Source organism: Salmo salar, chromosome ssa26, assembly GCF_905237065.1.
Source record: "Salmo salar chromosome ssa26, Ssal_v3.1, whole genome shotgun sequence".
NCBI classification, from domain to species: domain Eukaryota; kingdom Metazoa; phylum Chordata; class Actinopteri; order Salmoniformes; family Salmonidae; genus Salmo; species Salmo salar.
The window spans coordinates 53,811,487-53,943,986 of record NC_059467.1 but is presented as its reverse complement, the minus strand read 5'-3'; the positions used below and the strand labels follow the sequence as shown (position 1 = coordinate 53,943,986).

General features: G+C 43.9%; 2 protein-coding genes and 2 pseudogenes across 4 annotated transcripts in view; 2 read left to right on the top strand and 2 right to left on the bottom strand.

Annotated features, from left to right (window-relative positions):
• Positions 1–25,037: 25,037 nt before the first annotated feature.
• LOC106606356 (acyl-coenzyme A diphosphatase NUDT19-like) lies at positions 25,038–33,466 on the bottom strand (annotated as a pseudogene).
• On the bottom strand, positions 33,221–87,913 carry LOC106597058 (b(0,+)-type amino acid transporter 1-like; annotated as a pseudogene).
• A 30,052-nt stretch (positions 87,914–117,965) lies between these two features.
• Positions 117,966–132,500, top strand: part of bat1 (HLA-B associated transcript 1) — a 132,480-nt gene continuing 117,945 nt past the window's right edge. For 2 of the 3 annotated variants that reach the window (XM_045707952.1, XM_045707951.1), the window contains exons 1-2: positions 117,966–118,099; positions 124,344–124,416. The gene's annotated coding sequence lies outside the window, so the exon portion shown is untranslated. The remainder of the gene's footprint in view (positions 118,100–124,343; positions 124,417–132,500) is intronic. The other variant, XM_045707957.1, reaches the window with a different exon arrangement.
• Positions 126,285–132,500, top strand: part of LOC106593917 (b(0,+)-type amino acid transporter 1-like) — a 19,987-nt gene continuing 13,771 nt past the window's right edge. Inside the window, exons 1-5 of the mRNA XM_045708325.1 lie at positions 126,285–126,528; positions 127,392–127,630; positions 127,763–127,769; positions 131,922–132,021; positions 132,366–132,410. Of these exons, the coding sequence (XP_045564281.1) occupies positions 126,285–126,528; positions 127,392–127,630; positions 127,763–127,769; positions 131,922–132,021; positions 132,366–132,410 (635 nt within the window). The remainder of the gene's footprint in view (positions 126,529–127,391; positions 127,631–127,762; positions 127,770–131,921; positions 132,022–132,365; positions 132,411–132,500) is intronic.

The window sequence follows — 132,500 nt, the reverse complement described above, 5'->3', positions numbered from 1 at the left end:
GAAAATACCCGCCCTAAATACCTCTGGCTAGAAACTAGATTTGAAAATCACAGTTTTTCTTATTTTTAATCCTACCCTGTGATGTCACAGAGAGGAATTTTCTTAAAAGCTTTCTTCTTATCTGTTTAACCAGATCCTAGAAACATTTACAGTTGAAGTCGGAAGTTTACATACACTTAGGTTGGAGTCATTAAAACTAATTTTTCAACCACTCCACAAATTTCTTGTTAACAAATTATAGTTTTGTCAAGTCGGTTAGGACAAAAGTAATTATTCCAACAATTGTTTATAGGTTATTTCATTTATAATTCACTGGATTACAATTCCAGTGGGTCAGAAGTTTACATACACTAAGTTGACTGTGCCTTTAAACAGCTTGGAAAATTCCAGAAACTTATGTCATGGCTTTAGAAGCTTCTTATAGGCTAATAGACATCATTTGAGTCAATTGGAGGTGTACCTGTGGATGTATTTCAAGGCCTACCTTCAAACTCAGTGCCTCTTTGCTTGACATCATGGGAAAATCAAAAGAAATCAGCCAAGACCTCAGAAAAAAAATTGTAGACCTCCACAAGTCTGGTTCATCCTTGGGAGCAATTTCCAAACACCTGAAGGTTCATCTGTACAAACAATAGTACGCAAGTAAAGTATCGCTAGATAGTTAGTCCTGTTGCATCGCTAGGTAGATGGTCCTGTTGCATCGCTAGGTAGATGGTCCTGTTGCATCGCTAGGTAGATGGTCCTGTTGCATCGCTAGGTAGATGGTCCTGTTGCATCGCTAGGTAGATGGTCCTGTTGCATCGCTAGGTAGATGGCCCTGTTGCATCGCTAGGTAGATGGTCCTGTTGCTAGGTAGATGGTCCTGTTGCTAGGTAGATGGTCCTGTTGCATCGCTAGGTAGATGGCCCTGTTGCATCGCTAGGTAGATGGCCCTGTTGCATCGCTAGGTAGATGGTCCTGTTGCTAAGTAGATGGCCCTGTTGCATCGCTAGGTAGATGGTCCTGTTGCTAGGTAGATGGTCCTGTTGCTAGGTAGATGGTCCTGTTGCATCGCTAGGTAGATGGTCCTGTTGCTAGGTAGATGGTCCTGTTGCATCGCTAGGTAGTTAGCCCTGTTGCATCGCTAGGTAGATGGTCCTGTTGCATCGCTAGGTAGATGGTCCTGTTGCATCGCTAGGTAGATGGTCCTGTTGCATCGCTAGGTAGATGGTCCTGTTGCATCGCTAGGTAGATGGTCCTGTTGCATCGCTAGGTAGATGGTCCTGTTGCTAGGTAGATGGTCCTGTTGCATCGCTAGGTAGATGGTCCTGTTGCATCACTAGGTAGATGGTCCTGTTGCATCGCTAGGTAGATGGTCCTGTTGCATCGCTAGGTAGATGGTCCTGTTGCATCGCTAGGTAGATGGTCCTGTTGCATCGCTAGGTAGATGGTCCTGTTGCATCGCTAGGTAGATGGTCCTGTTGCTAGGTAGATGGTCCTGTTGCATCGCTAGGTAGATGGTCCTGTTGCATCGCTAGGTAGATGGTCCTGTTGCATCGCTAGGTAGATGGTCCTGTTGCTAGGTAGATGGTCCTGTTGCATCGCTAGGTAGATGGTCCTGTTGCTAGGTAGATGGTCCTGTTGCATCGCTAGGTAGATGGTCCTGTTGCATCGCTAGGTAGATGGTCCTGTTGCATCGCTAGGTAGATGGTCCTGTTGCATCGCTAGGTAGATGGTCCTGTTGCATCGCTAGGTAGATGGTCCTGTTGCATCGCTAGGTAGATGGCCCTGTTGCATCGCTAGGTAGATGGTCCTGTTGCATCGCTAGGTAGATGGTCCTGTTGCATCGCTAGGTAGATGGTCCTGTTGCATCGCTAGGTAGATGGTCCTGTTGCATCGCTAGGTAGATGGTCCTGTTGCTAGGTAGATGGTCCTGTTGCATCGCTAGGTAGATGGTCCTGTTGCATCGCTAGGTAGATGGTCCTGTTGCATCGCTAGGTAGATGGTCCTGTTGCTAGGTAGATGGTCCTGTTGCATCGCTAGGTAGATGGCCCTGTTGCTAGGTAGATGGTCCTGTTGCATCGCTAGGTAGATGGCCCTGTTGCATCGCTAGGTAGATGGTCCTGTTGCTAGGTAGATGGTCCTGTTGCATCGCTAGGTAGATGGTCCTGTTGCATCGCTAGGTAGATGGTCCTGTTGCATCGCTAGGTAGATGGTCCTGTTGCATCGCTAGGTAGATGGTCCTGTTGCATCGCTAGGTAGATGGTCCTGTTGCATCGCTAGGTAGATGGCCCTGTTGCTAGGTAGATGGTCCTGTTGCATCGCTAGGTAGATGGTCCTGTTGCATCGCTAGGTAGATGGTCCTGTTGCATCGCTAGGTAGATGGCCCTGTTGCTAGGTAGATGGTCCTGTTGCATCGCTAGGTAGATGGTCCTGTTGCTAGGTAGATGGTCCTGTTGTATCACTAGGTAGATGGTCCTGTTGCATCGCTAGGTAGATGGTCCTGTTGCATCGCTAGGTAGATGGCCCTGTTGCTAGGTAGATGGTCCTGTTGTATCGCTAGGTAGATGGCCCTGTTGCATCGCTAGGTAGATGGCCCTGTTGCATCGCTAGGTAGATGGTCCTGTTGCATCGCTAGGTAGATGGTCCTGTTGCATCGCTAGGTAGATGGTCCTGTTGCTAGGTAGATGGTCCTGTTGCATCGCTAGGTAGTTAGTCCTGTTGCATCGCTAGGTAGATGGCCCTGTTGCATCGCTAGGTAGATGGCCCTGTTGCATCGCTAGGTAGATGGTCCTGTTGTATCGCTAGGTAGATGGCCCTGTTGCATCGCTAGGTAGATGGTCCTGTTGCTAGGTAGATGGTCCTGTTGCTAGGTAGATGGTCCTGTTGCATCGCTAGGTAGATGGTCCTGTTGCATCGCTAGGTAGATGGTCCTGTTGCATCGCTAGGTAGATGGTCCTGTTGCATCGCTAGGTAGATGGTCCTGTTGCATCGCTAGGTAGATGATCCTGTTGCATCGCTAGGTAGATGGTCCTGTTGCATCGCTAGGTAGATGGTCCTGTTGCTAGGTAGATGGTCCTGTTGCATCGCTAGGTAGATGGTCCTGTTGCATCGCTAGGTAGATGGTCCTGTTGCATCGCTAGGTAGTTGGTCCTGTTGCTAGGTAGATGGTCCTGTTGCATCGCTAGGTAGATGGTCCTGTTGCATCGCTAGGTAGATGGTCCTGTTGCATCGCTAGGTAGATGGTCCTGTTGCATCGCTAGGTAGATGGTCCTGTTGCATCGCTAGGTAGATGGCCCTGTTGCATCGCTAGGTAGATGGTCCTGTTGCATCGCTAGGTAGATGGTCCTGTTGCATCGCTAGGTAGATGGTCCTGTTGCTAGGTAGATGGTCCTGTTGCATCGCTAGGTAGATGGTCCTGTTGCATCGCTAGGTAGATGGCCCTGTTGCATCGCTAGGTAGATGGCCCTGTTGCTAGGTAGATGGCCCTGTTGCATCGCTAGGTAGATGGTCCTGTTGCTAGGTAGATGGCCCTGTTGCTAGGTAGATGGTCCTGTTGCATCGCTAGGTAGATGGCCCTGTTGCATCGCTAGGTAGATGGTCCTGTTGCTAGGTAGATGGTCCTGTTGCTAGGTAGATGGTCCTGTTGCATCGCTAGGTAGATGGTCCTGTTGCTAGGTAGATGGTCCTGTTGCATCGCTAGGTAGTTAGCCCTGTTGCATCGCTAGGTAGATGGTCCTGTTGCATCGCTAGGTAGATGGTCCTGTTGCATCGCTAGGTAGATGGTCCTGTTGCATCGCTAGGTAGATGGTCCTGTTGCATCGCTAGGTAGATGGTCCTGTTGCATCGCTAGGTAGATGGTCCTGTTGCTAGGTAGATGGTCCTGTTGCATCGCTAGGTAGATGGTCCTGTTGCATCACTAGGTAGATGGTCCTGTTGCATCGCTAGGTAGATGGTCCTGTTGCATCGCTAGGTAGATGGTCCTGTTGCATCGCTAGGTAGATGGTCCTGTTGCATCGCTAGGTAGATGGTCCTGTTGCTAGGTAGATGGTCCTGTTGCATCGCTAGGTAGATGGTCCTGTTGCATCGCTAGGTAGATGGTCCTGTTGCATCGCTAGGTAGATGGTCCTGTTGCTAGGTAGATGGTCCTGTTGCATCGCTAGGTAGATGGTCCTGTTGCTAGGTAGATGGTCCTGTTGCATCGCTAGGTAGATGGTCCTGTTGCATCGCTAGGTAGATGGTCCTGTTGCATCGCTAGGTAGATGGTCCTGTTGCATCGCTAGGTAGATGGTCCTGTTGCATCGCTAGGTAGATGGTCCTGTTGCATCGCTAGGTAGATGGCCCTGTTGCATCGCTAGGTAGATGGTCCTGTTGCATCGCTAGGTAGATGGTCCTGTTGCATCGCTAGGTAGATGGTCCTGTTGCATCGCTAGGTAGATGGTCCTGTTGCATCGCTAGGTAGATGGTCCTGTTGCTAGGTAGATGGTCCTGTTGCATCGCTAGGTAGATGGTCCTGTTGCATCGCTAGGTAGATGGTCCTGTTGCATCGCTAGGTAGATGGTCCTGTTGCTAGGTAGATGGTCCTGTTGCATCGCTAGGTAGATGGCCCTGTTGCTAGGTAGATGGTCCTGTTGCATCGCTAGGTAGATGGCCCTGTTGCATCGCTAGGTAGATGGTCCTGTTGCTAGGTAGATGGTCCTGTTGCATCGCTAGGTAGATGGTCCTGTTGCATCGCTAGGTAGATGGTCCTGTTGCATCGCTAGGTAGATGGTCCTGTTGCATCGCTAGGTAGATGGTCCTGTTGCATCGCTAGGTAGATGGTCCTGTTGCATCGCTAGGTAGATGGCCCTGTTGCTAGGTAGATGGTCCTGTTGCATCGCTAGGTAGATGGTCCTGTTGCATCGCTAGGTAGATGGTCCTGTTGCATCGCTAGGTAGATGGCCCTGTTGCTAGGTAGATGGTCCTGTTGCATCGCTAGGTAGATGGTCCTGTTGCTAGGTAGATGGTCCTGTTGTATCACTAGGTAGATGGTCCTGTTGCATCGCTAGGTAGATGGTCCTGTTGCATCGCTAGGTAGATGGCCCTGTTGCTAGGTAGATGGTCCTGTTGTATCGCTAGGTAGATGGCCCTGTTGCATCGCTAGGTAGATGGCCCTGTTGCATCGCTAGGTAGATGGTCCTGTTGCATCGCTAGGTAGATGGTCCTGTTGCATCGCTAGGTAGATGGTCCTGTTGCTAGGTAGATGGTCCTGTTGCATCGCTAGGTAGTTAGTCCTGTTGCATCGCTAGGTAGATGGCCCTGTTGCATCGCTAGGTAGATGGCCCTGTTGCATCGCTAGGTAGATGGTCCTGTTGTATCGCTAGGTAGATGGCCCTGTTGCATCGCTAGGTAGATGGTCCTGTTGCTAGGTAGATGGTCCTGTTGCTAGGTAGATGGTCCTGTTGCATCGCTAGGTAGATGGTCCTGTTGCATCGCTAGGTAGATGGTCCTGTTGCATCGCTAGGTAGATGGTCCTGTTGCATCGCTAGGTAGATGGTCCTGTTGCATCGCTAGGTAGATGGTCCTGTTGCTAGGTAGATGGCCCTGTTGCATCGCTAGGTAGATGGTCCTGTTGCATCGCTAGGTAGATGGTCCTGTTGCTAGGTAGATGGTCCTGTTGCATCGCTAGGTAGATGGTCCTGTTGCATCGCTAGGTAGATGGTCCTGTTGCATCGCTAGGTAGTTGGTCCTGTTGCTAGGTAGATGGTCCTGTTGCATCGCTAGGTAGATGGTCCTGTTGCATCGCTAGGTAGATGGTCCTGTTGCATCGCTAGGTAGATGGTCCTGTTGCATCGCTAGGTAGATGGTCCTGTTGCATCGCTAGGTAGATGGCCCTGTTGCATCGCTAGGTAGATGGTCCTGTTGCATCGCTAGGTAGATGGTCCTGTTGCATCGCTAGGTAGATGGTCCTGTTGCTAGGTAGATGGTCCTGTTGCATCGCTAGGTAGATGGTCCTGTTGCATCGCTAGGTAGATGGCCCTGTTGCATCGCTAGGTAGATGGCCCTGTTGCTAGGTAGATGGCCCTGTTGCATCGCTAGGTAGATGGTCCTGTTGCTAGGTAGATGGCCCTGTTGCTAGGTAGATGGTCCTGTTGCATCGCTAGGTAGATGGCCCTGTTGCATCGCTAGGTAGATGGTCCTGTTGCTAGGTAGATGGTCCTGTTGCTAGGTAGATGGTCCTGTTGCATCGCTAGGTAGATGGTCCTGTTGCTAGGTAGATGGTCCTGTTGCTAGGTAGATGGTCCTGTTGCATCGCTAGGTAGATGGTCCTGTTGCATCGCTAGGTAGATGGTCCTGTTGCATCGCTAGGTAGATGGTCCTGTTGCATCGCTAGGTAGATGGTCCTGTTGCATCGCTAGGTAGATGGTCCTGTTGTATCATGACAGGTTACCTGCTGTTCTGACATCACTAGATACTTGATGAATAATCATGAATAATGATGATAAATTATGATTACCGTATGAATAATAAATGAGATAGTAAATGGCACTTGGACACAAGAACAACACGTTTAATAATTTGTCCAACATATAGACCTCCACTACGACCTTACATTTACATTTACATCATTTAGCAGACGCTCTTGTCCAGAGCGACTTACAAAATTGGTGCATTGACCTTATGATATCCAGTGGAACAACCACTTTACAATAGTACATCTCTATATTGTTTTTTTGGGGGGGGGGGGGGGGGGTTAAAAGGATTACTTTATCCTATCCCAGGTATTCCTTAAAGAGGTGGGGTTTTTCAGGTGTCTCCGGAAGGTGGCGTACGACAGAATGAATGTCATTCAACAATCACACCATATGATCGGAGTCGTACATTACATTAGGCTATGCAACGTCCTGATGTAGAAGGAAAAAACACACGTCTCTCTGTATGGATGAACTGATTAGCATAAATGTCAGGATAGTTTCCTGTCTCGCTGAACGGCTGTTACGCTGGTCCCCATTGTTATGCAGACTGTCCTGTTGGTTCTTCAGGCAGGTCACACAGACGAGTGCTCTCAGGATGTTATGAGAGTGGAAGCTTCACACGGGATTGCAATCAGACAGAAGGAAAAGGTTGAAGAGGAATACGGTCGGCTGCGTCCCAAATGGGACCCTATTCCCTATATATAGTGCATTACTTTTGACCAGAGCCTGTATGGAATAGGGTGCCATTTGGGACTTAAACACTGTTTCCAATGAAAAGGACTGGTTTTGACTGGTTTTGACTGGTTTTGACTGGTTTTGACTGGTTTTGACTGGTTTCTTTGGGTGTAGAAATCCATATTTAAAAAAAAAAAAAATTTGCTTCAAAAACTTTTTTTTCTAGTTTCTATTGTTCTAAGATTGCTTCTCGGTGCGAATGTGCCAGGCGAATCTCAGATTAGTTCTCCAAACACTCACCGTTCAATCAAATCTCACAACAGAAAAGGTGAACTGTCGACCAATCAAATCTCACAACAGAAAAGGTGAACTGTCGACCAATCAAATCTCACAACAGAAAAGGTGAACTGTCGACCAATCAAATCTCACAACAGAAAAGGTGAACTGTCGACCAATCAAATCTCACAACAGAAAAGGTGGACTGTCGACCAATCAAATTTCAGATCAAAGCAGGTGCGGAAAACCCCCTGTGGGTTTATGTCAACATCACATCAAAAGTGGAAAATGTTTGCATTTTAGCTAACCCTTTTCCTAACATTAACCTAATTCTCCTAACCTGCTATGTTCATTCTCCTAACCTGCTGCGTTCCTTCTCCTAACCTGCTGCGTTCATTCTACTAACCTGCTATGTTCATTCTCCCTAACCTGCTGCATGAATTCTCCTAACCTGCTGCGTTCATTCTCCCTAACCTGCTGTGTTCATTCTCCTAACCTGCTGCGTGAATTCTCCCTAACCTGCTGTGTTCATTCTCCTAACCTGCTGCGTTCATTCTCCCTAACCTGCTGGGTTCATTCTCCTAACCTGCTGCGTGAATTCTCCTAACCTGCTGCGTTCATTCTCCCTAACCTGCTGCGTTCATTCTCCCTAACCTGCTGCGTTCATTCTCCCTAACCTGCTGCGTTCATTCTCCCTAACCTGCTGCGTGAATTCTCCTAACCTGCTGCGTTCATTCTCCTAACCTGCTGGGTTCATTCTCCTAACCTGCTGCGTTCATTCTCCTAACCTGATGCGTTCATTCTCCTAACCTGCTGCGTTCATTCTCCTAACATGCTGCGTTCATTCTCCTAACCTGCTGCGTGAATTCTCCTAACCTGCTGCGTTCATTCTCCTAACCTGCTGCGTTCCTTCTCCTAACCTGCTGCGTTCATTCTCCTAACCTGCTGCGTTCATTCTCCCTAACCTGCTGCGTGAATTCTCCTAACCTGCTGCGTGAATTCTCCTAACCTGCTGCGTTCATTCTCCTAACCTGCTGCGTTCATTCTCCTAACCTGCTGCGTTCATTCTCCTAACCTGCTGGGTTCATTCTCCTAACCTGCTGCGTTCATTCTCCCTAACCTGCTTTGTTGATTCTCCCTAACCTGCTGGGTTCATTCTCCTAACCTGCTGCGTTCATTCTCCTAACCTGCTGCGTTCCTTCTTCTAACCTGCTGCGTTCATTCTCCCTAACCTGCTGGGTTCATTCTCCTAACCTGCTGGGTTCATTCTCCTAACCTGCTGCGTTCATTCTCCTAACCTGCTGCGTTCATTCTCCTAACCTGCTGCGTTCCTTCTCCCTAACCTGCTGCGTTCATTCTCCTAACCTGCTGGGTTCATTCTCCCTACCCTGCTGCGTTCATTCTCCCTAACCTGCTGCGTTCCTTCTCCTAACCTGCTGCGTTCATTCTCCTAACCTGCTGCGTTCCTTCTCCCTAACCTGCTGGGTTCATTCTCCTAACCTGCTGCGTTCATTCTCCCTAACCTGCTGCGTTCATTCTCCCTAACCTGCTGCGTTCATTCTCCCTAACCTGCTGCGTTCATTCTCCTAACCTGCTGCGTTCGTTCTCCTAACCTGCTGCGTTCATTCTCCTAACCTGCTGCGTTCATTCTCCTAACCTGCTGTGTTCATTCTCCTAACCTGATGCGTTCATTCTCCTAACCTGCTGCGTTCATTCTCCTAACCTGCTGCGTGAATTCTCCTAACCTGCTGCGTTCCTTCTCCTAACCTGCTGCGTTCATTCTCCTAACCTGCTGCGTTCATTCTCCCTAACCTGCTGCGTGAATTCTCCTAACCTGCTGCGTGAATTCTCCTAACCTGCTGCGTTCATTCTCCTAACCTGCTGCGTTCATTCTCCTAACCTGCTGCGTTCATTCTCCTAACCTGCTGGGTTCATTCTCCTAACCTGCTGCGTTCATTCTCCCTAACCTGCTTTGTTGATTCTCCCTAACCTGCTGGGTTCATTCTCCTAACCTGCTGCGTTCATTCTCCTAACCTGCTGCGTTCATTCTCCTAACCTGCTGCGTTCCTTCTTCTAACCTGCTGCGTTCATTCTCCCTAACCTGCTGCGTTCATTCTCCCTAACCTGCTGGGTTCATTCTCCTAACCTGCTGCGTTCATTCTCCTAACCTGCTGCGTTCATTCTCCTAACCTGCTGCGTTCCTTCTCCCTAACCTGCTGCGTTCATTCTCCTAACCTGCTGGGTTCATTCTCCCTACCCTGCTGCGTTCATTCTCCCTAACCTGCTGCGTTCCTTCTCCTAACCTGCTGCGTTCATTCTCCTAACCTGCTGCGTTCCTTCTCCCTAACCTGCTGGGTTCATTCTCCTAACCTGCTGCGTTCATTCTCCCTAACCTGCTGCGTTCATTCTCCCTAACCTGCTGCGTTCATTCTCCTAACCTGCTGCGTTCATTCTCCTAACCTGCTGCGTTCATTCTCCTAACCTGCTGGGTTCATTCTCCTAACCTGCTGCGTTCATTCTCCCTAACCTGCTTTGTTGATTCTCCCTAACCTGCTGGGTTCATTCTCCTAACCTGCTGCGTTCATTCTCCTAACCTGCTGCGTTCCTTCTTCTAACCTGCTGCGTTCATTCTCCCTAACCTGCTGCGTTCATTCTCCCTAACCTGCTGGGTTCATTCTCCTAACCTGCTGCGTTCATTCTCCTAACCTGCTGCGTTCATTCTCCTAACCTGCTGCGTTCCTTCTCCCTAACCTGCTGCGTTCATTCTCCTAACCTGCTGGGTTCATTCTCCCTACCCTGCTGCGTTCATTCTCCCTAACCTGCTGCGTTCCTTCTCCTAACCTGCTGCGTTCATTCTCCTAACCTGCTGCGTTCCTTCTCCCTAACCTGCTGGGTTCATTCTCCTAACCTGCTGCGTTCATTCTCCCTAACCTGCTGCGTTCATTCTCCCTAACCTGCTGCGTTCATTCTCCCTAACCTGCTGCGTTCATTCTCCCTAACCTGCTGCGTTCATTCTCCTAACCTGCTGCGTTCATTCTCCTAACCTGCTGCGTTCGTTCTCCTAACCTGCTGCGTTCATTCTCCTAACCTGCTGCGTTCATTCTCCTAACCTGCTGCGTTCATTCTCCTAACCTGCTATGTTCATTCTCCTAACCTGCTGCGTTCCTTCTCCCTAACCTGCTGCGTTCATTCTCCTAACCTGCTGGGTTCATTCTCCCTAACCTGCTGGGTTCATTCTCCTAACCTGCTGCGTTCATTCTCCTAACCTGCTGGGTTCATTCTCCTAACCTGCTGGGTTCATTCTCCCTAACCTGCTGCGTTCATTCTCCTAACCTGCTGCGTTCCTTCTCCCTAACCTGCTGCGTTCCTTCTCCCTAACCTGCTGCGTTCATTCTCCCTAACCTGCTGGGTTCATTCTCCCTAACCTGCTGCGTTCATTCTCCTAACCTGCTGGGTTCATTCTCCCTAACCTGCTGGGTTCATTCTCCTAACCTGCTGCGTTCAATTCTCCTAACCTGCTGGGTTCATTCTCCTAACCTGCTGGGTTCATTCTCCCCTAACCTGCTGCGTTCATTCTCCTAACCTGCTGCGTTCCTTCTCCCTAACCTGCTGGGTTCATTCTCCCTAACCTGCTGCGTTCATTCTCCTAACCTGCTGCGTGAATTCTCCCTAACCTGCTGCGTTCCTTCTCCTAACCTGCTGCGTTCATTCTCCTAACCTGCTGCGTTCATTCTCCCTAACCTGCTGCGTGAATTCTCCTAACCTGCTGCGTGAATTCTCCTAACCTGCTGCGTGAATTCTCCTAACCTGCTGCGTGAATTCTCCTAACCTGCTGCGTTCATTCTCCTAACCTGCTGCGTTCATTCTCCTAACCTGCTGGGTTCATTCTCCTAACCTGCTGCGTTCATTCTCCCTAACCTGCTTTGTTGATTCTCCCTAACCTGCTGGGTTCATTCTCCTAACCTGCTGCGTTCATTCTCCTAACCTGCTGCGTTCATTCTCCTAACCTGCTGCGTTCCTTCTTCTAACCTGCTGCGTTCATTCTCCCTAACCTGCTGCGTTCATTCTCCCTAACCTGCTGCGTTCCTTCTCCCTAACCTGCTGCGTTCATTCTCCTAACCTGCTGGGTTCATTCTCCCTAACCTGCTGGGTTCATTCTCCTAACCTGCTGGGTTCATTCTCCTAACCTGCTGGGTTCATTCTCCTAACCTGCTGGGTTCATTCTCCCTAACCTGCTGCGTTCATTCTCCTAACCTGCTGCGTTCCTTCTCCCTAACCTGCTGGGTTCATTCTCCCTAACCTGCTGCGTTCATTCTCCCTAACCTGCTGGGTTCATTCTCCCTAACCTGCTGCGTTCATTCTCCTAACCTGCTGGGTTCATTCTCCCTAACCTGCTGGGTTCATTCTCCTAACCTGCTGCGTTCAATTCTCCTAACCTGCTGGGTTCATTCTCCTAACCTGCTGGGTTCATTCTCCCTAACCTGCTGCGTTCATTCTCCTAACCTGCTGCGTTCCTTCTCCCTAACCTGCTGGGTTCATTCTCCCTAACCTGCTGCGTTCATTCTCCCTAACCTGCTGGGTTCATTCTCCCTAACCTGCTGCGTTCATTCTCCTAACCTGCTGGGTTCATTCTCCCTAACCTGCTGGGTTCATTCTCCCTAACCTGCTGCGTTCATTCTCCTAACCTGCTGGGTTCATTCTCCCTAACCTGCTGGGTTCATTCTCCCTAACCTGCTGGGTTCATTCTCCCTAACCTGCTGGGTTCATTCTCCTAACCTGCTGCGTTCATTCTCCCTAACCTGCTGGGTTCATTCTCCCTAACCTGCTGGGTTCATTCTCCTAACCTGCTGGGTTCATTCTCGCTAACCTGCTGGGTTCATTCTCCCTAACCTGCTGGGTTCATTCTCCCTAACCTGCTGGGTTCATTCTCCTAACCTGCTGGGTTCATTCTCCTAACCTGCTGGGTTCATTCTCCCTAACCTGCTGGGTTCATTCTCCCTAACCTGCTGGGTTCATTCTCCCTAACCTGCTGGGTTCATTCTCCCTAACCTGCTGGGTTCATTCTCCTAACCTGCTGGGTTCATTCTCCCTAACCTGCTGGGTTCATTCTCCTAACCTGCTGGTTTCATTCTCCTAACCTGCTGGTTTCATTCTCCTAACCTGCTGGGTTCATTCTCCTAACCTGCTGCGTTCCTTCTCCTAACCTGCTGGGTTCATTCTCCTAACCTGCTGGGTTCATTCTCCCTAACCTGCTGGGTTCATTCTCCCTAACCTGCTGGGTTCATTCTCCCTAACCTGCTGCGTTCATTCTCCCTAACCTGCTGCGTTCATTCTCCTAACCTGCTGGGTTCATTCTCCCTAACCTGCTGCGTTCATTCTCCTAACCTGCTGGGTTCATTCTCCCTAACCTGCTGGGTTCATTCTCCCTAACCTGCTGGGTTCATTCTCCTAACCTGCTGGGTTCCTTCTCCTAACCTGCTGCGTTCATTCTCCTAACCTGCTGCGTTCCTTCTCCTAACCTGCTGGGTTCATTCTCCTAACCTGCTGGGTTCATTCTCCTAACCTGCTGGGTTCATTCTCCTAACCTGCTGGGTTCATTCTCCCTAACCTGCTGGGTTCATTCTCCTAACCTGCTATGTTGATTCTCCTAACCTGCTGTAGTGGGATCAGTAGTGGGTCTACTCTGGACAGTTGAATTCTCCTAACCTGCTATGTTGATTCTCCTAACCTGCTCCGAAAGGTCAAATCTGCCATAAACTGTACTCTACCTTGTCAAAACCCCTGTGGCTTCAAAACGTAGAAGTTTCTGCAGCAACACTATCTAATCCACTCCGATGCTGAGGTGGTCTGTCTGTTAATAAACAGCAACACTCTGATATCTAACCCACTCTGATGCTGAGGTGGTCTGTCTGTTAATAAACAGCAACACTCTGATATCTAACCCACTCTGATGCTAAGGTGGTCTGTCTGTCTGTTAAACTCTCTCCACTCCATAACCTTGGCCAACTAAACTCTGATTGGTTGCATGCAGCCTGGCAACGGTGATGCTGATCCCATGACATAAGAAGCCAACCAGCTGTAGACAGTTACCTGGTTTGGACCAGGTGCTTAGACCAGTCTCCTCCAGGTGCAGACAGTTACCTGGTTTGGACCAGGTGTTTAGACCAGTCTCCTCCAGGTGCTTAGACCAGTCTCCTCCATCTGTAGGCAGTTACCTGGTTTGGATCAGGTGCTTAGACCAGTCTCCTCCGGCTGCAGACAGTTACCTGGTTTGGACCAGGTGTTTAGACCAGTCTCCTCCAGGTGCTTAGACCAGTCTCCTCCAGGTGCAGACAGTTACCTGGTTTGGACCAGGTGTTTAGACCAGTCTCCTCCAGGTGCTTAGACCAGTCTCCTCCATCTGTAGGCAGTTACCTGGTTTGGACCAGGTGCTTAGACCAGTCTCCTCCAGCTGCAGACAGTTACCTGGTTTGGACCAGGTGTTTAGACCAGTCTCCTCCAGGTGCTTAGACCAGTCTCCTCCAGGTGCAGACAGTTACCTGGTTTGGACCAGGTGTTTAGACCAGTCTCCTCCAGGTGCTTAGACCAGTCTCCTCCATCTGTAGGCAGTTACCTGGTTTGGACCAGGTGCTTAGACCAGTCTCCTCCAGGTGCAGACAGTTACCTGGTTTGGACCAGGTGTTTAGACCAGTCTCCTCCAGGTGCTTAGACCAGTCTCCTCCAACTGTAGGCAGTTACCTGGTTTGGACCAGGTGCTTAGACCAGTCTCCTCCAGCTGCAGACAGTTACCTGGTTTGGACCAGGTGTTTAGACCAGTCTCCTCCAGGTGCTTAGACCAGTCTCCTCCAGGTGCTTAGACCAGTCTCCTCCAGGTGCAGACAGTTACTTGGTTTGGACCAGGTGCTTAGACCAGTCTCCTCCAGCTGTAGACAGTTACCTGGTTTGGACCAGGTGCTTAGACCAGTCTCCTCCAGCTGCAGACAGTTACCTGGTTTGGACCAGGTGTTTAGACCAGTCTCCTCCAGGTGCTTAGACCAGTCTCCTCCAGGTGCTTAGACCAGTCTCCTCCAGGTGCAGATAGTTACCTGGTTTGGACCAGGTGCTTAGACCAGTCTCCTCCAGGTGCAGACAGTTACCTGGTTTGGACCAGGTGTTTAGACCAGTCTCCTCCAGCTGTAGACAGTTACCTGGTTTGGACCAGGTGTTTAGACCAGTCTCCTCCAGGTGTAGACAGTTACCTGGTTTGGACCAGGTTCTTAGACCAGTCTCTTCCAGCTGCACACAGAGAGATGATCCTGTATCTTTCTGCTGCTCGTTTCACCTCTGGCCTTCTCCCATTCTTGGACTACCACCTGTGGACACCTTGCACCTCTGGCCTTCTCCAGGATACGGTGTTTTCTCCCTGGTTTACATTCGCCCCTTTGCAAGTTTCACTATATAATGTCTTCTATCCTAGCAAATATCCTCATCAGCTTGCATGCGCTTCCCGTGAATCAAGTTGTTGTGGTACTTCTCTTACGCACTACGCTTTTCCCGAGCGCTAACTATTACTATACCACTGGTCAATATAGTCTACCAGTCTGCTATCCTGCCCGCTATCCACCATTCATACTGACAAGAAACACTAGAAAAATAAGCATTTCGCTGCACCTGCAAATCTGTGTACGTCACCAATAAACTTTGATTTGATTGTTTGTCCACATCTGCAATAGGCTAACTAGCAATCAAAGGGAAAGGGGGATACCCAGTCAGTTGTACAACTGAATGCATTCAACTGAAAATGTGTCTTCTGCATTTAACCCAACCCCTCTGAATCAGAGAGGTGGGGGGGGGGGGCTGCCTTAATCAACATCCACGTCAAAGGCACCCGGTGAACAGTGGGTTAACTGCCTTGCTCAGGGGCAGAACGACAGATTTTTACCTTGTCAGCTCTGGGATTCAATCCACCAAACTTTCGGTTACTGGCCCAACGCTCCTACCCGCCAGGCTGCCTGCCCACCAGGCTACCTACCTACCCGCCAGGCTCCCTACCTACCTGCGAGGCTACCTGCCTACCTGCCAGGCTACCTGCCTACCTGCCAGGCTACCTACCTACCTGCCAGGCTACCTGCCTACCTGCCAGGCTACCTGCCTACCTGCCAGGCGACCTACCTGCCTACCTGCCAGGCTTCCTACCGACCTACCTGCAAGGCTACCTACCGACCTACCTGGAAGGCTACCTACCTACCTACCTGCCAGGCTACCTACCTACCTACCTACCTGCCAGGCTCTCTACCTACCTACCCGCCCGCCAGGCTCTCTACCTACCTACCCGCCCGCCAGGCTCCCTACCTACCTACCCGCCAGGCTACCTACCTACCTACCTACCTGCAAGGCTGCCCACCTACCTACCTGCCAGGCTATCTACCTACCTACCCGCCCGCCAGGCTACCTACCTACCTACCTACTTGCCAGGCTACCTACCTACCTACCTACCTACCTACCTACCTACCTACCTACCTACCTACCTACCTACCTACCTACCAGGCTACCTACCTACCTGCCAGGCTACCTACCTACCTGCCAGGCTACCTACCTACCTACCTACCTGCCAGGCTACCTACCTACCTACCAGGCTATCTACCTACCTGCCAGGCTACCTACCTACCTGCCAGGCTACCTACCTACCTGCCAGGCTACCTACCTCCCTACCAGCCCACCAGGCTACCTACCTACCTACCTGCCAGGCTACCAATCTACCTACCTGCCAGGCTGCCTACCTACCCGCCAGGCTATAAAGCAAAGTAGACTCATATCACATCAGATAATTCACAGCTGCACCAATGTTCAGTATGAAGCCCCATAACATAGAGGTGTCACTTCCAGCATGGAAGGAGGATGCCTGCACAGCGCATCTGGCCACAAGTGCGCCTCCTAGGCCCAGGCTACCCTACGCCTGCTCTACGCACGGCAACCATCAGGCCTCTGCACAGCCCAGTTCGCCCTGTACCAGCACTCCGCTTGTGCAGGGCTGCTATTTCCATCCAGCCAGGACGGGTTGTGCAAGAGGTGCGCTCCAGACCTCCAGTACTTACCCATGGCCCGGTATATCCAGTTCCTGCTTCTCGTGCTGACCCTGAGGTGCGTATCCATAGTCTGGCGTCTCCTAAACCAGCACCACGCACCAGGCTTCCAGTGGTTCAGCCCAGTCCAACTCGTCCTGTTCCTGCTCCCCGCACTAGCCCTGAGGTGCGTGTCCCCAGTCTGGTACCTCCACTACCAGCCCCACGCATCAGGCTTCCAGTGCGTCAGCCCAGTCCCGAGCTTCTGACGACAATGCCCCGTCCAGAGTGTCCGGCGACAGTGTGCAGTCCGGAACCGAGTGAGACGGCCTACAGTCCGGAACCGAGTGAGAAACTCCCATGTAGTTTTGGGATTTATTTTTGTTTTGGGGGTTATTTTTTGGTTATTTGTGTGAGGTGCATCCAGGGTCTGCACCTTTGGGGGGGGGTACTGTCACGTCCTGACCAGTAATAGGGGTTATTTGTTACTGTAGTTTGGTCAGGACGTGGTAGGGGGTGTTTGTTTTATGTGGTTCGGGCTATGTTTGTTAGTCTATGTTAGTATATTTCTATGTTCTGTGTTTAGGTTATTGGGGGTTGGACCTTCAATCAGAGGCAGCTGGTTATCGTTGCCTCTGATTGAAGGTCCTATAATTAGGAGTTTGTTTGTCATGGGATTTTGTAGGAGATTGTTTCTTGTTTTGCAGTGTGCCTGACGAGACTGTCCAGTTCGTTTGTTTTTTTGTATACGTTGTTTGTGTTCTCCTTCTTCACTAAAATAAAAGAAGATGAGTATACATTTTCCCGCTGCGTTTTGGTCTAAACCCTACGACAACCATAACATAGAGGAATAGCTGCACCAATGTTCAGTATGAAGCCCCATAACAGAGGAATAGCTGCACCAATGTCCAGTATGAAGCCCCATATCAGAGGAATAGCTGCACCAATGGTCAGTATGAAGCCCCATATCAGAGGAATAGCTGCACCAATGTCCAGTATGAAGCACCATAACAGAGGAATAGCTGCACCAATGGTCAGTATGAAGCCCCATAAGAGGAATAGCTGCACCAATGGTCAGTATGAAGCCCCATAACAGAGGAATAGCTGCACCAATGGTCAGTATGAAGCCCCATAACAGAGGAATAGCTGTACCAATGTTCAGTATGAAGCCCCATAACAGAGGAATAGCTGCACCAATGGTCAGTATGAAGCACCATAACAGAGGAATAGCTGCCCGCCAGGCTACCTACAACACAATACAATGATCCTCCCTAGACTAGTCTACAACAATACAATACAATGATCCTCCCTAGACTAGTCTACAACAATACAATACAATGATCCTCCCTAGACTAGTCTACAACAATACAATACAATGATCCTCCCTAGACTAGTCTACAACAATACAATACAATGATCCTCCCTAGACTAGTCTACAACAATACAATACAATGATCCTCCCTAGACTAGTCTACAACAATACAATACAATGATCCTCCCTAGACTAGTCTACAACAATACAATACGATGATCCTCCCTAGACTAGTCTACAACAATACAATACAATGATCCTCCCTAGACTAGTCTACAACAATACAATACAATGATCCTCCCTAGACTAGTCTACAATACAGTGATCCTCCCTAGACTAGTCTACAATACAATGATCCTCCCTAGACTAGTCTACAATACAATACAATACAATGATCCTCCCTAGACTAGTCTACAACAATACAATACAATGATCCTCCCTAGACTAGTCTACAATACAATGATCCTCCCTAGACTAGTCTACAATACAATGATCCTCCCTAGACTAGTCTACAACAATACAATGATCCTCCCTAGACTAGTCTACAACAATACAATGATCCTCCCTAGACTAGTCTACAACAATACAATGATCCTCCCTAGACTAGTCTACAACAATACAATACAATGATCCTCCCTAGACTAGTCTACAATACAATACAATACAATGATCCTCCCTAGACTAGTCTACAATACAATGATCCTCCCTAGACTAGTCTACAATACAATGATCCTCCCTAGACTAGTCTACAATACAATGATCCTCCCTAGACTAGTCTACAACAATACAATGATCCTCCCTAGACTAGTCTACAACAATACAATGATCCTCCCTAGACTAGTCTACAATACAATGATCCTCCCTAGACTAGTCTACAACAATACAATACAATGATCCTCCCTAGACTAGTCTACAATACAATACAATACAATGATCCTCCCTAGACTAGTCTACAATACAATGATCCTCCCTAGACTAGTCTACAACAATACAATGATCCTCCCTAGACTAGTCTACAACAATACAATGATCCTCCCTAGACTAGTCTACAACAATACAATGATCCTCCCTAGACTAGTCTACAATACAATACAATGATCCTCCCTAGACTAGTCTACAACAATACAATGATCCTCCCTAGACTAGTCTACAACAATACAATGATCCTCCCTAGACTAGTCTACAACAATACAATGATCCTCCCTAGACTAGTCTACAATACAATGATCCTCCCTAGACTAGTCTACAACAATACAATGATCCTCCCTAGACTAGTCTACAATACAATGATCCTCCCTAGACTAGTCTACAACAATACAATACAATTATCCTCCCTAGACTAGTCTACAACAATACAATGATCCTCCCTAGACTAGTCTACAATACAATACAATGATCCTCCCTAGACTAGTCTACAATACAATGATCCTCCCTAGACTAGTCTACAACAATACAATGATCCTTCCTAGACTAGTCTACAACAATACAATGATCCTCCCTAGACTAGTCTACAACAATACAATGATCCTCCCTAGACTAGTCTACAATACAATGATCCTCCCTAGACTAGTCTACAACAATACAATGGTCCTCCCTAGACTAGTCTACAACAATACAATACAATGATCCTCTCTAGACTAGTCTACAATACAATGATCCTCTCTAGACTAGTCTACAATACAATGATCCTCCCTAGACTAGTCTACAATACAATGATCCTCCCTAGACTAGTCTACAACAATACAATGATCCTCCCTAGACTAGTCTACAATACAATGATCCTCCCTAGACTAGTCTACAACAATACAATACAATGATCCTCCCTAGACTAGTCTACAACAATACAATGATCCTCCCTAGACTAGTCTACAACAATACAATGATCCTCCCTAGACTAGTCTACAACAATACAATACAATGATCATCCCTAGACTAGTCTACAACAATACAATGATCCTCCCTAGACTAGTCTACAACAATACAATGATCCTCCCTAGACTAGTCTACAACAATACAATACAATTATCCTCCCTAGACTAGTCTACAACAATACAATGATCCTCCCTAGACTAGTCTACAATACAATACAATGATCCTCCCTAGACTAGTCTACAATACAATGATCCTCCCTAGACTAGTCTACAACAATACAATGATCCTTCCTAGACTAGTCTACAACAATACAATGATCCTCCCTAGACTAGTCTACAACAATACAATGATCCTCCCTAGACTAGTCTACAATACAATGATCCTCCCTAGACTAGTCTACAACAATACAATGATCCTCCCTAGACTAGTCTACAACAATGCAATGATCCTCCCTAGACTAGTGTACAACAATACAATACAATGATCCTCTCTAGACTAGTCTACAATACAATGATCCTCCCTAGACTAGTCTACAATACAATGATCCTCCCTAGACTAGTCTACAACAATACAATGATCCTCCCTAGACTAGTCTACAACAATACAATACAATGATCCTCCCTAGACTAGTCTACAACAATACAATGATCCTCCCTAGACTAGTCTACAACAATACAATGATCCTCCCTAGACTAGTCTACAACAATACAATACAATGATCCTCCCTAGACTAGTCTACAACAATACAATGATCCTCCCTAGACTAGTCTACAACAATACAATGATCCTCCCTAGACTAGTCTACAACAATACAATGATCCTCCCTAGACTAGTCTACAATACAATGATCCTCCCTAGACTAGTCTACAACAATACAATGATCCTCCGTAGACTAGTCTACAACAACACGATCGTAGTGGGTCTACTCTCTACAGTTGATAAGGATCAGTAGTGGGTCTACTCTCTACAGTTGATAAGGATCAGTAGTGGGTCTACTCTCTACAGTTGATAAGGATCAGTAGTGGGTCTACTCTCTACAGTTGATAAGGATCAGTAGTGGGTCTACTCTCGACAGTTGATGAGGATCAGTAGTGGGTCTACTCTGGACAGTTAATAAGGATCAGTAGTGGGTCTACTCTGGACAGTTAATAAGGATCAGTAGTGGGTCTACTCTGGACAGTTGATAAGGATCAGTAGTGGGTCTACTCTGGACAGTTGATAAGGATCAGTTGTGGGTCTACTCTGGACAGTTGATAAGGATCAGTAGTGGGTCTAGTCTGGACAGTTGATAAGGATCAGTATTGGGTCTACTCTCTACAGTTGATAAGGATCAGTTGTGGGTCTACTCTCTGCAGTTGATAAGGATCAGTAGTGGGTCTACTCTGGACAGTTGATAAGGATCAGTTGTGGGTCTACTCTCTACAGTTGATAAGGATCAGTAGTGGGTCTACTCTGGACAGTTGATAAGGATCAGGAGTCGGTCTACTCTCCACAGTTGATAAGGATCAGTAGTGGGTCTACTCTGGACAGTTGATAAGGATCAGTAGTGGGTCTACTCTGGATAGTTGATTAGGATCAGTAGTGGGTCTACTCTCTACAGTTGATAAGGATCAGTAGTGGGTCTACTCTGGACAGTTGATAAGGATCAGTAATGTGGGTCTACTCTGGACAGTTGATAAGGATCAGGAGTGCGTCTACTCTCCACAGTTGACAAGGATCAGTAGTGGGTCTACTCTGGACAGTTGATAAGGATCAGTAGTGGGTCTACTCTGGACAGTTGATAAGGATCAGTAGTGGGTCTACTCTGGACAGTTGATAAGGATCAGTAGTGGGTCTACTCTCTACAGTTGATAAGGATCAGTTGTGGGTCTACTCTCCACAGTTGATAAGGATCAGAAGTGGGTCTACTCTGGACAGTTGATAAGGATCAGTAGTGGGTCTACTCTCTACAGTTGATAAGGATCAGTAATGTGGGTCTACTCTGGACAGTTGATAAGGATCAGTAGTGGGTCTACTCTGGACAGCTGATAAGGATCAGTTGTGGGTCTACTCTGGACAGTTGATAAGGATCAGTAGTGGGTCTACTCTGGACAGTTGATAAGGATCAGTAGTGGGTCTACTCTGGACAGTTGATAAGGATCAGTAGTGGGTCTACTCTGGACAGTTGATAAGGATCAGTAGTGGGTCTACTCTGGACAGTTGATAAGGATCAGTAATGTGGGTCTACTCTGGACAGTTGATAAGGATCAGTTGTGGGTCTACTCTCTACAGTTGATAAGGATCAGTAGTGGGTCTACTCTGGACAGTTGATAAGGATCAGGAGTCGGTCTACTCTCCACAGTTGATAAGGATCAGTAGTGGGTCTACTCTGGACAGTTGATAAGGATCAGTAGTGGGTCTACTCTGGACAGTTGATTAGGATCAGTAGTGGGTCTACTCTCTACAGTTGATAAGGATCAGTAGTGGGTCTACTCTGGACAGTTGATAAGGATCAGTAATGTGGGTCTACTCTGGACAGTTGATAAGGATCAGTAGTGGGTCTACTCTGGACAGTTGATAAGGATCAGGAGTGCGTCTACTCTCCACAGTTGATAAGGATCAGTAGTGGGTCTACTCTGGACAGTTGATAAGGATCAGTAGTGGGTCTACTCTGGACAGTTGATAAGGATCAGTAGTGGGTCTACTCTGGACAGTTGATAAGGATCAGTAGTGGGTCTACTCTCTACAGTTGATAAGGATCAGTTGTGGGTCTACTCTCCACAGTTGATAAGGATCAGAAGTGGGTCTACTCTGGACAGTTGATAAGGATCAGTAGTGGGTCTACTCTCTACAGTTGATAAGGATCAGTAATGTGGGTCTACTCTGGACAGTTGATAAGGATCAGTAGTGGGTCTACTCTGGACAGCTGATAAGGATCAGTTGTGGGTCTACTCTGGACAGTTGATAAGGATCAGTAGTGGGTCTACTCTGGACAGTTGATAAGGATCAGTAGTGGGTCTACTCTGGACAGTTGATAAGGATCAGTAGTGGGTCTACTCTGGACAGTTGATAAGGATCAGTAGTGGGTCTACTCTGGACAGTTGATAAGGATCAGTAATGTGGGTCTACTCTGGACAGTTGATAAGGATCAGTAGTGGGTCTACTCTGGACAGTTTACCTGGAACACCTATTGAGATGTGCCTCTTGTTGTCATGACTACCTGGACCACCTATTGAGATGTGTCTCTTGTTGTCATGACTGCCTGTCCATCTATTGAGATGTGCCTCTTGTTGTCATGACCACCTGGAACACCTATTGAGATGCGCATCTTGTTGTCATGACTACCTGGAACACCTATTGAGATGTGTCTCTTGTTGTCATGACTACCTGGAACACCTATTGAGATGTGTCTCTTGTCATGACTACCTGGAACACCTATTGAGATGTGTCTCTTGTTGTCATGACTACCTGGAACACCTAGTGAGATGCGTCTCGTTGTCATGACTACCTGGTGCTCGTGCAGCTTGTGTCTCCATGATCCACAGTATTTCTGAATCAATTGGCTGATATATTTTAATTGTACAACTCAAATACTACATGTTTTTAGCTAGACATACTGAGTGACAAAACATTAAGAACACCTTCCTAATATAGAGTTACACCACCCCCTTTTGCCCTCAGAACAGCCTCAACGCGTCTGGAAGGGCCTCGGCGCGTCGGGCAGGAACTGGCATTGTGTCAAAAGCGTTCCACAGGGATGCTGGGCCATGTTGACTCCAGGGATGCTGGGCCATGTTGACTCCAGGGATGCTGGGCCATGTTGACCCCAATGCTTCCCACAGTTATGTCAAGTTGGCTGGAGGTCCTTTGGGTGATGGGCAATTCTTGATACACACAGGAAACTGTTGAGTGTGAAAAACCCAGCAGCTTTGCAGTTCTTGACACTGGCACAAACTTCAATACCCTGTTCAAAGGCATTAAATATTTTGTCTTGCCCTCTGAATGGCACACATACAGAATCCATGTCTCAATTGTGTCAAGGCTTGAAAATCCTTCTTTAACCGGTCTCCTCCCCTATAACTACACTGATTGAATTGGATTTAACAGCTGACATCAATAAGGGATCATAGCTTTCACCTGGACTTACCTGGTCAGTCTGTCATGGAAAGAGCAGATATTCTTAATGTTTTGTAGACTCAGTGTATAATGGTGTGATAGTTCTAAAGAATGTTTCATACAAAACCCCACTGATTAAATAAATCTGTACAATTATGGACAAAAAAATAATACATTGAGAAGTATTTGAAAACAAGATCAATTTGCATTGTCCCAGAATTTAATACATTTATTTATTTAATCTTTGTTTAATCTAGGCAAGTCAGGTAATACAGCCTGGAATCGAACCAGGGTCTGTAGTGACACCTCTAACACTGAGATGCACTGCTTTAGACCGCTGCGCCACTCGGGAACCCTTTGGCAGGTAGTAGAACACAGTAGTAGGGAAACCAGCAGCAAGACCATAGCAGTATAGATGGGTCGAGTCATAAATGGCACCCTATTCCCTATATAGTGCACTACTTTAGACCAGATCCCTATGGAACCCTATTCCCTATATAGTGCACTACTTTAGACCAGAGCCCTATGGCACCCTATTCCCTATATATAGTGCACTACTTTAGACCAGAGCCCTATGGCACCCTATTCCCTATGTAGTGCACTACTTTAGACCAGAGCCCTATGGCACCCTATTCCCTATATATAGTGCACTACTTTAGACCAGATCCCTATGGCACCCTATTCCCTATGTAGTGCACTACTTTAGACCAGAGCCCTATGGCACCCTATTCCCTATACAGTGGGGCAAAAAAGTATTTATTCAGCCACCAATTGTGCAAATTCTCCCACTTAAAAAGATGAGGGAGGCCTGTAATTTTCATCATAGGTACACTTCAACCCCATAGAAAATCTATGGAGGGAGTTGAAAGTCCGTGTTGCCCAGCGACAGCCCCAAAACATCACTGCTCTAGAGGAGATCTGCATGGAGGAATGGGCCAAAATACCAGCAACAGTGTGTGAAAACCTTGTGAAGACTTACAGAAAACGTTTGACCTGTGTCATTGCCAACAAAGGGTATATAACAAAGTATTGAGATAAGTATTTGGTCAATAACAAAAGTTTATTTTCCACCATAATTTGCAAATAAATTAATTTAAAATCCTACAATGTGATTTTCTGGATTTTTTTTCTTCAAATTTTTGTCTGTCATAGTTGACGTGTACCTATGATGAAAATTACAGGCCTCTCATCTTTTTAAGTGGGAGAACTTGTACAATTGGTGGCTGACTAAATACTTTTTTTGCCCCACTGTATATAGGGCACTACTTTAGACCAGAGACTATAGGACCCTATTCCCTATATAGTGCACTACTTTAGACCAGAGCCCTATGGCACCCTATTCCCTATGTAGTGCACTACTTTATACCAGAGCCCTATGGAACCCTATTCCCTATATATAGTGCACTACTTTATACCAGAGCCCTATGGCACCCTATTCCCTATGTAGTGCACTACTGTTAACCAGATATTTGTGTATCTCTGCTGTAAAGTAATTGTGAATAGGGTTTCCATTTGAGTGTCAACCCATCTCTCAGAGCTGACTGCTGGTCCTCAGGATGGACCGTGTGAAGGGCGGCAGGTGGTTGTATTTGGGTGTGATGGTGACGACGGCAGCAGCGGTGTAGGGGTCCAAGGCTACGATACGGTGCAGTGCTGAGCGGCCCTGATGTATCTCATCAAGGCTCTGGTCTATCTCATCAAGGCTCTGGTCTATCTCATCAAGGCTCTGGTCTATCTCATCAAGGCTCTGGTCTATCTCATCAAGGCTCTGGTCTATCTCATCAAGGCTCTGGTCTATCTCATCAAGGCTCTGGTCTATCTCATCAAGGCTCTGGTCTATCTCATCAAGGCCCTGATGTATCTCATCAAGGCTCTGGTCTGTGTTCAGGGTCACATCCATCTGACACGACCCTTCCTCTGGGTACAGCTCGTCACCTGGTAAGAGGAGACACACACACACACACACACACACACACACACACACACACACGTTAAACGATCATCCGGCAGTAACCGTATCGAATCAGATTGACAGTTCAGATTGACAGATTGACAGAATAAAGGGCGCGGGGCGACGTGAATAAAGGGCGCGGGGCGACGTGAATAAAGGGCGCGGGGCGACGCGGGGCGACGTGAATAAAGGGCGCGGGGAGACGTGAATAAAGGGCGCGGGGCGACGCGGGGCGACGTGAATAAAGGGCGCGGGGAGACGTGAATAAAGGGCGCGGGGCGACGTGAATAAAGGGGGCGGGGAGACGTGAATAAAGGACGCGGGGCCACGTGAATAAAGGGCGCGGGGCCACGTGAATAAAGGGCGCGGGGAGACGTGAATAAAGGGGGCGGGGAGACGTGAATAAAGGGCGCGGGGCGACGTGAATAAAGGGCGCGGGGCGACGTGAATAAAAGGCGCGGGGCCACGTGAATAAAGGGCGCGAGACATCTGAAACCAGGCAGGAGTGATGTGACATGTAGCCCTATCTAACCAGAACCATGAATAACGCACATTCACTAATAATGTAGCAGGTGTTATAGAACATAACACTGGTTCTCATCAACAATCTCTCAGGCCCACGTGCTAGTGAGTAGCCAGCTAATCTTTTATAGTCCAAGTTTAGCCAACTTGGATCAAGGTGTTCCCTGTGGCTCAGTTGGTAGAGCATGGTGTTTGCAACGCCAGGGTTGTGGGTAAGATTCACACGGGGGGCCAGTACTAAAAAATTACATAAATAAAATTTTAAAAAATCATGAAATGTATGCATTCACTACTGTAAGTCGCTCTGGATAAGAGCGTCTGCTGTAAAATGTAAGGTATAATTTTACAAGTTCTGAATTCAGTAAACATGGAAAAACAGTAAATTGTTATGAACACAGCACCCTGTTTGAACAGCATGTTAGCCTGTCCACTTTGTTCACATGTTGAATTTAAATGGCCTACCTTATTTTTCTCAGAATGAGAACGAGTTGTCATTTTATAAAACAGACTAAACAGCTAGTATAACAATCTTTATTTGACTAAAATGCTGCAAGCGATACGTGGAACCGTAATGCGAGTGTGACAAACTGAGCATTAATTTTCTAGAATGAACGTTTATTGGTACATCCGTTTTAGTACGCGTTTGTAAAATTCACTCTGGCTATCTACTCCGTTTTCAGAGCGTTCTCGTCTGAATGTGCCAGAGCCAGAATAACTGACTAATTTACAAACGCTCAATACCCGTTGAATATGGCCGGTGTCAGTAAACGTTGGCAAGAAAATCGTAATTTATTTGTTAGCATAGCCAGTTAGCATAGCCAGTTAGCATAGCCAGTTAGCATAGCCAGTTAGCTTGGGTGCTTGACTGCTGTTGTTTGGTCAGAACGCGCAGATCAACCCTACTCCTCGGCCAGAGTGTCCAGTGTGCTCTCTGAACGCTCCGAGAGCAGAAGGCCCTGAATTCACGAATGGACAATCTAACAACGCTCTGAATTAAGTAAATGTAAACCTGGGAGGAGGGATATGTAGTAATCAGACCCTTCATGTAAACCCTAACCTGGGAGGAGGGATATGTAGTAATCAGACCCTTCATATAGACCCTAACCTGGGAGGAGGGATATGTAGTAATCAGACCCTTCATATAGACCCTAACCTGGGAGGAGGGATATGTAGTAATCAGACCCTTCATATAGACCCTAACCTGGGAGGAGGGATATGTAGTAATCAGACCCTTCATATAGACCCTAACCTGGGAGGAGGAGAGATATGTAGTAATCAGACCCTTCATGTAGACCCTAACCTGGGAGGAGGGATATGTAGTAATCAGACCCTTCATATAGACCCTAACCTGGGAGGAGGAGGGATATGTAGTAATCAGACCCTTCATGTAGACCCTAACCTGGGAGGAGGGATATGTAGTAATCAGACCCTTCATGTAAACCCTAACCTGGGAGGAGGAGAGATATGTAGTAATCAGACCCTTCATATAGACCCTAACCTGGGAGGAGGGATATGTAGTAATCAGACCCTTCATATAGACCCTAACCTGGGAGGAGGAGGGATATGTAGTAATCAGACCCTTCATGTAAACCCTAACCTGGGAGGAGGAGGGATATGTAGTAATCAGACCCTTCATGTAGACCCTAACCTGGGAGGAGGGATATGTAGTAATCAGACCCTTCATGTAGACCCTAACCTGGGAGGAGGAGAGATATGTAGTAATCAGACCCTTCATGTAAACCCTAACCTGGGAGGAGGGATATGTAGTAATCAGACCCATCATATAGACCCTAACCTGGGAGGAGGGATATGTAGTAATCAGACCCTTCATATAGACCCTAACCTGGGAGGAGGGATATGTAGTAATCAGACCCTTCATGTAAACCCTAACCTGGGAGGAGGGATATGTAGTAATCAGACCCTTCATATAGACCCTAACCTGGGAGGAGGGATATGTAGTAATCAGACCCTTCATGTAGACCCTAACCTGGGAGGAGGGATATGTAGTAATCAGACCCTTCATGTAGACCCTAACCTGGGAGGAGGAGGGATATGTAGTAATCAGACCCTTCATGTAAACCCTAACCTGGGAGGAGGAGGGATATGTAGTAATCAGACCCTTCATGTAGACCCTAACCTGGGAGGAGGAGGGATATGTAGTAATCAGACCCTTCATGTAAACCCTAACCTGGGAGGAGGAGGGATATGTAGTAATCAGAGCCTTCATATAGACCCTAACCTGGGAGGAGGGATATGTAGTAATCAGACCCTTCATGTAGACCCTAACCTGGGAGGAGGGATATGTAGTAATCAGACCCTTCATGTAGACCCTAACCTGGGAGGAGGAGGGATATGTAGTAATCAGACCCTTCATGTAAACCCTAACCTGGGAGGAGGAGAGATATGTAGTAATCAGACCCTTCATGTAGACCCTAACCTGGGAGGAGGAGAGATATGTAGTAATCAGACCCTTCATGTAAACCCTAACCTGGGAGGAGGGATATGTAGTAATCAGACCCTTCATGTAGACCCTAACCTGGGAGGAGGGATATGTAGTAATCAGACCCTTCATGTAGACCCTAACCTGGGAGGAGGGATATGTAGTAATCAGACCCTTCATGTAGACCCTAACCTGGGAGGAGGGATATGTAGTAATCAGACCCTTCATGTAGACCCTAACCTGGGAGGAGGGATATGTAGTAATCAGACCCTTCATGTAAACCCTAACCTGGGAGGAGGAGAGATATGTAGTAATCAGACCCATCATATAGACCCTAACCTGGGAGGAGGAGGGATATGTAGTAATCAGACCCTTCATATAGACCCTAACCTGGGAGGAGGAGGGATATGTAGTAATCAGACCCTTCATGTAGACCCTAACCTGGGAGGAGGGATATGTAGTAATCAGACCCTTCATATAGACCCTAACCTGGGAGGAGGAGAGATATGTAGTAATCAGACCCTTCATATAGACCCTAACCTGGGAGGAGGAGGGATATGTAGTAATCAGACCCTTCATGTAGACCCTAACCTGGGAGGAGGGATATGTAGTAATCAGACCCTTCATATAGACCCTAACCTGGGAGGAGGAGGGATATGTAGTAATCAGACCCTTCATATAGACCCTAACCTGGGAGGAGGGATATGTAGTAATCAGACCCTTCATATAGACCCTAACCTGGGAGGAGGAGAGATATGTAGTAATCAGACCCTTCATATAGACCCTAACCTGGGAGGAGGAGAGATATGTAGTAATCAGACCCTTCATATAGACCCTAACCTGGGAGGAGGGATATGTAGTAATCAGACCCTTCATGTAAACCCTAACCTGGGAGGAGGAGGGATATGTAGTAATCAGACCCTTCATATAGACCCTAACCTGGGAGGAGGAGGGATATGTAGTAATCAGACCCTTCATATAGACCCTAACCTGGGAGGAGGGATATGTAGTAATCAGACCCTTCATATAGACCCTAACCTGGGAGGAGGGATATGTAGTAATCAGACCCTTCATATAGACCCTAACCTGGGAGGAGGGATATGTAGTAATCAGACCCTTCATGTAGACCCTAACCTGGGAGGAGGGATATGTAGTAATCAGACCCTTCATGTAAACCCTAACCTGGGAGGAGGAGGGATATGTAGTAATCAGACCCTTCATGTAGACCCTAACCTGGGAGGAGGGATATGTAGTAATCAGACCCTTCATGTAAACCCTAACCTGGGAGGAGGAGGGATATGTAGTAATCAGACCCTTCATATAGACCCTAACCTGGGAGGAGGGATATGTAGTAATCAGACCCTTCATATAGACCCTAACCTGGGAGGAGGGATATGTAGTAATCAGACCCTTCATATAGACCCTAACCTGGGAGGAGGGATATGTAGTAATCAGACCCTTCATATAGACCCTAACCTGGGAGGAGGGATATGTAGTAATCAGACCCATCATGTAGACCCTAACCTGGGAGGAGGGATATGTAGCAGCTGTCTGACACCATGCGGACAGGGAGCCACTGTTCACAGCCCTCTGAAGCTCTCTGTCTGGAGAAGCTGTGGAGGTCCTGCAGGGAGGGGAACCGGCACATACGGCTGAGATCATAGAACTGTAGAGGGGCTATCCACATCTCTCTGGCCTGGTAGCTGTGGAGGACCTCTGAGGGGGTGGACCACTGAGAGGGGGGAGGAGAGGGAGATATGGAGAGGGGAGGAGAGAGAGGGGAGGGGATGAGAGAGAGGGGAGGGGAGGAGAGAGAGGGGAGGGGAGAGAGGGGAGGAGAGGGAGATATGGAGAGGGGAGGGGAGAGAGGGGAGGGGAGGAGAGAGAGGGGAGGGGAGAGAGGGGAGAGAGGGGGAGAGAGGGGGAGAGGGGGAGGGGAAGAGAGAGGGGAAGAGAGACGGGAGGAGAGGAAGGGAGGGAGAGGGGGTTTAGGTTCAACTAAGATTAAATTAACAGTTTACAACAATATTATGTACTGATGAATACATCATGAATGAATACAGAGTCGCTTAACACTTTGAAACACAACAATAAAATACATTTTCACCTTACTAAGCTATGGTATCACCTTAAAGTGCACAATTTCCTTCTGGTCTTGTAGGGTGTGAGGTGGTGTTTCCTGCAAGCAGCAGATGTAGAAGGCCTGTGTCGTACCTCCTCTGTTTCCCGTACACACCAGTAGGGGTCAGCCAGTTACCCCATTCATGCAGAGCCCAGATGTTAGGTAGACACTCCAGCTCTCTGCACATCCTGATGAAGTTACAGGGGTTCTCGTTTACCAACATTCTCCATTTAGCCAATTCACTCTCGTCACAGAGATCGGTTATTCTGGTTAATTCAGACGGACTGTATCTGTTGTTCTCGATGTTGTTATTCAGTAAAATACTCTCTTCCTCTTTTGTCACGGCTAAAAGTACACCTGACTCCTCAAACGTTTCCCTCACTGCACAGATTCTCAATGCGACGTCTCCTGGAACGGGAGAACCCAGTTTCTTTCTGTCCGTGGAGAAGATAGGAGGTCTCGTCTCCGGCGGCTGTTTCACAAATCCCAGTCCAAAATTCAGTGAGCTCCGAAAAGATTTAAAAAGATCAAGCCATTGACTTGAGAAATCTGACGGATCCACCATACCGCCGGGAAAGACATAAGCATTCGGCATGAAACCACTCGTACCGCTTCGTTTCAACAACAACACTTCATAGTCGAAGGCGAACCTGTCAGGCAAGTTGGGATGTCCACTGATCTCATGTGGAGAGGTGCCTTTATCGACACACCTTGTCAAACTATCTACAGGGAGTTTATGTCTCGTACCAGCAGCTAGTATGACCGTCGCGGCTTCCTTCCAGTGTCTCAGAGCCGTATTCATCCTTTTATTCTCTCATTTCCAATCATGTTATTCAGAAACAAAAAGTTCACATCAGCAAATGTTATTGTTTTGATGTGTCGTCATACGAGCAGGAAGGTCAAGGGCGTAGAAGAAGAACCGTGTTTCCGGTGTGTTGTGTTACTACGCCACCTACTGGTGTGGATGACTGATCTCACCATAGCCTCTATCAACGCAGTTCATGATGGTGATTAAACTGGGGGTGAAGGTTAAAGTTCAGGAAAGTGATTGATGTTTGTGGTTAGTAAACAGATACCGTCAACTTTTTATGACATGACAAAAATGAATTGATTTGTGGGATTGAATTACAATTGAAGGGAAAGCCATTTTATTCACAAACTCAACAACTCACTATCTACTTTTCAAGTCCAAGAAGAGAAGAGGTTTTTGAAACGTTGAATTCAGTAGTATAAAATCTACATTCAGTTTAGAGTGACATCACACAGTAGGCAGTATAAGATGAACCGTGTCCCCAGGTTCATCTGGCCGCTGGTGGACGAGATAGAAGACAACAAGGGACAAATATGTCTTTTAACTTGTCAAATAACTATTAAAACCATAGATAATATAGAAGTGCTTGAACAGCGCAAACATGAGGCACTTTAAACAATGTCGAGGACAAGTAAAAAATAATGACATCATTTTGGTCTATTATGTTCTCTCTAGTCATGTACAAGAACAGCGTATTGTCAGCGTCTCAAATGGCGCCCCGTTCCCTAGGGCATAGGGTGCGATTTGAGACGCTGCCGTTGACCTCCTGTATCCAGTTTATTCGTTTGGGATCCAGACCGTGTAGACGGCTGATGCCAACCTGCCAAGCAGAGCCTCTTTCTCATTATGATACACTACCTTCATTATCAGCTGATGCCAACCTGCCAAGCAGAGCCTCTGTCTCATTACGATACACTACCTTCATTATCAGCTGATGCCAACCTGCCAAGCAGAGCCTCTGTCTCATTACGATACACTACCTTCATTATCAGCTGATGCCAACCTGCCAAGCAGAGCCTCTTTCTCATTATGATACACTACCTTCATTATCAGCTGATGCCAACCTGCCAAGCAGAGCCTCTTTCTCATTATGATACACTACCTTCATTATCAGCTGCTGCCAACCTGCCAAGCAGAGCCTCTGTGTCTTAAATATATATTATGGCAGTGTCCTAAAAGCAAATATGTCCTCCTAAGCAGAATTTAAACACACAGGGGCATTATATAGACCATCTATATTGGCGATAGTCTCATAGGAGAGAAACAGACAGGATTCCAGCATTTCCAGCATTATGACACAGTACAGTACCTTCATTATGTGACAGTACATTACCTTCTTTATGAGACAGTACAGAACCTTCATTATGAGACAGGACCTTCATTATGAGACAGTACATTACCTTCATTATGAGACAGTACCTTCATTATGAGACAGTACATTACCTTCATTATGAGACAGTACATTACCTTCATTATGAGACAGTACATTACCTTCATTATGAGACAGTACATTACCTTCATTATGAGACAGTACCTTCATTATGAGACAGAACCTTCATTATGAGACAGTACATTACCTTCATTATGAGACATTAACTTCATTATGAGACAGTACATTACCTTCATTATGAGACAGTACATTACCTTCATTATGAGACAGGACAGAACATTATGTGACAGTACCTTCATTATGAGACAGTACATTACCTTCATTATGAGACAGTACCTTCATTATGAGACAGAACCTTCATTATGAGACAGTACAGAACCTTCTTTATGAGACATTAACTTCATTATGAGACAGACCTTCATTATGAGAGAGTACAGAACCTTCATTATGAGACAGTACATTACCTTCATTATGAGACAGTCTGTGTTTTCTAAGTCTGTGTCTGAAATGGCACCCTATTCCCTATGTAGTGCACTGCTTTTGACTAGGGCCTATAGGTTAGTGCACCACAGGGAATAGGGTACCATTTGGGATGCACTAAAAGACATTTGTCCACATCAGTCAGTTTAGGCTGTTTATTATCTTCCTCTATTCGTTTTTCTCAGGAGGAACGACCTCCATCAGCAGCTGGAGGTGCATGGTGATTGGCCCTGCAGGGGAGGTGAAAGGTTAAAGGTCAGATTGGACCAATCAGGCTAATTAAAGGTTAATAATAAATAACTTTAATAAAACAGGTTAATAAAGGTGACATCAGCCCAATCACAGCATGATCTACAGGCTCTGTGACCTTCTGAGTTGAACTCCACAATGACTGGAATTATCTAAAGGGGAAGAACTCCAGTACCCTCACTGAGGAATAAAACATTTTGATTCATTAAAAAAGACTGAAGTTGCAGAAGATAAGATAAGATAAGTCTGCTTCCCAAAGGGCACCCTATCCCCTATATTATAGTGCACTACCTTTCACCAGGGCCCATAGGGTAGTGCACTACACAGTGAACTATTTGGGACACAGACAGGGTTGTCTTCTAGTGCACTACAGAGGGAACAGCGGGCTATTTGGGACACAGCCAGTGTTGTCTTCTAGTGCACTACACAGGGAATAAGGGGCCCATTTTGGGATAAAGGCAGTGTTGTCTTCTAGTGCACTACACAGGGAATAGGGGGCCATTTTGGGATAAAGGCTCTCTCCAACCCTCAAGTGTCAACATCTCTGAGCGGTGGGTCGTTACTCACTCATGACCCTGCGCGTCCAGCTGAACTTGCGGTGTACGAAGGGGAAGTAGAGCAGCAGACCGCTGAGGATGAAGATGGTACAGTACAGATACTCCAGCTCTGGCTTGTCTATGATAGGTGCTAGGACCAGGTAGCAGGACACTATCACCACCAGCACTGCTATGGGCATGGGACACTGTTGGGGGACAACCAGAACATAACCACCTGTCAGTCTCAAAGGAGGAGATCTGGGACAGTATTGCTCTAAAAACAGGTTAAGGGAATCTAGGATTCAGAAACACATCAAAGTGGTAACCAGCTGAGGGATGTGGCTGGAGAAATGTAACCACTCTAAAATGTATAGACAGAGCTATGAATGTTAGGACTGACCATCCATGAGTTCAACCTGATAGTTATAACTATGTTCTTCCAATAGCCAAGAGATGAGGGGCTGCAGGTAGCCTACTGGTTAGAGCTTTGGGCCAGTAACTGAAAGGTTGCTAGATAGAATCCCCCGAGCTGACAAGGTAAAAAAAATCTGTCATTCTGCCCCTGAACAAGGCAGTTAACCCACTGTTCCTAGGCTGTCATTGAAAATAAGAATTTGTTCTAAACTGACTTGCCCAGTTAAATAAAGGTTAAATACAAACATTAATATACAGGACTTGGATGTATGACACTGTGAGTCTAGTCTTACCTTGACGGGCCTCTTGAGTTCCTTCCTGGTGAAGCGCATGACGATGAGAGCGAGAGCTGTGAGACCGTAGAAACCCCACACGGCAAAACTGAAGTAGTTGATCAGCGTGCTGATGTCTGTTGGGATAATGTAGAGTACGGCCAGAATACCCTACAACCACAACAACAACAGAGGTGACTCACCACCTGGATTTGGTCTTATGTAGCAAAATGGGAAATGGTATTTGTTTTACAATGAAAGTAGAGACTCAGAGCTACAAAATGGTAGATCATACACTGCATTTGAGAACTATGGGAAAGTAATTCTGCTTTTTATTAAGTTGATCAACTTGCCAAAGTGTTTCTACTGCTCTCAAAAAACATTGCTGCCCTGAATTTAGCAGGCACTATTGAGAAAGATCAGTGGGAAAAAGTTGTGATGGACTACTTTCTGCACACGGTCAGTATGAACCAGAGTGACTTGACAACACGCGGGCCAAACAAGCTGTACAAACACAACGGAGTTAAAGGGGTTCCAGTCCGCCGTGAAGTGTTCAGCCATGTATACGGGTAAGAGTAGCTACATTTTCAAATATCATAAGTTTCACATTTTGTCAGAAAGTAGTTTTTTCATTGTAAGTTAAAGAGTACTGTTAGCTAGCGAACGTTAGTTTGCTGGCTCGCTACCTAACATTACGTGTATGATCTGTTTCCTTGTTTACTCAATCTTTAACGATGTGAATCGTTAAAGAGATAGGTGGGGCTATGACTTGAGAGTGTGTGAACGATGCTGAATGGGTGTAGACAAAGAGGAACTCTGCAGTAGGTGTGCCAAAAATATTCAAGGGTCATTTTCTCAAAAGTGAGGTTACAAGTTGATCAAGTTTCAAAGCAGAATTACTTTCCCATTATTCCTCAACTGCAGTGTATGATATACAATGTTGTAGCTCTGAGTCTCTACTTCTATCCAAAGTAAAAAAACACAATTTCAAATTTGACCAAATCACATTTAAGGAACTTGACAAAGTGGTACTTTATTACTTCAACAGAATGTTTCCTAAAAGTACAAACATAGTTCCATTTCATTTCTGGTAATGTTCTAGCAACGTTCTCCGACTGGTCTGACATTGGAAATGTTCTCAAATAGTTCAGAGAACATTATGAAACAAAGTTCTTCTATGGGAATTTCAGTTTCCTACAGGTTTCATTGAACAGTTGGGCCAATTTCATCTTAAAACGTTTCCTGTGAATGAACTTAAAATGTATAACTTCATAGTTTGGATTACAGGATGTCAAGGTCATATTTTTCCATATTCTGTTCCAGTTAAAAGGCTGTTCAGATTCATGTAGATCTGTGGACTATACTTTTTTAATGCTCAGAATATGAGCTTTCCAAGAGTTGTTTATATATAAAGATCAGTCCTTTCAGGAGCCCAGGAAATGTATTTATATATCCTATCATAGGATGGTTCAGTAGTTGTATTTCCCAAGGGACTCCAGAGGCCAGCATGGCTGACCTAAGATGTAAATACAGAAAAAAGGATTTGCCTGGTAATGTACATGTGTCTTTGAGCTTGGTAACATACATGTGTCTTTGAGCCTGGTGTACAGTGGGGGAAAAAAGTTTTTGATCCCCTGCTGATTTTGTACGTTTGCCCACTTACAAAGAAATGATCAGTCTATAATTTTAATAATAGGTTTATTTGAACAGTCAGAGACAGAATAACAACAAAAAAATCCAGAAAAATGCATCTAAAAAATGTTATAAAATGATTTGCATTTTAATGAGGGTAATAAGTATTTGACTCCTCTGCAAAACATGACTTAGTACTTGGTGGCAAAACCCTTGTTGGCAATCACAGAGGTCAGATGTTTCTTGTAGTTGGCCACCAGGTTTGCACACATCTCAGGAGGGATTTTGTCCCACTCCTCTTTGCAGATCTTCTCCAAGTCATTAAGGTTTTGAGGCTGACGTTTGGCAACTCGAACCTTCAGCTTCCTCCACAGATTTTCTATGGGATTAACCTGTTAGGGCTAGGGGGCAGCATTTGCACGTCTGGATAAAAAAAATGTACCCGATTTAATCTGGTTACTAATCCTACCCAGTAACTAGAATATGCATATACTTATTATATATGGATAGAAAACACTCTAAAGTTTCTAAAACTGTTTGAATGGTGTCTGTGAGTATAACAGAACTCATTTGGCAGGCAAAACCCTGAGACATTTTCTGACAGGAAGTGGATACCTGATGTGTTGTATTACCTTTAAACCTATCCCATTGAAAAACACAGGGGCTGAGGAATATTTTGGCACTTCCTATTGCTTCCACTAGATGTCACCAGCCTTTACAAAGTGTTTTGAGTCTTCTGGAGGGAGATCTGACCGAACAAGAGCCATGGAACGATGATGTCCCATTAGACACCTGGCGCGCGAGTTCATGTTGGGTACCCTCGTTCCAATACGTTATAAAAGAGTATGCATTCGTCCACCTTGAATATTATTCATGTTCTGGTTAAAAAAGGCCCTAATGATTTATGCTATACAACGTTTGACATGTTTGAACAAACGTAAATATATTTTTTCCCCTCGTTCATGACGAGAAGTCCGGCTGGCTTAGATCATGAGATTTTTGGACATAAATGATGAGCTTTTTTGAACAAAACTACATTCGTTATGGACCTGTGATACCTGGAAGTGACATCTGATGAAGAGAATCAAAGGTAATGGATTATTTACATAGTATTTTCGATTTTAGATCTCCCCAACATGACGTCTAGTCTGTATCGCAACGCGTATTTTTCTGGGCGCAGTGCTCAGATTATTGCAAAGTGTGATTTCCCAGTAAGGTTATTTTTAAATCTGGCAAGTTGATTGCGTTCAAGAGATGTAAATCTATAATTCTTTAAATGACAATATAATATTTTACCAATGTTTTCTAATTTTAATTATTTAATTTGTGACGCTGACTTGACTGCCGGTTATTGGAGGGAAACGATTTCCTCAACATCAATGCCATAGTAAAACGCTGTTTTTGGATATAAATATGAACTTGATAGAACTAAAAATGCATGCATTGTCTAACATAATGTCCTAGGAGTGTCATCTGATGGAGATTGTAAAAGGTTAGTGCATCATTTTAGCTGGTTTTATGGTTTTGGTGACCCGGTCTTTGAATTGACAAAACATTACACACAACTCTTGTAAATGTACTGTCCTAACATACTCTAAATTTATGCTTTCGCCGTAAAACCTTTTTGAAATTGTAAAACGTGGTTAGATTAAGGAGATGTTTATCTTTCAAAGGGTGTAAAATAGTTGTATGTTTGAAAAATTTGAATTTTGACATTTATTTGGATTCAAATTTGCCGCTCTTGAAATGCACCTGCTGTTGATGGAGTGCACCACGGGTGTCACGCTAGCGTCCCACCTAGCCCATAGAGGTTAAGGCCTGGAGACTGGCTAGGCCACTCCAGGACCTTAATGTGCTTCTTCTTGAGCCACTCCTTTGTTGCCTTGGCCGTGTGTTTTGGGTCATTGTCATGCTGGAATATCCATCCACGACCCATTTTCAATGCCCTGGCTGAGGGAAGGAGGTTCTCACCCAAGATTTGACGGTACATGGCCCCATCCATCGTCCCTTTGATGCGGTGAAGTTGTCCTGTCCCCTTAGCAGAAAAACACCCCCAAAGCATAATGTTTCCACCTCCATGTTTGACGGTGGGGATGGTGTTCTTGGGGTCATAGGCAGTATTCCTCCTCCTCCAAACACGGCGAGTTGAGTTGATGCCAAAGAGCTCCATTTTGGTCTCATCTGACCACAACACTTTCACCAGTTGTCCTCTGAGTCATTCAGATGTTCATTGGCAAACTTCAGACGGGCATGTATATGTATTCTTGAGCAGGGGGACCTTGCGGGCGCTGCAGGATTTCAGTCCTTCACGGCGTAGTGTGTTAAAACCTGTTGGGGCTAGCGGGCAGTATTTGCACGGCCGGATAAAAAAACGTACCCGATTTAATCTGGTTACTACTCCTGCCCAGTAACTAGAATATGCATACAATTAGTAGATGTGGATAGAGAACACTCTAAAGTTTCTAAAACTGTTTGAATGATGTCTGTGAGTATAACAGAACTCATATGGCAGGCCAAAACCTGAGAAGATTCCATGAAGGAAGTGGAAATCTGATTTGTGGAATCACCTTCAACACTTTGCCTATGAAACACACCGTGAGTTAGGATTCATTTAGCACTTCCTAAGGCTGTCACTAGATGTCAACAGTTGTTACAAAGTGGTTTGAGTCTTCTATGGTAGAAACTGACCCAAAGAGAGGCTTGGAAAGTTGGTCATAGGGGGAGGGCCATTACTACTATGACGCGGGTGCCCGTGGCTACCCTCTCGTTCTGAAACATTTAGTAAGACAATGCAATCGTCCGCCTTGAATATTATTGAAGCTCTGATTGAAAAAGGCCGTAAAGATTTATGTTATACAACGTTTGACATGTTTGAACGAACGTAAATATATATTTTTTGCACATTCGTGACGACAAGTCCCGCGCGCTTCAGTACATTATGAGTAGCCTTCAGAACGCGCTAACAAGAAGGAGCTATTGGGACATAAATTATTAAACTTTTTCGAACAAAACTACATTTGTTGTGGACCTGGGATACCTGGAAGTGCCTTCTGATGAAGATAATCAAAGGAAAGGGAATATTTACAATAGTATATTTGATTTAAGATGGCCCCAAGATGGCGCTAACCTGTATCGCCTAGCCTATTTTGAGCATAGCACCTCGTTTATTGCAAAGTGTGATTTCCCAATAAAGTTATTTTTAAATCTGGCAATGCGGTTGCATTCACGAGATGTTAACCTGTTATGGCTAGGGGGCAGTATTTTCACGGCTGGATAAAAAACGTACCCGATTTAATCTGGTTACTATTCCTGCCCAGTAACTAGAATATGCATATAATTATTGGCTTTGGATAGAAAACACCCTAAAGTTTCTAAAACTGTTTGAATGGTGTCTGTGAGTATAACAGAACTCATATGGCAGGCAAAAACCTGAGAAGATTTCATGCAGGAAGTGGCCTGTCTGACAAGGTGTCGTTCTTCTTGTCTCTGTTTATTGAAGAGTGAGGATCTTAGCTGTCCCGTGACACTTCCTACGGCTGCCATAGGTTCTCAGAAGGCAGCAAAAAGCGGAATCATGGCTTTGCAGGCTCTGGCTGAAACAAAGTAGCGCGTTTGGGTAGTGGCTGGTTACAGTACTGTGAGACTCAGGCTCGTGCCCGCGTCGACCGAAAGGTTTGTTTTCTTTCCTCTGTTTAGCTAAATGGACATTCCCGGTCGGAATATTATCGCTTTTTTACGAGAAAAAATGGCATAAAAATGGATTTTAAACAGCGGTTGACATGCTTCGAAGTACGGTAATGGAATATTTAGATTTTTTTGTCACGAATTGCGCCATGTGCACGACCCTTCTTTACCATTCAGATAGTGTCTGGGACGCACGAACAAAACGCCGCTATTCGGATATAACGATGGATTATTTTGGACCAAACCAACATTTGTTATTGAAGTAGCAGTCCTGGGAGTGCATTCTGACGAAGACAACAAAAGGTAATCAAACTTTTGTAATAGTAAATCTGATATTGGTGAGTGCTAAACTTGCCGGGTGTCTAAATAGCTAGCCCGTGATGCCTGGGCTATGTACTTAGAATATTGCAAAATGTGCTTTCACCAAAAAGCTATTTTAAAATCGGACATATCGAGTGCATAGAGGAGTTCTGTATCTATAATTCTTAAAATAATTGTTATGCTTTTTGTCAACGTTTATCGTGAGTAATTTAGTAAATTGTTAGCAAATTCCCCGGAAGTTTGCGGGGGGTATGCTAGTTCTGAACGTCACATGCTAATGTAAAAAGCTGTTTTTTGATATAAATATGAACTTGATTGAACAAAACATGCATGTATTGTATAACATAATGTCCTAGGTGTGTCATCTGATGAAGATCATCAAAGGTTAGTGCTGCATTTAGCTGTCTTCTGGGTTTTTGTGACATTATATGCTAGCTTGAAAAATGGGTGTCTGATTATTTCTGGCTTGGTACTCTGCTGACATAATCTAATGTTTTGCTTTCGCTGTAAAGCCTTTTTGAAATCGGACAGTGTGGTTAGATAAAGGAGAGTCTTATCTTTAAAATGCTGTGAAATAGTCATATGTTTGAAAAATGGAAGTTTTTGTATTTTTGAGGAATTTGTAATTCGCGCCACGCCCATCATTGGATATTGGAGCAGGTGTTCCGCTAGCGGAATGTCTAGATGTAAGAGGTTAATCTATAATTCTTTGAATGACAATATTACATTTTAACAATTTTTTCGAATAGTAATTTTGTAAATTGTAGCGGTGATCACCGGAAGCATATGAGGGAAAGTATTTTCTGAACGTCACGCGCCGATGTAAAATGCTGTTTTTATATATAAATATGAACTTTATCGAACAAGCGTTCCAGGTTCCCAGACAGGTTAACAATTGTTTTCTTGGTGACTATGGTCCCAGCTGCCTTGAGATCATTTACAAGATCCTCCTGTGTAGTTCTGGGCTGATTCCTCACCGTTCTCATGATCTTTGCAACTCCACGAGGTGAGATCTTGCATGGAGCCCCAGGCCGAGGGATATTGACAGTTCTTTTGTGTTTCTTCCATTTGCGAATAATCGCACCAAATGTTGTCACCTTCTCACCAAGCTGCTTGTCGATGGTCTTGTAGCCCATTCCAGCCTTGTGTAGGTCTACAATCTTGTCCCTGACATCCTTGGAGATCTCTTTGGTCTTGGCCATGGTGGAGAGATTGGAATCTGATTGATTGATTGCTTCTGTGGACAGGTGTCTTTTTTTACAGGTAACAAGCTGCGGTTAGGAGCACTCCCTTTAAAGGTGTGCTCCTAATCTCAGCTCGTTACCTGTATAAAAGACACCTGGGAGCCAGAAATCTTTCTGATTGAGAGGGGGTCAAATACTTATTTCTCTCATTAAAATGCAAATCAATTTATAACATTTTTGACATGCGTTTTTCTGGATATTTTTGTTGTTATTCTGTCTCTCACTGTTCAAATAAACCTACCATTAAAATTCTAGACTGATCCTTTCTTTGTCAGTGGGCAAACGTACAAAATCAGCAGGGGATCAAATACTTTTCCCCCCCACTGTACATGTGTCTTTGAGCCTGGTAATGGGTCTTTCAGAGCTTGGAATGTTCTCAAAACATTACGGTCCATGATATCTCTAAGGGTCCAGATTGATATCTCTAAGGGTACAGATTGATATCTCTAAGGGTCCAGATTGATATCTCTAAGGGTACAGATTGATATCTCTAAGGGTCCAGATTGATATCTCTAAGGGTACAGATTGATATCTCTAAGGGTCCAGATTGATATCTCTAAGGGTACAGATTGATATCTCTAAGGGTACAGATTGGTATCTCTAAGGGTACAGATTGATATCTCTAAGGGTACAGATTGATATCTCTAAGGGTCCAGATTGATATCTCTAAGGGTACAGATTGATATCTCTAAGGGTACAGATTGATATCTCTAAGGGTCCAGATTGATATCTCTAAGGGTACAGATTGGTATCTCTAAGGGTACAGATTGATATCTCTAAGGGTACAGATTGATATCTCTAAGGGTACAGATTGATATCTCTAAGGGTACAGATTGGTATCTCTAAGGGTACAGATTGGTATCTCTAAGGGTACAGATTGATATCTCTAAGGGTACAGATTGGTATCTCTAAGGGTACAGATTGGTATCTCTAAGGGTACAGACTCTACATTTGGACCGCCCTCCAGATCGCAAGGCATTATTGTGAAATATATGAGTATGGGTATGCCATTTTGATTCCCAGTTACATTTTCCACCAAATAGATATTGCTTGAGCAATAATAGGACCAAAGCGTAGTGTACATTTAATGAGAGATGGTCTGTCAGTGGAGACCACCTCTTCCAGGGCAATAGGAGACATGATATGACATTGTTAACCTCTCTAGGGGAGGTGGGACGAAATCGTCCCACACTATTCAACAGCCAGTGACAAATCAGAGCGCCAAATTTAAAACCACAAAATGTCATAATTCAAAGTTCTCAAACATAGGACTATTTTACACCATTTTATAGATACACTTCTCCTGAATTTCCAAAAGGCTTTACAGCAAAAGCAAACCATTAGATTATGTTAGGAGAGTACATAGACACAAATAATCACACAGCCATTTTCCAAGCAAGCATATATGTCACAAACCCAAACCACAGCTAAATGCAGCACTAACCTTTGATGATCTTCATCAGATGACACTCCTAGGACATTATGTTATACAATACATGCATGTTTTGTTCAATCAAGTTCATATTTATATCAAAAACCAGCTTTTTACATTAGCATGTGATGTTCAGAACTAGCATACCCACCGCAAACCTCCGGTGAATTTACTAAATTACTCACGATAAACGTTGACAAAATACATAACAATTATTTTAAGAATTATAGATACATGAATTTTTTGGAAGAAGTTATATTTAATTTCACTTCACCAATCTGGGCTATTTTGTGTTTATGTCCGTTACATGAAATCCAAATAAAAATCCATTTAAATTACAGGTTGTAATCCAACAAAATAGGAGAAAAAAACCACCAAGTGGGATGAATACTTTTGCAAGGCACTGAATCTCAGACTTACATTGAAGATGATGGCGGGGGAAGGAGTGTAACGCTTCAGACTGATATAGGACAAGATCTTTACCATGTGACCCTCTCTTCCTGCCGCATAGGTCAGCCTAAGGTGGGACAGGGCACAAACACGTTAGTTCAACATAATATTGGCAATATGTTGAACCTGAATTTTGTTTGCTTTCTTTTCACAATTTTTAACCTCTGCTTGTGCTCTCTTATTTTAGAAAAGCAGATCTGTTAAACAATTTGTAACAACTGCTGATATAAAAAGGGCTTTATAAAATACATTTGCTTGATTAAATTTGATTAGCAAAATATATCCTCCTGAAGTTGTTTACCTGCCGGCAGTGAAGCAGCTCCCATTGGCTGCCCCGAAGGTGGAGAAGACGACAAACACAGGGACTACCCACGACAGGGGGTACAGCACTCTGTCACCAAAAGTCTAAGGGGCACAAACAAGTTCCTCCGAGGAGACGGGGAGAAAATAAATAAAATGTAATTGTTTGTTGTTGAAAGAATGCATCTCTTTCTTGATAAGGGAGATATATGAGCCAAACCAATGGCTTCCTCTGTCTCCGTCCCTCTCCGTCTCCATGACGACCCTCTTACCACAGCGACAGCGGGAGACTGCAGTAGTTCCGTAGGGGTCATGGCGCTGAAGTAGGCAATGTTGACCAGCACATAGCACACAGACACCAGGGGAATACCAATGATAATGGCCAGGGGAAGGTTTCTGTTAGAGAGAGAGAGAGAGACAGAGAGAGAGAGACACAGAGAGAGAGAGAGACACAGAGAGAGAGAGAGACACAGAGAGAGAGAGAGAGAGACAGACAGACAGACAGACAGACAGACAGACAGACAGACAGACAGACAGACAGACAGACAGACAGACAGACAGTGTTAGTGTGAGATAGAGAGAGAGAGAGACACAGAGAGACAGTGTTAGTGAGAGATAGAGAGAGAGAGAGAGAGAGAGAGAGAGAGAGAGAGAGAGAGAGAGAGAGAGAGAGAGAGAGAGAGAGAGAGAGAGAGAGAGAGACAGAGTGTTAGTGTGAGATAGAGAGACTACAACCAACACATGTAACACAGACACCAGTGTTAGAGGATCATGTAGCACACAGATGGAGACAGAGACAGAGAGTTGAGAAATATCTTGTTGTCATCCTACCAGTAAAGGCAGTGGCGCGTGAATACCAAGGGAAGCCCCGAAAATCAGACCAATAAAACAAATACAATTATTAAACAATTTATCTTTTGTCTCTGTTTTCATAGATCTAACCACTTGAGAATTAAAGGAAAATGATCTCATCTGAGAAATCATATTAGCGAGGGAAACAGCGCCCCTCTGTCTCAGTATGGGTAGCAGATGTATCTGATGCTGTCTGGCCAAAATGAGTATGACATGTTGCCGCCGTAGCATATGATTTTATTTCACCTTTATTTAACCAGGTCGGCAAGTTGAGAACAAGTTCTCATTTACAACTGCGACCTGGCCAAGATAAAGCAAAGCAGTGCGACACAAACAACAACACAGAGTTACACATGGAATAAACAAAACATAGTCAATAATACAGTAGAAAAAAATAAAACAAAAAGTCTATATACAGTGAGTGCAAATGAGGTAAGATAAGGGAGTTAAGGCAATAAATAGGCCATGGTGGCAAAGTAATTACAATATAGCAATTAAACACTGGAATGGTAGATGTGCAAGTAGAGATACTGGGGTGCAAAGGAGCAAGATAAATAAATAAATACAGTATGGGGATGAGGTAGATAGATGGGCTGTTTCCAGATGGGCTGTTTCCAGATGGGCTATGTACAGGTGCAGTGATCTGTGAGCTGCTCTGAGAGCTGGTGCTTAAAGCTGGTGAGGGAGATGAGGCTCCACACTCATGACTGATTGACAGACGCCAGCGAGCATTTGACCTCCCTTGATATTTCAAAAAAATTCAATAATTAGCCAATCAGGATTGAGATGAGCTCAACTGTGGGCAGTTCTGGTGCAGCAAAACCACCCCACAAGGGAAGCCACTTTGGATTTGGCTTCACACCAATCAAATCACATTAACTAGCTAAATAACTTAGCTGGTTCATTGTTGCCCAGCGAGGAAGCTAGTCTAGTATATATTTTAGCCAGGTAGCCTAGTCTAAAAACTAAAAGCGTGTACTTCTCTCTGACAGAGTCGTAGACCGTGTTGGGAACATGAAAGAGAGGAGGATGGTACTGGTGTTCAGCTAGTCTACACACACACACACACACACACACACACACACACACACACACACACACACACACACACACACACACACACACACACACATCAGTACCATGGACAGCCACATGATATTTAGCCATGTTGATTGGACTAAGTTGTTTATGTTCTGGTTAGGTTTGTTAGACTAAGCTGATTATAGCCCAGGTGATTTGATGATGTTTAAATGGTGCAGGAATAACGCAGGCGGTGCTCGCCGATCTTACTTTGCTACCTGACTACTTCACGGTTTTTACTTTTTCATTACCGTTTATATTTTTAGTTTTTCCCTCACTCTACTTTTTTCATTCAACTTTTTTATCTGGATATGGTTCGTCAGGACTTCAAACAGCCGAAGCTGTAAGTAACATTAACATGATGCCTTCTAATTGCAGTCATTGTACTCATTGTACAGGAGAACGATCGCCTTACGGCGAGGATAGCTGTGCTACAAGCCCAGCTTCAGACGCAATCGTTAGGCAAGGGTAATTTCAGTGTAGGAAAGGATGAAACAACGTCTGTGCCACCAGTAAGTACAGATAGTAACGTTAGTATAAACCCCCTCGCACGGTCCCCGCAGCCGGACAACTTTCTCATGGCTTCTGGAGGGAAACGCTGTAGGAATGCTCAACCGGTGTCACTTATTCAGCCGACAGAAACTTTCAACCGGTTCTCCCCATTAAGCGAGTCGGAGTCCGAAACTTCTCTGGTCTCTGCTCCTCCCGTTGTGGGGTCTGAGACGCCGAAGTCTCCCACCATTAGCTCTGACAAACTGAAAACCTTAGTCATTGGCGACTCCATTACCCGCAGTAATAGACTAAAAACGAATCATCCCGTGATCATACACTGTTTACCAGGGGGCAGGGCTACCGACGTTAAGGCTAATCTAAAGACGGTGCTGGCTAAAGATAAAACTGGCGAGTGTAGAGAGTATAGAGATATTGTTATCCACGTCGGCACCAACGATGTTAGGATGAAACAGTCAGAGGTCACCAAGTGCAACATAGCTTCAGCGTGTAAATCAGCTAGAAAGATGTGTCGGCATCGATTAATTGTCTCTGGCCCCCTCCCAGTTAGGGGGAGTGATGAGCTCTACAGCAGAGTCTCACAACTCAATCGCTGGTTGAAAACTGTTTTCTGCCCCTCCCTAAAGATAGAATTTGTAGATAATTGGCCCTCTTTCTGGGACTCACACACAAACAGGACCAAGCCTGGCCTGTTGAGGAGTGACGGACTCCATCCTAGCTGGAGGGGTGCTCTCATCTTATCTACGAACATAGACAGGGCTCTAACTCCTCTAGCTCCACAATGAAATAGGGTGCAGGCCAGGCAGCAGGCTGTTAGCCAGCCTGCCAGCTTAGTGGAGTCTGCCACTAGCACAGTCAGTGTAGTCAGCTCAGCTATCCCCATTGAGACCGTGTCTGTGCCTCGATCTAGGTTGGGCAAAATTAAAGATGGCGGTGTTCGCTTTAGCAATCTCACTAGAATAAAGACCTCCTCCATCCCTGCCATTATTGAAAGAGATTGTGATACCTCACATCTCAAAATAGGGCTACTTAATGTTAGATCCCTCACTTCAAAGGCAGTTATAGTCAATAAACTAATCACTGATCATAATCTTGATGTGATTGACCTGACTGAAACATGGCTTAAGCCTGATGAATTGTGTTAAATGAGGCCTCACCCCCTGGTTACACTAGTGACCATATCCCCCGCACATCCCGCAAAGGCGGAGGTGTTGCTAACATTTATGATAGCAAATTTAAATTTACCCCCAAAAAAACAACAACGACGTTTTCGTCTTTTGAGCTTCTAGTCATGAAATCTATGCAGCTACTCACTCACTTTTTATAGCTACTGTTTACAGGCCTCCTGGGCCATATGCAGCGTTCCTCACTGAGTTCCCTGAATTCCTATCGGACCTTGTAGTCATTGCAGATAATATTCACATTTTTGGTGACTTTAATATTCACATGGAAAAGTCCACAGACCCACTCCAAAAGGCTTTCGGAGCCATCATCGACTCAGTGGGTTTTGTCCAACATGTCTCTGGACCTACTCACTGCCACAGTCATACTCTGGACCTAGTTTTGTCCCATGGAATAAATGTTGTGGATCTTAATGTTTTTCCTCATAATCCTGGACTATCGGACCACCATTTTATTACGTTCGCAATCGCAACAAATAATCTGCTCAGACCCCAACCAAGAAGCATTAAAAGTCGTGCTATAAATTCTCAGACAACCCAAAGATTCCTTGATGCCCTTCCAGACTCCCTCTGCCTACCCAAGGACGTCAGAGGACAAAAATCAGTTAACCACCTAACCGAGGAACTCAATTTAACCTTGCGCAATACCCTAGATGCAGTTGCACCCCTAAAAACTAAAAACATTTGTCATAAGAAACTAGCTCCCTGGTATACAGAAAATACACGAGCTCTGAAGCAATCTTCCAGAAAATTGGAACAGAAATGGCGCCACACCAAACTGGAAGTCTTCCGACTAGCTTGGAAAGACAGTACCGTGCAGTATCGAAGAGCCCTCACTGCTGCTCGATCATCTTATTTTTCCAACTTAATTGAGGAAAATAAGAACAATCTGAAATTTCTTTTTGATTCTGTCGCAAAGTTAACTAAAAAGCAGCATTCCCCAAGAGAGGATGGCTCTCACTTCAGCAGTGATGAATTCATGAACTTCTTTGAGGAAAAGATCATGATCATTAGAAAGCAAATTACGGACTCCTCTTTAAATCTGCGTATTCCTCCAAAGCTCCGTTGTCCTGAGTCTGCACAACCCTGCCAGGACCTAGGATCAAGGGAGACACTAAAGGGTTTTAGTACTATATCTCTTGACGCAATGATGAAAATAATCATGGCCTCCAAACCCTCAAGCTGCATACTGGACCCTATTCCAACTAAACTACTGAAAGAGCTGCTTTCTGTGCTTGGTTAAATTTCACTGCTATGCGGATGACACACAGCTGTACATTTCAATGAAACATGGTGAAGCCCCAAAATTGCCCACGCTAGAAGCCTGTGTCTTAGTCATAAGGAAGTGGATGGCTGCAAACGTTCTACTCTTAAACTCGGACAAAACAGAGATGCTTGTCCTAGGTGCCAAGAAACAAAGAGATCTTCTGTTAAATCTGACAATTCATCTGGATGGTTGTACAGTCATCTCAAATAAAACTGTGAAGGACCTCGGCGTTACTCTGGACCCTGATCTCTCTTTTGAAGAACATATCAAGACTGTTTCAAGGACAGCTTTTTTCCATCTACGTAACATTGCAAAAATCAGAAACTTTCTGTCCAAAAAATGACGCAGAAAAATTAATCCGTGCCTTTGTTACTTCTAGGTTGGACTACTGCAATGCTCTACTTTCCGGCTACCCGGATAAAGCACTAAATAAACTTCAGTTAGTGCTAAATACGGCTGCTAGAATCCTGACTAGAACCAAAAATTTTTATCATATTACTCCAGTGCTAGCCTCCCTACATTGGCTTCCTGTTAAGGCAAGGGCTGATTTCAAGGTTTTACTGCTAACCTACAAAGCATTACATGGGCTTGCTCCTACCTATCTTTCCGATTTGGTCCTGCCGTACATACCTACACGTACGCTACGGTCACAAGACGCGGGCCTCCTAATTGTTCCTATAATTTCTAAGCAAACAGCTGGAGGCAGGGCTTTCTCCTATAGAGCTCCATTTTTATGGAATAGTCTGTCTACCCATGTGAGAGACGCAGACTCAGTCTCAACCTTTAAGTCTTTACTGAAGACACATCTCTTCAGTAGGTCCTATGATTAAGTGTAGTCTGGCCCAGGGGTGTGAAGGTGAACGGAAAGGCTGGAGCAACGAACTGCCCTTGCTGTCTCTGCCTGGCCGGTTTCCCCTCTTTCCACTGGGATTCTCTGCCTCTACCCCTAATACGGGGGCTGAGTAATTGGCTTTCTGGTGTTCTTCCATGCCGTCCCTGGGAGGGGTGCGTCACTTGAGTGGGTTGAGTCACTGACGTGGTCTTCCTGTCTGGGTTGGCGCCCCCCCCCTTGGGCTGTGCCATGGCGGAGATCTTTGTGGGCTATACTCGGCCTTGTCCCGGGATGGTATGTTGGTGGTTGGAGATATCCCTCCAGTGGTGTGGAGGCTGTGCTTTGGCAAAGTGGGTGGGGTTATGTCCTACCTGTTTGGCCCTGTCCGGGGGTTTCATCGGATGGGGCCACAGTGTCTCCTGACCCCTCCTGTCTCAGCCTCCAGTATTTATGCTGCAGTAGTTTATGTATCGGGGGGCTAGGGTCAGTCTGTCACATCTGGAGTATTTCTCTTGTCTTTTCCGGTGTCCTGTGTGAATTTAAATATGCTCTCTCTAATTCTCTCTTTCTCTTTCTTTCTTTCTCTCTCTCGGAGGACCTGAGCCCTAGGACCATGCCTCAGGACTACCTGGCTTGATGACTCCTTGCTGTCCCCAGTTCACCTGGCCGTGCTGCTGCTCCAGTTCCAACTGTTCTGCCTGCAGCTATGGAACCCTGACCTGTTCACTGGATGTGCTACCTGTCCCAGACCTGCTGGAACCCTGACCTATTCACCGGACGTGCTACCTGTCCCAGACCTGCTGTTTTCAACTCTCTAGAGACAGCAGGAGCGGTAGAGATACTCTCAAAGATCAGCTATGAAAAAGCCAACTGACACTTACTCTTGAGTTACTGACTTGTTGCACCCTCGACAACTACTATGATTATTATTATTTGACAATGCTGGTCATTTATGAACATTTGAACATCTAGGCCATGTGCTGTTATAATCTCCACCCGGCACAGCCAGAAGAGGACTGGCCACCCCTCATAGCCTGGTTCCTCTCTAGGTTTCTTCCTAGGTTTTGGCCTTTCTAGGGAGTTTTTCCTAGCCACCGTGCTTCTACACCTGCATCGCTTGCTGTTTGGGGTTTTAGGCTGGGTTTCTGTACTGCACTTTGAGATATCAGCTGATGTAAGAAGGGCTTTATAAATACATTTGATTTGATTTGATTTGTCTTTGTGTTGACTTGCTGTAACTCTGTGGTTCCTAAATCACTAGTTTAGTAAACTGTTGGGAAACATTAACTTGCTTGAACGTGCTGCAGGTCATGTAACTGTTTGTTACGTGAAATATTTCCTTTAATTGTGGACTTGTGGTTCATACGAATGTAATCCTCCACTGTGTGACTGTTGTCTTTTTGTTGTCTTTTTGTTCCTCAGGGATACTGCCCGCGCTTGGCTTCCTCAGGGATACTGCCCGCGCTTGGCTTCCTCAGGGATACTGCCCGCGCTTGGCTTCCTCAGGGATACTGCCCGCGCTTGGCTTCCTCAGGGATACTGCCCGCGCTTGGCTTCCTCAGGGATACTACCCGCGCTTGGCTTCCTCAGGGATACTACCCACGCTTGGCTTCCTCAGGGATACTGCCCACGCTTGGCTTCCTCAGTGTCACTGCCCACGCTTGGCTTCCTCAGTGATACTACCCACGCTTGGCTTCCTCAGTGATACTGCCCATGCTTGGCTTCCTCAGTGATACTACCCACGCTTGGCTTCCTCAGTGATACTACCCGCGATTGGCTGGCTTCCTCAGGGATATTACCCACGCTTGGCTTCCTCAGTGATATTACTCACGCACTGCTACTAGTGAGCAGTATAAGAGGCACTCACTGCACTGGTAGTCACTTTGGACAGGAGTCTCTGATGAATGACAGTGGAAATCCAGGCTCAGTAAGGCTGCGTCCCAAATGGCACCCTGTTCCTTACATAGTGCACTACTGTTGACCAGGGCCCCATCAGGGAACAGGGCGCCATTTTGGACGCACGGTAAATGTCAGCTGTATGGACACTCACCTGTATGGGTTTTCCAGCTCCTCTGTTATAAAGTTCAGCTGATTCCTGAGAGAAACACGTGTTTAATGACCCACTTTTAAACAGGTTGTGTTGACATTCAAAACAGAAATCTCAAAACCATAAAACTGTTTTATTGAGGAAGTGATAAGAACAGAGAGATAGGATGCATCCCCAATGGTACCTGATCCCCTACTTAGTGGACTACTTTAGACTAGAGCATTATAGGCTTGACTAGAGCGCTACTCCCCCCCTGACTAGAGCGCTACTGCCCCCCCTGACTAGAGCGCTACGGGCCCCCCTGACTAGAGCGCCACGGGCCCCCCGACTAGAGCGCCACGGGCCCCCCCGACTAGAGCGCCACGGGCCCCCCCGACTAGAGCGCCACGGGCCCCCCTGACTAGAGCGCTACGGGCCCCCCTGACTAGAGCGCTACGGGCCCCCCCTGACTAGAGCACTATGGGCCTCCCTGACTAGAGCACTACGGGCCCCCCTGACTAGAGTACAAAAGTAGTGACCTATATAGGAAGTAGGGTGCCATTTGGGATGCAGGTGTAGTCTTACCATCCATCGTAGGCCCAGAGCCCGTTGTAAAACGCCAGTCCAATGGATCCAAAGGAGGTTGAGGCTCCTTCAAATGGGTTGGACAGATTCTCAGTGTTTCCTGGACACAAACGTGACAGTATATACATTTTAATATTCATACTTTTGACCAGAATAGGTTGTACCCAAAAGAGAGTGATATTTGAAACTTCCGCATGATAATACAGGGTGGGTACTGGAATAAATGGCAAAGTTTTCATCCCAAATGGTACCCTATTCTATACAGAAGTGCCCTACTTTTGACCAGGATCCATAGGGCACTGAGGGATATATACTACCGTTCAAAAGTTTGAGGTCACTTAGAAATGTCCTTCTTTTTGAAAGAAAATCAATTTTTTTGTCCACTAAATCAACATCAAATTGATCAGAAATACAGTGTAGACGTTGTTAATGTTGTAAATGACCATTGTAGCTGGAAACGGCAGATTTTTTATGGAATATCTACATAGGCGTACAGAGGCCCATTATCAGCAACCATCACTCCTGTGTTCCAATGGCACGTTGTGTTAGATAATCCAAGTTGATCATTTTAGAAAGCTAAATGATCATTAGAAAACCCTTTTGCAATTATGTTAGCACAGCTGAAAACTGTTGTCCTGATTAAAGAAGCAATAAAATTTGGCCTTCTTTAGACTAGTTGAGTATCTGGAGCATCAGCATTTGTGGGTTCAATTACAGGCTCAAACTGGCCAGGAACAAAGCACTTTCTTCTATAACTCGTCAGTTTATTCTTGTTCTGAGAAATGAAGGCTATTCCATGCGAGAAATTGCCATGAAACTGAAGATCTTGTACAACGCTGTGTAACTACTCCCTTCACAGAACAGCACAAACTGGCTCTAACCAGAATAGAAAAAGGAGTGGGAGGCCCCGGTGATGGCTTTTCAACCCCTTTGTTATGGCACTCCTAAATATGTTCACGAGTAAAAATGTGCTTAACAAGTTATATAATTAGCTGCAAGGAATCTGTGTGCACTAATATTGTTTAACGTGATTTTTGAATGACTACCTCATCTCTGTACTACACACATACAATTATCTGTAAGGACCCTCAGTCGAGCAGTGAATTTCAAACACAGATTCAACCACAAAGACCAGGGAGGTTTTCCAATGGCTCGCAAAGAAGGGCACCTATTGGTAGATGAGTAAAATAAAATAAAAGCAGACATTGAATATCCATTTGAGCATGGTGAAGTTATTAATTACACTTTAGATGGTTTATCAATACACCCAGTCACTACAAAGATTGGAAGGATGCCTCTAACTCAGTTGCCGGAGAGGAAGGAAACCACTGAGGGATTTGACAAGGAGGCCAATGGTGACTTTAAACAGTTACAGAGTTTAAGGGCTGTGATAGGAGAAAACTGAGGACAGATAAACAACTTTGTAGTTACTCCAAAATTGTAACCAAAATGACAGAGTGAAAACAAGGAGGCCTGTATAGAATACAAATATTCCAAAACCCTATTCCCTATATAGTGGTCCACCCTATTCCCTATATAGCGGTCTACCCTATTCCCTATACAGCGGTATACCCTATTCCCTTTATAGTGTACTACTTTTGATGCAGGCCATAGGGCTCTGGTCTAAAGTAGTGCCCTATATAGGGAATAGGGTGCCATAGGGCTCTGGTCTAAAGTAGTGCCCTATATAGGGAATAGGGTGCCATAGGGCTCTGGTCTAAAGTAGTGCCCTATATAGGGAATAAGGTGCCATAGGGCTCTGGTCTAAAGTAGTGCACTATATAGGGAATAAGGTGCCATAGGGCTCTGGTCTTAAGTAGTGCACTATAAAGGGAATAGGGGGGCATTTTGCAGACAGACAGAATGTGTAAAGTACCAACCTTGTGCCAAGAGGACGCCACTACGATGACCAGGATGATGAGAAGCTTGGCTGCAGTGAAGAAGTTCTGGACATAGCTGGCTAGCTTCACACTGAGACAGTTCACCGACACTATCAGAACTGGAGGAAGAGGAAGAGGAAGGGGAGGAAGAGGAAGGAAGGAGAGGAGGAATATTATATTAATCCACACGAGACAGAAGTTGGTCCTCTGCTGTTGTCAAAACACACACACACACACACACACACACACACACACACACACACACACACACACACACACACACACACACACACACACACACACAAGGCTGGAACAATGGGCCAATTGTTTTCTATTAGGATTTTTCATAATTCAAGAAGAATTCACACTCACATATGCACACTACAGCCAGGCACTTGGTGACCACTATGGGAGGAGTGCATCCTGGGTAGAACGGCGTGGAGGTGTACTCTGCGAAGCTTAGGGCGATGATGGCGAAGGCGGAGGGCTGTAGGACCATGATGGTGCTCCATGAGTAGAGGTAGGCCATCACTGACCCATAGGCTTCCATCAGGTACTGGTATGCCCCTCCAGACTTAGTGATCATGGTGCCCAGCTCCGCGTAGCACAGCGCCCCTGCAGGCAGACAGACAGGCTCAGAGACAGACAGTTGACACTAGTCCTACTGCTGCTTCAGGGGATTTCCTTTCAATTTGTCCAATTAAGACCTAGACAACCAGGTGAGATCCTAACGAATCAATTAAGACCTAGGCAACCAGGTGAGTTCCTTACTAATCAATTAAGATCTAGACAACCAGGTGAGTTCTTAACTAATCGATTAAGGCCTAGAAAATTGACCAGTTAGGAACTCACCTGGTTGTCGTCGGCAAATGTAATGATGGTGTTGGAGTTGTGCCTGGCCATGCAGTCATGAGGGAACAGGGAGTACAGGAGGGGGCTGAGCACGCACCCCTGAGGAGCCCCTGTGTTGAGGATCAGCGTGGCGGATGTGTTGTTACCTGCCCTCACCACCTGGTGGGCGGCCCGTCAGGAAGTCCAGGATCCAGTTGCAAAGGGAGGTGTTTAGTCCCAGGTTCCTTAGCTTATTGATAAGCTTTGAGGGCACTATGGTGTTGAACGCTGAGCTGTAGTCAATGAATAGCATTCTCACATAGGTGTTCCTTTTGTCCAGGTGGGAAAGGGCAGTGTGGAGTGCAATAGAGAGTGCATCATCTGTGGATTTGTTGGGGCGGTATGCAAATTGGAGTGGGTCTAGGGTTTCTGGGATAATGGTAATGATGTGAGCCATGATCAGCCTTTCAAACTTCATGGCTACAGACGTGAGTGCTACGGGTCGGTAGTCATTTAGGCAGGTTACCTAAGTGTTCTTGGGCACAGGCACTATGGTGGTCTGCTTAAAACATGTTGGTGTTACAGACTCGGACAGGGAGAGGTTGAAAATGTCATTGAAGACACTTGCTAGTTGGTCAGCACATGCTCGCAGTACACGTCCTGGTAGTCCGGCTGACCCTGCGGCCAAGTGAATGTTGACCTGTCTAAAGGTCTTACTCACATCGGCTGCGGAGAGCGTGATCACACAGTCTTCCGGTACAGCTGGTGCTCTCATGCATGTTTCAGTGTTATTTACCTCGAAGCGAACATAGAAGTAGTTTAGCTCGTCCGGTAGGCTTGTGTCACTGGGCAGCTCTCGGCTGTGCTTCCCTTTGTAGTCTGTAATGGTTTGCAAGCCCTGCCACAGCCGACGTCAGACTCAATCTTAGTCCTGTATTGACGCTTTGCCTGTTTGATGGTACGTTGGAGGGTATAGCAGGATTTTTAATAAGCTTCCGGGTTAGAGTCCCGCTCCTTGAAAGTGGCAGCTCAAGCCTTTAGCTCAGTGAGGATGCTGTCTGTAATTCTTGGTTTCTGGTTGGGGTATGTACGTACTGTCACTGTGGGGACGACGTCATCGATGCACTTATTGATGAAGCCAGTTGCATATTTAACCTCCCTGGGCAAGGTGGGACGTTTGCTTCCCACCTAGTCAACAGCCAGTGGAATCGTGTGGCGCGAAATACAAATACCTCATAAATGCTAAAAAATCAATTTCTCAAACATATGACTATTTTACACCATTTTAAAGACAAGACACTCGTTAATCTAACCACACTGTCCAATTTCAAAAACGCTTTACAGCGAAAGCAAAACATTAGATTATGTCAGGAGAGTACCCTTCCAAAAATAATCACACAGCCATTTACAAAGCATGCATATATGTCACAAAAAACAAAACCACAGCTAAATGCAGCCCTAACCTTTGATGATCTTCATCAGATGACACTCCTAGGACATTATGTTATACAATACATGCATGTTTTGTTCAATCAAGTTCATATTTATATCAAAAACCAGCTTTTTACATTAGCATGTGACGTTCAGAACTAGCATACCCCCCGCAAACTTCCGGTGAATTTACTAATTACTCACGATTAACGTTCACAAAATACATAACAATTATTTTAAGAATTATAGATACAGAACTCCTTTATGCAATCGCAGTGTCAGATTTTAAAATAGCTTTTCGGCTAAAGCACATTTTGCAATATTCTGAGTAGATAGCCCGGCCATCACGGCTAGCTAATTTGACACCCACCAAGTTTGGCCCTCATCAAACTCAGATTAACTATAAGAAAAATTGGATTACCTTTGCTGTTCTTCATCAGAATGCACTCCCAGGACTTCTACTTCAACAACAAATGTTGTTTTGGTTCGAAATAATAATAATCGAAATAATCCATAGTTATATTGAAATAGCTCCGTTTTGTTCATGCGTTGAGGTCAGTATCCGAAGGGTGACGCGCGAGCGCATTTCGTGACAAAACATTTCAAAATATTCCATAACCATACTTCGAAGCATGTCAAACGCTGTTTAAAATCAATTTTTATGCGATTTTTCTCATAAAATAGCGATAATATTCCAACCGGGAGACGTTGTATTCGTTCAAAGAGAGAAAGAAAAACATGGAGTCCTCTCGTGCATGCGCACTCCAGTGTCATTGTTCCCTGCCTGACCGCTCACAAAAACTCCTGCTGTTTTTCGCCCAGAGACTGCAGAGCTCTCATTCCACTTTCTGGCGCCTTCTGAGAGACAATGGAAGCCTTAGAAAATGTCACGTTACAGCAGAGATGCTGTATTTTTGATAGAGATGCCCTAGAAGGACAACAAATTGTCAGACAGGGCATTCCTGCATGGAATCTTCTCAGGTTTTGGCCTGCCATATGAGTTCTGTTATACTCACAGACACCATTCCAACAGTTTTAGAAACTTTAGAGTGTTTTCTATCCAAATCTACTAATTACATGCATATTCTCGTTTCTGGGTAAGAGTAGTAACCAGTTTAAATCGGGTATGTTTTTTATCCGTCTGTGAAAATACTGCCCCCTAGCCCCAACAGGTTTTAACATGTTGATAGAAATGAGGTAAAACTGATTTAAGTTTCCCTGCATTAAAGTCCCCGGCTACTAGGAGCGCCACCTCTAGGTGAGCATTTTCTTGTTTGCTTATGGCAGAATACAGCTCATTCAATGCTGTCTTAGTGCCAGCCTCTGACTGTGGCTACAAGGAATTTAGACGAAAACTCTCTCGGTAGGTAATGTGGTCTCCAGCTTATCATGAGAAACTCTACCTCAGGTGAGCAATGGCTCGAGACTTCCTTAGATATCGTGCACCAGCTGTTGTTTACAAAAATGCATAGACCGCCACCCCTTGTCGTACCAGACGCCAATGTTCTATCCTGCCGGTACATCGTATAACCAGCCAGCTGTATGTTGATAGTGTCGTCGTTCAAACACGACTCCGTGAAGCATAAGATGTTACAGTTTTTAACCTCTATGGGCTAGGTGGGACGCTTGCGTCCCACCTACGTAACAGCCACTGCCAGCCTGTGGCGCGATTTTCAAAACCTTAAAAATCCTATTACTTCAATTTCTCAAACATATGACTATTTTACAGCCATTTAAAGACAAGACTCTCGTTAATCTAACCACACTGTCCGATTTCAAAAAAGGCTTTACAACGAAAGCAAAACATTAGATTATGTCAGCAGAGTACCAAGCCAGAAATAATCAGACACCCATTTTTCAAGCCAGCATATAATGTCACCAAAACCCAGAAGACAGCTAAATGCAGCACTCACCTTTGATGATCTTCATCAGATGACAACCCTAGGACATTATGTCATACAATACATGCATGTTTTGTTCAATCAAGTTCATATTTATATCAAAAACCAGCTTTTTACATTAGCATGTGACGTTCAGAACTAGCATACCCCCGCAAACTTCCGGGGAATTCGCTAACATTTTACTAAATTACTCACGATAAACGTTCACAAAAAGCATAACAATTATTTTAAGAATTATAGATACAGACCTCCTCTATGCACTCGATATGTCCGATTTTAAAATAGCTTTTTGGTGAAAGCACATTTTGCAATATTCTAAGTACATAGCCCAGGCATCACGGGCTCGCTATTTAGACACCCGGCAAGTTTAGCACTCACCATAATCATATTTACTATTATAAAAGTTTGATTACCTTTTGTTGTCTTCGTCAGAATGCACACCCAGGACTGCTACTTCAATAACAAATGTTGGTTTGGTTCAAAATAATCCATCGTTATATCCGAATAGCGGCGTTTTGTTCGTGCGTTCCAGACACTATCCGAAATAGTAAAGAAGTGTCGCACGCATGGCGCAATTCGTGACAATAAAATTCTAAATATTCCATTACCGTACTTCGAAGCATGTCAACCGCTGTTTAAAATCAATTTTTACGACATTTTTCTCGTAGAAAAGCGATAATATTCCGACAGGGAATCTCCTTTTCGGCAAACAGAGGAAAAAATCCCAAAGGTGGGGGCGGTCGGGGTCACGCGCATAAGCCCAGTGTCCCTTGATCGGCCACTTGAGAAAGGCGATAATGTGTTTCAGCCTGGGGCTGGAATGACGACATTCTGTTTTTTCCCGGGCTCTGAGCGCCTATGGACGACGTGGGAAGTGTCACGTTAGAGCAGAGATCCTTAGTAAATGATAGAGATGGAAAAGAAGTTCAAGAAATGGTCAGACAGGCCACTTCCTGTAAAGGAATCTCTCAGGTTTTGACCTGCCATTTGAGTTCTGTTATACTCACAGACACCATTCAAACAGTTTTAGAAAATTTAGGGTGTTTTCTATCCATATGTAATAAGTATATGCATATTCTAGTTACTGGGTAGGAGTGGTAACCAGATTAAATCGGGTATGTTTTTTATCCAGCCGTGTCAATGCTGCCCCCTAGCCCTAACAGGTTAATAAATCAGCAGGGTTCATGTTAGGAGAGGAATTCCCTCCTAGCCTCTCAATAAATCAGCAGGGTTCATGTTGGGAGAGGAATTCCCTCCTAGCCTCTAAATAACTCAGCAGGGTTCATGTTAGGTGCACTATGTCCATGTTCCTGAACACACTGACTCAATCTTTCTCACAGTCAATATGCCTCCCAAATGGAACCCTATTCCCTATATAGTGCACTACTTTAGACCAGAGCTCTATGGGGTAGCAGGACCAGGCCCATAGGATTAGGGTGCCATCTGGGATGCATGGAGTCCTTCTCACACGGGGCCCTTCTCACACGGGGCCTCGGCACTTTGGTCATTCCTGATATAGGAGATTCCTATCATTCTTTCCCACCACTAGTGACTGGTTAGAGATTACCCAGGACAGGGTTGGTGTGTGTGTGTCTGTCTCCTCACCCAGTGTAGCCAGCACCCCGCAGGCGGCCCAGACACACAGACATGGTCCTACGGCTCCCGTTTCCAGCAGCACTGCCTTAGGGGAGATGAAGATGCCGGAGCCGATCATTGTTCCTACGATCAGACAAATCCCACTCAAAAGGCCCACCTGCAGAGAGAGACAGGAAGTGGTCATGACAACTTCCTGAGAGGGTGATACAGGCGGTAGAACCGGCAATTAAACCCCCGTCTCCTGTTGGGAAGCTTTGAATGTTTTATCACTCAGCCACGTCTCTTAATGTGAATGTTTTACCCCTCAGCCACGTCTCTTAATGTGAATGTTTTACCACTCAGCCACGTCTCTTAATGTGAATGTTTTACCTCTCATCCACGTCTCTTAATGTGAATGTTTTACCACTCATCCACGTCTCTTAATGTGAATGTTTTACCCCTCAGCCACGTCTCTTAATGTGAATGTTTTACCCCTCATCCACGTCTCTTAATGTGAATGTTTTACCCCTCAGCCACGTCTCTTAATGTGAATGTTTTACCTCTCATCCACGTCTCTTAATGTGAAAGTTTTACCACTCATCCACGTCTCTTAATGTGAATGTTTTACCCCTCAGCCACGTCTCTTAATGTGAATGTTTTACCCCTCATCCACGTCTCTTAATGTGAATGTTTTACCCCTCATCCACGTCTCTTAATGTGAATGTTTTACCACTCAGCCACGTCTCTTAATGTGAATGTTTTACCACTCAGCCACGTCTCTTAATGTGAATGTTTTACCCCTCAGCCACGTCTCTTAATGTGAATGTTTTACCCCTCAGCCACGTCTCTTAATGTGAATGTTTTACCTCTCATCCACGTCTCTTAATGTGAATGTTTTACCACTCATCCACGTCTCTTAATGTGAATGTTTTACTCCTCAGCCACGTCTCTTAATGTGAATGTTTTACCTCTCATCCACGTCTCTTAATGTGAATGTTTTACCACTCATCCACGTCTCTTAATGTGAATGTTTTACCCCTCAGCCACATCTCTTAATGTGAATGTTTTACCCCTCATCCACGTCTCTTAATGTGAATGTTTTACCCCTCATCCACGTCTCTTAATGTGAATGTTTTACCACTCAGCCACGTCTCTTAATGTGAATGTTTTACCACTCAGCCACGTCTCTTAATGTGAATGTTTTACCCCTCAGCCACGTCTCTTAATGTGAATGTTTTACCCCTCATCCACGTCTCTTAATGTGAATGTTTTACCCCTCAGCCACGTCTCTTAATGTGAATGTTTTACCACTCAGCCACGTCTCTTAATGTGAATGTTTTACCCCTCATCCACGTCTCTTAATGTGAATGTTTTACCACTCATCCATGTCTCTTAATGTGTACATTTTGTTTTGACATGTAATACCCCTGTCTACGTTAAGTTTATGTAGTCTGTTTATTTCCCTTATTGCATTTTGTGTTATTGTTTTATATATATATATATATATTATTTTTATGATATAAATATGTCCTGTGTCACCACTCAATCAATGAGTGACTGGCCTGTTTATAAACACAGCGTAATGTGAGTTAGTGAGTAGTTAATTCAATGAGTGACTGGCCTGTTTATAAACACAGCGTACTGTGAGTTAGTGAGTAGTTAATTCAATGAGTGACTGGCCTGTTTATAAACACAGCGTAGTGTGAGTTAGTGAGTAGTTAATTCAATGAGTGACTGGCCTGTTTATAAACACAGCGTACTGTGAGTTAGTGAGTAGTTAATTCAATGAGTGACTGGCCTGTTTATAAACACAGCGTACTGTGAATTAGTGTGTAGTTAATTCAATGAGTGACTGGCCTGTTTATAAACACAGCGTACTGTGAGTTAGTGAGTAGTTAATTCAATGAGTGACTGGCCTGTTTATAAACACAGCGTACTGTGAGTTAGTGAGTAGTTAATTCAATGAGTGACTGGCCTGTTTATAAACACAGCGTACTGTGAGTTAGTGAGTAGTTAACTCAATGAGTGACTGGCCTGTTTATAAACACAGCGTACTGTGAGTTAGTGAGTAGTTAATTCAATGAGTGACTGGCCTGTTTATAAACACAGCGTAGTGTGAGTTAGTGAGTAGTTAACCCAATGAGTGACTGGCCTGTTTATAAACACAGCGTAGTGTGAGTTAGTGAGTAGTTAATTCAATGAGTGACTGGCCTGTTTATAAACACAGCGTACTGTGAGTTAGTGAGTAGTTAATTCAATGAGTGACTGGCCTGTTTATAAACACAGCGTACTGTGAGTTAGTGAGTAGTTAACTCAATGAGTGACTGGCCTGTTTATAAACACAGCGTACTGTGAGTTAGTGAGTAGTTAATTCAATGAGTGACTGGCCTGTTTATAAACACAGCGTAGTGTGAGTTAGTGAGTAGTTAACCCAATGAGTGACTGGCCTGTTTATAAACACAGCGTAGTGTGAGTTAGTGAGTAGTTAATTCAATGAGTGACTGGCCTGTTTATAAACACAGCGTAGTGTGAGTTAGTGAGTAGTTAATTCAATGAGTGACTGGCCTGTTTATAAACACAGCGTAGTGTGAGTTAGTGAGTAGTTAACTCAATGAGTGACTGGCCTGTTTATAAACACAGCGTAGTGTGAGTTAGTGAGTAGTTAACTCAATGAGTGACTGGCCTGTTTATAAACACAGCGTAGTGTGAGTTAGTGAGTAGTTAACTCAATGAGTGACTGGCCTGTTTATAAACACAGCGTAGTGTGAGTTAGTGAGTAGTTAACTCAATGAGTGACTGGCCTGTTTATAAACACAGCGTAGTGTGAGTTAGTGAGTAGTTAACTCAATGAGTGACTGGCCTGTTTATAAACACAGCGTAGTGTGAGTTAGTGAGTAGTTAACTCAATGAGTGACTGGCCTGTTTATAAACACAGCGTAGTGTGAGTTAGTGAGTAGTTAACCCAATGAGTGACTGGCCTGTTTATAAACACAGCGTAGTGTGAGTTAGTGAGTAGTTAATTCAATGAGTGACTGGCCTGTTTATAAACACAGCGTAGTGTGAGTTAGTGAGTAGTTAATTCAATGAGTGACTGGCCTGTTTATAAACACAGCGTAGTGTGAGTTAGTGAGTAGTTAATTCAATGAGTGACTGGCCTGTTTATAAACACAGCGTACTGTGAGTTAGTGAGTAGTTAATTCAATGAGTGACTGGCCTGTTTATAAACACAGCGTAGTGTGAGTTAGTGAGTAGTTAACCCAATGAGTGACTGGCCTGTTTATAAACACAGCGTAGTGTGAGTTAGTGAGTAGTTAATTCAATGAGTGACTGGCCTGTTTATAAACACAGCGTAGTGTGAGTTAGTGAGTAGTTAATTCAATGAGTGACTGGCCTGTTTATAAACACAGCGTAGTGTGAGTTAGTGAGTAGTTAACTCAATGAGTGACTGGCCTGTTTATAAACACAGCGTAGTGTGAGTTAGTGAGTAGTTAACTCAATGAGTGACTGGCCTGTTTATAAACACAGCGTAGTGTGAGTTAGTGAGTAGTTAACTCAATGAGTGACTGGCCTGTTTATAAACACAGCGTAGTGTGAGTTAGTGAGTAGTTAACTCAATGAGTGACTGGCCTGTTTATAAACACAGCGTAGTGTGAGTTAGTGAGTAGTTAACTCAATGAGTGACTGGCCTGTTTATAAACACAGCGTAGTGTGAGTTAGTGAGTAGTTAACTCAATGAGTGACTGGCCTGTTTATAAACACAGCGTAGTGTGAGTTAGTGAGTAGTTAACCCAATGAGTGACTGGCCTGTTTATAAACACAGCGTAGTGTGAGTTAGTGAGTAGTTAATTCAATGAGTGACTGGCCTGTTTATAAACACAGCGTAGTGTGAGTTAGTGAGTAGTTAATTCAATGAGTGACTGGCCTGTTTATAAACACAGCGTAGTGTGAGTTAGTGAGTAGTTAATTCAATGAGTGACTGGCCTGTTTATAAACACAGCGTAGTGTGAGTTAGTGAGTAGTTAATTCAATGAGTGACTGGCCTGTTTATAAACACAGCGTAGTGTGAGTTAGTGAGTAGTTAATTCAATGAGTGACTGGCCTGTTTATGAACACAGCGTAGTGTGAGTTAGTGAGTAGTTAACCCAATGAGTGACTGGCCTGTTTATAAACACAGCGTAATGTGAGTTAGTGAGTAGTTAATTCAATGAGTGACTGGCCTGTTTATAAACACAGCGTAGTGTGAGTTAGTGAGTAGTTAACCCAATGAGTGACTGGCCTGTTTATAAACACAGCGTAGTGTGAGTTAGTGAGTAGTTAATTCAATGAGTGACTGGCCTGTTTATAAACACAGCGTAGTGTGAGTTAGTGAGTAGTTAATTCAATGAGTGACTGGCCTGTTTATAAACACAGCGTAGTGTGAGTTAGTGAGTAGTTAACTCAATGAGTGACTGGCCTGTTTATAAACACAGCGTAGTGTGAGTTAGTGAGTAGTTAACCCAATGAGTGACTGGCCTGTTTATAAACACAGCGTAGTGTGAGTTAGTGAGTAGTTAATTCAATGAGTGACTGGCCTGTTTATAAACACAGCGTAGTGTGAGTTAGTGAGTAGTTAATTCAATGAGTGACTGGCCTGTTTATAAACACAGCGTAGTGTGAGTTAGTGAGTAGTTAATTCAATGAGTGACTGGCCTGTTTATAAACACAGCGTAGTGTGAGTTAGTGAGTAGTTAATTCAATGAGTGACTGGCCTGTTTATAAACACAGCGTAGTGTGAGTTAGTGAGTAGTTAATTCAATGAGTGACTGGCCTGTTTATAAACACAGCGTAGTGTGAGTTAGTGAGTAGTTAACCCAATGAGTGACTGGCCTGTTTATAAACACAGCGTAGTGTGAGTTAGTGAGTAGTTAATTCAATGAGTGACTGGCCTGTTTATAAACACAGCGTAGTGTGAGTTAGTGAGTAGTTAACCCAATGAGTGACTGGCCTGTTTATAAACACAGCGTAGTGTGAGTTAGTGAGTAGTTAATTCAATGAGTGACTGGCCTGTTTATAAACACAGCGTAGTGTGAGTTAGTGAGTAGTTAATTCAATGAGTGACTGGCCTGTTTATAAACACAGCGTAGTGTGAGTTAGTGAGTAGTTAATTCAATGAGTGACTGGCCTGTTTATAAACACAGCGTAGTGTGAGTTAGTGAGTAGTTAATTCAATGAGTGACTGGCCTGTTTATAAACACAGCGTAGTGTGAGTTAGTGAGTAGTTAATTCAATGAGTGACTGGCCTGTTTATGAACACAGCGTAGTGTGAGTTAGTGAGTAGTTAACCCAATGAGTGACTGGCCTGTTTATAAACACAGCGTAGTGTGAGTTAGTGAGTAGTTAATTCAATGAGTGACTGGCCTGTTTATAAACACAGCGTAGTGTGAGTTAGTGAGTAGTTAACCCAATGAGTGACTGGCCTGTTTATAAACACAGCGTAGTGTGAGTTAGTGAGTAGTTAACTCAATGAGTGACTGGCCTGTTTATAAACACAGCGTAGTGTGAGTTAGTGAGTAGTTAATTCAATGAGTGACTGGCCTGTTTATAAACACAGCGTAGTGTGAGTTAGTGAGTAGTTAACTCAATGAGTGACTGGCCTGTTTATAAACACAGCGTAGTGTGAGTTAGTGAGTAGTTAACCCAATGAGTGACTGGCCTGTTTATAAACACAGCGTAGTGTGAGTTAGTGAGTAGTTAACTCAATGAGTGACTGGCCTGTTTATAAACACAGCGTAGTGTGAGTTAGTGAGTAGTTAACTCAATGAGTGACTGGCCTGTTTATAAACACAGCGTAGTGTGAGTTAGTGAGTAGTTAATTCAATGAGTGACTGGCCTGTTTATAAACACAGCGTAGTGTGAGTTAGTGAGTAGTTAATTCAATGAGTGACTGGCCTGTTTATAAACACAGCGTAGTGTGAGTTAGTGAGTAGTTAATTCAATGAGTGACTGGCCTGTTTATAAACACAGCGTAGTGTGAGTTAGTGAGTAGTTAACCCAATGAGTGACTGGCCTGTTTATAAACACAGCGTAGTGTGAGTTAGTGAGTAGTTAATTCAATGAGTGACTGGCCTGTTTATAAACACAGCGTAGTGTGAGTTAGTGAGTAGTTAACCCAATGAGTGACTGGCCTGTTTATAAACACAGCGTAGTGTGAGTTAGTGAGTAGTTAACTCAATGAGTGACTGGCCTGTTTATAAACACAGCGTAGTGTGAGTTAGTGAGTAGTTAATTCAATGAGTGACTGGCCTGTTTATAAACACAGCGTAGTGTGAGTTAGTGAGTAGTTAATTCAATGAGTGACTGGCCTGTTTATAAACACAGCGTAGTGTGAGTTAGTGAGTAGTTAATTCAATGAGTGACTGGCCTGTTTATAAACACAGCGTAGTGTGAGTTAGTGAGTAGTTAATTCAATGAGTGACTGGCCTGTTTATAAACACAGCGTAGTGTGAGTTAGTGAGTAGTTAATTCAATGAGTGACTGGCCTGTTTATAAACACAGCGTAGTGTGAGTTAGTGAGTAGTTAACTCAATGAGTGACTGGCCTGTTTATAAACACAGCGTAGTGTGAGTTAGTGAGTAGTTAACTCAATGAGTGACTGGCCTGTTTATAAACACAGCGTAGTGTGAGTTAGTGAGTAGTTAATTCAATGAGTGACTGGCCTGTTTATAAACACAGCGTAGTGTGAGTTAGTGAGTAGTTAATTCAATGAGTGACTGGCCTGTTTATAAACACAGCGTACTGTGAGTTAGTGAGTAGTTAATTCAATGAGTGACTGGCCTGTTTATAAACACAGCGTAGTGTGAGTTAGTGAGTAGTTAACTCAATGAGTGACTGGCCTGTTTATAAACACAGCGTAGTGTGAGTTAGTGAGTAGTTAATTCAATGAGTGACTGGCCTGTTTATAAACACAGCGTAGTGTGAGTTAGTGAGTAGTTAACTCAATGAGTGACTGGCCTGTTTATAAACACAGCGTAGTGTGAGTTAGTGAGTAGTTAACTCAATGAGTGACTGGCCTGTTTATAAACACAGCGTAGTGTGAGTTAGTGAGTAGTTAATTCAATGAGTGACTGGCCTGTTTATAAACACAGCGTAGTGTGAGTTAGTGAGTAGTTAACTCAATGAGTGACTGGCCTGTTTATAAACACAGCGTAGTGTGAGTTAGTGAGTAGTTAACTCAATGAGTGACTGGCCTGTTTATAAACACAGCGTAGTGTGAGTTAGTGAGTAGTTAATTCAATGAGTGACTGGCCTGTTTATAAACACAGCGTAGTGTGAGTTAGTGAGTAGTTAACCCAATGAGTGACTGGCCTGTTTATAAACACAGCGTAGTGTGAGTTAGTGAGTAGTTAACTCAATGAGTGACTGGCCTGTTTATAAACACAGCGTAGTGTGAGTTAGTGAGTAGTTAATTCAATGAGTGACTGGCCTGTTTATAAACACAGCGTAGTGTGAGTTAGTGAGTAGTTAATTCAATGAGTGACTGGCCTGTTTATAAACACAGCGTAGTGTGAGTTAGTGAGTAGTTAATTCAATGAGTGACTGGCCTGTTTATAAACACAGCGTAGTGTGAGTTAGTGAGTAGTTAACTCAATGAGTGACTGGCCTGTTTATAAACACAGCGTAGTGTGAGTTAGTGAGTAGTTAATTCAATGAGTGACTGGCCTGTTTATAAACACAGCGTAGTGTGAGTTAGTGAGTAGTTAACTCAATGAGTGACTGGCCTGTTTATAAACACAGCGTAGTGTGAGTTAGTGAGTAGTTAACTCAATGAGTGACTGGCCTGTTTATAAACACAGCGTAGTGTGAGTTAGTGAGTAGTTAACTCAATGAGTGACTGGCCTGTTTATAAACACAGCGTAGTGTGAGTTAGTGAGTAGTTAACTCAATGAGTGACTGGCCTGTTTATAAACACAGCGTAGTGTGAGTTAGTGAGTAGTTAACTCAATGAGTGACTGGCCTGTTTATAAACACAGCGTAGTGTGAGTTAGTGAGTAGTTAACCCAATGAGTGACTGGCCTGTTTATAAACACAGCGTAGTGTGAGTTAGTGAGTAGTTAACCCAATGAGTGACTGGCCTGTTTATAAACACAGCGTAGTGTGAGTTAGTGAGTAGTTAACTCAATGAGTGACTGGCCTGTTTATAAACACAGCGTAGTGTGAGTTAGTGAGTAGTTAATTCAATGAGTGACTGGCCTGTTTATAAACACAGCGTAGTGTGAGTTAGTGAGTAGTTAACTCAATGAGTGACTGGCCTGTTTATAAACACAGCGTAGTGTGAGTTAGTGAGTAGTTAACTCAATGAGTGACTGGCCTGTTTATAAACACAGCGTAGTGTGAGTTAGTGAGTAGTTAACTCAATGAGTGACTGGCCTGTTTATAAACACAGCGTAGTGTGAGTTAGTGAGTAGTTAATTCAATGAGTGACTGGCCTGTTTATAAACACAGCGTAGTGTGAGTTAGTGAGTAGTTAACCCAATGAGTCGGCGTAATTTAGGACTTCTAACCCCTTTTAAACATGGTGTGTTTCTCCTGCGTCCGTAGATACCAACCGTTTGTCTGTGTGGTTAACGGGGAAGGAGCTAGAGTGGGGTTTGTAAGACAAGCACAGATCCCCAAAGGGCTCAGGGGTCTTATTCTTTACAGAATCATCTGTAGAGTCAAAATGACACACACAAGCGACAAAAAAGGGGACAATGTGACAATTAATCTACATAATCACTGGAAAATTCAATAGTTCTACTGAGAGGTACCGACACTGGTTTCCTGAGAGCCTCACGGTGTAAACTACAGAATGAAGCAGTAGTTCTATTGAGAGGTACAGACCCTGGTTTCCTGAGAGCCTCACGGTGTAAACTACAGAATGAAGCAGTAGTTCTATTGAGAGGTACCGACCCTGGTTTCCTGAGAGCCTCACGGTGTATACTACAGAATGATGCAGTAGTTCTATTGAGAGGTACCGACACTGGTTTCCTGAGAGCCTCACGGTGTAAACTACAGAATGAAGCAGTAGTTCTATTGAGAGGTACCGACCCTGGTTTCCTGAGAGCCTCACGGTGTATACTACAGAATGAAGCAGTAGTTCTATTGAGAGGTACCGACCCTGGCTTCCTGAGATCCTCACGGTGTAAACTACAGAATGAAGCAGTAGTTCTACTGAGAGGTACTGATCCTGGTTTCCTGAGAGCCTCACGGTGTAAACTACAGAATGAAGCAGTAGTTCTATTGAGAGGTACCGACCCTGGTTTCCTGAGAGCCTCACGGTGTAAACTACAGAATGAAGCAGTAGTTCTATTGAGAGGAACTGACCCATAAACAGCTTTCTAACATTCTTCAGTCACTCAGTGACCTTGTGCACTGTAACAGGATAATACATTTATAACTACCATACAAAGGCCATGTACACAAGCCAGGATGATTGATGTTCATCACTTGAGTAGCTTATGTACTTGAAGCAAGCGAGACCATAAACATGAATGGAACAAGAATGCAATGTCATACATCATTTGTAGAATTTTATATTTGAAGAGCAACACAATTGTTTCTACTTCACCTCCAAAGACTTGTCAAACAGACAATTGGGATACATGTTTTTGGTAAAGTTCCAAGATTGATCTAGTCTGGTTTATTATTATTATCTGATGTGGTAAAGGTCCCAGATTGCTCTAGTCTGGTTTATTATTATCTGATGTGGTAAAGGTCCCAGACTGATCTAGTCTGGTTATTATTATTATTATCTGATGTGGTAAAGGTCCCAGATTGATCTAGTCTGGTTTATTATTATCTGATGTGGTAAAGGTCCCAGACTGATCTAGTCTGGTTTATTATTATCTGATGTGGTAAAGGTCCCAGATTGATCTAGTCTGGTTTATTATTATCTGATGTGGTAAAGGTCCCAGATTGATCTAGTCTGGTTTATTATTATCTGATGTGGTAAAGGTCCCCGACTGATCTAGTCTGGTTTATTATTATTATTATTATTATCTGATGTGGTAAAGGTCCCAGATTGATCTAGTCTGGTTTATTATTATCTGATGTGGTAAAGGTCCCAGACTGATCCAGTCTGGTTTATTATTATTATTATCTGATGTGGTAAAGGTCCCTGACTGATCTAGTCTGGTTTATTATTATCTGATGTGGTAAGGTCCCAGACTGATCTAGTCTGGTTTATTATTATTATCTGATGTGGTAAAGGTCCCAGATTGATCTAGTCTGGTTTATTATTATCTGATGTGGTAAAGGTCCCGTACTGATCTAGTCTGGTTTATTATTATAATGTGGTAAAGGTCCCAGATTGATCTAGTCTGGTTTATTATTATTATTATTATTATCTGATGTGGTAAAGGTCCCAGATTGATCTAGTCTGGTTTATTATTATCTGATGTGGTAAAGGTCCCAGACTGATCTAGTCTGGTTTATTATTATCTGATGTGGTAAAGGTCCCAGATTGATCTAGTCTGGTTTATTATTATCTGATGTGGTAAAGGTCCCAGATTGATCTAGTCTGGTTTATTATTATCTGATGTGGTAAAGGTCCCAGATTGATCCAGTCTGGTTTATTATTATCTAATGTGGTAAAGGTTCCAGACTGATCCAGTCTGGTTTATTATTATCTGATGTGGTAAAGGTCCCAGATTGATATAGTCTGGTTTATTATTATCTGATGTGGTAAAGGTTCAAGACTGATCTAGTCTGGTTGATTATTATCTGATGTGGTAAAGGTCCCAGATTGATCTAGTGTGGTTTATTATTATTATTATTATTATTATTATCTGATGTGGTAAAGGTTCCAGATTGATCTAGTCTGGTTTATTATTATTATCTGATGTGGTAAAGGTCCCAGACTGATCTAGTCTGGTTTATTATTATCTGATGTGGTAAAGGTCCCAGATTGATCTAGTCTGGTTTATTACTATCTAATGTGGTAAAGGTCCCAGATTGATCTAGTCTGGTTTCTTATCTGATATGGTAAAGGTTCCAGATTAATACAGTCTGGTTTATTTTTTATCTGATGTGGTAAAGGTCCCAGACTGATCTAGTCTGGTTTATTATTATCTGATTTGGTAAGGTCCCAGATTGATCTAGTCTGGTTTATTACTATCTAATGTGGTAAAGGTCCCAGATTGATCCAGTCTGGTTTATTATTATTATTATCTGATGGGTAAAGGTCCCAGATTGATCTAGTCTGGTTTATTACTATCTAATGTGGTAAAGGACCCAGATTGATCCAGTCTGGTTTATTATTATTATCTGATGTGGTAAAGGTCCCAGACTGATCTAGTCTGGTTTATTATTATCTGATGTGGTAAAGGTCCCAGATTGATCTAGTCTGGTTTATTACTATCTAATGTGGTAAAGGTCCCAGATTGATCTAGTCTGGTTTATTATTATCTGATGTGGTAAAGGTTCCAGACTGATCTAGTCTGTTTTTTTTATTATCTGATGTAGTAAAGGTCCCAGATTGATCCAGTCTGGTTTATTATTATCTAATGTGGTAAAGGTTCCAGACTGATCCAGTCTGGTTTATTATTATCTGATGTGGTAAAGGTCCCAGATTGATCTAGTCTGGTTTATTATTATTATTATTATTATCTGATGTGGTAAAGGTCCCAGATTGATCTAGTCTGGTTTATTATTATCTGATGTGGTAAAGGTCCCAGATTGATCTAGTCTGGTTTATTATTATTATTATTTTTATCTGATGTTGTAAAGGTCCCAGACTGATCTAGTCTGGTTTATTATTATCTGATGTGGTAAAGGTCCCAGATTGATCTAGTCTGGTTTATTATTATCTGATGTGGTAAAGGTCCCAGACTGATCTAGTCTGGTTTATTATTATTATCTGATGTGGTAAAGGTCCCAGATTGATATATTCTGGTTTATTATTATCTGATGTGGTAAAGGAGCAGTGGGACCGGTTTAAAATGGTCATTTGTCCGGCATTACACACACACACAGACAGAGAGAGACAGGCAGCCTAACACACATACTGTCCTCTACATTACTCACCTCCTTCTGTAGCACGGTAGCCTTCACGTCCTCCTCAGCAGGCTTGGAGTGGGAGGCAGACATATTGGAGGTTGGGCCGGGGGCGGGGCCTCCCTTAAACATGTCCTTCCTCTTCCTCACACTGTCCTCGTCCATGTCACCCTGCTCACACACACACACACACACACACACACACACACACACACAAACACGCACACACAAACACGTTAGAGGACAATGTAAAGATGACTGAGTCAGTACTCTACCTGGTCTCATCAATTCACCTTCATTCAAAAAACTCAGTCATGGACACTCATACTGACAGTTATGGCTGCTTCGCATGATATATTGTTGTCTCTACCTTCTTTCCCTTTGTGCTGTAGTCTGTGCCCAATAATTTTTGTACCATGTTGTGTTGCTGACATGCTGTGTTTTCATGTGTTTTCATGTGTTTCTGCCATGCTATGGTGTTGTCTTAGGTCTCTCTTTATGACTCTTGTCTGATGTACAGTACCAGTTAAAAGTTTGGAGACTGTCACGGTTGTCGTAGGAATGAGCGAACCAAAGTGCAGAGTGTGTGTCGCTCCACATTTTATTTTCACTGTGAAACTATGCGATACATACACAATAAACTGAACGAACAAAAACAACAAACCGTGACGCAGAGTAGAAACATACACTAACTTAAAAACAATCTCCCACAAACCCAGGTGGAAAAACCACCTACTTAAGTATGATCTCCAATTAGAGACAACGATGACCAGCTGCCTCTAATTGGAAATCATCCCAAACAAAACCCAACATAGAAATACAAAACAAGAACATAACAACATAGAAAAACTAAACTAGAAAAAACCCCTGTCACGCCCTGACCTACTCTACCATAGAAAATAACAGCTTTCTATGGTCAGGACGTGACAGTATCCCCCCCCAAAGTTGCGGACTCCGAACACACCTAAACAAAAAAACAAAAAAAACAAAGGGAGGGTAGGGAGGGTGACAAATGTCTATGGCGGCTCTGGTGCAGTACGCAGAACCTTCTTATCCCGCGGATCCTCCAGCAGAGGAGATGGCTCCGGTTCGGGGCGTAACCCCCACTCCGCCCGCTGATCCCTCCGCTTTTGTGTCACCGGACCGTGGATCATCACCGGAGGTTCTGGACTGCGGACCGCCGGAGGAGGTTCTGGACTGCGGACCGCTGCTGGAGGTTCTGGACTGCGGACCACTGCTGGATGTTCCGGACTGCGGGCCGTCTCAGGAGGTTCCGGACTGCGGGCCGTCTCAGGAGGTTCCGGACTGCGGGCCGTCTCAGGAGGTTCTGGACTGCGGGCCGTCTCAGGAGGTTCCAGACTGTCGCCGGAAGCTCTTGACTGTGAACTGTCGCCGGAAGCTCTTGACTGGGAACTGTCGCCGGAAGCTCTTGACTGGGAATGCGCACTGGAGGCCTGATGCGTGGGGCTGGCACAGGTGGCGCCAGACTGGTGACACGCACCTCAGGGCAAGTGCGAGGAGCAGGCACAGGGCGTACCAGACTGGATAGACTCACTGGAGGCCGGGTATGTGGGGCAGGTACAGGATATACTGTGCTGTGGAGGCGCACTGGAGGTCTCGAGCGTAGAGCTGGCACAACCCGTCCTGGCTGGATGCTTACTTTCGCCTGGCAAACGCGGGGCACTGGTACAGGACGCACTGGGCTGTGAATACGCACTGGCGACACAGTGCGCAGAGCCGGCGCAGGATATCCTGGACCGAGAAGGCAAACTGGAGACCAGGAGCGCTGAGCTGGCAACACCCTTCCTGGCTGAATGCTCAACCTAGCTCAACAAATGCTGGGCGCGGGCACAGATCGCACCGGGCTGTGAATCACCGCATAACACGGTGCTTGCTTCGTCACTCGCTCCCCACAGTAAGCACGGGGAGTTGGCTCAGGTCTCCACCCTGACTCTGCCAATCTCTGCCTCTCGCACTTGCCTCGTGGTTGGTATAGTGCCTCGTAATATCGGCGCTCCGCTTTTGCTGCCTCAATCTCCTCTTTAAGACGGCGATACTCCCCAGCCTGACTCCAGGGTCCTTTCCCGTCCAGAATTTCCTCCCAGGTCCATTCCTGTTTCTCCTGGGCACGCTGCTTGGTGCTATGGTGGTGGGAGATTCTGTCACGGTTGTCGTAGGAAGGAGCAGACCAAAGTGCAGCATGTGTCATTCCACATTTTATTTTCACTGTGAAACTATGCAATACATACACATAAACTAAAGAACGAAAAAGAAAAAAAAACGTGATGCCGAGTTGAAACAAACTCAAAAACAATCTCCCACAAACCCAGGTGGAAAAAACACCTACTTAAGTATGATCTCCAATTAGAGACAACGATGACCAGCTGCCTCTAATTCGAGTTCATCCCAAACAAAACCCAACATAGAAATACAAGTGGTCAGGACGTGACAGACACAAACTCATTCAAGGGTTTTTCTTTATTTTTACTCTTTTCTACGATGTAGAATGATAGTGATGACATCAAAACTATGAAATAACACATACGGAATGATGTAGTAACCAAAAAAGTGTTAAACAAATCAAAGTATATTTTATATTTGAGATACTTCAAATAGCCAACCTTTGCCTTGATGACAGCTTTGCACACTCTTGGCATTCTCTCAACCAGCTTCACCTGGAATGTTTTTCCAACAGTCTTTGAGTTCCCACATATGCTGAGCACTTGTTGGCTGCTTTTCCGTCACTCTGCGGTTCAACTCATCCCAAACCATCTCAATTGGGTTGAGGTGGGGTGATTGTGGAGGCCAGGTCATCTGATGCAGCACTCCATCACTCTCCTTCTTGGTCATATAGCCCTTACACAGCCTGGAGGTGTGTTGGGTCATTGTCCTGTTGAACAACAAATGATAGTCCCACTAAGCCCAAACCAGATGGGATGGCGTATTGCTGCAGAATGCTGTGGTAGCCATGCTTGTTAAGTGTGCCTTGAATTCCAAAAAAGCACTGACAGTGTCACCAGCAAAGCCCCCCACACCATCACACCTCCTCCTCCATGCTTCACGGTGGGAACCACACATACGGAGATCATCTGTTCACCTACTCTGCGTCTCACAATGACACAGCGGTGGGAACCAAAAATCTCAAATTTGGACTCATCAGACCAAAGGACAGATTTTCACTGGTCTAATGTCCATTGCTTGTGTTTCTTGGCCCAAGCAAGTCTCTTTTTCTTGTTGGTGTCCTTTCGTAGTGGTTTCTTCACAGCAATTCGAACATGAAGGCCTGATTCAGCCAGTCTCTGAACAGTTGATGTTAAGATGTGTCTGTTACTTGAACTCTGTGAAGCATTTATTTGGGCTGCAATTTGTGGTGCAGTTAACTCTAATGAACTTATCCTCTGCAGCAGAGGTAACTCTGGGTCTTCCTTTTCTGTGGCGGTAATCATGAGAGACAGTTTCATTATCGCGCTTGATGGTTTTTGCGACTGCACTTGAAGAAACATAAACATTTCTTGAAATGTTCCGTATTGACTGACTTTCATGTCTTAAAGTAATGATGGACTGTTTTTTCTCTTTGTTTATTTGAGCTGTTCTTGCCATAATATGGACTTGGTCTTTTACCAAATAGGGCTAACTTCTGTATACCACCCGTACCTTGTCACAACACAAGTGATTGGCTCAAACGCATTAAGAAGGAAATAAAGACAAACCAGTTAATTGAAATACATTCCAGGTGACTACCTCATGAAGCTGGTTGATAGGATCAGGATGTCACCAGTTAATTAAAATGCATTCCAGGTGACTACCTCATGAAGCTGGTTGAGAGGATCAGGTCACCCTACTATCTGTCTGTCTGTCTGTCTGTCTGTCTGTCTGTCTGTCTGTCTGTCTGTCTGTCTGTCTGTCTGTCTGTCTGTCTGTCTGTCTGTCTGTCTGTCTGTCTGTCTGATGTCACACTACTATCTGTCTGTCTCTCTACCTGACTGTCTGATGTCACCCTACTGGCTGTCTGTCTGTCTCTTTACTTGCCTGTCTGATGTCACCCAACTGGCTGTCTGTCTGTCTCTTTACCTGCCTGTCTGGTGTCACCCTACAGGCTGTCTGTCTGTCTCTCTACCTGACTGTCTTGTGCCACCCTACTATCTGTCTGTCTCTCATTCTTACTTACTGTCCCAGGTTTCCCGGGCGATTTCTAAGATTCCCCAGGGTTGCCTCCCATATACCAGCTCAAAGGGTGAAAACCCCAGAGAGGCTTGGGGAACATCTCTAATGGAAAACATCAGATAAGGTAATCCCGGTTTTAACCACCCTTATCAATTACCTTCCTGAGCATTGACTTCAGGGTGAGGTTGAATCTCTCTACCATCTTGTCCGTCTGCGGATGGTAAACCAATGTCCTCAACTGTTTCACCTGCCACATCTTACAAAGGTCCACCATAAGGTGGAACATAAAGGGGGTCCCCTGGTCAGTAAGGCTCTCCTTTGGAATCCCTACCCTGGTGAACAGGAGCACTAATTCCTTGGCGATATTTTTGGAAAACATCGTCCGAAGGGGAATGGCTTCTGGGTAGCGAGTGGCATAATTTAGGATGACCAGAATGTATTGGTAACCTCTTGCAGATTTGGGTAGCGGACCCACTATATCCTTCGCTGGGGACCAACAACTGTTCCACCACATCAACCCTTATTTTTTGAGACACTGTATCCCAAACCCTTTTTCATGATGAAGTGGGTTAAACTATTAGGCATCGTCCTATCATACATGGGGGTACCATCTACGACTTGCACATCTGCTCCGACTTGCTGCTGGGTTGGATCCTGGTTCTGGGCCGTCCCCAAATTAGTCAGGGACCGTGCCAGGTCTGTTGGTTCTAGATTGTCGCCCTCTGGATCTAGATGGACCCTGACCCGACTAGTACCGGGCTGCCCGTTATTGACGTGGTCTGACCCTTCTTCCTCATCCTCCCCTACTAGCACCTGTGAGGTTGGTCCGTCTCTTTTCTTGGCTTTAGTTGAGGGCTACATGTTACTTCCTGCTTGGTCAGGGGTGTCGGGCTTCTCAAATATGCCGTTCTTTTGGCCTAAACCTCGCTAAGTTAGGAAAATATCTACCCAGTATTATATCATATGCCATCTTCTGGACCACGCCATCTTCATAATCCAGCAGCCCGTCCTCAGTTTGTATGCTCACTAAGACCGTAGGGTACAAGCGGGTATCCTGACTTGCATCTAGTTTATGAGTCGGCACTAGGTTTGCAACGACCAAGGTTGACATACTGCCGGAATCAAGCAGGGCTGCAACCGCTTTCCCTTCAACCTTCACCATGCACATACGTTAGTTTCTTAGTCTTTCAAGTACAGCGGTTACCACAGGACATGCATACAATATATCAGTTTCTTCTTTTTCACTGAGGTTACATTGCATTGGCTCTTCTTTAATAGGGCAGTATGCCACAAAATGTCCCGGTCAATTGTAACAGACAATAGGGTTACTGTGGGGGGGGGACCCCCTCAAACCTCGGTCCCGGTTTCTTCCAGAGAGACTCTCCCCCAGTCTGATTATTTCCTCACTGCCCCACGCTGCTCTCTTCCCCCTCCCAATGCTGGAACAATCTTACCCTGTCCTCTGGTTCGCTAAAGAGTCAGTTGACTTGACAGCACAAACAGATCTGTGACCAGGCTAATGTTGGGTGTTATCTATAACCTTACTCATAGCATCTCAACCTACCTCCTGTGTAGGAATGATACCCTCCTCCTGTATAGGAATGATACCCACCTCCTGTATAGAAATGATACTCACCTCCTGTATAGAAATGATACCCACCTCCTGTATAGAAATGATACTCACCTCCTGTATAGGAATGATACCTACCTCCTGTATAGGAATGATATCCACCTCCTGTATAGGAATGATACCCACCTCCTGTGTAGGAATGATACCCACCTCCTGTATAGAAATGATACCCGCCTCCTGTATAGGAATGATACCCACCTCCTGTATAGGAATGATACCTACCTCCTGTATAGGAATGATACCCACCTCCTGTATAGAAATGATACCCACCTCCTGTATAGGAATGATACTCACCTCCTGTATAGAAATGATACCCACCTCCTGTATAGAAATGATATGCACCTCCTGTATAGGAATGATACCCACCTCCTGTATAGAAATGATGCCCACCTCCTGTATAGGAATGATACCCACCTCCTGTATAGAAATGATACCTACCTCCTGTATAGGAATGATACCCACCTCCTGTATAGGAATTTTTTTTAGTTGTGTTTGATGCAGGAACCCCGGGATGTCTTCAGATAACTCTCTGGAAGCTGAAACAAAGATGCACACATTGGAAGTGGTTACACACACACACACACACACACACACACACACACACACACACACACTCCACACACACACACACACACACACACACACACACACACACACACACACACACACACACACACACACACACACAAAGTGGTGGATAAAGTACCCAATTGTCATACTTGAGTAAAAGTAAAGATCCCTTAATAGAAAAATGTAAAAGTGAAAGTCACCCAGTAAAATACTAATTGAGTAAAAGTCTAAAAGTATTTGGTTTTAAATATATTGAAGTATCAAAAGTAAATGTAGTTGATAAATTGAAAATAAAATAAATATATTAATTTTATTAAGGAAACCAAATGGCACCATTTTTTATTTTTTTTAAATGTACAGATAGACAGGGTCACACTCCAACACTCAGACATAATTTAAAAACAAAGCATTTGTGTTTAGTGAGTCCTCTAGATCAGAGGCAGTAGGGATGACCAGGGATGTTCTCTGTTTAGTGATTCCTCCAGATCAGAGGCAGTAGGGATGACCAGGGATGTTCTCTGTTTAGTGAGTCCTCCAGATCAGAGGCAGTAGGGATGACCAGGGATGTTCTCTGTTTAGTGAGTCCTCCAGATCAGAGGCAGTAGGGATGACCAGGGATGTTCTCTGTTTAGTGAGTCCTCCAGATCAGAGGCAGTAGGGATGACCAGGGATGTTCTCTGTTTAGTGAGTCCTCCAGATCAGAGGCAGTAGGGATGACCAGGGATGTTCTCTGTTTAGTGAGTCCTCCAGATCAGAGGCAGTAGGGATGACCAGGGATGTTCTCTGTTTAGTGAGTCCTCCAGATCAGAGGCAGTATGGATGACCAGGGATGTTCTCTGTTTAGTGAGTCCTCCAGATCAGAGGCAGTAGGGATGACCAGGGATGTTGTCTGTTTAGTGAGTCCTCCAGATCAGAGGCAGTAGGGATGACCAGGGATGTTCTCCTGATAAGTGTGTGAATTGGACCATTTCCTGTCCTGCTAAGCATTCAAAATGTAACGAGTACTTTTGGGTGTCAGGGAAAATGTATGGAGTAAAAAGTACATCATTTTCTTTAGGAATGTAGTGAAGTAAAAGTTGTCAAAAATCTAAATAGTAAAGTGCATATACCCAATACATCGACTTAAGTACTTTTTACTTTTACTTACTGTATTTTTACTAACAGTGCCTTGCAAAAGTATTTTTCCCTCTTGGCGTTTTTCCTATTTTGTAGCATGACAACTGTTTATAGAAAAATCTATATACAGTGTGTGGAAATGTAGTAAGATTAGGGAGGTAAGGCAATAAATAGGCCATAGTGGCAAAATAATTACAATTTAGCAATTAAACACTGGAATGGTTGATGTTCAGAAGATGAATGTGCAAGTAGATATACTGGGGTGCAAAGGAGCAAAAATAAATAAATAAATAACAATATGGGGCTGAGGTAGTTGGGTGGGCTATTTACAGATGGGCCGTGTACAGCTGCAATGATTGGTAAGCTGCTTTGACAGCTGATGCATAAAGTTAGTGAGGGAGATATAAGACTCGAGAACTCTGCAATCTGCCCTGGCATGCTGTCAATTCACTTCTGGGCCACAACCTGACTGATGGCAGCCCATTCTTGCATAATCAATGCTTGGAGTTTGTCAGAATTTGTGGGGTTTTGTTTGTCCACCCGCCTCTTGAGGATTGACCACAAGTTCTCAATGGGATTAAGGTCTGGGGAGTTTCCTGGCCATGGACCCAAAATATCGATGTTTTGTTCCCCGAGCCACTTAGTTATCACATTTGCCTTATTGGGATTGCAACAATTGCGGCGGATAATTTTAGAGAGGGTCTAGATTATCTAGCCCGGCTGATTTGTAAGGGTCCAGATTTTGCATCTCTTTCAGAACATCAGCTGGATTTGGGTGAAGGAGGAATGGTGGAGGCTTGGGCAAGTTGCTGTGGGGGTACAGAGCTGTTGACCGGGGTAGGGGTAGCCAGGTGGAAAGCATGGCCAGCCGTAGAAAAATGATTATTGCAATTCTCGATTATCGTAGATTTATCGGTGGTGACATTGTTTCCTAGCCTCAGTGCAGTGGGCAGCTGGGAGGACATGCTCTTATTCTCCATGGATTTTACAGTGTCCCAAAACTTTTGGAGTTTGTACTACAGGATGCAAATTTCTGTTTGAAAAAGCTAGCTTTTGCTTTCCTAACTGCCCGTTTATATTGGTTCCTAACCTCCCTGAAAAGTTGCATATCACGGGGTCTATTCGATGCTAATGCAGTACGACACAGGATGTTTTTGTGCTGGTCAAGGGTAGTCAAGTCTGGAGTGAACCAAGGGCCATATCTGACACTGACCTCAATCCAATTGAGAATATGTGGTATTACTTAAAATTGCTGTACATCAGCGGAACCCATCCAATTTGAAAGAGCTGGAGCAGTTTTGCCTTGAAGAATGGGCAAAAATCCCAGTGGCTAGATTTGCCAAGCTTATAGAGACATACCCCAAGAGACTTGTAGCTGTAATTGCTGCAAAAGGTGGCTCTATAAAGTATTGACTTTGGGGGGGGGGAATGAATAGTTATGCACGTTCAAGTTTTCAGTTTTTTTGTCTTATTTCTTGTTTGTTTCGCAATAACAAATATTTTGCTTCTTCAAAGTGGTGGGCATGTTGTGTAAATCAACCACCCCCAAAATCTATTTTAATTCCAGGTTGTACGGCAACAAAATAGGAAAAATGCCAAGGGGGGCGAATACTTTTGCAAGCCACTGTAAGTGCTTGACAACACCGCAAACAACACACACACTGTAACAGCTCTCCTGATGGTCAGCCAGCCTGACATCTACGAGGGTTAAGGTCTACTGGGGTTAAACAGAGTTAACACTTTGTGAACTACTGTCATTGGTTTATGACTCTATATGACCTGGTTCTGTTAATGCTTGATCTGTTACATCATCTATGATAGACAGGCAGACAGGAAGACAGACAGACAGGCAGACAGACAGGCAGCAAGGAAGGCAGACAGACAGGCAGCCAGGAGGACAGACAGACAGACAGACAGACACAGCCAGGAAGACAGACAGACAGACAGACAGACAGACAGACAGACAGACAGACAGACAGATCAGGACAAACAGACAGACAGACAGACAGACAGACAGACAGACAGACAGACAGACAGACAGACAGACAGACAGACAGACAGACAGACAGACAGACAGACAGACAGACAGAGAGGCTGTTCGATGACATTCTGCTTGTCATGTTGCACTGTGTTTTGTTTCTGTAAGAGCACAGGAAGGCCTAAACATAACCACCTGAAAAGGTACAAGCCTCAATCATTACGGAACAGGCATTGGAACAACACAAGAAAAGCACAACATGAACCAATTTAAGTTATTTATTTACAAATAATTTAGGAGCACTGGGTGGGGGGATTTCAGAGGTTAGAGAACTGATTGAGGTATTTTCTTACCGAGAGATCAGTCAGAGACAGACAGGAAGACACAGACAGAAAGATGCATAAGGACAGACGGACGGACAAAAAGACACCGACAGACGGACGGACGGATAAATAAGGACAGATTGACAGACGGACAGACAAAGATACAACAGGATGGACAGACACACCACAGTCAGACCACCACGGTCAGACCACCACAGTCAGACCACCACAGTCAGGCCACCACAGTCAGACCACCACAGTCAGACCACCACAGTCAGGCCACCACAGTCAGGCCACCACAGTCAGGCCACCACAGTCAGACCACCACAGTCAGACCACCACAGTCAGGCCACCACGGTCAGACCACCACGGTCAGGCCACCACAGTCAGGCCACCACAGTCAGGCCACCACAGTCAGGCCACCACAGTCAGACCACCACAGTCAGGCCACCACAGTCAGACCACCACAGTCAGGCCACCACAGTCAGACCACCACAGTCAGGCCACCACAGTCAGGCCACCACAGTCAGGCCACCACAGTCAGACCACCACAGTCAGACCACCACAGTCAGACCACCACAGTCAGGCCACCACAGTCAGGCCACCACAGTCAGGCCACCACAGTCAGGCCGATACAGGGGTTATGTCCCAAATGGCCCCCTATTCCCTATCTAGTGCAACAAACATATACGTACCTGTCCTCTTCTGTTCTGTTCTACTGTTCTACTGTCCTCTACTGTTCTGTTCTACTGTTCTACTGTCCTCTTCTGTTCTGTACTACTGTTCTACTGTCCTCTACTGTTCTGTTCTATTGTTCTAATGTCCTCTTCTGTTCTGTTCTACTGTCCTCTTCTGTTATGTTCTACTGTCCTCTACTGTTCTGTTCTACTGTTCTACTGTTCTGTTCTACTGTTCTACTGTCCTCTTCTGTTCTGTTCTACTGTTCTACTGTCCTCTTCTGTTCTGTACTACTGTTCTACTGTCCTCTTCTGTTCTGTTCTACTGTTCTACTGTCCTCTTCTGTTCTGTTCTACTGTTCTACTGTCCTCTTCTGTTCTGTTCTACTGTTCTACTGTCCTCTTCTGTTCTGTTCTACTGTCCTCTTCTGTTCTACTGTCCTGTTCTGTTCTACTGTTCTTCTGTTCTACTGTCCTCTTCTGTTCTGTTCTGTTCTACTGTTCTACTGTCCTCTTCTGTTCTGTTCTACTGTTCTACTGTCCTCTTCTGTTCTGTACTTCTGTTCTACTGTCCTCTTCTGTTCTACTGTCCTCTTTTGTTCTGTACTACTGTTCTACTGTCCTCTTCTGTTCTGTCCTACTGTTCTACTGTCCTCTTCTGTTCTACTGTCCTGTTCTGTTCTACTGTCCTCTTCTGTTCTGTTCTGTTCTACTGTTCTACTGTCCTCTTCTGTCCTACTGTCCTCTTCTGTTCTACTGTCCTCTTCTGTTCTGTACTTCTGTCCTACTGTCCTCTTCTGTTCTACTGTCCTCTTCTGTTCTGTTCTACTGTTCTACTGTCCTCTTCTGTTCTACTGTCCTCTTCTGTTCTACTGTCCTCTTCTGTTCTGTACTTCTGTTCTACTGTCCTCTTCTGTTCTGTTCTACTGTTCTACTGTCCTCTTCTGTTCTGTTCTACTGTTCTACAGTCCACTTCTGTACTACTGTCCTCTTCTGTTCTGTTCTACTGTTCTACTGTCCTGTTCTGTTCTTCTGTTCTACTGTTATACTGTCCTCTTCTGTTCTGTTCTACTGTTCTACTGTCCTCTTCTGTTCTACTGTCCTCTTCTGTTCTACTGTCCTCTACTGTTCTACTGTCCTCTTCTGTTCTACTGTCCTCTTCTGTTCTGTTCTACTGTTCTACTGTCCTCTTCTGTTCTGTACTACTGTTCTACTGTCCTCTTCTGTTCTGTTCTACTGTTCTACTGTCCTCTTCTGTTCTACTGTTCTACTGTCCTCTTCTGTTCTACTGTTCTACTGTCCTCTTCTGTTCTGTTCTACTGTTCTACTCTCCTCTTCTGTTCTGTTCTACTGTTCTACTGTCCTCTTCTGTTCTACTGTCCTCTTCTGTTCTGTTCTTCTGTTCAACTGTCCTCTTCTGTTCTACTGTCCTGTTCTGTTCTTCTGTTCTACTGTTCTACTGTCCTCTTCTGTTCTGTTATACTGTCCTCTTCTGTTCTACTGTCCTCTTCTGTTCTGTTCTACTGTTCTACTGTCCTCTTCTGTTCTGTTCTACTGTTCTACTGTCCTCTTCTGTTCTGTTCTACTGTTCTACTGTCCTCTTCTGTTCTACTGTCCTCTTCTGTTCTGTTCTACTGTTCTACTGTCCTCTTCTGTTCTGTTCTACTGTTCTACTGTCCTCTTCTGTACTACTGTCCTCTTCTGTTCTGTTCTACTGTTCTACTGTCCTCTTCTGTTCTGTTCTACTGTTCTACTGTTCTGTTCTTCTGTTCTACTGTTATACTGTCCTCTTCTGTTCTGTTCTACTGTTCTACTGTCCTCTTCTGTTCTACTGTCCTCTTCTGTTCTACTGTCCTCTTCTGTCCTACTGTCCTCTTCTGTTCTACTGTCCTCTTCTGTTCTGTTCTACTGTTCTACTGTCCTCTTCTGTTCTGTTCTACTGTTCTACTGTCCTCTTCTGTTCTGTACTACTGTTCTACTGTCCTCTTCTATTCTGTTCTACTGTTCTACTGTCCTCTTCTGTTCTACTGTTCTACTGTCCTCTTCTGTTCTACCGTTCTACTGTCCTCTTCTGTTCTGTTCTACTGTTCTAATGTCCTCTTCTGTTCTACTGTCCTCTTCTGTTCTGTTCTACTGTTCTACTGTCCTCTTCTGTTCTGTTCTTCTGTTCTACTGTCCTCTTCTGTTCTACTGTCCTCTTCTGTTCTGTACTTCTGTTCTACTGTCCTCTTCTGTTCTGTTCTTCTGTTCTACTGTCCTCTTCTGTTCTGTTCTACTGTTCTACTGTCCTCTTCTGTTCTACTGTCCTCTTCTGTTCTACTGTCCTCTACTGTTCTACTGTCCTCTTCTGTTCTACTGTCCTCTTCTGTTCTGTTCTACTGTTCTACCGTCCTCTACTGTTCTGTTCTACTGTTCTACTGTCCTCTTCTGTTCTGTACTACTGTTCTACTGTCCTCTTCTGTTCTGTTCTACTGTTCTACTGTCCTCTTCTGTTCTACTGTTCTACTGTCCTCTTCTGTTCTACTGTTCTACTGTCCTCTTCTGTTCTGTCCTACTGTTCTACTGTCCTCTTCTGTTCTACTGTCCTGTTCTGTTCTACTGTCCTCTTCTGTTCTGTTCTGTTCTACTGTTCTACTGTCCTCTTCTGTCCTACTGTCCTCTTCTGTTCTACTGTCCTCTTCTGTTCTGTACTTCTGTCCTACTGTCCTCTTCTGTTCTACTGTCCTCTTCTGTTCTGTTCTACTGTTCTACTGTCCTCTTCTGTTCTACTGTCCTCCTCTGTTCTACTGTCCTCTTCTGTTCTGTACTTCTGTTCTACTGTCCTCTTCTGTTCTGTTCTACTGTTCTACTGTCCTCTTCTGTTCTGTTCTACTGTTCTACTGTCCTCTTCTGTACTACTGTCCTCTTCTGTTCTGTTCTACTGTTCTACTGTCCTGTTCTGTTCTTCTGTTCTACTGTTATACTGTCCTCTTCTGTTCTGTTCTACTGTTCTACTGTCCTCTTCTGTTCTACTGTCCTCTTCTGTTCTACTGTCCTCTACTGTTCTACTGTCCTCTTCTGTTCTACTGTCCTCTTCTGTTCTGTTCTACTGTTCTACTGTCCTCTTCTGTTCTGTACTACTGTTCTACTGTCCTCTTCTGTTCTGTTCTACTGTTCTACTGTCCTCTTCTGTTCTACTGTTCTACTGTCCTCTTCTGTTCTACTGTTCTACTGTCCTCTTCTGTTCTGTTCTACTGTTTTACTGTCCTCTTCTGTTCTGTTCTACTGTTCTACTGTCCTCTTCTGTTCTACTGTCCTCTTCTGTTCTGTTCTTCTGTTCAACTGTCCTCTTCTGTTCTACTGTCCTGTTCTGTTCTTCTGTTCTACTGTTCTACTGTCCTCTTCTGTTCTGTTCTACTGTCCTCTTCTGTTCTGTTCTACTGTTCTACTGTCCTCTTCTGTTCTGTTCTACTGTTCTACTGTCCTCTTCTGTTCTGTTCTACTGTTCTACTGTCCTCTTCTGTTCTACTGTCCTCTTCTGTTCTGTTCTTCTGTTCAACTGTCCTCTTCTGTTCTACTGTCCTGTTCTGTTCTTCTGTTCTACTGTTCTACTGTCCTCTTCTGTTCTGTTCTACTGTCCTCTTCTGTTCTGTTCTACTGTTCTACTGTCCTCTTCTGTTCTGTTCTACTGTTCTACTGTCCTCTTATGTTCTGTTCTACTGTTCTACTGTCCTGTTCTGTTCTTCTGTTCTACTGTTATACTGTCCTCTTCTGTTCTGTTCTACTGTTCTACTGTCCTCTTCTGTTCTACTGTCCTCTTCTGTTCTACTGTCCTCTACTGTTCTACTGTCCTCTTCTGTTCTACTGTCCTCTTCTGTTCTACTGTCCTCTACTGTTCTACTGTCCTCTTCTGTTCTACTGTCCTCTTCTGTTCTGTTCTACTGTTCTACTGTCCTCTTCTGTTCTACTGTTCTACTGTCCTCTTCTGTTCTGTACTACTGTTCTACTGTCCTCTTCTGTTCTGTTCTACTGTTCTACTGTCCTCTTCTGTTCTACTGTTCTACTGTCCTCTTCTGTTCTACTGTTCTACTGTCCTCTTCTGTTCTGTTCTACTGTTCTACTGTCCTCTTCTGTTCTGTTCTACTGTTCTACTGTCCTCTTCTGTTCTACTGTCCTCTTCTGTTCTGTTCTTCTGTTCAACTGTCCTCTTCTGTTCTACTGTCCTGTTCTGTTCTTCTGTTCTACTGTTCTACTGTCCTCTTCTGTTCTGTTATACTGTCCTCTTCTGTTCTACTGTCCTCTTCTGTTCTGTTCTACTGTTCTACTGTCCTCTTCTGTTCTGTTCTACTGTTCTACTGTCCTCTTCTGTACTACTGTCCTCTTCTGTTCTGTTCTACTGTTCTACTGTCCTCTTCTGTTCTGTTCTTCTGTTCTACTGTCCTCTTCTGTTCTACTGTTCTACTGTCCTGTTCTGTTCTTCTGTTCTACTGTTATACTGTCCTCTTCTGTTCTGTTCTACTGTTCTACTGTCCTCTTCTGTTCTACTGTCCTCTTCTGTTCTACTGTCCTCTACTGTTCTACTGTCCTCTTCTGTTCTACTGTCCTCTTCTGTTCTGTTCTACTGTTCTACTGTCCTCTTCTGTTCTGTTCTACTGTTCTACTGTCCTCTTCTGTTCTGTACTACTGTTCTACTGTCCTCTTCTGTTCTGTTCTACTGTTTTACTGTCCTCTTCTGTTCTACTGTTCTACTGTCCTCTTCTGTTCTACTGTTCTACTGTCCTCTTCTGTTCTGTTCTACTGTTCTACTGTCCTCTTCTGTTCTACTGTCCTCTTCTGTTCTGTTCTACTGTTCTACTGTCCTCTTCTGTTCTGTTCTTCTGTTCTACTGTCCTCTTCTGTTCTACTGTCCTCTTCTGTCCTCTTCTGTTCTGTTCAACTGTCCTCTTCTGTGCTACTGTCCTCTTCTGTTCTACTGTCCTCTTCTGTTCTGTACTTCTGTTCTACTGTCCTCTTCTGTTCTGTTCTTCTGTTCTACTGTCCTCTTCTGTTCTACTGTCCTCTTCTGTCCTCTTCTGTTCTGTTCAACTGTCCTCTTCTGTTCTACTGTCCTCTTCTGTTCTGTACTTCTGTTCTACTGTCCTCTTCTGTTCTGTTCTTCTGTTCTACTGTCCTCTTCTGTTCTACTGTCCTTTTCTGTCCTCTTCTGTTCTGTTCAACTGTCCTCTTCTGTTCTGTTCTACTGTTCTGTTCTGTTCTACTGTTCTACTGTCCTCTTCTGTTCTGTTCTACTGTTCTACTGTCCTGTTCTGTTCTACTGTCCTCTACTGTTCTGTTCTACTGTTCTACCTCCTCACATAACACACCATTTCCAGACCCACTGACTAAACTTGAAACCCCCAGACATAAATTCCTCTCCTCTGACACAGCTGGCGTCAACAACACAGACTCACCTGATAGCAGCAGAGATCATCAACTAGAGAAAGATCTGCTAAGATGCACAACACATTCCTCTGTGGGTCTCAACTACTCCTGGCTGTCTCCCTGAGACAAAGAACACATTATGGGAGGAGGAACAGAGACTCAACACTCCATCTGATTGGAGGAGGCAGGGGCTGGAGAATAGGGAGGTACAGGGAGGCAGGGCTGGAGAACAGGGAGGTAGGAGGAGGCAGGGCTGGAGAATAGGGAGGTAGGAGGAGGCAGGGCTGGAGAATAGGGAGGTAGGAGGAGGCAGGGCTGGAGAATAGGGAGGTAGGAGGAGGCAGGGCTGGAGAATAGGGAGGTAGAGGAGGCAGGGCTGAGAACAGGGAGGTAGGAGGAGGCAGGGCTGGAGAATAGGGAGGTAGGAGGAGGCAGGGCTGGAGAATAGGGAGGTAGGAGGAGGCAGGGCTGGAGAATAGGGAGGTAGGAGGAGGCAGGGCTGGAGAATAGGGAGGTAGGAGGAGGCATGGGCTGGAGAATAGGGAGGTAGGAGGAGGCAGGGCTGGAGAATAGGGAGGTAGGAGGAGGCATGGGGCTGGAGAACAGGGAGGTACAGGGGAGGCAGGGCGGAGAACAGGGAGGTAGGAGGAGGCAGCGCTGGAGAATAGGGAGGTAGGAGGAGGCAGGGGCTGGAAAACAGGGAGGTACAGGGAGGCAGGGCGGAGAACAGGGAGGTAGGAGGAGGCAGGGCTGGAGAACAGGGAGGTAGGAGGAGGAAGGGGCTGGAGAATAGGGAGGTAGGAGGAGGCAGGGCTGGAGAACAGGGAGGTAGGAGGAGGCAGGGCTGGAGAATAGGGAGGTAGGAGGAGGCATGGGCTGGAGAATAGGGAGGTAGGAGGAGGCAGGGCTGGAGAATAGGGAGGTAGGAGGAGGCATGGGGCTGGAGAACAGGGAGGTACAGGGAGGCAGGGCGGAGAACAGGGAGGTAGGAGGAGGCAGCGCTGGAGAATAGGGAGGTAGGAGGAGGCAGGGGCTGGAAAACAGGGAGGTACAGGGAGGCAGGGCGGAGAACAGGGAGGTAGGAGGAGGCAGGGCTGGAGAACAGGGAGGTAGGAGGAGGAAGGGGCTGGAGAATAGGGAGGTAGGAGGAGGCAGGGCAGGAGAATAGGGAGATAGGAGGAGGCAAGGGCTGGAGAACAGGGAGGTACAGGGAGGCATGGGGCTGGAGAACAGGGAGGTAGGAGGAGGCAGGGGCTGGAGAATAGGGAGGTAGGAGGAGGCAGGGCTGGAGAATAGGGAGGTAGGAGGAGGCAGGGCTGGAGAATAGGGAGGTACAGGGAGGTAGGAGGAGGCAGGGCTGGACAATAGGGAGGTACAGGGAAGCAGGGTCTGGAGAATAGGGAGGTAGGAGGAGGCAGGGCTGGAGAACAGGGAGGTAGGAGGAGGCATGGCTGGAGAATAGGGAGGTAGGAGGAGGCAGGGCGGAGAACAGGGAGGTAGGAGGAGGCATGGCTGGAGAATAGGGAGGTACAGGGAGGTAGGGCTGGTCATTCCTGGCCAGGAGAGTGCACCTATCTAGGGTACATCCCAAATGGCACCTAATACTTATATAGTGCACTACTTTTGACAAGCACCCTACTGTATAGTAAATAGGGTGACATCTAGGACACATAAGTGGGGTCTATAGTGCAGGTAGAAGTGTGTCAGGTAGAATAGGTGATGGGTGGGGTCTATAGTGTGGTGCAGGTAGAAGAGGTGATGGGTGGGGTCTATAGTGCAGGTAGAAGTGTGTCAGGTAGAAGAGGTGATGGGTGGGGTCTATAGTGCAGGTAGAACTGTGTCAGGTAGAAGAGGTGATGGGTGGGGTCTATAGTCCAGGTAGAAGTGTGTCAGGTAGAAGAGGTGATGGGTGGGGTCTATAGTGCAGGTAGAAGTGTGTCAGGTAGAAGAGGTGATGGGTGGGGTCTATAGTGTGGTGCAGGTAGAAGTGTGTCAGGTAGAAGAGGTGATTGGTGGGGTCTATGGTGCAGGTAGAAGTGTGTCAGGTAGAAGAGGTGATGGGTGGGGTCTATAGTGTGGTGCAGGTAGAAGTGTGTCAGGTAGAAGAGGTGATTGGTGGGGTCTATCGTGTGGTGCAGGTAGAAGTGTGTCAGGTAGAAGAGGTGATGGGTGGGGTCTATAGTGCAGGTAGTAGTGTGTCAGGTAGAAGAGGTGATGGGTGTGGTACAAGATGGGACAGTAAACATCAGCTTGATAGACGGCAATAAGCATTTCATAGGACATAAAACACAATGTCACTAATCATAAAGTGAATTTCATAACCTTGACTTGCCCATTACATTCTGTCTCTACTCTCTCCAGTACTCATATTGCCATAAAAACCAAGGCTGGCAATACAACATTGTAAAACACTTACCTATTGAAATGAATATAATGACTTATATAATACACTACGACAGGAAACCCTATTCCCTACGTAGTGCCCTACGTTTGACCAGAGCCCTAAGGGTCCTGGTCAAACCTAGTGCACTGTATAGGGGATAGGATGCCATTTAGGACATGTATTTATGGTCCCTCAGGAAAACGTGGTTCTGTTAGGAACATGCATTATGACTACATGACACTTATATGGAGTGGGGTTTATGGGACTGAGAGACTAGTCAGGATCGAGGGAAAGATGAATGGAGCAAAGTACAGAGAGATCCTTGATGAAAACCTACTCCAGAGTGCTCAGGACCTCAGACTGGGGTGAAGGTTCACCTTCCAACAGGACAACGACCCTAAGCACACAGCCAAGACAATGCAGGTGTTGCTTCGGGACATGTCTCTGCATGTCCTTGAGTGGCCCAGCCAGAGCCCGGACTTGAACTCGATTGAACATCTCTGGAGAGACCTGAAAATAGCTGTGCAGCAACACTCCCCATCCAACCTGACAGAGCTTGAGAGGATTAGCAGAGAAGAATGGGAGAAAATCCCCAAATACAGGTGTGCCAAGCCTGTAGCGTCATACCCAAGTAGCCTCAATGCTGTAATCACTGCCAAAGGTGGTCAACAAAGTACAGCGGCAAATTAATGTCGTCACAGGATGGACCAGAGCGAGGGAATGTTCGAGGGAGTTCCTGAGTTGAAGGGTTAGAAAACACAGGACAAATGTTCTCACAGAAACAGTAAGTTAATATTATGTCTTATATAATACTGGAGTTACACTATAAAACTACTGGAGTTACACTAGGATATAAACTACTGGAGTTACACTAGGATATAAACTACTGGAGTTACACTAGGATATAAACTACTGGAGTTACACTAGGATATAAACTACTGGAGTTACACTATAAACTACTGGAGTTACACTAGGATATAAACTACTGGAGTTACTCTAGGATATAAACTACTGGAGTTACACTATAAACTACTGGAGTTACACTAGGATATAAACTACTGGAGTTACACTATAAAACTACTGGAGTTACACTATAAAACTACTGGAGTTACAGTAGGCAATAAACTACTGGAGTTACACTAGGATATAAACTACTGGAGTTACACTAGGATATAAACTACTGGAGTTACACTATAAACTACTGGAGTTACACTAGGATATAAACTACTGGAGTTACACTATAAAACTACTGGAGTTACACTATAAAACTACTGGAGTTACACTAGGATATAAACTACTGGAGTTACACTAGGATATAAACTACTGGAGTTACACTATAAACTACTGGAGTTACACTAGGATATAAACTACTGGAGTTACACTATAAAACTACTGGAGTTACACTAGGATATAAACTACTGGAGTTACACTAGGATATAAACTACTGGAGTTACACTATAAACTACTGGAGTTACACTAGGATATAAACTACTGGAGTTACACTATAAAACTACTGGAGTTACACTATAAAACTACTGGAGTTACAGTAGGCAATAAACTACTGGAGTTACACTAGGATATAAACTACTGGAGTTACACTAGGATATAAACTACTGGAGTTACACTAGGATATAAACTACTGGAGTAACACTAGGATATAAACTACTGGAGTTACACTATAAACTACTGGAGTTACACTATAAACTACTGGAGTTACACTATAAACTACTGGAGTTACACTAGGATACAAACTACTGGAGTTACACTAGGATATAAACTACTGGAGTTACACTATAAACTACTGTAGTTACACTATAAACTACTGGAGTTACACTAGGATACAAACTACTGGAGTTACACTAGGATATAAACTACTGGAGTTACACTATAAACTACTGTAGTTACACTATAAACTACTGGAGTTACACTAGGATACAAACTACTGGAGTTACACTAGGATACAAACTACTGGAGTTACACTAGGATATAAACTACTGGAGTTACACTAGGATATAAACTACTGGAGTTCCACTATAAACTACTGGAGTTCCACTATAAAACTACTGGAGTTACACTATAAACTACTGGAGTTACACTAGGATATAAACTACTGGAGTTACACTAGGATATAAACTACTGGAGTTACACTAGGATATATACTACTGGAGTTACACTAGGATTTAACCAGAGCCCTATTCCCTACATAGTGCCCTACTTTTTGACCAGAGCCTTATTCCCTATATAGTGCACTACTTTTTGAACAGAGCCTTATTCCCAACATAGTGCACTACTGGGCCCTGCTCAAAATCAGTGCACTTCATTAAGGAATAGGGTGTGGTTTGGGAAGAAGTGTAGGTTTATATGACCTGCAGGTTTTATAGAGCAGGTCTCAGGCTTCCTGTAAAGCACAGATGAGATGACCACAGGCGGAAGGTTAAACTTTATTGGAGTAAAGCGGCCATCTGCTGATTAGTTAAAAAAAGGGCAGAAGTGGCTGTGAATGTTTATGGTCTCAATAAACCCAATGCCACGGTCTATCTATTGATTACACTATGATTCCTAAAAACACTTAAGGTAGTGGAAAAACAGCCCTTTGAGTTGTCTTAATTAAAATGGTCCATTTGACAAGTCCCCCTTCCGACAAGTCCCCCTTCCGACAAGTCCCCCTTCCGACAAGTCCCCCTTCCGACAAGTCCCCCTTCCGACATGTCCTGCTTCCGACAAGTCCCGCTTCCGGCAAGTCCCCCTTCCGGCAAGTCCCCCTTCCGACAAGTCCCGCTTCCGGCAAGTCCCCCTTCCGGCAAGTCCCCCTTCCGGCAAATCCCCCTTCCGACAAGTCCCACTTCCGACAAGTCCCCCTTCCGACAAGTCCCCCTTCCGACAAGTCCCACTTCCGACAAGTCCCCCTTCCGACAAGTTCCCCTTCCGAGAGTCAAGTCCCCCTTCAAGTCCCCCTTCCTTTCTGTCTTCTTCTAACGCCGCTTAAGAGGAAAGTAATCTAAAAGTAACTGAATGTAATCAGATTACATTACTGAGTTTTGGGTAATCCAAAAGTTACGTTATTGATTACAATTTTGGACAGGTAACTAGTGACTGTTATGGATTACATTTAGAAAATAACCTTTCCAACCCTGATGACGAATCACCCTGCTGACGAATCACCCCGCTGACGAATCACCCTGCTGACGAATCACCCTGCTGACGAATCACCCTTCTTTTTACATGTTCTTTATCATCGTTTCCCCCATGGGACTCAAGGCTGCTGGGTTTCCCTCAATATAATTACAAAGACTCATGACTCTGGGGTTTCCTTCAATATAACTACAAAGACTCAAGACTCCTGGGTTTCCCTCAATATAACTACAAAGACTCGTGACTCCTGGGTTTCCCTCAATATAACTACAAAGACTCGTGACTCCTGGGTTTCCCTCAATATAACTACAAAGACTCGTGACTCCTGGGTTTCCTTCAATATAACTACAAAGACTCAAGGCTCCTGGGTTTCCCTCAATATAACTACAAAGACTCAAGACTCCTGGGTTTCCCTCAATATAACTACAAAGACTCATGACTCCTGGGTTTCCCTCAATATAACTACAAAGACTCGTGACTCCTGGGTTTCCCTCAATATAACTACAAAGACTCATGACTCTGGGGTTTCCTTCAATATAACTACAAAGACTCAAGGCTCCTGGGTTTCCTTCAATATAACTACAAAGACTCAAGACTCCTGGGTTTCCTTCAATATAACTACAAAGACTCGTGACTCCTGGGTTTCCTTCAATATAACTACAAAGACTCATGGCTCCTGGGTTTCCTTCAATATAACTACAAAGACTCATGACTCTGGGGTTTCCTTCAATATAACTACAAAGACTCGTGACTCCTGGGTTTCCTTCAATATAACTACAAAGACTCAAGACTCCTGGGTTTCCTTCAATATAACTACAAAGACTCGTGACTCCTGGGTTTCCTTCAATATAACTACAAAGACTCGTGACTCCTGGCTTTCCCTCAATATAACTACAAAGACTCGTGACTCCTGGGTTTCCCTCAATATAACTACAAAGACTCGTGACTCCTGGGTTTCCCTCAATATAACTACAAAGACTCATGACTCCTGGGTTTCCTTCAATATAACTACAAAGACTCGTGACTCCTGGCTTTCCCTCAATATAACTACAAAGACTCGTGACTCCTGGGTTTCCCTCAATATAACTACAAAGACTCGTGACTCCTGGGTTTCCCTCAATATAACTACAAAGACTCATGGCTCCTGGGTTTCCCTCAATATAACTACAAAGACTCAAGACTCCTGGGTTTCCTTCAATATAACTACAAAGACTCGTGACTCCTGGGTTTCCCTCAATATAACTACAAAGGTAGCCAATTTGTCTGTGGTTGTTTTGTGTCTTAGAAAATGACATCTTCATTTTGACATGGCTTCTCAATTCTTAATTTTTTCCAATGTGGACCAACCCAAGATACCCTTTCATCCATCTTCCAATATACCCTATTACATCAGCTGATCTGTTGTTTATAGAAAGAAGGTACCATGTATAGTCCTTCCTGTGTCATACAGAACAGGAAGTGAACCCAGTCTACTGCCCCTGATGAACCCAGTCTACTGCCCCTGGAGAACCCCAATCTACTGCCCCTGATGAACCCAGCCTACTGCCCCTGATGAACCCCAGTCTACTGCCCCTGATGAACCCAGTCTACTGCCCCTGATGAACCCAGTCTACTGCCCCTGATGAACCCAGTCTACAGCCCCTGATGAACCCAGTCTACTGCCCCTGATGAACCCAGTCTACTGCCCCTGATGAACCCCAGTCTATTGCCCCTGATCAACCCAGTCTACTGCCCCTGATGAACCCAGTCTACTGCCCCTGATGAACCCAGTCTACTGCCCCTGATGAACCCAGTCTACTGCCCCTGATGAACCCAGTCTACTGCCCCTGATGAACCCAGTCTACTGCCCCTGATGAACCCTGTCTACTGCCCCTGATGAACCCAGTCTACTGCCCCTGATGAACCCAGTCTACTGCCCCTGATGAACCCAGTCTACTGCCCCTAGTGGCCAACCATAATTTCTGCTATTCTTGTGGATCCATGTCAAATCTGATGTTGTCGTTGTTGGTCAGTTCCATTCGGTTGGTGAGAAGGATGTGTAACAGGAGTATTTTGTCTGGGGTGAGTCCTGCCAAACTGTCTGTCCAGCAGATTGTTGATATAATTATTGACAGAGTGGTTCTGAATCAGAGAGGGGCAGGGGGGGTTGACATAATCAACATCCACGTCTTCGGTGCCCGGGGGAACAGTGGGTTAACTGCCTTGCTCAGGGGGCAGAACAGATTTTTACCATGTCAGCTCGGGGGATTCGATCTAGCAACTTTCCAGTTACTGGCCCAACGCTCTAACTATCTACACCTGCAATAAGCCAGTGTAGAGAGGCTAGCACTGGAGTAATATGATTAAATGTTTTGGTTTAAGTCAGGATTCTAGCAGCTATGTTTAGCACTAACTGAGTTTATTTAGTGCTTTATCCGGGTAGCCGGATAAAGTAGAGCATTGCAGTAGTTTAACCTCTATGGGGGCTAGGTGGTGCACTCCATCAACAGCAGGTGCATTTCAAGAGCGGCAAATTTGAAACCAAATAAATGTCAAAATTCAAATTTTTCAAACATACAACTATCTTACACCCTTTGAAAGATAAACATCTCCTTAATCTAACCACGTTGTCCGATTTCAAAAAGGTTTTACGGCGAAAGCATAAAGTTAGATTATGTTAGGAGAGTACATTGACAATAGCTGTGTGTAATGTTTTGTCAATTCAAAGACAGGGTCACCAAAACCATAAAACCAGCTAAAATGATGCACTAACCTTTTACAATCTCCGTCAGATGACACTCCTAGGACATTATGTTAGACAATGCATGCATTTTTAGTTGTATCAAGTTCATATTTATATCCAAAAACAGCGTTTTACTATGGCATTGATGTTGAGGAAATCGTTTCCCTCCAATAACCGGCAGTCAAGTCAGCACCACAAATTAAATAATTAAAATTAGAAAACATTGGTAAAATATTATATTGTCATTTAAAGAATTATAGATTTACATCTCTTGAACGCAATCAACTTGCCAGATTTAAAAATAACCTTACTGGGAAATCACACTTTGCAATAATCTGAGCACTGCGCCCAGAAAAATACGCGTTGCGATACAGACTAGCCGCCATGTTGGGGAGATCTAAAATCGAAAATACTATGTAAATAATCCATTACCTTTGATTCTCTTCATCAGATGTCACTTCCAGGTATCACAGGTCCATAACGAATGTAGTTTTGTTCAAAAAAGCTCATCATTTATGTCCAAAAATCTCCGTCTTGTTAGCACATGATCTAAGCCCGCCGGACTTCACTTCATGAACGAGGGGAAAAAATATATTTACGTTCGTTCAAACATGTCAAACGTTGTATAGCATAAATCATTAGTGCCTTTTTTAACCAGAACATGAATAATATTCAAGGTGGACGAATGCATTCTCTTTTATAACGTATTGGAACGAGGGTACCCAACATGAACTCGCGCGCTAGAGTCTAATCGGCCATCACCGTTCCATGGCTCTTGTTCGGTCAGATCTCACAGTAAAAGACTCAAAACACTTTGTAAAGGCTGGTGACATCTAGTGGAAGCAATAGGAAGTGCCAAAACATTAATCAACCCCTGTGTGTTTCAATGGCATAGGCTTAAAGGTAATTCAACACATCAGGTATCCACTTCCTGTCAGAAAATGTCTCAGGGTTTTGCCTGCCAAATGAGTTCTGTTATACTCACAGACACCATTCAAACAGTTTTAGAAACTTTAGGGTGTTTTCTATCCATATATAATAAGTATATGCATATTCTAGTTACTGGGTAGGATTAGTAACCAGATTAAATCGGGTACGTTTTTTTATCCAGCCGTGAAAATACTGCCCCCTAGCCCCAACAGGCTAACCTAGAAGTGACAAAAGCATGGATTAGCTTTTCTGCATAATTTATGGACAAAAAATGTCAGATTTTTTCAATTTTACGAAGATGGAAAAAAGCTCCCCTTTAAATATTCTTGATATGTTCATCAAAAGAGAGATCAGGGTCCAGAGTATCGCCAAGGTCCTTCACAAGGACATCAGATCTCTTTGTTTCTTGGGACCTAGAACTAGGATCTCTGTTTTGTCCGAGTTTAAAAGTAAAAATATTTTCCGCCATCCAAATCAAATCTAATATTATTGGTCACATACACATAGTTAGCAGATGTTAATGGGAGTGTAGCGAAATGCTTGTGATTCTAGTTCCGACCGTGAAGTAATATCTAACAAGTAATCTAACAATTTCACAACTACCTTATACACAGAAGTGTAAAGGAATGATTAAGAATATGTACATATAAATATATGGGTGAGCGATGGCCGAACGGCATAGGCAAGATGCAGTAGATGGTATAGAGTACAGTATATACACATATGAGATGAGTAATGTAGGGTATGTAAACATTATAGAAAGTGGCATTGTTTAAGTGACTAGTGATACATTTATTACATACAATTATTAATTATTAAAGTGGCTAGAGATTGAGTCTGTATGTTGGCAGCAGCCACTCAATGTTAGTGATGGCTGTTTAACAGTCTGATGGCCTTGAGATAGAAGGTGTTTTTCAGTCTCTCGGTCCCAGGTTTGATGCACCTGTACTGACCTCGCCTTCTGGATGATAGCGGGGTGAACAGGAAGCGGCTCGGGTGGTTGTTGTCCTTGATGATCTTTTTGGCCTTCCTGTGACATCGGGTGCTGTGGGTGTCCTGGAGGGCAGGTAGTTTGCCCCCGGTGATGCGTTGTGCAGACCTCACTACCCTCTGGAGAGCCTTGCGGTTGTGGGCAGAGCAGCTGCCGTACCAGGCGGTGATACAGCCCGACAGGATGCTCTCAATTGTGCATCTGTAAAAGTTTGTGAGTGTTTTTGGTGACAAGAAAAATTTCTTCAGCCTCCTGAGGTTGAAGAGGCCCTGTTGCGCCTTCTTCACCACGTTGTTTGTGTGGGTGGACCATTTCAGTTTGTCCATGATGTGTACGCAGAGGAACTTAAAACTGTCCACCTTCTCCACTATTGTCCTGTCGATGTGGATGGGGGGTGCTCCCTCTGCTGTTTCCTGAAGTCCACGATCATTTCCTTTGTTTTGTTGATGTTGAGTGTGAGGTTATTTTCCTGACACCACACTCCGAGGGCCCTCACCTCCTCCCTGTAGGCCGTCTCGTCATTGTTGGTAATCAAGCCTACCACTGTCATGTCGTCTGCAAACATGATGATTGAGTTGGAGGCGTGCATGGCCACGCAGTCATGGGTGAACAGGGAGTACAGGAGAGGGCTGAGAACGCACCCTTGTGGGGCCCCAGTGTTGAGGATCAGCGAGGTGAAGATGTTGTTTCCTACCTTCACCACCTGGGGGTAGCCCGTCACAAAGTCCAGGACCCAGTTGCACAGGGCGGGGTCGAGACCCAGGGTCTCGAGCTTAATGACGAGTTTGGAGGGTACTATGGTGTTGAATGCTGAGCTGTAATTGATGAACAGCATTCTTACATAGGTATTCCTCTTATCCAGATGGGTTAGGGCAGTGTGCAGTGTGATTGCGAGTGCGTCATCTGTGGACCTATTGGGGCGGTAAGCAAATTGGAATGGGTCTAGGGTGTCAGGTAGGCTGGAGGTGATATGATCCTTGACAAGTCTCTCAAAGCACTTCATGATGATGGAAGTGAGTGCTACGGGGTGATAGTCGTTTAGCTCAGTTACCTTAGCTTTCTTGGGAACAGGAACAATGGTGGCCCTCTTGAAGCATGTGGGAACAGCAGACTGGGATAGGGATTGATTGAATATGTCCATAAACACACCAGCCAGCTGGTCTGCGCATGCTCTAAGGACACGGCTAGGGATGCCATCTGGGCCGGCAGCCTTGCGAGGCTTAACACGTTTAAATGTTTTACTCACGTTGGCCACAGTGAAGGAGAGCCTGTAGGTTTTGGTAGCGGGCCATGTCAGTGGCACTGTATTGTCCTCAAAGCGAGCAAAGAAGTTGTTTAGTTTGTCTGGGAGCAAGACGTCGGTGTTCGCGACGGGGCTGGTTTTCTATTTGTAATCTTTGATTGACTGTAGACCCTGCCACATACGTCTCGTACTTCGTCTCTATACTGACACTTAGCTTGTTTGATTGCCTTGCGAAGGGAATACCTACACTGTTTGTATTCGGTCATGTTTCCAGTCGCCTAGCCATGATTAAAAGCAGTGGTTTGCGCTTTCAGTTTTGCACGTATGCTGCCATCAATCCACGGTTTCTGGTTGGGGAAGGTTTTAATAGTAACTGTGGGAACAACATCAACGATGCACTTGCTGATACAAACACCTCATATTTAGAATCATCTGTCAATAACACTTTTTTCCAATCTTCCTCTGTCCTGTGTCTGTGTTCTTTTGCCCATCTTAATCTTTTCTTTTTTTATGGCAGTCTGAGATATGTATTTTTCTTTGCAACTCTGCCTAAAAGTCCAGCATCCCGGAGTCGCCTCTTCACTGTTGACGTTGAGACTGGTGTTTTGCGGGTAACTATTTAAAGAAGCTGCCAATTGAGGTTGTTAATAAACTCGCTCACCGAATCAGCGTATGCATCAATGTTATTGTCTGAGGAACATATACCAGTCCACTTGATCGACGCAATCTTGAAATGTGGAATCCGATTGGTCAGACCAGCGTTGAACAGACCTGAGCACGGGCGTTTCCTGTTTTAGTTTCTGTCTATAGGCTGGGAGAAACAAAATGGAGTCGTGGTCAGATTTGCCGAAAGGAGGGCGGGGGAGGGGAGCCTTGTTATCAGATTAGCTTTGTTAAAATCCCCAGCTACAATAAATGCAGCCTCAGGATATATGGTTTCCAGTTTACACAGAGTCCAATTAAGTTTTCAGGGCCGTCGAGGTGTCTGCTTGGGGGGGGATATACACGGCTGTGATTATAATCGAAGAGAATTCTCTAGGTAGATAATGCAGTCGGCATTTGATTGTAAGGAATTCTAGGTCAGGTGAACAAAAGGACTTGAGTTCCTGTATGTTGTTATGATCACACCACAATTCGTTAATCATAAGGCACACCCCCCCGCACTTCTTAACAGAGAGAAGTTTGTTTCTGTCGGCGCGATGCGTGAAGAAATAGGGTGGCTGTACCGACTCTGATAACATATCCGGAATGGGCCATGTTAACGTGAAACAGAGAATGTTACAATCTCTGATGTCTCTCTGGAAGGCAACCCTTGCTCAAATTTCATCTACCTTTTTGTCAAGAGACTGGACATTGGTGAGTTGTATGCTCGGGAGCGGTGCGCGATGGGCCCGTCTACGGAGCCTGACCAGAAGACCGCTCCGTCTGCCCAATCTGCAGCGCCGTTGTTTTGGGTCGCCGGCTGGGATCCGATCCATTGTCCTGGGTGGAGGTCCAAACAGAGGATCCGCTTCAGGAAAGTCGTATTACTGGTCGTAATGTTGGTACTTTGAGATTGCTCTTATATCCAATAGTTCCTCCCAGCTGTATGTATTCAGACTTAAAATTTCCTGGGGTAACAATGTAAGAAATAATACATAAAAAAAAAAAAAATGGTATAGTTTACTAAGAAAGCGAAGCGAGGAGACCATCTCTGTCGGCGCCATTCCAGCAGTTTTACAGTGAAACTCCAGTAGTTTATATCCTAGTGCAACTCCAGTAGTTTATATACTAGTGTAACTCCAGTAGTTTATATACTAGTGTAACTCCAGTAGTTTATATCCTAGTGTAACTCCAGTAGTTTATATACTAGTGTAACTCCAGTAGTTTATATCCTAGTGTAACTCCAGTAGTTTATATCCTAGTGTAACTCCAGTAGTTTTATAGTGTAACTCATGTCGTTTATAGTGTAACTCCAGTAGTTTATATCCTAGTGTAACTCCAGTAGTTTATATCCTAGTGTGACTCCAGTAGTTTATATCCTAGTGTAACTCCAGTAGTTTATATCCTAGTGTAACTCCAGTAGTTTATATCCTAGTGTAACTCCAGTAGTTTATATCCTAGTGTAACTCCAGTAGTTTTACTAGTGTAACTCCAGTAGTTTATATCCTAGTGTAACTCCAGTAGTTGTATAGTGTAACTCCAGTAGTTTATATCCCAGTGTAACTCCAGTAGTTTTATACTGTAACTCCAGTAGTTTATATCCTAGTGTAACTCCAGTAGTTTATAGTGTAACCCCAGTAGTTTATAGTGTAACCCCAGTAGTTTATAGTGTAACTCCAGTAGTTTATATCCTAGTGTAACTCCAGTAGTTTATACCCTAGTGTAATTCCAGTAGTTTATATCCTAGTGTAACTCCAGTAGTTTATATCCTAGTGTAACTCCAGTAGTTTATATCCTAGTTTAACTCCGGTCGTTTTATAGTGTAACTCCAGTAGTTTATATCCTAGTGTACCTCCAGTAGTTTATATACTAGTGTAACTCCAGTAGTTTATATCCCAGTGTAACTCCAGTAGTTTATATCCCAGTGTAACTCCAGAAGTTTATATCCTACTGTAACTCCAGTAGTTTTAAAGTGTAACTCATGTAGTTTATAGTGCAACTCCAGTAGTTTATATCCTAGTGTAACTCCAGTAGTTTACATCCTAGTGTAACTCCAGTAGTTTATATCCTAGTGTAACTCCAGTAGTTTATATCCTAGTGTAACTCCAGTAGTTTTATAGTGTAACTCATGTAGTTTATAGTGTAACTCCAGTAGTTTATATCCTAGTGTAACTCCAGTAGTTTACATCCTAGTGTAACTCCAGTAGTTTATATCCTAGTGTAACTCCAGTAGTTTATATCCTAGTGTAACTCCAGTAGTTTTATAGTGTAACTCCAGTAGTATATAGTGTAACTCCAGTAGTTTATATCCCAGAGTAACTCCAGTAGTTTATAAGGTAACTCCAGTCGTTTATAGTGTAACTCCAGTAGTTTATATCCTAGTGTAACTCCAGTAGTTTATAGTGTAACTTCAGTAGTTTATATCCTAGTGTAACTCCAGTAGTTTATATCCTAGTGTAACTCCAGTAGTTTATATCCTAGTGCAACTCCAGTAGTTTATATCCTAGTGTAACTCCAGTAGTTTATATACTAGTGTAACTCCAGTAGTTTATATCCCAGTGTAACTCCAGAAGTTTATATCCTACTGTAACTCCAGTAGTTTTATAGTGTAACCCATGTAGTTTATAGTGTAACTCCAGTAGTTTATAGCCTAGTGTAACTCCAGTAGTTTACATCCTAGTGTAACTCCAGTAGTTTACATCCTAGTGTAACTCCAGTAGTTTATATCCTAGTGTAACTCCAGTAGTTTATATCCTAGTGTAACTCCAGTAGTTTTATAGTGTAACTCCAGTAGTTTATAGTGTAACTCCAGTAGTTTATATCCTAGAGTAACTACAGTAGTTTATAGTGTAACTCCAGTAGTTTATAGTGTAACTCCAGTAGTTTATATCCTAGTGTAACTCCAGTAGTTTATAGTGTAACTTCAGTAGTTTATATCCTAGTGTAACTCCAGTAGTTTATAGTGTAACTCCAGTAGTTTATATCCTAGTGTAACTCCAGTCGTTTATAGTGTAACTTCAGTAGTTTATATCCTAGTGTAACTCCAGTAGTTTATATCCTAGTGTAACTCCAGTAGTTTATATCCTAGTGTAACTCCAGTAGTTTATATCCTAGTGTAACTCCAGTAGTATATATACTAGTGTAACTCCAGTAGTTTATATCCCAGTGTAACTCCAGTAGTTTATATCCCAATGTAACTCCAGAAGTTTATATCCTACTGTAACTCCAGTAGTTTTATAGTGTAACTCCAGTAGTTTATATCCTAGTGTAACTCCAGTAGGTTACATCCTAGTGTAACTCCAGTAGTTTATATCCTAGTGTAACTCCAGTAGTTTATATCCTAGTGTAACTCCAGTAGTTTATATCCTAGTGTAACTCCAGTAGTTTTATAGTGTAACTCCAGTAGTTTATAGTGTAACTCCAGTAGTTTATATCCTAGAGAAACTCCAGTAGTTTATAGTGTAACTCCAGTAGTTTATAGTGTAACTCCAGTAGTTTATATCCTAGTGTAACTCCAGTAGTTTACAGTGTAACTTCAGTAGTTTATATCCTAGTGTAACTCCATTAGTTTATATCCTAGTGTAACTCCAGGAGTTTATATCCTATTGTAACTCCAGTAGTTTTAAGGTGTAACTCCAGTAGTTGATATCCTAGTGTAAATCCAGTAGTTGTATAGTGTAACTCCAGTAGTTATATCCCAGTGTAACTCCAGTAGTTTTATAGTGTAACTCCAGTAGTTTATATCCTAGTGTAACTCCAGTAGTTTATAGTGTAACCCCAGTAGTTTATAGTGTAACCCCAGTAGTTTATAGTGTAACTCCAGTAGTTTATGTCCTAGTGTAACTCCAGTAGTTTACACCCAAGTGTAATTCCAGTAGTTTATATCCTAGTGTAACTCCAGTAGTTTATATCCTGGTGTAACTCCAGTAGTTTATATCCTAGTGTAACTCCAGTAGTTTATATCCTAGTGTAACTCCGATCGTTTTATAGTGTAACTCCAGTAGTTTATATCCTAGTGTAACTCCAGTAGTTTTATAGTGTAACTCCAGTAGTTTATATCCTAGTGTAACTCCAGTAGTTTATAGTGTAACCCAAGTAGTTTATATCCTAGTGTAACTCCAGTAGTTTATATACTAGTGTAACTCCAGTAGTTTATATCCTAGTGTAACTCCAGTAGTTTATATACTAGTGTAACTCCAGTAGTTTATATCCTAGTGTAACTCCAGTAGTTTATATCCTAGTGTAACTCCAGTAGTTTTATAGTGTAACTCATGTCGTTTATAGTGTAACTCCAGTAGTTTATATCCTAGTGTAACTCCAGTAGTTTATATCCTAGTGTAACTCCAGTAGATTATATCCTAGTGTAACTCCAGTAGTTTATATCCTAGTGTAACTCCAGTAGTTTATATCCTAGTGTAACTCCAGTAGTTTATATCCTTGTGTAACTCCAGTAGTTTTATAGTGTAACTCCAGTAGTTTATATCCTAGTGTAACTCCAGTAGTTGTATAGTGTAACTCCAGTAGTTTATATCCCAGTGTAACTCCAGTAGTTTTATACTGTAACTCCAGTAGTTTATATCCTAGTGTAACTCCAGTAGTTTATAGTGTAACCCCAGTAGTTTATAGTGTAACCCCAGTAGTTTATAGTGTAACTCCAGTAGTTTATATCCTAGTGTAACTCCAGTAGTTTATACCCTAGTGTAATTCCAGTAGTTTATATCCTAGTGTAACTCCAGTAGTTTATATCCTAGTGTAACTCCAGTAGTTTATATCCTAGTGTAACTCCAGTAGTTTATATCCTAGTTTAACTCCGGTCGTTTTATAGTGTAACTCCAGTAGTTTATATCCTAGTGTACCTCCAGTAGTTTATATACTAGTGTAACTCCAGTAGTTTATATCCCAGTGTAACTCCAGTAGTTTATATCCCAGTGTAACTCCAGTAGTTTATATCCTAGTGTAACTCCAGTAGTTTATATGCTAGTGTAACTCCAGTAGTTTTATAGTTTAACTCATGTAGTTTATAGTGCAACTCAAGTAGTTTATATCCTAGTGTAACTCCAGTAGTTTACATCCTAGTGTAACTCCAGTAGTTTATATCCTAGTGTAACTCCAGTAGTTTATATGCTAGTGTAACTCCAGTAGTTTTATAGTTTAACTCATGTAGTTTATAGTGTAACTCCAGTAGTTTATATCCTAGTGTAACTCCAGTAGTTTACATCCTAGTGTAACTCCAGTAGTTTATATCCTAGTGTAACTCCAGTAGTTTATATCCTAGTGTAACTCCAGTAATTTTATAGTGTAACTCCAGTAGTTTATATTAGTGTAACTCCAGTAGTTTATATCCCAGAGTAACTCCAGTAGTTTATAAGGTAACTCCAGTAGTTTATAATGTAACTCCAGTAGTTTATAGTGTAACTCCAGTAGTTTATAGTGTAACTTCAGTAGTTTATATCCTAGTGTAACTCCAGTAGTTTATATCCTAGTGTAACTCCAGTAGTTTATATCCTAGTGCAACTCCAGTAGTTTATATCCTAGTGTAACTCCAGTAGTTTATATACTAGTGTAACTCCAGTAGTTTATATCCCAGTGTAACTCCAGAAGTTTATATCCTACTGTAACTCCAGTAGTTTTATAGTGTAACTCATGTAGTTTATAGTGTAACTCCAGTAGTTTATAGCCTAGTGTAACTCCAGTAGTTTATATCCTAGTGTAACTCCAGTAGTTTACATCCTAGTGTAACTCCAGTAGTTTATATCCTAGTGTAACTCCAGTAGTTTATATCCTAGTGTAACTCCAGTAGTTTTATAGTGTAACTCCAGTAGTTTATAGTGTAACTCCAGTAGTTTATATCCTAGAGTAACTACAGTAGTTTATAGTGTAACTCCAGTAGTTTATAGTGTAACTCCAGTAGTTTATATCCTAGTGTAACTCCAGTAGTTTATAGTGTAACTCCAGTAGTTTATATCCTAGTGTAACTCCAGTAGTTTATAGTGTAACTCCAGTAGTTTATATCCTAGTGTAACTCCAGTAGTTTATAGTGTAACTCCAGTAGTTTATATCCTAGTGTAACTCCAGTAGGTTACATCCTAGTGTAACTCCAGTAGTTTTATAGTGTAACTCCAGTAGTTTATAGTGTAACTCCAGTAGTTTATATCCTAGAGAAACTCCAGTAGTTTATAGTGTAACTCCAGTAGTTTATAGTGTAACTCCAGTAGTTTATATCCTAGTGTAACTCCAGTAGTTTACAGTGTAACTTCAGTAGTTTATATCCTAGTGTAACTCCATTAGTTTATATCCTAGTGTAACTCCAGTAGTTTTATAGTGTAACTCCAGTAGTTTATATCCTAGTGCAACTCCAGTAGTTTATATACTAGTGTAACTCCAGTAGTTTATATACTAGTGTAACTCCAGTAGTTTATATCCTAGTGTAACTCCAGTAGTTTATATACTAGTGTAACTCCAGTAGTTTATATCCTAGTGTAACTCCAGTAGTTTATATCCTAGTGTAACTCCAGTAGTTTTATAGTGTAACTCATGTCGTTTATAGTGTAACTCCAGTAGTTTATATCCTAGTGTAACTCCAGTAGTTTATATCCTAGTGTAACTCCAGTAGATTATATCCTCGTGTAACTCCAGTAGTTTATATCCTAGTGTAACTCCAGTAGTTTATATCCTAGTGTAACTCCAGTAGTTTATATCCTTGTGTAACTCCAGTAGTTTTATAGTGTAACTCCAGTAGTTTATATCCTAGTGTAACTCCAGTAGTTGTATAGTGTAACTCCAGTAGTTTATATCCCAGTGTAACTCCAGTAGTTTTATACTGTAACTCCAGTATTTTATATCCTAGTGTAACTCCAGTAGTTTATAGTGTAACCCCAGTAGTTTATAGTGTAACCCCAGTAGTTTATAGTGTAACTCCAGTAGTTTATATCCTAGTGTAACTCCAGTAGTTTATACCCTAGTGTAATTCCAGTAGGTTACATCCTAGTGTAACTCCAGTAGTTTATATCCTAGTGTAACTCCAGTAGTTTATATCCTAGTGTAACTCCAGTAGTTTTATAGTGTAACTCCAGTAGTTTATAGTGTAACTCCAGTAGTTTATATCCTAGAGAAACTCCAGTAGTTTATAGTGTAACTCCAGTAGTTTATAGTGTAACTCCAGTAGTTTATATCCTAGTGTAACTCCAGTAGTTTACAGTGTAACTTCAGTAGTTTATATCCTAGTGTAACTCCAGTAGTTTATATCCTAGTGTAACTCCAGTAGATTATATCCTAGTGTAACTCCAGTAGTTTATATCCTAGTGTAACTCCAGTAGTTTATATCCTAGTGTAACTCCAGTAGTTTATATCCTTGTGTAACTCCAGTAGTTTTATAGTGTAACTCCAGTAGTTTATATCCTAGTGTAACTCCAGTAGTTGTATAGTGTAACTCCAGTAGTTTATATCCCAGTGTAACTCCAGTAGTTTTATACTGTAACTCCAGTAGTTTATATCCTAGTGTAACTCCAGTAGTTTATAGTGTAACCCCAGTAGTTTATAGTGTAACTCCAGTAGTTTATATCCTAGTGTAACTCCAGTAGTTTATACCCTAGTGTAATTCCAGTAGTTTATATCCTAGTGTAACTCCAGTAGTTTATATCCTAGTGTAACTCCAGTAGTTTAGATCCTAGTGTAACTCCAGTAGTTTTATAGTGTAACTCATATAGTTTATAGTGTAACTCCAGTAGTTTATATCATAGTGTAACTCCAGTAGTTTACATCCTTGTGAAACTCCAGTAGTTTATATCCTGGTGTAACTCCAGTAGTTTATATCCTAGTGTAACTCCAGTAGTTTTATAGTGTAACTCCAGTAGTTTATAGTGTAACTCCAGTAGTTTATATCCAAGAGTAACTCCAGTAGTTTATAGTGTAACCCCAGTAGTTTATAGTGTAACTCCAGTAGTTTATATCCTAGTGTAACTCCAGTAGTTTATAGTGTGACCCCAGTAGTTTATAATGTAACCCCAGTAGTTTATAGTGTAACTCCAGTAGTTTATATCCTAGTGTAACTGCAGTAGTTTATATCCTATTGTAACTCCAGTAGTTTATAGTGTAACTCAAGTAGTTTATATCCTAGTGTAACTCCAGTAGTTTTATAGTGTAACTCATATAGTTTATAGTGTAACTCCAGTAGTTTATATCATAGTGTAACTCCAGTAGTTTACATCCTTGTGAAACTCCAGTAGTTTATATCCTGGTGTAACTCCAGTAGTTTATATCCTAGTGTAACTCCAGTAGTTTTATAGTGTAACTCCAGTAGTTTATAGTGTAACTCCAGTAGTTTATATCCAAGAGTAACTCCAGTAGTTTATAGTGTAACTCCAGTAGTTTATAGTGTAACTCCAGTAGTTTACATCCTAGTGTAACTCCAGTAGTTTATAGTATAACCCCAGTAGTTTATAGTGTAACTCCAGTAGTTTATATCCTAGTGTAACTCCAGTAGTTTATAGTGTGACCCCAGTAGTTTATAATGTAACACCAGTAGTTTATAGTGTAACTCCAGTAGTTTATATCCCAATGTAACTCCAGTAGTTTTATAGTGTAACTCCAGTAGTTTATATCCTAGTGTAACTCCAGTAGTTTATATCCTTGTGTAACTCCAGTAGTTTATATCCTAGTGTAACTCCAGTAGTTTATATCCTAGTGTAACTCCAGTAGTTTTATAGTGTAACTCCAGTAGTTTATATCCTAGTGTAACTCCAGTAGTTTATATCCTAGTGTAACTCCAGTAGTTTATATCCTAGTGTAACTGCAGTAGTTTATATCCTATTGTAACTCCAGTAGTTTATAGTGTAACTCAAGTAGTTTATATCCTAGTGTAACTCCAGTAGTTTATATCCTAGTGTAACTCCAGTAGTTTATATCCTTGTGTAACTCCAGTAGTTTATATCCTAGTGTAACTCCAGTAGTTTATATCCTAGTGTAACTCCGGTCGTTTTATAGTGTAACTCCAGTAGTTTATATCCTAGTGTAACTCCAGTAGTTTTATAGTGTAACTCCAGTAGTTTATATCCTAGTGTAACTCCAGTAGTTTATATCCTAGTGTAACTCCAGTAGTTTATATCCTAGTGTAACTGCAGTAGTTTATATCCTATTGTAACTCCAGTAGTTTATAGTGTAACTCAAGTAGTTTATATCCTAGTGTAACTCCAGTAGTTTATATCCTAGTGTAACTCCAGTAGTTTTATAGTGTAACTCCAGTAGTTTATGTCCTAGTGTAACTCCAGTAGTTTATATCCTAGTGTAACTCCAGTAGTTTTATAGTGTAACTCCAGTAGTTTATATCCTAGTGTAACTCCAGTAGTTTATACCCTAGTTTAACTCCAGTAGTTTATATCCCAGTGTAACTCCAGTAGTTTATATCCTAGTGTAACTCCAGTAGTTTTATAGTGTAACTCCAGTAGTTTATATCCTGGTGTAACTCCAGTAGTTTATATCCAAGTGTAACTCCAGTAGTTGTATTAGTGTAACTCCAGTAGTTTATAGTGTAACTCCAGTAGTTTATATCCTAGAGTAACTCCAGTAGTTTATAGTGTAACTCCAGTAGTATATAGTGTAACTCCAGTAGTTTACATCCTAGTGTAACTCCAGTAGTTTATATCCCAGTGTAACTCCAGTAGTTTTATAGTGTAACTCCAGTAGTTTATATCCTAGTGTAACTCCAGTAGTTTATAGTGTAACTCCAGTAGTTTACTAGTGTAACCCCAGTAGTTTATAGTGTAACCCCAGTAGTTTATTAGTGTAACTCCAGTAGTTTATTAGTGTAACTCCAGTAGTTTATATCCCAGTGTAACTCCAGTAGTTTTATAGTGTAACTTCAGTAGTTTATATCCTAGTGTAACTCCAGTAGTTTATAGTGTAACCCCAGTAGTTTATAGTGTAACCCCAGTAGTTTATAGTGTAACTCCAGTAGTTTATATCCTAGTGTAACTCCAGTAGTTTATATCCTGGTGTAACTCCAGTAGTTTATATCCTAGTGTAACTCCAGTAGTTTTATAGTGTAACTCCAGTAGTTTATATCCTAGTGTAACTCCAGTAGTTTATATCCCGGTGTAACTCCAGTAGTTTATATCCTAGTGTAACTCCAGTAGTTTTATAGTGTAACTCCAGTAGTTTATATCCTAGTGTAACTGCAGTAGTTTATATCCTAGTGTAACTCCAGTAGTTTATAGTGTAACTCAAGTAGTTTATATCCTAGTGTAACTCCAGTAGTTTATAGTGTAACCCCAGTAGTTTATAGTGTAACCCCAGTAGTTTATAGTGTAACTCCAGTAGTTTATATCCTAGTGTAACTCCAGTAGTTTATATCCTGGTGTAACTCCAGTAGTTTATATCCTAGTGTAACTCCAGTAGTTTTATAGTGTAACTCCAGTAGTTTATATCCTAGTGTAACTCCAGTAGTTTATATCCCGGTGTATCTCCAGTAGTTTATATCCTAGTGTAACTCCAGTAGTTTATATCCTAGTGTAACTCCGGTCGTTTTATAGTGTAACTCCAGTAGTTTATATCCTAGTGTAACTCCAGTAGTTTTATAGTGTAACTCCAGTAGTTTATATCCTAGTGTAACTCCAGTAGTTTATATCCTAGTGTAACTCCAGTAGTTTATATCCTAGTGTAACTGCAGTAGTTTATATCCTATTGTAACTCCAGTAGTTTATAGTGTAACTCAAGTAGTTTATATCCTAGTGTAACTCCAGTAGTTTTATAGTGTAACTCATATAGTTTATAGTGTAACTCCAGTAGTTTATATCATAGTGTAACTCCAGTAGTTTACATCCTTGTGAAACTCCAGTAGTTTATATCCTGGTGTAACTCCAGTAGTTTATATCCTAGTGTAACTCCAGTAGTTTTATAGTGTAACTCCAGTAGTTTATAGTGTAACTCCAGTAGTTTATATCCAAGAGTAACTCCAGTAGTTTATAGTGTAACTCCAGTAGTTTATAGTGTAACTCCAGTAGTTTACATCCTAGTGTAACCCCAGTAGTTTATAGTGTAACCCCAGTAGTTTATAGTGTAACTCCAGTAGTTTATATCCTAGTGTAACTCCAGTAGTTTATAGTGTGACCCCAGTAGTTTATAATGTAACCCCAGTAGTTTATAGTGTAACTCCAGTAGTTTATATCCCAATGTAACTCCAGTAGTTTTATAGTGTAACTCCAGTAGTTTATATCCTAGTGTAACTCCAGTAGTTTATATCCTTGTGTAACTCCAGTAGTTTATATCCTAGTGTAACTCCAGTAGTTTATATCCTAGTGTAACTCCAGTAGTTTTATAGTGTAACTCCAGTAGTTTATATCCTAGTGTAACTCCAGTAGTTTATATCCTAGTGTAACTCCAGTAGTTTATATCCTAGTGTAACTGCAGTAGTTTATATCCTATTGTAACTCCAGTAGTTTATAGTGTAACTCAAGTAGTTTATATCCTAGTGTAACTCCAGTAGTTTATATCCTAGTGTAACTCCAGTAGTTTATATCCTTGTGTAACTCCAGTAGTTTATATCCTAGTGTAACTCCAGTAGTTTATATCCTAGTGTAACTCCGGTCGTTTTATAGTGTAACTCCAGTAGTTTATATCCTAGTGTAACTCCAGTAGTTTTATAGTGTAACTCCAGTAGTTTATATCCTAGTGTAACTCCAGTAGTTTATATCCTAGTGTAACTCCAGTAGTTTATATCCTAGTGTAACTGCAGTAGTTTATATCCTATTGTAACTCCAGTAGTTTATAGTGTAACTCAAGTAGTTTATATCCTAGTGTAACTCCAGTAGTTTATATCCTAGTGTAACTCCAGTAGTTTTATAGTGTAACTCCAGTAGTTTATGTCCTAGTGTAACTCCAGTAGTTTATATCCTAGTGTAACTCCAGTAGTTTTATAGTGTAACTCCAGTAGTTTATATCCTAGTGTAACTCCAGTAGTTTATACCCTAGTTTAACTCCAGTAGTTTATATCCCAGTGTATCTCCAGAAGTTTATATCCTACTGTAACTCCAGTAGTTTTATAGTGTAACTCCAGTAGTTTATATCCTGGTGTAACTCCAGTAGTTTATATCCAAGTTTAACTCCAGTAGTTGTATAGTGTAACTCCAGTAGTTTATAGTGTAACTCCAGTAGTTTATATCCTAGAGTAACTCCAGTAGTTTATAGTGTAACTCCAGTAGTATATAGTGTAACTCCAGTAGTTTACATCCTAGTGTAACTCCAGTAGTTTATATCCCAGTGTAACTCCAGTAGTTTTATAGTGTAACTCCAGTAGTTTATATCCTAGTGTAACTCCAGTAGTTTATAGTGTAACTCCAGTAGTTTATAGTGTAACCCCAGTAGTTTATAGTGTAACCCCAGTAGTTTATAGTGTAACCCCAGTAGTTTATAGTGTAACTCCAGTAGTTTATATCCCAGTGTAACTCCAGTAGTTTTATAGTGTAACTTCAGTAGTTTATATCCTAGTGTAACTCCAGTAGTTTATAGTGTAACCCCAGTAGTTTATAGTGTAACCCCAGTAGTTTATAGTGTAACTCCAGTAGTTTATATCCTAGTGTAACTCCAGTAGTTTATATCCTGGTGTAACTCCAGTAGTTTATATCCTAGTGTAACTCCAGTAGTTTTATAGTGTAACTCCAGTAGTTTATATCCTAGTGTAACTCCAGTAGTTTATATCCCGGTGTAACTCCAGTAGTTTATATCCTAGTGTAACTCCAGTAATTTATATCCTAGTTTAACTCCGGTCGTTTTATAGTGTAACTCCAGTAGTTTATATCCTAGTGTAACTCCAGTAGTTTTATAGTGTAACTCCAGTAGTTTATATCCTAGTGTAACTCCAGTAGTTTATATCCTAGTGTAACTCCAGTAGTTTATATCCTAGTGTAACTGCAGTAGTTTATATCCTATTGTAACTCCAGTAGTTTATAGTGTAACTCAAGTAGTTTATATCCTAGTGTAACTCCAGTAGTTTATAGTGTAACCCCAGTAGTTTATAGTGTAACCCCAGTAGTTTATAGTGTAACTCCAGTAGTTTATATCCTAGTGTAACTCCAGTAGTTTATATCCTGGTGTAACTCCAGTAGTTTATATCCTAGTGTAACTCCAGTAGTTTTATAGTGTAACTCCAGTAGTTTATATCCTAGTGTAACTCCAGTAGTTTATATCCCGGTGTATCTCCAGTAGTTTATATCCTAGTGTAACTCCAGTAGTTTATATCCTAGTGTAACTCCGGTCGTTTTATAGTGTAACTCCAGTAGTTTATATCCTAGTGTAACTCCAGTAGTTTTATAGTGTAACTCCAGTAGTTTATATCCTAGTGTAACTCCAGTAGTTTATATCCTAGTGTAACTCCAGTAGTTTATATCCTAGTGTAACTGCAGTAGTTTATATCCTATTGTAACTCCAGTAGTTTATAGTGTAACTCAAGTAGTTTATATCCTAGTGTAACTCCAGTAGTTTATCCTCTATGGGCTAGGCGGGACGAATTCGTCCCACCTACGTAACAGCCACTTGAAGCCTGTGGCGCAATTTTCAAAACCTTAAAAATCCTATTACTTCAATTTCTCAAACATATGACTATTTTACAGCTATTTAAAGACAAGACTCTCGTTAATCTAACCACACTGTCCGATTTCAAAAAGGCTTTACAATGAAAGCAAAACATTAGATTATGTCAGCAGAGTACCAAGCCAGAAATAATCAGACACCCATTTTTCAAGCTAGCATATAATGTCACAAAAACCAAGAAGACAGCTAAATGCAACACTAACCTTTGATGATTTCATCAGATGACAACCCTAGGACATTATGTTATACAATACATGCATGTTTTGTTCAATCAAGTTCATATTTATATCAAACCAGCTTTTTACATTAGCATGTGACGTTCAGAACTAGCATACCCCCCGCAAACTTCCGGGGAATTCGCTAACATTTTACTAAATTACTCACGATAAACGTTCACAAAAAGCATAACAATTATTTTAAGAATTATAGATACAGACCTCCTCTATGCACTAGATATGTCCGATTTTAAAATAGCTTTTTGGTGAAAGCACATTTTGCAATATTCTAAGTACATAGCCCAGGCATCACGGGCTAGCTATTTAGACACCCGGCAAGTTTAGCACTCACCATAATCATATTTACTATTATAAAAGTTTGATTACCTTTTGTTGTCTTCGTCAGAATGCACTCCCAGGACTGCTACTTCAATAACTAACAAATGTTGGTTTGGTCCAAAATAATCCATCGTTATATCCGAATAGCGGCGTTTTGTTCGTGCGTTCCAGACACTATCCGAAATGGTAAAGAAGGGTCGTGCGCATGGCGCAATTCGTGACAATAAAATTCTAAATATTCCATTACCGTACTTCGAAGCATGTCAACCGCTGTTTAAAATCAATTTTTATGCCATTTTTCTCGTAGAAAAGCGATAATATTCCGACCGGGAATCTCCTTTTCGGCAAACAGAGGAAAAAAATCACAAAGACGGGGGCGGTCAGGTCACGCGCCTAAGCCCACAGTCCCTTGATCGGCCACTTGAGAAAGGCGATAATGTGTTTCAGCCTGGGGCTGGGATGACAACATTCAGGTTTTTCCCGAGCTCTGAGCGCCTATGGACGACGTAGGAAGTGTCACGTTAGAGCAGAGATCCTTAGTAAAAGATAGAGATGGCAAAGAAGTTCCAGAAATGGTCAGACAGGCCACTTCCTGTAAAGGAATCTCTCAGGTTTTGACCTGCCATTTGAGTTCTGTTATACTCACAGACACCATTTAAACAGTTTTAGAAACTTTAGGGTGTTTTCTATCCATATGTAATAAGTATATGCATATTCTAGTTACTGGGTAGGAGTGGTAACCAGATTAAATCGGGTACGTTTTTTATCCAGCCGTGTCAATACTGCCCCCTAGCCCTAACAGGTTAAATCCTAGTGTAACTCCAGTAGTTTTATAGTGTAACTCCAGTAGTTTATGTCCTAGTGTAACTCCAGTAGTTTATATCCTAGTGTAACTCCAGTAGTTTTATAGTGTAACTCCAGTAGTTTATATCCTAGTGTAACTCCAGTAGTTTATATCCTAGTGTAACTCCAGTAGTTTATATCCTAGTGTAACTCCAGTAGTTTATAGTGTAACTCCAGTAGTTTATATCCTAGTGTAACTCCAGTAGTTTATATCCTAGTGTAACTCCAGTAGTTTATATCCTAGTGTAACTCCAGTAGTTTATATCCTAGTGTAACTCCGGTAGTTTTATAGCTTAACTCCAGTAGTATTTAAGACATAATATAAACTTACTGTTTCTGTGAGAACATTTCCCCTGTGTTTTCTAATCTTTTACACAGGAACTAATTAATCTTTAGCTGGCCTCCCTCTCTCTTACTCGTCCCAAATGGCACCTTATGCCCTATACAGTGCACTACAGCTGACCAGGGTTTTGTAGTGCACTTTGTGGGGAATAGGGTGCCATTTGGGACTGAACCCTCTTGTCGCGGAGCCAAAACAAACCTTGCTGAACATTCCCTCGTTCTGGTCCATCCTGCGACGACAACAATTTGCCGCTGTAGTATTAGTGGAGGAACGGTCTCTAACGCTTTGGACCAGAGCTGTTCAGTACCATGAGTGCTTAGGTGGAGTTGGAGGGTTGGAAAGCATGACATTTGGCGTCTTGTTGGAATAATCGCTCCACAAAGCAAGATGCTGTAATAAGAGATGAATACAGTTATCCCAAAGTGCCAAGAGTGTGCAAAGCTGTCATCAAGGTCTAAGTGTAGCGATTTGAAGAATCTCAAATATTAAATATATTTTGATTTGTTTAACACTTTTTCTGTGTTACTACATGATTCCATATGTGTTATTTCCTAGTTTTGATGTCTTCACTATTATTATACAATGTAGAAAATAGTAAAAATAAAGAAAACACCTGGAATGAGAAGGTGTGTCCTAAAACTTCTGACCTGTAGTGTTTAAAATAAAACAAACATCACATTTACATCAGAATTCAGACCCTTTACTCAGTACTGTGTTGAAGCACCTTTGGTAGCGATTACAGCCTCTTCTTGGGTCTTCTTTGGTATGACTCTACAAGCTTGGCACACCTGTATTTGTGGAGTTTCTCCCATTCTTCTCTGCAGATCTTCTCAATCTCTGTCAGGTTGGAAAAGGGAGCATCGCTGCACAGCTATTTTCAGGTCTCTCCAAGGATGTTTGATCGGGTTCAAGTCCGGGCTCTGGCTGGGCCACTCAAGGACATTCAGAGACATGTCCCGAAGGCACTCCTGTGTTGTCTTGGCTGTGTGCTTCGGGTTGTTGTTCTTTTGGAAGGTGAACCTTCACACCAGTCTGAGGTCCTGAGCGCTAAGGAGCCGGTTTTCATTAAGGATCTCTCTGTATTTTGCTCCGTTCATCTTTCCCTCGATCCTGACTAGTCTCTCAGTCCCTGCCCACGAAAAACATCCTCACAGCATGATGCTGCCACCACCATGTTTCACCGTAGGGATGGTGCCAGGTTTCCGTCAGACGTGACGCTTCGCATTCAGGCCAAAGAGTTTAATCTTGGTTTTATCAGATCAGAGAATCTTGTTTCTCATGGCCTGAGTTCTTTAGGTGGCTTTTGGCAAACTCCAAGCAGGCTGTCATGTGCTTTTTACTGAGGAGTGGCGTCTGGCCACTCTACCATAAAGGCCTGATTGGTGGAGTGCTGTAGAGATGGTTGTCCTTCTGGAAGGTTCTTCCATCTCCACAGAGGAACTCTGGAGTTCTGTCAGAGTGACCAACAGGATCTTGGTCACCTCCCTAACCAAGGCCTTCTCCCACGATTACTCAGTTTGGCCGGGCGGCCAGCTCTAGGAAGAGTCTTGGTGGTTCCAAACTAATTCCATTTAAGAATTATGGAGGCCACTGTGTTCTTGGGAACCTTCAATGCTGCAGTAATGTTTTGGTACCCTTCCCCAGATCTGTGCCTCGGCACAATCCTGTCTCAGAGCTCTAGAGACCATTCCTTCGATCTCATGGCTTGGTTTTTGGTCTGACATGCAAATCAATTGAATTTACCACTATTCTCCTGCCCCTATTCCTATATAGTAGGGTGCAGACTGGGGCTGTGTCCTAGATGGCACCCTATTCCCTATACAGTAGGGTGCTGACTGGGGCTGTGTAGTAGATGGCACCCTATTCTCTATACAGTAGGGTTCTGAGTGGGGCTGTGTACTAGATGGCAGGGATGAATCTACCTCCCTGTTCTCCTAACCAGGGATGACTCTACCTACCTGTTCTCCTGGCCAGGGATGACTCTACCTCCCTGTTCTCCTGACCAGGGATGACTCTACCTACCTGTTCTCCTGGCCAGGGATGACTCTACCTCCCTGTTCTCCTAACCAGGGATGGTTCTACCTCCCTGTTCTCCTAACCAGGGATGACTCTACCTCCCTGTTCTCCTAACCAGGGATGACTCTACCTCCCTGTTCTCCTAACCAGGGATGACTCTACCTCCCTGTTCTCCTGGCCAGGGATGACTCTACCTCCCTGTTCTCCTGGCCAGGGATGATTCTACTTCCCTGTTCTCCTAACCAGGGATGATTCTACCTCCCTGTTCTCCTAACCAGGGATGACTCTACCTCCCTGTTCTCCTAACCAGGGATGACTCTACTTCCCTGTTCTCCTAACCAGGGATGATTCTACCTCCCTGTCCTCCTAACCAGGGATGATTCTACCTCCCTGTCCTCCTAACCAGGGATGATTGTACCTCCCTGTCCTCCTAACCAGGGATGACTCTACCTCCCTGTTCTCCTAACCAGGGATGATTCTACCTCCCTGTCCTCCTAACCAGGGATGACTCTACCTCCCTGTTCTCCTAACCAGGGATGACTCTACCTCCAAGTTCTCCTGGCCAGGGATGACTCTACCTCCCTGTCCTCCTAACCAGGGATGATTCTACCTCGCTGTTCTCCAGCCCCTACCTCCTCCTACCTCCCTATTCTCCAGCCATGCCTCCTCCTACCTCCCTATTCTCCAGCCCTGCCTCCCTGTACCTCCCTATTCTCCAGCCCTGCCTCCTCCTACCTCCCTATTCTCCAGCCCTGTCTCCTCCTTCCTCCCTATTCTCCAGCCCCTGCCTCCTCAAATCAGATGGAGTGTTGAGTCTCTGTTCCTCCTCCCATAATGTGTTCTTTGTCAATGGGAGACAGCCAGGAGTAGTTGAGACCCACAGAGGAATGTGTTGTGCATCTTAGCAGATCTTTCTCTAGTTGATGATCTCTGCTGCTATCAGGTGAGTCTGTGTTGTTGACGCCAGCTGTGTCAGAGGAGAGGAATTTATGTCTGGGGGTTTCAAGTTTAGTCAGTGGGTCTGGAAATGGTGTGTTATGTGAGGAGGTAGAACAGTAGAACAGAACAGGAGAGGACAGTAGAACAGAACAGTAGAGGACAGTAGAACAGTAGAACAGAACAGAAGAGGACAGTAGAACAGTAGAACAGAACAGAAGAGGACAGTAGAACAGTAGAACAGAACAGAAGAGGACGGTAGAACAGAAGAGGACGGTAGAACAGAAGAGGACGGTAGAACAGAACAGAAGAGGACAGTAGAACAGTAGAACAGAACAGAAGAGGACAGTAGAACAGAACAGAACAGGACAGTAGAACAGAACAGAAGAGGACAGTAGAACGTAGAACAGAACAGAAGAGGACAGTAGAACAGAACAGAACAGAACAGTAGAACAGAACAGGACAGTAGAACAGAACAGAAGAGAACAGTAGAACAGAACAGGACAGTAGAACAGTAGAACAGAACAGGACAGTAGAACAGAACAGAAGAGGAGAGTAGAACAGTAGAACAGAACAGAAGAGGACAGTAGAACAGTAGAACAGAACAGAAGAGGACAGTAGAACAGAACAGAACAGGACAGTAGAACAGAACAGAAGAGGACAGTAGAACAGAAGAGGACAGTAGAAAAGTAGAACAGAACAGGACAGTAGAACAGAACAGAAGAGGACAGTAGAACAGTAGAACAGAACAGAAGAGGACAGTAGAGCAGAAGAGGACAGTAGAACAGTAGAACAGTAGAACAGAACAGTAGAGGACAGTAGAACAGTAGAACAGAACAGAAGAGGACAGTAGAACAGAACAGAACAGGACAGTAGAACAGAACAGAAGAGGACAGTAGAACAGAAGAGGACAGTAGAACAGTAGAACAGTAGAGCAGAAGAGGACAGTAGAACAGTAGAACAGAACAGAAGAGGACAGTAGAACAGTAGAACAGAACAGAAGAGGACAGTAGAACAGAAGAGGACAGTAGAAAAGTAGAACAGAACAGGACAGTAGAACAGAACAGAAGAGGACAGTAGAACAGTAGAACAGAACAGAAGAGGACAGTAGAGCAGAAGAGGACAGTAGAACAGTAGAACAGTAGAGCAGAAGAGGACAGTAGAACAGTAGAACAGAACAGAAGAGGACAGTAGAACAGTAGAACAGAACAGAAGAGGACAGGTACGTATATGTTTGTTGCACTAGATAGGGAATAGGGGGCCATTAGGGACACAACCCCTGTATCGGCCTGACTGTGGTGGCCTGGCTGTGGTGGTCTGACTGTGGTGGCCTGACTGTGGTGGTCTGACTGTGGTGGCCTGACTGTGGTGGCCTGACTGTGGTGGCCTGACTGTGGTGGTCTGACTGTGGTGGTCTGACTGTGGTGGCCTGACTGTGGTGGCCTGACTGTGGTGGCCTGACTGTGGTGGTCTGACTGTGGTGGTCTGACTGTGGTGGCCTGACTGTGGTGGCCTGACTGTGGTGGTCTGACTGTGGTGGCCTGACTGTGGTGGTCTGACTGTGGTGGTCTGACTGTGGTGGCCTGACTGTGGTGGTCTGACCGTGGTGGTCTGACTGTGGTGGTCTGACTGTGGTGGCCTGACTGTGGTGGCCTGACTGTGGTGGTCTGACTGTGGTGGCCTGACTGTGGTGGCCTGACTGTGGTGGCCTGACTGTGGTGGCCTGACTGTGGTGGTCTGACTGTTGTGGTCTGACTGTGGTGGTCTGACTGTGGTGGTCTGACTGTGGTGGCCTGACTGTGGTGGCCTGACTGTGGTGGTCTGACTGTGGTGGTCTGACTGTGGTGGCCTGACTGTGGTGGTCTGACTGTGGTGGCCTGACTGTGGTGGTCTGACCGTGGTGGTCTGACTGTGGTGTGTCTGTCCATCCTGTTGTATCTTTGTCTGTCCGTCTGTCCTTATGCATCTTTCTGTCTGTGTCTTCCTGTCTGTCTCTGACTGATCTCTCGGTAAGAAAATACCTCAATCAGTTCTCTAACCTCTGAAATCCCCCCACCCAGTGCTCCTAAATTATTTGTAAATAAATAACTTATATTGGTTCATGTTGTGCTTTTCTTGTGTTGTTCCAATGCCTGTTCAGTAATGATTGAGGCTTGTACCTTTTCAGGTGGTTATGTTTAGGCCTTCCTGTGCTCTTACAGAAACAAAACACAGTGCAACATGACAAGCAGAATGTCATCGAACAGCCTCTCTGTCCGTCCGTCCGTCCGTCCGTCTGTCCGTCCGTCCGTCATTGTCTGTCTGTCTGTCTGTCTGTCTGTCTGTCTGTCCCTCCCTCCGTCCGTCATTGTCTGTCTTCCTGGCTGTCTGTCTGTGCCTGTGCCTTCCTGTCTGTCTGTCTGTCTGTCTGTCTGTCTGTCTGTCTGTCTGTCTGTCTGTCTGTCTGTCTGTCTGTCTGTCTGTCTGTCTGTCTGTCTGTCCATTAATCTGTTCGTCAGTATCTGTCTTCCTGGCTGCCTGTCTGTCTGCCTGTTTCTGCCTGTCTGTCCGTCCGTCCGTCCGTCCGTCTGTCCGTCTGTCCGTCCGTCCGTCATTGTCTGTCTGTCTGTCTGTCTGTCCCTCCCTTCGTCCGTCATTGTCTGTCTTCCTGGCTGTCTGTCTGTGCCTGTCTGTCTGTCTGTCTGTCTGTCTGTCTGTCTGTCTGTCTGTCTGTCTGTCTGTCTGTCTGTCTGTCTGTCTGTGCCTGTCTGTCTGTCTGTCTGTCTGTCTGTCTGTCTGTCTGTCTGTCTGTCTGTCTGTCTGCCTGTCTGTCTGCCTGTCTGTCTGTCTTCCTGTCTGCCTGTCTATCATAGATGATGTAACAGATCAAGCATTAACAGAACCAGGTCATATAGAGTCATAAACCAATGACAGTAGTTCACAAAGTGTTAACTCTGTTTAACCCCAGTAGACCTTAACCCTCGTAGCTGTCAGGCTGGCTGACCATCAGGAGAGCTGTTACAGTGTGTGTGTTGTTTGCGGTGTTGTCAAGCACTTACAGTGGCTTGCAAAAGTATTCGCCCCCCTTGGCATTTTTCCTATTTTGTTGCCGTACAACCTGGAATTAAAATAGATTTTGGGGGTGGTTGATTTACACAACATGCCCACCACTTTGAAGAAGCAACATATTTGTTATTGCGAAACAAACAAGAAATAAGACAAAAAAAACTGAAAACTTGAACGTGCATAACTATTCATTCCCCCCCCCCCCAAAGTCAATACTTTATAGAGCCACCTTTTGCAGCAATTACAGCTACAAGTCTCTTGGGGTATGTCTCTATAAGCTTGGCAAATCTAGCCACTGGGATTTTTGCCCATTCTTCAAGGCAAAACTGCTCCAGCTCTTTCAAATTGGATGGGTTCCGCTGATGTACAGCAATTTTAAGTAATACCACATATTCTCAATTGGATTGAGGTCAGTGCTTTGACTAGGCCATTCCAAAACATTTAAATGTTTCCCCTTAAACCACTCGAGTGTTGCTTTAGCAGTATGCTTAGGGTCATTGTCCTGCAGGAAGGTGAACCTCATTCCTTAAATTCTGACCAGTTTCCCAGTACCTGCTGTTGAAGAACATCCCCACAGCATGATGCTGCCACCACCATGCTTATCTGGTAGGATGGTGTTCTCGGAGTGATGAGAGGTGTTGGGTTTGCACCAGACATAGCGCTTTCCTTGATGGCCAAAAAGCTACCTTCTTCCATATGTTTGGGGAGTCTCCCACATATCTTTTGGCGAACACCAAACAAGTTTGCTTATTTTTGTCTTTAAGCAATGGCTTTTTTTCTGGCCACTCTTCCGTAAAGCCAGGTCTGTGCCCACAGTTCGAGCTTCTACTTTTAAAAATCCACCTTCCCAGAAATAAGTCTCTTACTGTTGCACTTGCTATAGACCCCCCTCAGCCCCCAGCTGTGCCCTTGACACCATATGTGGATTAATTGCCCCCCCATTTATCTTCAGAGTTTGTACTGTTAGGTGATCTAAACTGGGATATGCTTAACACCCCAGCTGTCCTACAATCTAAGCTAGATTCCCTCAATCTCACACAAATTATCAAGGAACCTACCAGGTACAACCCTAAATCCGTAAACACGGGCACCCTCATAGATATCATCCTGACCAACCTGCCCTATTAAATACACCTCTGCTGTCTTCAACCAGGGACTCAGCGATCAAGGCCTCATTGCCTGCATCCGTAATGGGTCCGCGGTCAAACGACCAGCCCTCATCACTGTCAAACTCTCCCTAAAACATTTCAGCGAGCAGGCCCGGGTATCCTGGAAGGATATTGACCTCATTCCATCAGTAGAGGATACCTGGTTATTCTTTAAAACTGCCTTGCTCACCATCTTTAAAAAAAAGCATGCCCCAATCAAAAAAATGTAGAACTAAGAACAGATATGGCCCTTGGTTCACTCCAGACTTGACTACCCTTGACCAGCACAAAAACATCCTGTGTCGTACTGCATTAGCATCGAATAGACCCCGTGATATGCAACTTTTCAGGGAAGATAGGAACCAATATAAACGGGCAGTTAGGAAAGCAAAAGCTAGCTTTTTCAAACAGAAATTTGCATCCTGTAGTACAAACTCCAAAAGTTTTGGGACACTGTAAAATCCATGGAGAATAAGAGCACGTCCTCCCAGCTGCCCACTGCACTGAGGCTAGGAAACACTGTCACCACCGATAAATCTACGATAATCGAGAATTTCAATAATCATTTTTCTACGGCTGGCCATGCTTTCCACCTGGCTACCCCTACCCCGGTCAACAGCTCTGTACCCCCACAGCAACTTGCCCAAGCCTCCACCATTCCTCCTTCACCCAAATCCAGCTGATGTTCTGAAAGAGATGCAAAATCTGGACACTTACAAATCAGCCGGGCTAGATAATCTAGACCCTCTCTAAAATTATCCGCCGCAATTGTTGCAATCCCAATAAGGCAAATGTGATAACTAAGTGGCTCGGGGAACAAAACATCGATATTTTGGGTCCATGGCCAGGAAACTCCCCAGACCTTAATCCCATTGAGAATTTGTGGTCAATCCTCAAGAGGCGGGTGGACAAACAAAACCCCACAAATTCTGACAAACTCCAAGCCTTGATTATGCAAGAATGGGCTGCCATCAAGTCAGGATGTGGCCCAGAAGTTAATTGACAACATGCCAGGGCAGATTGCAGAGTTCTTGAAAAAGAAGGGTCAACACTGCAAAGAAAGAAAGAAAGAAAGAAAGAAAGAAAGAAAGAAAGAAAGAAAGAAAGAAAGAAAGAAAGAAAGAAAGAAAGAAAGAAAGAAAGAAAGAAAGAAAGAAAGAAAGAAATAAATAAATAAATAGAGAGAGCATACTTAAATTCACACAGGACACTGGAGAAATACTTCAGATATAACAGACTGACCCTAGCCCCCCGACACATAAACTACTGCAGCATAAATACTGGAGGCTGAGACAGGAGGGGTCAGGAGACACTGTGGCCCCATCCGATGATAGCCCCGGACAGGGCCAACAGGCAGGATATAACCCCAGCCACTTTGCCAAAGCACAGCCCCCACACCACTAGAGGGATACCTTAAACCACCAACTTTCCATCCTGAGATAAGGCCGAGTATAGCCCACAAAGATCTCCGCCACGGCACAACCCAAGGGGTTGAAGATATCCCTGGTCATCCCTACTGCCTCTGATCTGGAGGACTCACTAAACAGAGAACATCCCTGGTCATCCCTACTGCCTCTGATCTGGAGGAATCACTAAACAGAGAACATCCCTGGTCATCCCTACTGCCTCTGATCTAGAGGACTCACTAAACACCAATGCTTTGTTTTTAAATTATGTCTGAGTGTTGGAGTGTGACCCTGTCTATCTGTACATTTAAAAAAAATAAAAAATGGTGCCATTTGGTTTCCTTAATAAAATTAATATATTTATTTTATTTTCAATTTATCAACTACATTTACTTTTGATACTTCAATATATTTAAAACCAAATACTTTTAGACTTTTACTCAATTAGTATTTTACTGGGTGACTTTCACTTTTACATTTTTCTATTAAGGGATCTTTACTTTTACTCAAGTATGACAATTGGGTACTTTTTCCACCTGTGTGTGTGTGTGTGTGTGTGTGTGTGTGTGTGTGTGTGTGTGTGTGTGTGTGTGTGTGTGTGTGTGTGTGTGTGTGTGTGTAACCACTTCCAATGTGTGCATCTTTGTTTCAGCTTCCAGAGAGTTATCTGAAGACATCCCTGGGTTCCTGCATCAAACACAACTACAAACATTTCTATACAGGAGGTGGGTATCATTTCTATACAGGAGGTGGGTATCATTCCTATACAGGAGGTGGGTATCATTTCTATACAGGAGGTGGGTATCATTTCTATACAGGAGGTGAGTATCATTCCTATACAGGAGGTGGGTGTCATTCCTATACAGGAGGCAGGTATCATTTCTATACAGGAGGTGGGTATCATTCCTACACAGGAGGTGGGTATCATTCCTATACAGGAGGTGGGTATCATTCCTATACAGGAGGTAGGTATCATTCCTATACAGGAGGTGAGTATCATTTCTATACAGGAGGTGGGTATCATTTCAACACAGGAGGTGGGTATCATTCCTATACAGGAGGTGAGTATCATTTCTATACAAGAGGTGGGTATCATTCCTACACAGGAGGTAGGTATCATTCCTATACAGGAGGTGAGTATCATTTCTATACAGGAGGTGAGTATCATTTCTATACAGGAGGTGAGTATCATTTCTATACAGGAGGTGAGTATCATTTCTATACAGGAGGTGGGTATCATTTCTATACAGGAGGTGGGTATCATTCCTATACAGGAGGAGGGTATCATTCCTACACAGGAGGTAGGTTGAGATGCTATGAGTAAGATTATAGATAACACCCAACATTAGCCTGGTCACAGATCTGTTTGTGCTGTCAAGTCAACTGACTCTTTAGCGAACCAGAGGACAGGGTAAGATTGTTCCAGCATTGGGAGGGGGAAGAGAGCAGCGTGGGGCAGTGAGGAAATAATCAGACTGGGGGAGAGTCTCTCTGGAAGAAACCGGGACCGAGGTTTGAGGGGGTCCCCCCCCCACAGTAACCCTATTGTCTGTTACAATTGACCGGGACATTTTGTGGCATACTGCCCTATTAAAGAAGAGCCAATGCAATGTAACCTCAGTGAAAAAGAAGAAACTGATATATTGTATGCATGTCCTGTGGTAACCGCTGTACTTGAAAGACTAAGAAACTAACGTATGTGCATGGTGAAGGTTGAAGGGAAAGAGGTTGCAGCCCTGCTTGATTCCGGCAGTATGTCAACCTTGGTCGTTGCAAACCTAGTGCCGACTCATAAACTAGATGCAAGTCAGGATACCCGCTTGTACCCTACGGTCTTAGTGAGCATACAAACTGAGGATGGGCAGCTGGATTATGAGATCGGCGTGGTCCAGAAGATGCCGTATGATATTATACTGTGTAGATATTTTCCTAACTTAGCGAGGTTTAGGCCAAAAGAACGGCATATTTGAGAAGCCCGACACCCCTGACCAAGCAGGAAGTAACATGTAGCCCTCAACTAAAGCCAAGAAAAGAGACGGACCAACCTCACAGGTGCTAGTAGGGGAGGATGAGGAAGAAGGGTCAGACCACGTCAATAACGGGCAGCCCGGTACTAGTCGGGTCGGGGTCCATCTAGATCCAGAGGGCGACAATCTAGAACCAACAGACCTGGCAGGGTCCCTGACTAATTTGGGGACGGCCCAGAACCAGGATCCAACCCAGCAGCAAGTCGGAGCAGATGTGCAAGTCGTAGATGGTACCCCCATGTATGATAGGACGATGCCTAATAGTTTAACCCACTTCATCATGAAAAAGGGTTTGGGATACAGTGTCTCAAAAAATAAGGGTTGATGTGGTGGAACAGTTGTTGGTCCCCACCCGGTACCGAAGAACAGTACTGGACGTAGCTCATGGGCATATTCTGGGGGGGACACCTTGGTATCGATAAAACCCGAGACCGGATTGTGAGGAGGTTTTACTGGCCAGGAATTCAGGCTGAGGTGGCTCGACATTGTGGAGAGTTCCCCGACTGCCAGTTAACAGCTCACCGACCAGCTGTTAGTGCCTGTTAGTGCCACTCCCCATAATCAAAATGCCATTTGAGAGGATAGCGAAGGATATAGTGGGTCCGCTACCCAAATCTGCAAGAGGTTACCAATACATTCTGGTCATCCTAAATTATGCCACTCGCTACCCAGAAGCCATTCCCCTTCGGACGATGTTTTCCAAAAATATCGCCAAGGAATTAGTGCTCCTGTTCACCAGGGTAGGGATTCCAAAGGAGAGCCTTACTGACCAGGGGACCCCCTTTATGTTCCACCTTATGGTGGACCTTTGTAAGATGTGGCAGGTGAAACAGTTGAGGACATTGGTTTACCATCCGCAGACGGACGGGATGGTAGAGAGATTCAACCTCACCCTGAAGTCAATGCTCAGGAAGGTAATTGATAAGGGTGGTTAAAACCGGCTCTGACCAGCTACTAGTTAACATCTGTGACTAGTGCAAGGCTAGTGCAAGGCTCTGACCAGCTACCAGTTAACATCTGTCACTAGTGCAAGGCTCTGACCAGCTACTGGTTAACGTCTGTCACTAGTGCTTGGCTGTTATACCCAATTCCCAGAGCCCAGTGTCCACAGGTTTTTACTCTTTCGATGCACTTGATTGATCAATTAAGGTCGTCAATTAGTTAGGATCTCCCCTCACCTGGTTGTCTCAGTCTTAATTGATTAGTTAAGATCTCACCTGGTTGTCTAGGTCTTAATTGACTAGTTAGGAACTCACCTGGTTGTCTAGGTCTTAATTGACTAGTTAGGAACTCACCTGGTTGTCTAGGTCTTAATTTCAATAGTTAAGAACTCACCTGGTTGTCTTGGTCTTAATTGATTAGTTAAGAACTCACCTGGTTGTCTAGGTCTTAATTGATTAGTTAAGAACTCACCTGGTTGTCTAGGTCTTAATTGATTAGTTAGGAACTCACCTGGTTGTCTTGGTCTTAATTGGTTTGTTAGGAACTCACCTGGTTGTCTAGGTCTTAATTGATTAGTTAAGAACTCACCTGGTTGTCTTGGTCTTAATTGGTTTGTTAGGAACTCACCTGGTTGTCTTGGTCTTAATTGGACAAATTGAAAGGAAATCCCTTGAAGCAGCAGTAGGACTAGTGTCAACTGTCTGTCTCTGAGCCTGTCTGTCTGCCTGCAGGGGCGCTGTGCTACGCGGAGCTGGGCACCATGATCACTAAGTCTGGAGGGGAATACGTGTATCTGATGGAAGCCTATGGGTCAGTGATGGCCTACCTCTACTCATGGAGCACCATCATGGTCCTACAGCCCTCCGCCTTCGCCATCATCGCCCTAAGCTTCGCAGAGTACACCTCCACGCCGTTCTACCCAGGATGCACTCCTCCCATTATGGTCACCAAGTGCCTGGCTGTAGTGTGCGTATGTGAGTGTGAATTCTTCTTGAATTATGGAAAATCCTAATAGAAAACAATTGGCATGCACTTCCTGAATGGACTGAATTAAAACCATGGCTCTTTCTAAATTGTCTTTCCTTGCATCGTATTGGAGAAGATCCAAGGTCCTGCCCCTCTGACCATCTTCTCCAATGCCTTTTGAGAAGAGAGGATGCCTGGGATCCAATAAAGATGAATTTTAAAAAGCCATGACTTGACCCCCACTGTCCTCTTCCTCCTTTTCTCCTCCTCTTCCCCATCTTCTCCTCCTCTTCCCCTTTTCTCCTCCTCTTCCCCATCTCCTCCTCTTCCCCATCTCCTCCTCTTCCCCTTTTCTCCTCCTCTTCCCCATCTCCTCCTCCTCCTTCTCTTGCTCCCGCCTCCTCCCGCCTCCTGCTCCTCTAGTATCCTAGGATACCATCAACTGTTGTTGTTCACTAGAGCAAGGCTCTTAACCCCTAAACTGCTCCCCAGGCTCTTAACCCCTAAACTGCTCCCCAGGCTCTTAACCCCTAAACTGCTCACCAGGCTCTAAACCTCTATGGGCGTCCCACCTACTCAACAGCCAGTGTAATCCCGTGGCGTGTTATTCAAATTCCTAAAAAATGCAAAAACTTATATTTTTCAAACATATGACTATTTTACACCATTTTAAAGATAAGACTCTCGTTAATCTAACCACACTGTCCGATTTCAAAAAGGCTTTACAACGAAAACAAAACATTAGATTATGTCAGGAGAGTACCCAGCCAGAAATAATCATTCATTCATTTAATTCATATTTATATCAAAAACCAGCTTTTTACATTAGCATGTGACTAGCATGTGACTAGCATTCCCACCGAACACTGCCGGTGAATTTACTAAATTACTCACGATAAACGTTCACAATAAGCATAACAATTATTTTAACCTCTCTAGGCTAGGCGGGACGAATTCGTCCCACCTACGTAACAGCCACGGCTATCCTGTGGCGCGATTTTCAAAACCTTAAAAATCCTATTACTTCAATTTCTCAAACATATGACTATTTTACAGCCATTTAGCATGTGACGTTCAGAACTAGCATACCCCCCGCAAACTTCCGGGGAATTCGCTAACATTTTACTAAATTACTCACGATAAACGTTCACAAAAAGCATAACAATTATTTTAAGAATTATAGATACAGACCTCCTCTATGCACTCGATATGTCCGATTTTAAAATAGCTTTTTGGTGAAAGCACATTTTGCAATATTCTAAGTACATAGCCCAGGCATCACGGGCTCGCTATTTAGACACCCGGCAAGTTTAGCACTCACCATAATCATATTTACTATTATAAAAATGTCATTACCTTTTGTTGTCTTCGTCAGAATACACACCCAGGACAGCTACTTCAATAACAAATGTTGGTTTGGTCCAAAATAATCCATCGTTATATCCGAATAGCGGCGTTTTGTTCGTGCGTTCCAGACACTATCCGAAATAGTAAAGAAGTGTCACGCGCTTGGCGCAATTCGTGACAATAAAATTCTAAGTATTCCATTACCGTACGTCGAAGCATGTCAACCGCTGTTTAAAATCAATTTTTACGACATTTTTCTCGTAGAAAAGCGATAATATTCCGACAGGGAATCTCCTTTTCGGCAAACAGAGGAAAAAATCCCAAAGGCGGGGGCGGTCGGGGTCACGCGCATAAGCTAGTGTCTCTTGATGGGCCACTTGAGAAAGGCGATAATGTGTTTCAGCCTGGGGCTGGAATGACGACATTTTGTTTTTTCCCGGGCTCTGAGAGCCTATGGAAGACGTGGGAAGTGTCACGTTAGAGCAGAGATCCTTAGTAAATGATAGAGATGGAAAAGAAGTTCAACAAATGGTCAGACAGGCCACTTCCTGTAAAGGAATCTCTCAGGTTTTGACCTGCCATTTGAGTTCTGTTATACTCACAGACACCATTCAAACAGTTTTAGAAAATTTAGGGTGTTTTCTATCCATATGTAATAAGTATATGCATATTCTAGTTACTGAGTAGGAGTGGTAATCAGATTAAATCGGGTATGTTTTTTATCCAGCCGTGTCAATGCTGCCCCCTAGCCCTAACAGGTTAAGAATTATAGATACAGAACTCCTCTATGCACTCGATATGTCCGATTTTTTTTAAACAATTCGGTGAAAGCACATTTTGCAATATTCTCAGTAGATAGCCCGGCATCACAGGGCTAGCTATTTAGACACCCAGCAAGTTTAGCACTCATCAAAGTCAGATTTACTATAAGAAAAATGTTATTACCTTTGCTGTCTTCGTCAGAATGCACTCCCAGGACTTCTACTTCAATAACAAATGTTGGTTTGGTTCAAAATAATCCATAGTTATATCCAAACAGCGGCGTTTTGTTCGTCCGTTCAAGACACTATCCGAAAGGGTAAATAAGGGTGACGAGCATGGCGCAACCTCTGGCGAGCACGTGGAGGGCTGTGCGGCCCCCCAAAGAAATGCCATCCCACACCATGACTGACCCACCGCCACACCGGTCATGTTGGAGGATGTTGCAGGCAGCAGAACGTTCTCCACGGCGTCTCCAGACTCTGTCACGTCTGTCACATGTGCTCAATGTGAACCTGCTTTCATCTGTGAAGAGCACAGGGCGCCAGTGGCGAATTTTCCAATCTTGGTGTTCTCTGGCAAATGCCAAACGTCCTGCACGGTGTTGGGCTGTAAGCACAACCCCCACCTGTGGACGTCGAGCCCTCATACCACCCTCATGGAGTCTGTTTCTGACCGTTTGAGCAGACACATGCACATTTGTGGCCTGCTGGAGGTCATTTTGCAGGGCTCTGGCAGTGCTTCTTCTGCTCCTCCTTGCACAAAGGCGGAGGTAGCGGTCCTGCTGCTGGGTTGTTGCCCTCCTACGGCCTCCTCCACGTCTCCTGATGTACTGGCCTGTCTCCTGGTAGCGCCTCCATGCTCTGGACACTACGCTGACAGACACAGCAAACCTTCTTGCCACAGCTCGCATTGATGTGCCATCCTGGATGAGCTGCACTACCTGAGCCACTTGTGTGGGTTGTAGACTCCGTCTCATGCTACCACTAGAGTGAAAGCACCGCCAGCATTCAAAAGTGACCAAAACATCAGCCAGGAAGCATAGGAACTGAGAAGTGGTCTGTGGTCCCCACCTGCAGAACCGCTCCTTTATTGGGGGTGTCTTGCTAATTGCCTATAATTTCCACCTGTTGTCTATTCCATTTGCACAACAGCATGTGGAATTTATTGTCAATCAGTGTTGCTTCCTAAGTGGACAGTTTGATTTCACAGAAGTGTGATTGACTTGGAGTTACATTGTGTTGTTTAAGTGTTCCCTTTATTTTTTTGAGCAGTGTATATATATATCTACACACAATAACCCATAATAACAAATTGAAACACTCTGTCCAGTGTCTGTGTTCTTTTGCCCATGTTAATCTTTTCTTTTTATTTGCCAGTTTGAGATATGGCTTGTTTTTACTTTGCAACTCTGCCTAGAAGGCCAGCATCCCGGAGTCGCCTCTTCACTGTTGACGTTGAGACTGGTGTTTTGCGGGTACATTTAATAAAGCTGCCAGTTGAGGACTTGTGTTTCTCAAAGTAGACACTCTAATGTACTTGTCCTCTTGCTCAGTTGTGCACCGGGGCCTCCCACTCCTTTTTCTATTCTGGTTAGAGCCAGTTTGTGCTGTTCTGTGAAGGCAGTAGTACACAGCGTTGTACGAGATCTTCAGTTTCATGGCAATTTCTCGCATGGAATAGCCTTCATTTCTCAGAACAAGAATAAACTGACGAGTTTCAGAAGAAAGTGCTTTGTTTCTGGCCATTTTGAGCCTATAAAATCAAACCCACAAATTCTGATGCTCCAGATACTCAACTAGTCTAAAGAAGGCCAATTTTATTGCTTCTTTAATCAGGACAACAGTTTTCAGCTGTGCTAACATAATTGCAAAAGGGTTTTCTAATGATGAATTAGCCTTTTTAAAATGATAAACTTGGATTAGCTAACACAACGTGCCATTGGAACACAGGAGTGATGGTTTCTGATAATGGGCCTCTGTACACCTATGTAGATATTCCATTAAAAATCTGCCGTTTCCAGCTACAATAGTCATTTACAACATTAACAATGTCTACACTGTATTTCTGATCAATTTGATGTTATTTTAACGGACAAAAACATTTGCTTTTCATTCAAAAACAAGGACATTTCTAAGTGACCCCAAACTTTTGAACTGTAGAGTATATACTGTCACGTTTGTGTCCAGGAAACACTGAGAATCTGTCCAACCCATTTGAAGGAGCCTCAACCTCCTTTGGATCCATTGGACTGGCGTTTTACAACGGGCTCTGGGCCTACGATGGGTGGTAAGACTACAACTGCATCCCAAATGGCACCCTACTTCCTATATAGGTCACTACCTTTGACCAGGGCCCATAGCGCTAGTCAGGGTTGGGCCCGTAGCGCTCTAGTCAGGGGGGCCCGTAGCGCTCTAGTAATGGGGGCCCGTAGCGCTCTAGTCAGGGGGGCCCATAGTGCTCTAGTCTAAAGTAGTCCACTAAGTAGGGGATCAGGTACCATTGGGGATGCATCCTATCTCTCTGTTCTTATCACTTCCTCAATAAAACAGTTTGATGGTTTTGAGATTTCTGTTTTGAATGTCAACACAACCTGTTTAAACGTGGTTCTGTAAACACGTGTTTTCTCTCAGGAATCAGCTGAACTTTATAACAGAGGAGCTGAGAAACCCAAACAGGTGAGTGTCCATACAGCTGACATTTACAGTGCGTCCAAAATGGCGCCCTGTTCCCCGACGGGCCCTGGTCAACCGTAGTGCACTATGTAA